At 40.5% G+C, this 144,179-nt stretch overlaps 2 protein-coding genes across 2 annotated transcripts; one reads left to right on the forward strand and one right to left on the reverse strand.

Annotated features, from left to right (window-relative positions):
• The first annotated feature begins 15,537 nt into the window (after positions 1-15,537).
• Positions 15,538-114,128, forward strand: LOC134529921 (brain-specific homeobox protein homolog). The gene is made up of 5 exons (XM_063364476.1): positions 15,538-15,745; positions 28,313-28,460; positions 68,125-68,318; positions 84,476-84,590; positions 112,628-114,128. Exons 1-5 carry the CDS (start codon positions 15,656-15,658, stop codon positions 112,759-112,761), a joined length of 681 nt encoding a protein of 226 aa, XP_063220546.1. The 5' UTR covers positions 15,538-15,655; the 3' UTR covers positions 112,762-114,128.
• On the reverse strand, positions 60,244-65,369 carry LOC134529882 (uncharacterized). The gene is made up of 5 exons (XM_063364442.1): positions 65,339-65,369; positions 62,424-63,258; positions 62,307-62,386; positions 61,616-62,223; positions 60,244-60,303 (listed from the first exon to the last, which is right to left on the reverse strand). Exons 1-5 carry the CDS (start codon positions 65,367-65,369, stop codon positions 60,244-60,246), a joined length of 1,614 nt encoding a protein of 537 aa, XP_063220512.1.
• Positions 114,129-144,179: the final 30,051 nt, after the last annotated feature.

Below are 144,179 nucleotides of genomic sequence, written 5' to 3' on the forward strand. Positions count from 1 at the left end.
AAGACCATGTTTAGAGATCAAAAATTTCCCCGATTATTTTGGTAACAAGTTTGAATGCAAACACTTATACCATATAGTTGCTTTTATGATAGGTAGGGACACCTGTATTTCGCGATTTAATTTCATATCAAGGTATTTCACAAAACACTGTAGCTTTTTCTAAGAGCCATGGCTAGAGACCGGAAAAATTCGCGAATTCATTTCGCGATAGGCTAAAATACAAATAGTTATACCTCAATGCCGCCTCTGCTATTGGCTCACAACTCACCTGGATGACTCTGGGCCAATGAGAAACACCTGACCAAAGCTTTATCGAATCACAGGCTGCTACGATGGAACGTCTCGCAAGACAGCAGCCAATGAGTGGGTGACATTTGACCGAGTGTACGTAGAACTATGGAGTTCATCCTAGAGGTCATTGAACCCGCGAATTTTTCCGTTCCCTAGTCATGGCTAGAGACCCGGAAAATTCGCGGGTTCAATGACCTCCAGGATAGACTCCAATATCCTCTACACACTAGGGCAAATGCCAACTGTTCATTGGCTGCTGACTTGTGAGTCGTCTCGACTGGGTGGCCTGTGATTCGACACTTCTATGAGTGAGGGTCTCTAATTGGCCCTCAGTCCTCCAGATTAACAGTGAACCAATGACAGAAGCAGCACTAAGGTATAATTATTTGAATTTTAGCATAACACGAAATGAACCCGCGAATTTTTCGGGTCTCTAGTCATGGCTAGGGGCATGCAGATTTCACGAAAAGATTTATATACTAGATAAAAGTTAAAATACTGTAGCATCATCTGTGTTTCGTGATTGGGCGAGTTTCTCTCAGGTACATATCGATTGTAACAACACCAATCACAGTGAGTCAGTGCGGAAGTAAACGCGTCCTGAGTGGCTCGGTCAAATAAGGCAACGACTTCTCTCGCAGACGGCCGCCAATCACAAGGAAGAAACCACAGGTGCGGGTATACCTTGTTACAGTCTAATAAGTGTTCAGATCTTTTCGCGAAAAATGCCTGCCCCTAGTCATGGCAAATTGTGAGAGTGCAGCAGTACGGTGACCAAATTCTCATTGGCCCCGTCAAGAGCGGAACGATAACTCTCCCCGACCTCAGCCAATAACCACAGGAGAAAAGCTACAGTATTTTGTGAAATACCTTGACACGAAAAGTATTCGCGAAATACAGGTGTCCCTAATGATAGGTTCACAATTATTCCGCCACACCCCTCTACAACTGTGGACCAGTGAACCAGCCGCCGTAGAGAGGCCAAATCACATCGACACACTCAAAAGCAGGAGATGTATTGTAGTGAGAATTCAGCCAATAGGAAAGCAAATGTTGGCAGAAAAGCCATACTACTGTGAATTTTTGCCTGAAATCATATGAATGCGCGAAATGTCCGGGCTGCCGACTATTTTCATCCAACAACGCCTACTTAGCCAATAGGTCGGACATACTAGGACTAAACAAGTTTATTATTGATGTCTCATCATGCCAATAATTTGAATAATTCATTTAAAAATTGAAATAAGAGGCAAAAGAAAAGGCATTATCCAATATGGTGGAGTATGATACAGCTTAGAGAGAAACAACATCGCTATGTCTGGTTATTTCATTTTCCCGTCATTATTTTAGTTTCAGGACAACGATTATTCAGCGGGTTTATTGTGTTGCAAATTAGACTTGAAGCATATATACATGTTTTCGGAGGCCCGAAGGCCAACGCACCCTCCTTCCGCCCCTCCCAAATGTGCGCCCTTTAAGGGTAGATTGGGAGTCTGCTTGCAGATCTGTATAGTCCAGAGCCCCGCCTTACTGAATCTACCAGATCCAGAAAACATGTCCCCTCCACCACTGCAGCACCCGCTGGGCTAGAAGAGTGGCTTCACAGGAACCTGGAGACTGAAATCCCCAGGTGGAGCTACGTCCTAGTAAGGGTTCAAGTCATGTGTAGAGTCCCGGAAATTTCGCGGATTCCTCTGGCCTCATGATAGAATTCAAAGTTATAGGTGTGCTCGACCCATGTTTACTTTCCCATTGGTTGATTTCTTAACGAGAACATTTTTATCCTTGTTATTTGACACTACCTGATTAGCTTAATTCTCTCCTAGCTGGACATAATTGGCTCACGGTCGTAGAGGGGCGTGTCCAGATAACTGCGGTCCAATCATGAACACAGTGCGACAGTGTGGAGGTTTGCATTCTAGCTTACGACTAAATGAATCCGCGAAAATTCCGTGGCTCTAGTCATGTGCTTCCACAGCCCAGCAGAATTAATTGCCTTGCGATATATAGTATATGTGCCTTTTTTTTAATCCACTATATGTCCATTATATGCCCATTATATTGATTATATATCCTTTATATGTCCATTATATGTCCATTATATATTGATTATTTATCCATTATATTTGATCCCGCCAGACATGCTTGAGCACACTGCTACCCATCAGTCAATCCAGGTATATCACACAATTTGGGGACTGTCTACTGGGGCCAGGTCCTGTTAAGGTCCTGATTAGCCAGTAGTCAGTCAAATCGTTCCTGGTGCGTGCTTTATTTACAGGAACACACATTTAGTATCTCAGCAGTGGTTGAACACTGCTCCGCTAGCAGCTGCAAGGGGAGAACTGCTTACGGAGCCAGTGGCCCTATCTCATCAGCCACTTGCAGTCTCACTGTGACTCTCCGAGAAAATTCACGGAAGAGAATCCAACTCTCCTTCCGCACCACCACATTTGCAAGGTCATAGTCACACCCAATCAGACCTAGGTGGAACTTCAACTGTTCTCGAAGATCCTCGACTTTTGCACAATTATACAGTACATGATTAACATCATCCACTGTGTGGCAGTGTCCACACAGAGGATTCTCTGCTAGACCAAAGTGGTGTAGTTTGGCCTTAAAGTTTCTATGCCCAGATAGAAGTTGAACCGTGGCTCGCATCAGTTCTATATGCTCGCACTGGAGCATATATACAGCTGCTGAACGTTGATGATTGGACTAGAGTACTCTTGACACGCCCTTAACGACCCTGGAGTATTTGTAAACAAGGAGTGTAGCCCGACAATGGATGCGACCTTATTATCAACCAATGAGCACTTAAAAAATACTTGTATATATTGATGCAAGTAGAGTCTAGCCTGGAAAGATATAATTCGCGTAATACATCTTATTTTTTCATATAGATTATGTTGCATACCAATATAAACTCAATAACTACACACTTATTGGACCATAGTTAGAGAGACGGAATTTTCGCGCATTCATTTAGTCGCAAGTTAGAATGCAAACCTTCACACTCTCGCTCTGTGTTCATGATTGGCCCGCAGTTGTTTGGACACGCCCCTCTTCGACCGTGAGCTAACGATGCCCAGCTAGGAGAGAAGTAAGCGAATCAGGTAGTGCCAAATAACAAGGATAAAAATGTTCTCGCTAAGAAATCAACCAATGGGAAAGTAAACATGGGTCGAGCACACCTATAACTTCGAATTCTATCCTGAGGCCAGAGGAATCCGCGAAATTTCCGGTTCTCTAACCATAGTTATTATTGACACGCCCCCGAAGGACAAGTAACCAATATCAACATTACAAATTTAAAATGACCCAATCACGTGCAATCCGGCCGGAAGGTTAACTGTGTAACCGGAGACAATGGACAATAGCTATGGTCTAGAAACATTTGCGGCTTCAATGGCCTCTAGGATAGGCTTCACAGTCGTCTACATACTTGAGCAAATATTCCCTGCTCATTGGCTGCTAACTTGCGAGGTGTCCCTAGTTATTTAATATCTCATCGATTAAGGGTCTTTGATTTGCCTAGAGTCCTTCAGGTTAGCAGCGAACCAATAGCAGAAGTAGCACAAAGGTACAATTATTTGAATTTTAGCATATCACGAAATGAATCCGCAAATTTTTCCGGTCTCTAACAATAGCCACCGACTTGTGTGTGTAGGTACTATTGTGTGCAGTTCATCCTGGTAACAGAAAATAATGCGAATTTTCAGGTGTCACGACTTGAATACAGGCAAATTAAAAAGTAGAAACTTTTATGATAATCTAGTGACCACATTAATAATATTGTTACAAAAATTGTAACACTAAAATAACCGAATATTCCTTTTTTTTTTTTTTTACCTACAGTGCCTATTCCCAATGTTAAATTAAAAACAGTTTTCAGAGCACCATCACTAGGGGCATGAATTTTTTGCGAAAAGATCTTGGGACTAGTTGAAATTCAAAACACTGTAACAACGCCTGTGTTTCGTGTTTGAATGTGTTCATTTCAGTTACGTACATATTGTCAAAACATAAATCACAGTCATTCAGTGCGGAAGCAAACACGTCTGAGTTGCTCGCGACAAAAAATCAACGGCCTCTCTTTCAGACGGCTGCCAATCACAAGGAAGAACCTGATGTATTGGTATACTTCGTTGCAGTCTAATGGGCGTTCAGATTTTTTTCGCAAAAATGTCCTGCCCGTAAAGCAGATCTGGTTTCTTTTTTTCAAGCGAGTAAAGTCTACGGATTAAAAAAAATCTCAGTGATGCAAATATTATAAAGGAATATCTGTTTATGTGCGGCTCTATGTGGAGATAGATAGATACAGACCAACAGACCATAGCTAGAGACGGAAAAATTCGCGTATTCATTTCGCGACAGGCTATAATCCAAACTCGTTCACCTTCATTATGCTTATGCTTTAGTGATTGGACTACGGTTTACCTGAATGACCCTGAGCCAGTGAAAAACCCTCAACAGAAGAAATATCGAATCACGAGCAACCCAGTTGACAGGTATCACGAATCAGTAGCCAATGAGCAGGCGTAATTTGCCCAAGTATGTAGGGGATGGTGTAGTCTATCCTAGAGGTCATTGAAAGCGCGAATTTGTCTAGTTCCTACCCATAGCACGTAACATATTAGTAGAACCACGATTACTTCGCGAATTCATTGTGTAGTAAAATAAACTTGAAGTAGGTACGTGTTTATTTGCTTCGCGTTGATGATAGTCGTACAGTGCTCTTGGCCCGCCTTTGACAATCTGGGTCAGTTATAAACAAGGAGAAGTGGTTACCCAATCACGAGTAACCCGCCAAAAGATGTGACCTTGCTATAGACCAAGATGCGTGCTAAAGGGCTTGATTATATGTAGGCAAGACGTGTCTAGCCTGGAGTGAAGTTAATTAACGAAATAATCGTGGATCTATGTATAAGTATTTCGCGGGAAGAATATAAAATACTATGAGCTTCCCAATCTGCAATAGAAAATCGTACAATTACAAATGTAAAGTTTAGGTAGGTTAACATTTTTGTGATGTGATTTTGAAAACTAGATCAGTTGGTGTAATTTTACACAAATGTTAGTAAAAAAAATAGTGTTATAGCCTTCGGAAAAATACACGAATGTACACCTGTTATTAATTTTATTATTAAATTACACATTTGGACGTTTATATGGAGTACCGTTACGGCAAGTGCTAAATAAATCAGTCCTGTTTTTTACCATATAAATCATTTATTGTAAAAATGCAAAATATTTGTCAGAGTAAATTTACAGTTACCAAGCAATTGAAAAAAAAAGTATTTTTCAATTTATACAGACAAAACCCCATTAAATTTACTTTAGGTTACGAATGTGTAAAGGCAGGCATTTTTTGCGAAAAGATCTGAACACTTATTAGACTGCAACAAGGTATACGCGCACCTGTGGTTTCTTCCTTGTGATTGGCGGCCGTCTGCGAGAGAAGTTGTTGACTTATTTGATCGAGCCACTCAGGACGCGTTTACTTCCACACTGAATCACTGTGATTGTTGTTGTTACAATCAATATGTACCTGGGAGAAACTCACCCAATCACGAAACACAGATGGTGCGAAAGTGTTTTAACTTTCATCAAGTCTCGAAATCTTTTCGCGAAATCTGCATGCCCCTACTAGGGGCATGCAGATTTCGCGAAAACATTTCGAGATTAGATGAAAGTTTAAAACACTATAGCATCGTCTTTGTTTCGTGATAGGTAGAAACCCATGAATTTCGCGGATTCATTTCGTGTTATGATAAAATTCAAATAATTATACCTTAGTGCTGCTGCTGTCATTGGTTCTCTGTTAATCTGGAGGACTGAGGGCCAATTAGAGACCCTCACTCATAGAAATGTCGAATCACAGGCCACCCAGTCGAGACGACTCACAAGTCAACAGCCAATGAACAGTTGGCATTTGCCCGAGTGTGTAGAGGATATTAGAGTCTATCCTGGAGGTCATTGAATCCGCGAAATTCACGGGTCTCTAGTGATAGGTAGAGACCCGAAAAATTCGCGGGTTCAATGACCTCCAGGATAGACTCCAATATCCTCTACACACTCGGGCAAATGCCAACTGTTCATTGGCTGTTGACTTGTGAGTCGTCTCGACTGGGTGGCCTGTGATTCGACATTTCTATGAGTGAGGGTCTCTAATTGGCCCTCAGTCCTCCAGATTAACAGTGAACCAATGACAGAAGCAGCACTAAGGTATAATTATTTGAATTTTAGCATGACACGAAATGAACCCGCGAATTTTTCGCATCTCTAGTGATTGGGTGAGTTTCTCCCAGGTGCAAATCGATTGTAACAACACCAATCACAGTGATTCAGTTTGGAAGTAAACGCGCCCTGAGTGGCTCGATCAGATAAGGCAACGACTTCTCTCGCAGACGGCCGCCAATCACAAGGAATAAACCACAGGTGCGGGTATACCTTGCTGCAGACTAATAAGTGTTCAGATCTTTTCGCGAATAATGCCTGCCCCTAACAATGCCTAGAGACTGGAAACGTTCGCGATTCCAATGACCTCTAGGATAGACTCCATGATCCCCTACATACTCGGGCAAATGCCACATGCTCATTGGCTACTGAATTATGAGACCTGTAACCTGAGATGCTTCCGATTCGATACTTCTTTGGTTGAAGGTTTTCTTTTGGCGCAAGAGTCCTTCAGGTAAACTATGGTTCAATCAATGAAGCAGAATAAAGGTAAACGTGTCTGAATTTCAACCCATCTCGAAATGAATCAGCGTATTTATCCTGTATAAATATTGTCTAGTAGCAGCTCAGCCTGTCACTCTGATTCGTGGTTAAAAATACTAACTTTTGTTTAAAGGAATGTATTCTGCCATTTGGGATTTATAAAAAAAGGGTTTGTCTGTAAATTCGGTTTACGGACGATAATTTTACGTGATAACGCCATAAGAAAACATTGATGCAAAATTGCATAATTTTTAATTTTCAAATATTATTTACAGTTTTTGCAAATTTAATTTAAATAACTTGTTTAAATATAATCACGAACAATTAGTTATAGAAATAAACTGAAATCAAATCAATGTCAATAAATTGTTAATTTTAAATGACGAAATTGGACAAATAAATCAGTTTTTTTTTAAATTGCTGCTTTTAAAAAGCCCTCCTTAATTTGTTTGATATTATAGAAGATTTTCTCGCACGATGGTTGGCCGGTTCTAGCACGCTCAGCTCAAGCGGAATGTGACAATGAGTCATGCTTTTTCACGCGTGCAGCCGGCGTTCATCGATTTGTAAGACGTTATCACGTCAAAAATTGGTATTAATTTGCAGGAATTATTTAACATTTAATTTTAAGGCTCCTCATCAATACATGACATATTTTTGGACCCTTGTCTAAACAATCATTCGTGGTCCTCCTGTATCACTTCTACAGCCGCCACGTAATCAGTAATCAATTGGAGCCTGTTTCTTTGGAAGATATTATGTCTTGCAGTGTCGCATTTTGAAACAGGTAGAGACCTGCAAAATTCGCGGTTTCGATGGCCTTCAGGATAGACTGCACATACCCCTGTACACTCGGGCAAATAACGCAAGTTCATTGGCTGCCGACATGTAAGTAGTCTAAGCTGGTTTGTCTGTGATTCGATCCTTATTTGGTTGAGGGTTTATAACTGGTTGAGATTCGTCCAGATGAACAGTAAGCCAACAGCAAAATTATCTAAGAGGTATATGTGTTTGAATTCTAGCCTATCACCGAATGAATCCGCGAATTTTGCAGGTCTCTAGAAGCAGGATTTGTGGCAAAAAATGTTAAAAACAAGAAGGTGAGTGATGATGCCCTTTGGACGGTGTATCGTGTTTCATACCATCGAGGTGTGCAAGATATGCACATCTTTGTGCATGAAAGAAGCCCACGTGTTTTTTTGTTGATAAAGCAATTTAAAACATTAAACAACATGCATCTCAGCGCATGCCGTGTTACTCGTCTCAAAACTTGACGGTCTTCAAAAGTAGTCTATCTGATACCCACTTCACGGCTGTCACTTAAAAAGCATCACGCAATGTTGGTTCGACGGTCACATGAACCTTTTTACAAAAAAACGTTGACAGAACAACATTTGCAGACCATTAGTACAACTTTTAAAATATTATCTGGGACAAGCTTCATCACTGTATAATTGTTATAAATGGAACTGAATTAATCATGTAATATTACAGATATGTAAATTTTTACATTTACATGAAAGCGACTGCATCGCTGCAAAAAAAAATTTGTTCGCAGTAATACTTGGTTCGGATTCTTGCCAAGCATTTATGCTTTGTGCTGTCCCGGTAGCTACTTGTTAACTTTTCCGTGAATAGCTTTTCAGTATAACTGCGCACATTAATAAGCATTGTAAAACAAGATAAAGTACAATTGTTGAATATTCGATTATATTTTCCGTGGTTTAGAAAATTAATGCTTGTATTAAAAATCAACCGAAATTTTAAATAATATGCTAATTTTCGTAAGCGTGACAATAAATATCGAGTATTGTTTAAAAAAAAAACGTATTTTTATATGCCAAAATAATCAAAACATTGTGTTGTACAAATTTACAATAATTTTCTTGAAGTACCCATTATTTATTATTTTTTGGCAACGAGTATCCAAAGGAATATTTTGTAAAAAATAAAATTATCGGTGATGAAACGGACTATACCTATGTATAGATGAAGAGAGAGTGCTGGGTTCGTGTGTGTTTTTCCTCCGCTAAGAATAGTGTCGGGCTTACATGAGGGGAGAAGTGGGGTATTTTAGCCGTGCGAAGGGGTGCATCGTGGACCGTTGCGGGGGGGGGGGGGGGTTTGATGAGAGGGGGAGGGGGGTAATTGGGGCAGTTCATAGGGTCAGGCTGAGAGTGACTTGACACCGGATACTTATTCATCGCTGGCAATTACGTGTTTATATGGTGCTCGCGCGAATCGATAAAAACCACTTCTTTTTTTTTCTTCGAAAGTGGTGTAACTTTCAAGCGGTGGTAATTGTTACTTTTTTTTAACTTTATCATTTTTCACGTCATTGCTAGATCGATACAACCAATTATTCATCAGTTTAGTTATGCGGCGCAAAGTTTATCAACTTAAAAGCCAAAAATTTAATAATAATAAATACGAAGTTACAAAAAAAAATGTTTGTATTTAAGAAGCCACAATGCATTAAAAATGTGTAAAATAGTAGTATGTAAATGTCAGTACGAGACCTGGAGTCGGAGTGTGGTAGTTGTGTTGGTGTATGTTGCCTTGGAACGTACATCTTAATTAACGTCCTGGCAGCCATCTTGGGCTCAAAATTCCTCAAAATTGCTCAAAGATAACTCAAAAAGACTCAAATTTCCTAGAAATTTCCCTATTTCTATGGGAAAATTCCCGTTTTGAGGGAAAATTTCCCGTTTTATTACTCAAAAATTCAAAATTTCGAAATAAGAAATGTCTCTAAAGACTTGTGCCTTAGAAAAAACAAAAATTCCGCTCAGCGGCTTAAAGTACGCATCTACATGCCACTCTAAGCCGCCAAGGTTATGACATTAACCTTGGCCATAAACATGAAATCTTTAATTTTTGACAAAAAAATTAAAAAAAAAAAATCAAACCTATAAAAAATGTCTTACTTCAAATATTTAGCTACTTAATCTATTTCAGTCCTCGATTCAATACCTGGTGAGAGTAAACAAGTAATTTATGTATATAAAAATGTGCTTACGACACAGTCACCATTTTTTCTAGAGCTTTCAACCATTTTAAATTATAATGTACCTACCAATGCAATTTTTGTTATTGCTGCCACCTTGAATATCCTTAATTTTTAACAGAAGAACTAAAAAAAAAATTTAAATCATAAAAATTATTTTTTTAAATTTTAATTAAAAAATTCCGCAATCTTCAATTAAGACGTCACCATTGCAAATTTCGTTATGGTCACCATTTTTCATTCTAGAAAAGTTGCACTTTTCGTTACGCCTGTCATTTGGATGTGTTTGACGTCATCGTTGCATTTATTTTACAGCCGCCATCTTGGATTATAGAACGTTGCAATTTTCGTTATGGCCACATCTGGAAAATCCATAATTATTAAATTATAATGGAAAATTGAAAATTAAAAAATATATTTAAATATAATTTAAAAAATAAAATAAAAATCGAACTTATTCATGGAGTCTTCGGTTCGAACATGGTGAAAACCCAAAATTGATGACGGATCCTTCCTCCATCGAAGCCACCGGCAGACTAACCTCCCACCACTAATGCCAAGGTAGCTATATATATCACCAGCTAGTATGATGTCACGCCCGCCATCTTGTTTTCAGTACTTGCTACCAGACGTGCTAGTATCACGTAGTATACACGGAGTCTGCTAGAGAATGCTGCCACCATCTTGCTTTCAGTAATCGATACAAGGAGCTCTAGTGTCATGTAGTACACACGTCGCCTGCTCTAGGGTGCTGTAGCCATATTAGTTTAATTTTTACCCACAGTAGTGCAATAGCCATTTATTTTAAGGGCGCCCGCCATCTTAAGATTCGACCATCATCTTGAAAATCTGTAATATTTTTAGGTATAAATTCAGGGAAAATTCCAAAATTCATTTTAAAATATCTGCAACCAAAATACTGGTTCATTCGAAATTTCACGTCCTTGGTTCGATACTTGATCGATGCAAGAAATTTAATTTTACATATAATTTTTATTGAATAAAATCGTCTTAGGTTCCTAGTCTACCAGATTCAGTAAGCCGATATGGAAGCCATCTTGGAACTTCGGATTTATTGACCTATAAAATAGGAAAAAAATTCCAAAATTCACAAGAAACATCGTTTGTTAAAATGATAATTAAATCGACCGATTTCCGTCCATAGTTCGATTCTTGAACAGTGATAGGAGTAACTAAATCATTAAAATATTAAATTCTGTTTCCTATTGGAGTTAAAAAAATCTATACAAGATACCCGTCCGACGAATTAAATATGTTTGATGCGAAGCCTAACATGGGAGTTTTTTTCCGATGCTTGAAATACATTTCAACCAGTTCATGTACAATGCTATATAAGTCTAGGCCAAGTATCGTCGGACCATGAGACCAGGTCATGTACAATGTCAAACGTAGACTATAGGCCAGACGTCTCCGAACCACAAGACCTTCTTCGTCGACAGCTAATATAACATATTTGAAGCAGTCTAGACAAAATCTTCGAACTTTCAGACCTAAAGGAACGATTAAATCAGTTACAGGAAACTAAACACTTATGTACTAGAGGACCAAGAATCCCTGAAAAATTGTTTTATCGAGACCAATAGGTTGAAAACCAGTAAATATTCATAGATACTACAGATTTGACTACGCACATTTATAGAAATGACACACATTCCACAAAACAAAATAACACACCATACACGCAATAGACACTCTCTACACACACAGGATACACACATAACTACAGTACACAAAGAGTAGACACGCAGTACACACTCAGTATTCACTCTGGACACACAATGGATACTCAGTACACACAGAACACACAATAAACACACAGTACACACAATTAACAGACAGTAAACACACAGTACACGCAATGGACAAACATTACACACATTGGACACGCAATGAACACACAGTACACACAATGAACACACAATGAGCACACAGTACACATGTGGTGACCCGGAGTCGCTGATCGACTCCTGATACATATACCAAGGAATATTACATAATTATAATTTCTGTTTATTGTAAGACTATGTTATGTGGATAAATAATTGGATGACAAATGATGTTTTATAAGGGTTACGTATATTGAATATTTAAACGTAGCTTATAGTTAAAAGACACGCGCAGTAGGCTAGATGATGCGCGTAGAATGTTTGTGAAAATCTTAATCATAGTGTAGGTACTAAAGTCTGACGTCAAGGAACCACGCAGTGGCAGCAATGCCAATAAACATGTATATTTGCTCGATGCCCTGTGCAAACGAACGCATGAGTCTGCTTGTGTGCTCGTGGAAATGTGGGAGCTTCGATGGAAGGCAGGTCTCGTGACCAAGAACTGCCCGATGGACTTGGGGGAAGGGGAATCCGTGGTAGAAGGCAAGACAAGGGAATGCTGGTGGACACTCTGAGGGTGGGACTGATTGGCGTCGGACGTGCCATGTAATTCTGTAAGCTGTTTTAGTAGAGAACGTATATGGAGTTTAAGATGTGCTTAATAAGAGGACAGTCTTCAAGTTGATGCCTGCAGTTAGAGACTTGGCAACGATACACGTCCGCTCGGTGTAGGAACACTCCGCGGTCCGGCTGCGACTCTAGGCTGTTTACAGTGCAGTCGGACACTACACACACACACACACACACAAGACACGCAATGGACACACAGTACACACACAGGACACGCAATGAACTCAATACACACACTGGACACACAATAGACACACAGTGCACACACAGGACACACGTTGGACACACAGTACACACACTGGACACACAGTACAAACACTGAACACAATACACACACAAGATATGCAATGAACATACTGAACACTAAATGAACACATAATGTAGGGGGTACACATTGATCATGCAGTTGCGAAAGCTTGGAGTTAGTTAGAAATCGTACTTCGTGAAATAAAAACAATCACATTTAAAAAATCCAAAACATAATAATTTTTTTTAATTTTATTCAAATTCAGGAAATTAGGTCATTATTGTAGCTAGCTTCCCTCAGTTCTTTGAGTATGAAGGCTACTTCTTTGATGTGCAATTATTTTCCTCCACGAACCGATGCCACCAACAGTCTTAGACGATCAACAACAAATTTATATTTATTAATAATCTATGTTAAATATAATTTAATTTATATGTTTCTAATTTAATGCAATTATAATCTGGAAACCACTACTTTGGCAATGACTGATGAAGTTATTTTCTTCTACATTTACATATATACTTAATTTACTATTTAAAATCTTATTGTTTTGCCAAAATTTTCTTATTTCACATAAAAGCATTTTGAAACTGGCGAGAAATTTGTCTTCCTTGATTCGTGCAACAATGAAACTAAACGCGGACATCGTTGCGAAGTGTCAATGGTCAAAACTAGCTGTTGTAAATTTCCTAAACATTTAATTTGAAAAATTGACATAAATTGCCGTTTGGAAATATAAAACAGTTTTAAGTTATGTTTATTTTTTTGTTAATGTATTGAAATATGTTTTCGAGACTAGCCTGGGATTTTCATTTAAGTTCTAAAACATTTAAACATTCTACAGCGCAATCAAACACGCCATAGCTACACAGACAAGAGTTTGCCACTGTAAGCTTACTCAAAAAAATATTACAGTTTGTAAAAATTTATACCCCACACACGTATGCTGCTTGTAAAACATTTTGTCGTTAGCAGGGATTATATCAGAAGCGGCATAACCAAGCGAGGCGTCTCCCATAGTTATCGATGTCTGGGTTAAAAGCCCGTTAATAGCACATTTCACAAACTAGTTCGTAAAAAGTCTGACAAATAATGTTTTGCGGTGATAAATAAAACTCTGTAACTACCTCAAATTGTTTTGTTTGTGATTACAAAATATTTTCACCAACTAACAATTGTGTTTTCACAAGACGTGTGTTCGCGGAAAGAGACGATGTTTACAGTAATGTGGAACAACCTGAGTCATCAGTGTCACAGAAATAAGTAAATAAGAAAACCGTAATTGAAAATATCATAACTTACGAGGTGTTGACAGTAGCCGAGTGGATTTATATGTCTACCAGTTGTTCTTGCTCTTCCAAGTTCGATCACCGACAGGAGCTGCTAACAAAGAGGTCTGGTCTCGTCGACAGCAGATGATTTGTCTTAGGAAGTTGCTGTGCTCATGCATGCTGTCGCTGTTGTGTTATCCAAATCATCTGTTTAGTTTCATCGCTGGGTTCGTCTGTGTTGTCCAAGATTGAAGTTTTTCTGCTTTTTCTTGTGTTTATGTTCTTCTCTTTGTCGCCCATTCTATCACAACAACTGTAAACAAGCATTGGCGTTTATCCAAAATAATTTGTTAAAATCAAAGAACTACTGGTAGGTATTATATATCGCCGGTGGAATACCATTATCTTAATGATACGGATTAAAATAATTTCACTCGATTTTATAAACAGGCATTGGGCACCAAAAATTAAATACTTGCGTTAACGGCACCATACCTAACGCCCCTACTGAGTGAGGTAGCAAGATGGTAAGACAATAACGATATTATTCGATCTCTAATGACTTTGTCAATGAACCCAGCCTCACACCACTCTTTTTATTTCGCCAACATCAGTAGTGCCCCTCACGCGTCCACGCATGACAGCTGACATTGTCAAGTGGTCATATTTCGTGGTGTATCAGGCTATATGCCATGCGGAGTTTTTTTAAGAAATCGTTTGTCGGCAGTTTCTGCAATGCACTGCGAATTTAAAAAGGAATCAATTTTAATTGATCGTAAAATAAATTCACTTCTGTAACTAAAGATCTACTTATCAAACGACTTCAATTAAAGGACTTTTGATTCTATTAGACTTTACATCCGATTTATTACAATCCACGATATTTAACCTGTAAGTTACAGTTTTCCAGTTCGAGAGGAAAAGTAAATGGTATTTTTAGAGCGGTAAAAAGTGATCTTCGAAAGTACTTTGTGCAAGCAGCCAGAACGGTTTCTTATAGCGTAATGGGTTTACAGCTCCTACCGGCATGCGGACCCGAACACACAGCTGCAGGGATGAGCCTTGGCGCGTGCCACCAGGAATACCAAACACACTGACAAGCCGGCGGCTCCGTGATTCGCTGGTGCGGCAGGTTTCCGGGCCGACAATTTATCGTGTCATTATTATGTTTGTTGGTAAGCGACGTGCTCATTAGGCGCCACTTCACCGCACGGCACGAGCGCCGAGTCGGCCGCCCCATTGTTGGCACGCTGCTCATCTCATTACCTGGGATTCTGCGGCAGGGCGAAACTACCCTCGCGGCAGCCGGGGGTTGAGTGGTCTCCACGGCAACGCTCGCCGAGGGGCAAAAAGGGCGTGGCTCGGCGCGCCCTCTGCTCCAATGGTGCGCGCCGGTCGCCCGCCGCCTACCAATGGCCGCCCGCGGCGTCCAGGGGAGGGAGGGGAATGCTCACTTCGGGGGTCGTTCACTGCGCGGTCCGCAACCGTCCTCCAACCCTGGTGCGACGAGGACTGGGACTTGGCGTAGTTTTGAGGCGCGAGTCTAGCGGCCACCACGCTGTCTCCACGACTCCCGGTCAGGGTCGCGCCTCTGCCGGCGGCCAGATGCGGTGTTGGAGGCGCCGGTGATTGGCGCGTGATGGACAAGCGCTTTCAAGAGGCCAGAGGGGCGCACACGTCCTTCCTAATCGAAGACATCTTGTTCCGGCCCAAGGCCAGTCTGCCACAGGTGAGGTCTTCGACCTCATGCGACCTCGTGCGACCTCATGTGACCTCGTGGAGGCATCTTTTATTGCCGTTTGAATCTGTCGGATTACTACAGTTTACATTACCTCTTCCAAGTTAAGTAATTCCAACTCTTGTGTATTGCAGGTGATATACTTGTCAAGGACACAGTTTCTGACAGTGTCTTGTTTTCAATGCTTACAGGAAAGTGATATTATTTAGGAATTTCATTAGTTTACAACCTTAGTCAAATGTAATACCACGTAAGTTACGAAACTGAAATCAGTACTCTTACACATTACTCGAATACAGAAAGTCTTCAACCAATGCATTTTTTAAAACTGTCCGTGTTTTGCAACTAACGAGGTGCTGAATTTTAAGTAGAAGAATATAAACTACTAATTTACATGGAAGCGGGAAGACCATTCCTAACCTCTAATTGCCAACACCCTCCTCCTCTTACCACCGGGCTGGCCAATAACGCTGAACTGGACAGAGCAACCGAAATGACAAAAAAACGTACATTGATATAGTTATCACCCAATATTATATATATATTTTTTAATTTAGAAAAATATGGTCCAACACTAAAAAAAAAATGTGAGTTCTAAATATTTAATTTCTGAACAAAGTTTGAATTCAAACGCAACATTTATTTGAAGGCTGTGCTTGCCATCCTAACAAACGTTTTTTCGTTATGATAAAGCTCTATTTACGAAGCATTAATTTTATATACGCTGTCCATGATTTCAATTTGGATTCAAGTAAGTACATACATATTTTCTGTAAGTTTCCTGATGGTTTGAAGTATAATAACAATTAGATGGATTTAAAATTTTGAAGATATTATATGTCAGTACCAAGACGTTCCTGAAAATTTTTAAGATTTATTTGAAACAGGCTCATTGTTAACAGCAAAGTAAAATAAATAACATTACCGTAGATTTTATTTTGTGCAAAAGAGACACACAACTATTGTATGGTAAGGGCAACTATCAAAAGTACACAGGTGGTGTAAGTATGTAAGTATTCTTGCCGTGCGAGTCTCTGAACTAAAGCACAGTATTTCTCTCGAGTTTCGGGTGGTAAATAATATATAAGGAGTATTTTATACTATTATTGTTAAATGATTGCACCAAATTTAAATGCAGTCATCTATCCTAATTTTGCATACTTATATCAGATTACAATGCTTCAATATAAATATTGTTTTAAAGCCGTTATTCCTTGTTTGGGAGAAATAACATTCACTGTATCTTGATATTATAACATCATTATAATAATATCGATCTGCTGATTAGTGAGAGCAATTTTCGCAGGTAGGCATTTTATTAGTAGCCTATATGTAGCAGGCTGATGGGGGAAATAAAGGTTTATTACGAACACATTGCTGCGCAATTCAAAAATCATGTTGGAAATACACAGTCTTAAGCGAAGACTTATTTAAAATATGAAGTAAAAAAGAAACTAAAAATTGATTTCCTGTCTCAGAAAATTAATAATCCTGATAATTGTATATTACTATCGCTAAGGAAATTATGTTAATCGTGTTAAAAAATAAACTGTGATAGATTTTTTATTGTCATGAAATATATTTTTATGGTTATCTTCGATACGTTATTTTTGAAAAGTTAGAATATTAAAATTTGTATTATTTTCAAGCTGAGTTCCTTAGAGTTCTGGCAAACAAACTTTCAAAGAACGTCTTAGCTTACAAAAATGTTGCGCCAAAATGCAAACAAAATTATGATTTTACAAATACTGTATCCTTGCAATTACACAAAATATTTTCACATGCAAAAATTAAATTTCTAGTGCGCTTACTACAGCTTCAAACAGTGTGTTCACTCAGTAACCACTTGGCATTATTTAGTATTTTTAGTTTAGATTTCCAGATTTTATGTTTGTTCTAATTGCGCAGCATGTATATAAATATAACGTAGGCAGGTAAAAAAAGCTTAAATACAGTTCAGACTCATTCTTTCCTTTGATGATATTTCTATTTTTGATTTTGTGTTTATACCTATGTTGAAATGTTATTTTAGTTTTCACTGGATAATAATTTATCTCCTTATATAAATGATGCTAAAGCCGAGTAAATACTTGCGGCATTTTATTGTAACGTTTAAGGTAACACAAAGTGTTAACGCTGAGATATGTTTTTGTACACTATACGGCTATAATTTTCCCGTTTTTGTGGAAACTTTACTGCAGGAAAAAAAACTACCGGTGTTAAAGTATCGGTGGTTCAGGTTCTGGCAATAAAAAAAATATGCATAAATATCTTGAAATTATAAAAAATCTAAAATTGTAGCACTGAAATTGTTCGTAAATATTTTCTGCGTTCTATTTCACGTTCTCTGAAAGAGCGGATAACCGGGTGAACGGAAGCGTTGAGTTGGCAATAGGTACGGGAAACAGCACAATCCGGGACGTGTTAACACTTGTTGGCTGACACGTGCTGATGACATCGATAGTACCGTCGTGTCTGAATGCGCTGTTACTTGTTCGTCCAGTATAATGGCACTATCAAACCAAAAGAAACCAAACAATGGCAAACAATCAACAAAAGAGTCGTGGACAGGGATTGTTTTGTTTTCCTCTGCTGTCGACTTGAATTGATTATCCGTTCTGTGAAGTTTGCTGACTACCGACGTGTTTCCGTTGATGTTTTTGTGTAAGAGCGTATTGGCGTGCGCCGTTGACGGCAACTTGGATACTGTAAGGTTCACTTGCTACCCTTCTTTTGCTATCTATAGGGACTGGAAATATTCGCGATTTAAATGACCTTTAAGGTAGATTCCACAGTCCTCTGTATACTCGAGCAAATGCCACTTGCTCATTGGCTACTGACTTGTGAGACCTGTCATCTGGGATGCTTCGGATTCGAGACTTATTTGGTTGAAGGATATTCATTGGCTTAAAGTCCTTCAGATAAACTGTGAGCCAATCGCAGAAGCAATATGAAGGTACATGTGTTTGGGTTCTAGCATAACGCGACATTAATCCAATAATTTTTCCGGTCTCTAGCTATCGGGAATGCTATTAGTAGAGCTTTGATTATGTTGAGGATTCATTGGTTAGCATATTAGACTTGAAGCACTCGACGATGTTGCACTACAGTGCCCTTCTCACATCCTTCACAACTTCGAGCCAGTTATAAACGAGGAGAAATGGTTATCCAATCACGTGCAAACTGCCAAATTAAATGACTTTGTTATCGACCAATGAGCGTTCTAAAAATGTTTGATTGGAGTTTCTCCTGGAGTGAAATGAATCCGCAAAATAATCGTGACAAGCTATATGCTATGATATGATCGATTTGCATGTTACATGGTTGTGCATACAGACGTAAGGGCGTAGTATCGTCAATTATTTTGGTAATTATATTTCGGTTTTTTTGCAGATGATTTTACATAAATTCATAATATAACCATATTTTATTGTTTATAAAAGGGATTTTCTTATAAACAAGGTATTGATTAAAGTTTTTACGAACCTAAAGACAAACTTTTGGATTAACCGTTCGTATGTAGCCGTCGTCTTCAAATTCTTTATTTTAGTACATCAATCATATATATATAAGGTTTTCCAAAAACCCTAAAAAAAACAGGTTTATACGTTTATGGGAAAATCTAATTTCTATTTATTTATCAATATTATACTAATATAGTTTCAAGACGAAGGCTGCATACGAACGTTTGATCCAAAACTATATAACACATGATTTCATGTTTTCAGTACATGCTTGGACTGACATAAAATATTTGCCTTTAAGTTTGGAAAAAAAAATCATTAAGGTATTTTTTTAATAGAAAAAGTATTTTGTAAACAACTAAATGTGGTTACATTATAAACTTATTTAAAATCAGTTGGCTCCTAACCAATCGGTACCGACTCAGTGCTCATTAATTCGAGTGACGCCCGGTTGCTGGATTCGAACTCAAGACCCTCGCAAAACAACGAGACGGCTTAGCGACCACGGCCACAGAGAACCCACCTTCGTGAATGCGTCTTAATTTGATTGCTGTTCTTGCTGATGGACCTTTTTTTTTTCTCTGACCAACGCTTCTTTGGAATATATTTTGTGACTGTTGATACAAATATCCTACATCTAAATCCAGTTTTTTCCTTTATTATGGCCTTCTTTCTATTCACGCATTATTTTCATATGTTTTTCTGCTTGATTCTGTTACAAATATCTACAGAGAAGAATGCCGCGTAAAATGGGAATATTGCTTTTCATTCATGTTCATGATCTATATTTACCTAAGAAACTACGTTATTAAGAGGGTATTTATCTATTAATTATTTGCAGCATTTAATTCCGTGTTTCTTTAAAAAAAAACTATCTACACGTTGAAAAAAGTTATCTTTAGAGAATTTTGTAGGTATGTTGAGGTACCGCCTCATTATTTCGTTTATTGGACTAAAAGTTTGCAAGTATAAACAAATGTGATTGATTGCCTGCTATAGGTCACCCACAACAGATCTTTTATGTTTTTTGGAACCTTTTAATATGTGTTGCACTGAAAATATGCCTGAGACAGTGTACATATGTTTTAAATTAAAAATATTACTTTATAAATATAAATAAACAGTACGTTTTAAAGCAATATATCTGTACTTATTAGAATTATTCTTAATTATTTTCATTTAATTTTTTTTTCGTATAAATTTTTATAATGTAAATCTGGAACGTGGCTCAAATAATTGCAATTTTTACAGACTATTTTACATCTCAGTACAATTAATTTTTACGTAACTTGCCACGTAATATTGTACAAGTTTATCAGTTTGGTATTACTTACCAATTATAGGTTAAAATTTGTTCTATAGGCCCTTAAATAATAGTTTATTATAAACAGTAGTAAATAAAGCATCAAATCTAAAACAAAATTTTTAGTTTATTTGATAAAGAAAATTTTCACTTTTTTTAGTACCAACTAATTGAGTGAAAATTAGGTACAGTGTTTATGTAGCATGGAAATATTGACCCAGTTAGTGGGTGTCCATTCTAAATCTGAAGTCACTCTGGTTAGCAATTGGTTAGCAGAACGAACCAATGCTGTATAAAGGCTAATTCTAGAAGTTAGTTTAAAGTGACTCACAAGGAATAATCGTAACAATATCATCCTTAAGTTAGTATCGTTAAAAAAGTAGTTACAACATATCAGTAAGGAATTAGTGTTAAATATCGTTATAACCAAAATATTACTTACTGCTAATTTTGAATTAAATTATTTATATAACAAATATTGCACACACACGCACTCCTTAACGCAGAGTGATTATGGAGGACAAATTCCCCCCGAAGTTATGAAAAAATTTGCAAAATATCAGTAGCCTACGGCTACAACTGAAGGCCTATATGTCAGTGTGTTAGTGCCAGAAGTAATGTAGGTTTTTTTTAATACACATGAAAAATATTTCTTTATCCGCCAGTGCTTCTAATCTCCATGGCCAAATAACATTTTCAGCGCAATAAAACTTTTAAATTATGAATACGACTCGCTTTGAAAACGTAAATAGTTCTTAAAATTGGGCCAAAGAAAAGGTTAAAGAGTTTTGAGAACTACATTATCGCGTTATGCAGTTGTCTCTAAACGTAAATAGAGCCCGGAAAAATTTACACATTTGACATTTTTGCTGCTTCTGCGATAGGTCCACAATTTTATCTGGAAAACTGTGAGCTAATTACAAGACCTAAAAAAAATGTGACGAATGGATAGAAATATGATTCAGTTGGCTCATAAGTAGGGACCGAAGAAATTCGCGGGTTCAATGACCCCTGGGGTGGACTCTGAAGTTCTCAGTTTACCCGGGAAAATGCCACTTGCTCATTGACTGCTGACTTGTGAGTCGTCAGATCTGGGTTGCCTGTGAATCACTGCTTCTTTGAATAAATGTTTCTAATTGGCCCAATGACATCCAGATGAACTTTGAGCCAGTATCAGAAGCAGCCAACAGTATAAGTATTTGAATTCTAGCCTATCGCGAAATGAAAACGCGAATTTATGATGACCCGAGTTATAAATAGAGGCACATATTTTTCACGAAATAATCTGATCACTCATTAGTAGAGACCCGTGAAATTCGCGGGTTCATTTCGTGTTATGCCAATTAGAGACCCTCACTCATAGAAGTGTCGAATCACAGGCCACCCAGTCGAGACGACTCACAAGTCAGCAGCCAATGAACAGTAGGCATTTTCCCGAGTGTGTAGAGGATATTGGAGTCTATCCTGGAGGTCATTGAACCCGCGAATTTCACGGGTCTCTACTCATTAGACTACAATAATTTATGCCTACGTTAGCGACTACTTCCTTGCAATTGGAGGCCGTCTGCAAGAGAAGCCAATGCCCTGTTTGGCCGGGCTATTCAGGACGCGTTTGCTTCCGCACTGGATGGCTGTGATTGGTGTGCTGGCTTATACATGTACCTGGAATAGAGGCAGGCATTTTTCGCGAAAATATCTGAACACTTACTAGACTGCAACAAGGTATATCCGCACCTGTGGTTTCTTCCTTGCGATTGGCGGCCGTCTGCGAGAGACGTCGTTGCCTTATTTAACCGAACCACTCAAGATGCGTTTACTTCCACACTGAATCACTGTGATTGGTGTTGTTACAATCGATGTGTACCTGGGAGAAACTCACCCAATCACGAAACACAGACGGTGCTACAGTGTTTTGACTTTCAGCTAGTCTCGGAATCTTTTCGCGAAATCTGCATGCCCCTAACCTGGAATAAGCACATCATACCATGAAACACAGACAATGCTACCAACACATGGCCAAAGTGATACCCCTCGTGATCAACGAGGTATGTGGCAATCATAAAGTCTCTCAAGACCGTTCGATTAGGTGACGTCGAATGACAACGGTTTGGAATGTCAGTGCTCGCGCTTAACGTGCCAGGTAAGCAGAAATGTGTTTTTAAACACAACTTTTAATTTTTTTTATTTGATCGTAGTCACATTTGCCAGTAGTTTATTTCTCTCTGACATTAACATTAAATCACGCAAAGAATGGCAATAACGCTTTCTCTCACAACAAACCGCGAGACGACAAAGTTTTGAAATAACTAAGGATCATTGCTTTACATTTTGTCTTATTTTTATGTGGTTAAATTCAGTCACAGTAATTTATTTTATTTTATAAGACCGAATTCCACCAATATCAAAAGGTTAGCAAAAACTAATATAATGTTTATTAGTTTAACAACAGAATATTAATAATAGGTTATAATTTGTAAATAATTAACACGCTCTAGGTTATAATATGTGTAGATGAAAATTGAGCTTGTGCATAAGTAAGTTAATAATTTTTTTTTGTATTTTAACATAAATCGATTTACTCAAATTGTCCTAGAAATCCCTTAAACGTTGCTCTCTCAGTTAATATAAACAAAACATTCGTTTAGAAATCCATCACTAAAAGTCTATGCAGTGACTCTTAATCTCTCGCTTTTGTTTGGGTTAGAGGGATATAAATATTACGCCCGGTTTTTAAAATAACCACTTTATTTTTTCTCACTTTTTTTTTCGCCTCAAAATACAACTGACGAATGGAGGCTGCATTTTTTTAAATTTTTTCATTAGAAATTCCCCTTATTTGTCTAAAGGCGATTGGATTGATACCCAAATGAATTCCTGCATAAAAATACGGTACTTTGACAACTCCAATATACAACAGAGATCATAAGTGGTTTCAATATGAAAACAAAAACTATTGACTTTGTACAAAAGCGCAACTGATGTTCCAGTGTTTAAAGTAAAATATTAACGCTTATGCTAGTTTTTTTAGTTAAAAATATGTTTCATATTTAAATATTTTTTGTTTGAAAAAATTGTTTTCATCAAATATTTTTCCTTAAACATAATTTTGTGTTATTCTTACAGTATTTAAAGCTTTAAGCTGTAATTCTCCCGTGATGTAAGTTTATTGCATTTTCAGGGCACCATTTTGTTTTAGGCCATTCTTACATGTGTTTTATATATATGTATATATATATGTAAATGTATATATATGGTACATATACACACCTCAGTATTACATATTTTATAACAAATTTAGTGGGCAGTTTATGCTACACATAATCTGCTATTTGTAAAACGCCACCGAAGGGTTTATAAATAAATCATTTTGCCTGGATAATTTCATGGAAGTCACTCACTAGAAGTTAAATTTCTGTTTTCCCAAAGCGTGACAACGTCTAATAAATCGATGAACGCCGGCTGCACGCACGAAAAAGGATGATTCATTGTCCCGTTAAACTTTGTCCCGTTACGCTTTGTCCAGTTACGCTCATTGTACGCTTGCGCCGCATCTATCTCTCTTCCACTCTATTGGAACAACCATCTAATTGACTTTTTCGAGGCACATTAAACTTGAAACTCTCCCATTCGTTTCCTACTTTTCCTATAATCGTCCTATCCTTAACAGAATAACACAGATTGGAAGAAGTTAAATAGCAAACATGTATAAAAGTTATAGTTAAAATAATCTGTTCGTTAAAGTAATAAACATATTTGAATTAATGAGTGCAAATAAAAGTAAATTTATCAATTAAATTGTATATTTAATTTCGCTCCTTCTTTGTATCCATACAAAATAGTGATAATTCAATAAAAATGATTCAATTTTATTCATACAAGTATGCAATCATTTCATCAATGTTTTGTTATGACGTTGTCACGTTAAACTATCGTCCGTAAACCGACTTTACAGAGAACCAATTTTTTTTATTATTTATTCATAAAAATCTGTAAATAACGAAAAAAAATAAATGAAGGGCGGATTGTGCTAAGCTGTTTTTTCCTCTTAAACAAATTAAAGACTAGGCATTCAACCAGAAGCTGAGAGAGAGATAGTTATAGTATGGGATACCGATGGGATGAATATTACTTTCCTGAAAAACACAACTACATACACACATCTACATGCAAATGTATAAGCATGTATACATATATCTACCCTACAAATGTATGTGAATACATACAAATATGCGCTTGATAGAACATCAGAGTACACGTGACAGAAGTGAAAATTCTTTTGCATCTCAAACCTTGACTCATAAGTATATCGTAAAGCGTAAAACGACAGAGAGAGAGAGAGAGAGAGAGAGAGAGTGAGGAGGAGAGAAAGAAAACAATTTTCTAAAAATAACACAGATCGGGTTTTTATGGTTTTCATTTCTGTTTGAAGTATTTATGAATCCTAACCTTTTTTTTGTAATAATTAGAAATTTTATTAAAAATAAAAACAATTAATATTCAACGCACGTAAATTGTTTAAACTTTTTTAAACTAGCGTATTTTCAGTTGGACTTATCATATTCACATGCTCGTAGGCTCATAGGTAATTATAATACGGTGTGTGCTTTAGTTAATAAAAAAATAATTCGTGCCAAATAATTAACCTGTCAAACTAAAGTGTGAAAAGCATACCAACAAATATTTAGTTACACAGCTAAAACAATACTGATTTACCCAAGTAATTAAAATAATACGTACTTGAGAGAACACAAGTTTCTTGCGAATATGGCCCATGGCGCGGTGCACAACAATAAGCTTCAAACCTCGTTGTGTTGCATGCGTTATACAAGAACAACGCGCGGCTGTGTAATTTCCGCTGCGTTATTGCCGAGTAAAATAAAAAAAAAAGGTGGTTGTCTATAAAGTCGGTTTACGGACGATAATGTTACGTGATAACGTCATAAGAAAACATTGATGAAAAATTGCATACTTTTTTAATTTTCAAATTTTATTTACAGTTTCTGCAAATTTAATTTAAAAAAATTGTTTAAAAATTATAATCATGAACAATTAGTTAAAAAGCCCGCCTTAACCTGTTTGATATTATAGAAGATTTTCTCGCACGGTGGTTGGCCGGTTCTTGCACGCTCGGCTCAGGTGGAACGTAACAATTTTTCGTGCGTGCAGCCGACGTTCATCGATTTATAAGACGTTATCACGTCAAAAGCAAAGCAATTTTCTCGGGTCACGAGTGCACTAAAGACACACACACACACACACACACACCCACACACACAAACTGCCAGAGAAACCAAATTCGTCATTTTCGGGTAACGCCACTACTTGGCAGATTGACAGCAACAGCTCCCTAGCGGCGAAAACTGCTGCTACAAGTACATGATGCCCACACAGCATTAGGATTCCGTGTATTTTTGGTTCCTCTCTGGTACCCACCGGTAGCACTATCCAAAAAGGTGCAAGGGGTGAGGATAGCACTTCGACCAGACCAAGTGGTGTCTGAGTGGATGTTCTCAGGGCGGTAGTAGGAGTGCTTGGAGCATTGAAGTGACTGACAAAGCCTTGGAACAGTCCAACTGTGGTTGTCAGCCTGGTAAACTCTGTGGTTGAGTAGGCCATACATTTCCCCATGCCTCGTGGAAGGCAATGAGTGATGAGCCCTTAAGGGCACCAGATAGTGCGTGTGGCAAGTTCTAAAGCAGCTTGCTTGCTGAATTCTTGTGACTTGTAGTGCTTTTACATGATACATGCTAATGAGGAGGTTTTTGCATAGAAGTTGTTGATCTTGCTCTGACATGTGTTACATGGAGGTTATGCATGTTTATGGGATGGTTTTAAATGTTCGTGGAAGGATATTTGCATCAATATTTTTTATTTTGCTCTGAAGTGATGTGTATGGATACGATGCACGATGGTAAGATGCCGGTGGCAAGATGGCTGATTGTTAATCTCAATATGATTTGTGGCGTAAAGATATTATTAACCCCAAAGGTAAGACAGTCGCGTGGTAGTTGTTTATCTCGCCATAATGTGTGGGGTTTGGTGTGAACAGTGATGTTAAAGTGTTTGTGTGATGTTTGCTGATCACGTCATGATGTAATAAGTATGGTTTATAATGCGTGCTCATGGGAATGTGGTCATGCGGTGGTTGTTGATATCGCCATGATGTTATGGGTGTGAAGGTTGTGTACACTGATGAGAAGGAGGGTATTGTGGATCTCGCTGTGATATGGTGTGTATGGAGGTGATGCATGCTAATGGGGAGGTTGTGGATCTCGCTGTGATGTGATGTGTATGGAGGTGATGCATGATAATGGGGAGGTTGTGGATCTCGCTGTGATGTGGTGTGTATGGAGGTGATGCATGCTAATGGGGAGGTTGTGGATCTCGCTGTGATGTGATGTGTATGGAGGTGATGCATGCTAATGGGGAGGTTGTGGATCTCGCTGTGATGTGATGTGTGTGAAGGTGATGCATGCTAATGGGGAGGTTGTGGATCTCGCTGTGATGTGATGTGTATGGACGTGATGCATGCTAATGTGGAGGTTGTGGATCTCGCTGTGATGTGATGTGTGTGGAGGTGATGCATGCTAATGGGGAGGTTGTGGATCTCGCTGTGATGTGGTGTGTGTGGAGGTGATGCATGCTAATGGGGAGGTTGTGGATCTCGCTGTGATGTGATGTGTGTGGAGGTGATGCATGCTAATGGGGAGGTTGTGGATCTCGCTGTGATGTGGTGTGTGTGGAGGTGATGCATGCTAATGTGGAGGTTGTGGATCTCGCTGTGATGTGATGTGTGTGGAGGTGATGCATGCTAATGGGGAGGTTGTGTATCTCGCTGTGATGTGGTGTGTGTGGATGTGATGCATGCTAATGTGGAGGTTGTGGATCTCGCTGTGATGTGATGTGTGTGGAGGTGATGCATGCTAATGTGGAGGTTGTGGATCTCGCTGTGATGTGGTGTGTATGGAGGTGATGCATGCTAATGTGGAGGTTGTGGATCTCGCTGTGATGTGATGTGTGTGGAGGTGATGCATGTTAATGGGGAGGTTGTGGATCTCGCTGTGATGTGGTGTGTGTGGAGGTGATGCATGCTAATGGGGAGGTTGTGCATCTCGCTGTGATGTGATGTGTGTGGAGGTGATGCATTCTAATGGGGAGGTTGTGGATCTCTCTGTGATGTGGTGTGTATGGAGGTGATGCATGCTAATGGGGAGGTTGTGAATCTCGCTGTGATGTGGTGTGTATGGAGGTGATGCATGCTAATGTGGTGGTTGTGGATCTCGCTGTGATGTGATGTGTGTGGAGGTGATGCATGCTAATGGGGAGGTTGTGGATCTCGCTGTGATGTGGTGTGTATGGAGGTGATGCATGCTAATGGGGAGGTTGTGGATCTCGCTGTGATGTGATGTGTGTGGAGGTGATGCATGCTAATGTGGAGGTTGTGGATCTCGCTGTGATGTGGTGTGTATGGAGGTGATGCATGCTAATGTGGAGGTTGTGGATCTCGCTGTGATGTGATGTGTATGGAGGTGATGCATGCTAATGTGGAGGTTGTGGATCTCGCTGTGATGTGGTGTGTGTGGAGGTGATGCATGCTAATGGGGAGGTTGTGGATCTCGCTGTGATGTGATGTGTGTGGAGGCGATGCATGCTAATGGGGAGGTTGTGGATCTCGCTGTGATGTGATGTGTGTGGAGGTGATGCATGCTAATGGGGAGGTTGTGGATCTCGCTGTGATTGATTGGAAGGTTGTGTTATGTAGATGGTGCATGATGGGGGGTGATGTTGCAGGTGGGCGCCATGGGCCCCGCGCTCAGCCGAGGCCCGCCGCCGGAGGTGTACCCGCTGATGCCCAGCTCGGCAGTCGCCGCGTACCTGCACCCGGCCGCACACCCGGCCGCCTACTTCCACAAGGCGGACCCCTTCTTCCTGTCGCCCGGTCAGTCCGCCGTGCACCTCACTCAGTGTACCAGCCTTGGTCTCACTCGCCCAATCGGTTATTTCATGTGTATGAGTTTTTTTTGACGTGACAACGTCTAATAAATCGATGAACGCCGGCTCTACGCACGAAAAAGTATCCCGTTACGCACATTGTTCCGTTACGCTGTGTCCCGTTACGTCCATTGTTCCGTTACGCTGTGTTCCGTTACGCTGTTGGCGAGTGCAGTAATAATAGGTTATGTTACAATTGACTAAAAAATTATGGTGATTTATATAATTGATGATAGATATTTGATTACAGTTTATTTATATGGAAACTTGTTCATAATTATATTTAAACTTTATAGCTAAATGCCAGTTTTTAAAATTAATTACAAGTCGTCTACACGTGAACTGTTTCGTCGACTGTTTATAAAGTGAAGTGAAAAGTTAATGTGGTTTTCATTGCTTATTACAACAACAATTTCGGCAATAAAGGTTAGTTATTCTTGCATTTTAAAAATCTGATTAATAGTATAATTTCAAGTATTTATTCTTTTATTATTAAAATTAAAATGATTAAATTTTATACATTAAAGTATTCAATCATTTCATCAATTTTTTGTTATGACGTTGTCACGTTAAACTATCGTCCGTAAACCGACTTTACAGACAACCAATATGTTTTTGTAAATCTATCTCTATAGCTTTCTTACGGTTTAAGTTTTGCCTCTAATGTTGTCACTAGCTATTTAACAAGTGGTTTGTTATAATGACTAAAAGGGGCGCAAATCTTTATCACAGTGATTATTTATGTGTAAATTAACATCTCGCAAATAACACTAAGAAAATACATGGTGTCCAATGTTGGGACGAAACGTAAAATGCAAGAGAACTATCGAAACAAACTTATTGGAATGTCCCTTAAGTAGTAGTTGTAGAAAGCAAAGCAAATGACCTATATGGCTAGTGAGATCGAGCCTTAACGTCTCGTCGATATCGGGGTCGTTACAGACGATGAAGTATACGGCCTGGAAAAATTCGCCTTTTCAGTGACCACTGCGGTCCACTGCGGTATACTCCGCAGTCGTGTACATACTCGGGTAAATGCAACTTTTTCATTGACTGCCCACTTGAAATGTGTTTCAGTTGGGTTCCTAATGATTCGATACGTGTTTGATTAATTGTTTATTACATAAACTGTGGGCCATTCGCAGTAAAAACCCAAAGGTAAACGTTTTTGTATATTTTAGATTACGAATTAATGAAAAAATAAAATATTTTTTATCCACAATGAAGGGCGATGAGATAATAAAATAACATTGGGGGAAAGACTGGGATGGTAAAAATGGGAGAACCCCGAGAAAACCTTCCTGCTTGCGGTCAACCACCACCACGTTTTACAATTGTGAAAAATCCGATTTTACCCCGCTGTATATTGGACCCGGATTGGCAACAGGCGAGCGACGTGACCACTCCTCCAAAATTGACCCACTTAATAGTACTATGCTTTTACTGATGCCTGTAGTACTCTCTACTGTCCTAACCAAAACTTGTTTTCAGCCATCGATTTTTTTTTACGGAATTTTCACCACCTATTATCCTACCTACCCAGCAGATTGTAAACTTGACTGCTTACGCCACTCTTGATTTTTAAAACAACGTTTAGTCCACACTAATATTTTACAAGTGGAAATATTAAGTGAAATTTTAAAAGAAAAAAAAACTGTTGTAGGTATGAATGAATATTTTAATAACTAATACTAGTTGTTTTAAAAGCAAAACGATAAACTTTAAGCTTAATATAATGCTCTGGATGATCATTTAGTTGATTGTAGAATTGGAGGGATTCGATATTAATTTAAGGAATGAAAACCCTATATTTCTTCTTATTTATCATTGAATATCCTATTTAAAATTCAACTAATCATGGTCATTGTTTTGGATATCGTATAAATCATTTTTAATCTCGCAAGTAACAAGACTTGTGCAGAAAATTGATCGGGAACACAACTTGAAGCGATGCGATGCTCTGAGGGGTGTTACACAGGTTCAGATTAGTCTGGGAAAAGTATATTGTTACGAGGATATTAGAGGCGAGGCAGCGAAGCAGGTCAGCCGGCCCGGTGCACCGGTCAACGCAGCGGGGGATCCAGGGGAGGCCCCACCTCCTGGACAGCTAGCGCCCCATCCCTCTGCGATTAGGAGCGGCGTCTCTTTCCCTGTCTCTCGAGTGTTCTGCACGTTCCCAGAGCCCCGTCTACGTGAAGTGGCGTAATTTGGACGCCATTGTTCTCGGAGCTTCGAAATTAAAGTTGGGAATGATGACGTGACACTTCGGAGGGCTACGAGACCTTTCCAGCTCGGGACTTGGCAGGCATATCAGACGGAGGCCGGCCTGTGGCAAGTAGTGTGAAAGAGACATACGCTAATGGCAACACCGGTGTGTGTGCGCGAGGCTGGTAGTAACACTAGCGAATCCTCAGTGCGACCTGTGGGAGCAGCGAAGTGAAGAGGGCGAGTGACCACTCGGTGAGCGATAGCGGACGGCGAGAGGCGAACTTCGTGTGTGAAGATTGATGCATCAGGAACCTAAGAAACCAGGTGTTGTATGTGCGGTGGACGATTGAGTAGTGCGAGGCAGTGTGTTGAGATAGAGGTGTGCGGTAACTGACGAACAGTAGTGATAGCCGCTGTCGAGCCAAGCTTCAGTGGGGAGAGTTTATTGTTGACGTAAGGAAAGAGTGATTAATTTGTAGAAAAAAATTACATTTTTTAAACTTAACGAATATTGTTAATAGTAGTTAATAAATAAGACTCTATTTAGTTAATTGAGTTCTCCTTTCCGGACCTGTTTTACTTACTCATAACAATATTATTCTAGCGATCATGAAACTACGGCGATGCTACAGTAATTCGAAATAAATTTTACCTCAACATATTTTAAACAAATATCACTACCTTAAGTAAACATTCTATCAAATAGCAAGGGAAAAAATAAGATACTGACCAAAGAGTTTGAATGTGAGAAAAAAGCGTGGGTAGGTACGTCTACGGAGATTACGAAAGAAGGTCCGAGATTCATTTAATTTATTGTTATTTAGGCGTGGAAAGTGTGGACTTTAAGTATGTAATGAAATGCGCGTTCTCCATGCAACGAAATTTTAACAGGGTTTAGTCCAGTACGTACGCGCGTTTTGTTCAGGTGTTATTACAGGCAAGATATACAAAATAGCAGATGGTTATTTTCAAACAAATACAAAATTGTACATGTAACAAATGAAAAAAAAAACATATACTCATATATATATTTCTTTAATAGTGAGCTAATAGCTCAAATACAAGTACCTTTTTTGTGGCGAAAGAGTCCCTCCAATTTGATTTTATTTTAGGTTTACCGATAATTTATTAGCCAAGAAAATTGTGTTAGAACACGCATGGCTTCGATGACTTTTAACACTGTTGGTTCACATTAATATATCGAACACGGTGCTCTCTCATCATTTTGATTTTAACTATATGTAAGTGCACGCATACTTTTTATTATTATTATTCCACAATTACGTGTAATTGATGGACACGTAAAACCAATATTGCTGCTAATTTTCACCGTTGGTGCAGGATGAAGAATAAAATAGGTACCCTTTTTAACCCAGAATTATTACTGTCCCGGTTACCAAACAGGTATGTGCTGCAAAAATGCAAAAATACTCCACCCATCAATCCAAACAAATAATTCCTTTTTTTTCCCTTCAGTTTGTTGGAATGGGAGTAAGTAACTTGGTGAGAAATAATTTACAAGTGCCAGTGGAAAATGCTTTCTCAGGAACCAGGCCTGACAAATAAAATTCGTTAACTGTATAAAGAACAAACTACCGACAATACGTAAAGTTTAAAACTCATTTATTTACACTAATTTTTTGCTATGTAAAAATAAAATATTTTTTTTTTAAATTGGAACCATAGCAAAGTAAAGTTACAACAAACAATATTATTTTATTATTTATATTCTGACAGTGAAAGCAAGCATCTACTCACATTAAAATAGTGTAATAATAGTGGCAAAGTTAGCAACTGTATTTATTGAGTATATCTTGTTGTAAAAATCTAAAGTATTACATCAACAAATAAATTAATGACACAAAAAGCCAAATCAAATAAATATTTTGTTACCGATCTAAGTAGTAGATATGTAATGACCGGTACTGGCGCAGGGTCCAGGTGGTCCTTGGCCTGTGGTGCAGACGGCAGCCATTTTCGGTTTCAAATTTCTTCACAATTCCTCAAAAATTCTTAAACATTCTTCAAAATTCATAAAAATTTACCTATTTCGAACGAACATTTCCCGTTTTTAGGGAAAATTTCCCATTTTCCCTCTAAAAACCAAACATTCAAAATTTAGAATGCCTCAAAAGACTTTTGTATTTGAAAGAACCCGAATTCCTAAAAACGGTTTAAATTCCCAATCGGCAAGCCTCCTTAAGCCTCCGAGGTCACGAACTTTACTTTGATCGTAAAAATTAAATCTTTATTTTTTAAACAAAAAATTCCGAAAAAATTACCAAAAATGAAAATTCCCCATTACGGCTTAAATTACTTGACGTCTAGCCGCCCTAAGCTGCCGGGGTCATGACCTTGACCTTCATCATAAAACTTGAAATTCCTTAATTTTTGGCAAAACCATTCAGAAAAAATTCCAAAAATAGATCAAACAGTTTACTTCAAACGTTGCACTTTTCGTTACGCCCGCCAGCTTGGATTCTAGAATTTTAAACTTTTCTTTACGCCCGTCATCTTAAATTATAGAAACTTTGCACTTTTCGTTACAGTCGCCATCTTGAAAATTCGTAATTATTATGCTAGAAAGTTGGGAAAATTTTTTAAAATACATAATAAAAAACATTAATTAATAAAATTATAATCAAAAGAGACTCCACCATATTTAAAATTGGCCACCAACATGAAATGCGTAGGCGCATCGGTGACAGCTGATCGATATTTTGCAGCTTCGAAGATTCTGCCCGAAAAAAAAACCCGAGGAAAAAAGTGTTTGTAACAACCCTTTTTTTTTCAATAAAAAACAATATATAATATTTCTTTCTTGGTTGCTGGCTAGCCAACACTTATCAATCCCTTAAAATAAATACGCTCACTAGTCACATCCTCCCCTAACAAACATTCTGTACATAGTTTGTGTGGTGGCAGGTAATAAAAAATTACGTTGAAAATGTGTTTTCAATTTGCCCGTAAAGTGATTATGCTACCCTAAAAATCTATTGTCAAAATGATTACCATTATATTAACTAACAAGTTTACAATATTATGTAACGAAACACTGAACAATGAATAAGCGATATAAAATGTCTTACGTACATTAAAATGGAAATATCATTCCCCTTTATCGTTGAAATGGGGTACGACCCAAAATGTTTGCCCTAACTCCGTACACATTATCCTTTACCTAGTGTTGCAAATAAATAAATAAATATATATATAAAGTAATAGTATTTTTTTTGTGAAAACCCGGGATTCCTGTTTATTTCTTCTCTTTTAAATATTTTTTTCTTCAACATAAAATACATTTATGAGATAAATACTTAATAGTTTAGGCACATCATGGTTTAGTTTAAAAAAAAATTGTATTAACCATAAATACAGTTAACGCATGGGATACACTGAAACTCTTATAATCTTATTTATTCAACATAAAACAAATAAATTGAAAATGTGTTGAAACTATTCAGCATATTTACAGATATTTTGTTTTCATATGTTTCAATATTATAAATGTTATTTTTTTAATGAATTTGTAGCAAGAGCAAAAATTTTGAACCCAATGATAAACATTTTGTCACCACACACAACCCCACTTATATTACATGTTACACTATTCAGATGTGACTGAATATAAAGTCGTACAGCGTAAAAATATTAATAAAAAACTAAGTTATAATTAAATGGATATTATGTAATAGCAAAAAAGAAAGATGCTTATCCACGACGATATTTATTCAGAGCATAATAACAATAATTATTAGCTATAGGAATCATTTAATTCATTATATTATTTGCAACTTTCCCTTGTGTAGAATGTAATGAGCACGTCGTTTTTTGAGTTGGAAGTGGCAGTACACTGCTTTTATAAACTGTCCCAATGCGACTACGCTTGTTTATGGTTCGACTAGGTGAGAATTATTTTTTCAGTTTAGGAATTGTAGGCGTTAATAATTTAATGGATGAAAAGTTCTAACAAGCTGTAGCTGTGAATTAAAAAAAATCTCTGCCAAAGACAAAACAAAAAAAAAGAATAATATTTTTTTAGTGGGCTTTTTGATAAAGAGCTTAAAACGAATAGGTACCCGTAAAGATACAGGATAAGTTTATGTATTTTACGTGTTAACTAGTGTAATATAAAGCGGTTTATTTGTTTGAAACCTAAATAATTAATCTGTAGTTACTGCCACAGCTAAGTGTTGGGCTTATAATGTAACATGTAACATATTTTAGAGCATATAATTAATTTTTTTTCCCCCAATTTCCCGCTAGAAATTTAATTTTCCCTCCCGAATTTTTCCTACTCTAAATTCTTGATACCACCCACAGTCCCAGCAAAAAAGGTATTGAAATACCAATTTCTTGTTTTACATTTCTGACCTTGTGTTGTATCTGTTGCCCAACAAACGTAGGAATTAGAAAAATGCCGATGTACTGAATGTGCCAAAAGGGACCAGGCAATATTCACTGTGATGTTTGCGCAAGAAAAAAATTCATGCTGCCATTAAAAATCACTCTGAAAAAGATTTAGGTTGAATTTAGGTTGTACATCCATGTTTGATAATTGCGATGTATTTGTTGGCTAACTTGGTGGTATGTGTTCACACATTTCTTTATTTACTTGGAAAGATTATTTTTCACGATTATTTCTTACTATGATTGTAGAACAGCTGTAACATATAATTTTTTTATCTCTATGAAAAAAAAACCAGCATGTGCAATTTTTGTGTTTGTAGTTCGATATCGAATAATTTGTGATTTGTTTGAATCGGAGCCCTTGGAAAGTCGATTTTCATGGTACTATTACTCCCACTATATTCACTTGAGGGATACATAGAAAACACTATGTCGATGCATTTTTATAAGCTATCGCCACACAAGATAAAGCACTTCGTCTCAACTCAACCTCTATACAAATATAGACACCTGCACATTAAATTCAAAGCTACCAGCAAAAAATCATATTGGCTTGCTTTTCATTTTTGTTGGGCCAATTAATGGCAGAACAACAAATGTGAATCACCATTAACTTCATTTACATTAGGTCTACAAAAGCTTCCTCCTTGCATTCGTTCACAAAAATTTGTTTGTTGACAAATGCTGCTCGCCCACCCTGGCCCACTGACCGCTGACCTCTGGCGCCGGTATCCCGCTGGGACCATTACGAACCCCTACCTGAATATTTCGCTACTCGTATTAGGACGAAAGTGACTTATATCCAAGATACTGTATATAGACTTATAAATTTTTGCATTATTTTTTTTCACGACCATTCTATAATATGCACACACATCGTAAACATTTAGGTTTAAAGATTATTTACTTTAGATTCCCGGACAGTTAACTTTTTTTACCAAAATATTTGGCATGTCTTTAAAACCGGCCAGATTTCAAACCTAGACATTACACTTATGCATATTAGTAAATATTAGTATACAACCATAAATTATGCACGTTTTTGAAGAAAGGGGCTTTGATAAGAGCATCGTTGTCTTACATATCAAGCAAGCATCATTTCGAAATCTATATTAGTTAGTTTGTTATAAGCAAAAATAAAATAGCATTGAATCTTATGAGGTTAACGCGGGTTGCGTAGTGCCCCTGAAACACTGGAGTGGCCTCTTAAATGCAGTTACAAAAAAGTGTAATCATGTGAATACATCGTAGGGCAGTAGACCGAGTGACAGACACCTGTTTTTATTTGTTCGTGTTTAAGTTCACTCTAATACATTTTTTTAATTTTTCTAAAACTAACACGGCACCATCATCCCAGAACTAACACTATTAATGTTTGCAATACTAATTCGTAAGTGATAAAAACATATAAGAAAGACATATATCTTGTAGGGCTACTTTATAGAAATCATAAGTAAATTCGTGACGTCCATTAAAAAGTGTCTGTTACTTTAGGAAGATTTTTTTTGTCAGTAAATGATTGAAAGTTCTGTCCAAAACATTACGAAACTTTTTCGAATAGCTCGATATCATTTTGTCCGACCCTTCGAAGGCATCAAACTCAGAAATGCCTTCCTTTAAGTTACAGGTAGAAGAATTTTTTGACAGTAAATGATTGCAAGTTCTGTCCAAAACATTACGAAACTTTTTCCAATTGCTCGATGTAATTTTGCCCGACCCTTCGAAGACATGAAAGTCAGAAATGTCTTCCTCTAAGTCACAGGTAGGACGTTGCTCAGGGGACGAAGTGACGAAATGTTCCGTGCAGACGCTTCAAGCAGGACGGACGGCTAAGGGAGAGTGGTGGAGTTGGCGCGCGATCCATATTCAGAGGCGAACGCTCTGTAGGGCTCGGAAATAGTGTTGGGGAGGGGGAAGCCCCGCCTTCCAAAGCGGAGTGCGCATGCGCTTAGCTCCCACTTCCCCTCCTTTCCCTCTCTTCGCAGGGTTATGCCCTCCCCCACTTTTCCTCACGACGAGAGGTCGACACGCCGTGGTTGATGCATTTGCGCGTTAAAAGCGCGTATTAAATTTTTATAAAAATATATATACATTTAAAAAAGGAATGAGGAGGATGGATGATACCTAAACACAATTTTATATTCCATTAAACTTATCGCGTTGCTTTAGCAGTACAGACAGATACAAAATATATAGTAATATCTGCTTGTGTGTACTGTGTGTTAGAGAGAGGGGAGAGAGAAAGGGAGAAAGAGAGAGGGGAGAGAGAGAGGGAGAGAGAGAGAGGGAGAGAGAGAGAGAGGGAGAGATAATTAAACCTTTAACATAATTGTTCCCCGTCGGCGGCAGTGAGTGAGTAACGGAAACCAGTCCTCGACATCCGCTCCGATGCGTTTGTTACACGCGAAGCATTCGAGTGAAACATTTCCGACACAACTACGTTGATTAAAAAAAATTCAGGAATGTACAAAATTACAGGTCTTAAAATGAACGACCCAAGACCAGCCTTTTATTAACACAAATAAAAGAGAAGCAGTTATATTTTATTTCGCACCGAATGACTCATACAACTTGCACGTTGACTCGGTGATCATAAATTGTAGTTATACCAAACACTGGAATCAAGCCCTTGACCCTCACCACGTTAGCATGATGCGTTAGCGACCACGGATTTTAAGGACATTAAACAACTTGTAAAACATTTCTCACAATGAATCCAGGTCAATGGGCTATACGAATCAAGGTGAAATACAATTGGTAAACTAGGAATGTGTATTTAAAATGTATTTTTTTTACGTATGCCATTGCTTTTTACACTGTATCAGTATGTCATATAGAGAAAACTCAATAATGGGTGATAAAGATGAATGTGCCAAGCACAGAAAGCTGATGTCAAAAGTTAAATGCCTAGACAGCACAGACAATTACGTGGAAGGAAATACTCATAAAAGTATCATAGCACAGACGAACAGTGGGCTGACAAAGACGAGAGAGTTGCAAGAATAACAGTTAATAATGACAGAAAACGACATCAGAGAACACAGCGATAAACACACGAACCCAACGTTGACTCTAAACAGATAATCTGTAAAAAACAACTTCATCACAGAGACGCATAGGCGAACCCAACTATGCGGTTAAACCGATATCATGGACACGACAACTACGACAGCACAGAAGAACACAGTAGGCTTCCTATGACAAAATAGTTACGACGTTTCGGGAACTTATATGTGTTCCCATTTTCAGACACAGAAGGCAGACATTTCTCAGTAACATACAGTGTAGCCAGCAATGGCATATGTCCAAGAGAAAACATTTAAAATCAATCTCCCCCATTGCAAGAATCATCCAATGAACGCGTGACAGTGCATAGTTATGAACACACGTTTTGTAATCATACCTTCCTCCAGACGGTTAATGCTTTCCTAAAGATGGCGATTGAACGTCTACCTAAACCATGGGGCACTCCACAACTTTGACACGGCTGAAAACCACGGCATTAAGCCTGAAACACACGACGAAAGTCCTAACACGACAGTCACTATCACGAGGCGTGATAGTCGTTACTGTGGTAGCAACTATTGAGGTTCATATCACCGTCAAAAGACCTTACCACAATTAAAGTCTTCGTTTTAAAATTCCCCCGTATACATTTCGCCAAATGAATATGGGCTTGATTTCACCGAAAACTTTACACTTGCAACCATATTTGTTTAAAAATTTGGGTGGCGTTATTAAATATCCTAATCCAGTATTCCTGCGGACATAATTTTAAAGCGATGCAGTTGATGTTTAACTTGATTATTTTAGGCCTACGTATAAAAAAAAGCGCGTGTAACTCATTACACGTGATAGAAGGGAAACTTCTCTGGCAATTCAAACCTGAACTCATAAGTACATCGTAAGGGGTAAAATTGCAGAGAGAGAACACAATTTACTAAAAAACTTATATTATTAATAGGATTTTAGGAAAGTATTTAAAGGATCAAAATGAAAACATTATTGCCAAAATATCAGTTATGTGGGTGTTACTGTTTCTTCAAACAATTCTGCCATTTGGAACACTCCAAAACTCTGAACGAAATATGAAATTCATAACAGGTAGCGCTATCTAAGTGGGAAATGCAAGGACTGTCTCAATAGCGTTCTCTACGCTGCTGGTTGAACAAGGAGAAACGCGAGTGCCCTGGTAGCAAATGTAAAATTCAAGGCATTCATGGCTGACTTATAGGATACCTATATCCATTTTCTGAAACCAGCGCACACACACACATATATATGTATGGCCGGGAACGAATCATCGCACAAACAGCAGAACGAAAACGAGCCCAGCAACGTATATAGTTTAGTGCTCTCTTTATATCTCTTTGGCCAAGTACCTATTCTCTGACATTTTCGTGTCAGAAATGTTTCAAAACGAGGTTTCACGAAAACGTTGTGTTAAATTCGGCATTCAAATTTTACTATTGTCACGCCCAAAGACGTTTCACTTAAAAAAAAATTTACAGCGTGTACAGTGTGTCCTGGTCTGGGAAACGATCCGGGCACTGGGAGCGATAGGGACGTGCGGAGAAGTGATGTGATCACAAGAGGAGAGGCAGGCCTGTCTGCTGTCTGCCGCTCACGTCTGTCTAGTTGTCCCTTGGGTCAGGATATTAAACTCCCTCGCTGCAACTCCCTTCCTTTCCCAAGCAGCCGCGGGAGTGCTTGCTGCACTTCTCCCTCTGGCACACGGTAAGTACGTTCGTTATATACGTGATCAGGGATTTTCTTCTCGTCTTCTTTTCGAGCAGAATTCCCTCCGCTGCAGGCATGGGTCTTATTTCAGCAATCAGGCATTCGCCGTTGGGGTGAAGTGATCAGCTCGGGGGATGGCTTGTAACCCCAGGGCGTACTCGGCGACGTGGTTCTGCGGACGTTTGCCATGTTTGGAAGTTCGGGGACACCAATCCTGAACCAAGGACGGATAACTTCCACAAGTTAAATATGCCCAACCCGCAACCTTTGGCTAACCAGACAGGAGCTCTGGCCACTGAGCCAACTGGTCGATGCTAAGCCACTTAAGAACTCATTAATACTAAATTATTAATCTTACAACAACTGACATTCACTGTACTTATTTATTTAACATGCATAATACAGAGTGTCCATAAAATAATGTCCTAATTTCAATGGTATATAATAACAGTTTAATTTAGACCATTGACAAAAACGTATAAATAAAATTGAAAGTAAACTAACCTAGTTTGTCTTAGAAATGTTCAATATGTGCACTTTTCGGCACTTATCCAACCTAAAGTTCAATTCTTCCCACAATTTTGTTAACAAGCCCGGAGTAATGGAAGAAATAGCCTCTTCAATTCTGTGGATCAACTGTGGTGAATCATTAGGTAGCGGCGGAACGAAGACAAGATCTTTAATAAAGCTCCAAAGGAAAAAATCGCACGGAGTTATGTCAGGTGAACGTGGAGGCCAGCGAAAAAGAGCTCTGTCGTCTCGAACATTACGAACAATCCAGTGGTCAGGGATTTCGACGTTTAACCACTCTCGTGCAAAGAGATTCCAATGGGGAAGGGCTCCATCCTGTTACCAAATAAAGTTTATAAGTTAACACTCTACTAATTACGCTCAGGAGTCGCCATTTTGCGTAGGTGGCGCTGCAATTGAATAAAAAAAACAAAGCAGTTCTCGCGCATGCGCTTATCTAAAACCGTTTTAGTAATTCTTTAATTGTGACCTTGAACCAATACTCTAAAACTAGTGATAATACTAAATTTTATAACTGGGACATTATTTTGTGGATATACTGTACTAATGGGAAAATAATTGTTACTGCTGGCTTTGTTTTATTTATTTACGAAGCCTCACTCGTTTCATTGCTGCAGAAAATTTGTTTTCATTAATTTCATGGTTCCATGTACAAAAATCATTTAATGTATTTAATGGTTGACCACGGAAATGCTTTATCCAGGTAGGCTGAAAACAAAATACAAAAAAATTAAATAAATTTCTATTGATTTGTGCTGTAAAAACCCGCCGCTCAAATATCGTCACCACATTAAAAAAGAGCTTTTTGTTATTGCAACCACTGACAGGTCCGGGACAACCAACTCTAAGAGCAAAGTTTCCATTCCACAAATAACGCATTCGCAATACTCTTGAACCTGTCATTTTTAGAAATTAAGATTATTTCTCGGTTTCGTTTCACTCTAGGCTAGACTCAACTTGCCTCTAAATAATAAGCATTTTAAGAATATTATTTGTCGAGAACAAGGTAACATCTTTTAGGGGGTTACACGTGATTGCTTAGTCACTAATTCTTCTTGATTATAACTAACTTACGGTCGTCAAGCACTGTTGTCCAACTATCAAAGTGAAGCAGACGTGTACGTGGTTCAATTCTACTTTACTACCCAACAAATCCGCGTAATTATAGTGGTTCTAGCCATTGAATTCAATTCGAATATTGTTGGGAGTTTATTAAGTCAAACTCACAACCAATTACACTGTTGGAAAAATTTCTCGTAAAGTTTTGGAAAAGTATTGATGGGAATAAAATAAAAGAACATTTTCTGCCAATTTACAGAACTTACCTTCAAATGTCTCGTTATTATATTAAAAAAATTGGTTGTCTGTAAAGTCGGTTTACGGACGATAGTTTAACGTGACAACGTCATAACAAAACATTGATGAAATGATTGCATAATTTTATGAATAAAACTGAATCTTTTTTATTGAATTATCACTATTTTGTATGGATACAAAGAAGGAGTGAAAAGAAAACAACAATTTAATTGATAAATTTACTTTTATTTGCACTCATTAACTCAAATATGTTTATTACTTTAACGAAGAGATTATTTTAACTATAACTTTTATACATGTTTGCTATTTAACTTCTTCCAATCTGTATTATTCTGTTAAGGATAGTACGATTATAGGAAAAGTAGGAAACAAATGTGAGTGTTTCAAGTTTAATGTGCCTCGAAAAAGGCAATTCGATGGTTGTTCCAATCGAGTGGAAGAGAGATAGATGCGGCGCAAGCGTACAATGAGCGTAATGGGACACAGCGTAACGGGTCAATGTGCGTTACGAGACACTTTTTCGTGAGTGCAGCCGGCGTTCATCGATTTATTAGACGCTGTAACGTCAAAAAATATTAGTAGTATGTAAATGACGGTCCGGGCGCAGGCTTCAGGCTGAGGTGCGAGGTGTCTAACCACATCTCTGACGTCACGTCCATTTCTGACTCAAAAATTCCTCAAAAATGACTCAAAATGACTCAAAAATTCCCGTTTCGAGGGAAAATTTCCCGTTTTAGTCCTTAAAAATCCCAGCGGCTAGAAATGTCCATATGTAGGCTTAAGCATCCATGTCTACAGCCTCAGACAAGCCTCTGACGTCATCATGGATTATGACGTCACCGCTGCAATTTCCGTTACGCCCGCCATCTTTAAATTTATTATCCGATTTTAATGAAAAAAATTCTAAAATTTATAAAAAAATTCAATTAATAAAATTTTAATAAAAAATATTTTAAAAAAAATACATTAACGACACGGAGCTCGGAGTCCTCGGTTCGAATCCGGTGAGGGCAAATAAATAAAAATGGCGACCGATCCTTCCTCCACGGAAGTCACCTACAGACTAACCTACCACCAATAACAAGGTCAACTAGTATGATGTCATGTCCGCCATCTTGTCTTCGTTTGCTGGAAGCCATCATCATGTTATCGTCTGCTAGAGTGCGCTGACGCCATGTTAGTTGAATACTTACCCGCTAGAGTGCAGTAATATTTTAATATTGCTGTGTCACCCGCCATCTTGACATTTGGTCGCCATTTTGAAAATCCGAAATTATTTAGCTAGGAATTCGGGAAAAATTCCAAAATTCATTAAATAAATCACTCATTAATTTACATATTGATTCGATCGACTAAGGTCCTTGTTTTGATACCCGATCGATGCAATAACGTTTAATTTAATGTAAAAAATAATAATTTCAATAAACCATGTTCAACATTCGTAAAGACACTTTAAATCATCTACTACCATCATCCTATCAGACATCAAGACCACCATATTGTAAATTCGTAATTTTAATGCTATAGATGTGGGAAAAAGTTCAGAAATCATTAAATAAATTTCCAATCAATATACTGATTAATTATATCGACTAAGGTCCTTGGTACGATCTATGATAATGCAAAAAAATTAAATATAACATCAATTTAACATAATAGTAACAGGTTCGAGGAATTAAACACCGCAAGTTCTTTTACAAACATAATATTTATTACATAATTTCTATTTTACTACACGAACATTTGCGAAAGCCAGCAATCTTATAATCATTTAGTTCCGCAGCGGTGTGAAATGACTAATTCTTAGCTCCAATCGGTTTATACTAGACAGAGTCCAGCCAGAACCTTTACTGACATAGTCCTCCTCTTCTTGACAGAGTTTCTGGATACCGTTTTTAACAGTTTGCTTCACATCGTTAGAACTGTAAATTACTGCAGCCGATGTCTTGAATGCACACTTCTTCACTTTGTCATCTAACGGATATGGCTTTCCATATAGACAGTCCAACCACAAGTTATATTTTAATGGACCTTTTGTTGCTACGTCATCAGTAAGCTGATTGATTATGTTCTGTCTGATATCATCAAGAAAATTACAATTGTCTTTCGACTCACCTAACGTATTTAAATAATAATAGTCTTTCAATGTTCAACGAAATGCAGACTGCGCCAAGTAGAAGCCATTATCATTCACCTGTAGAGCACCGATCACAGTCTTAGGTTTAGTTCCATGTCCAGATGCCATAACAATCGGTTGTTGCGCATCTGTTCTCTTGCTTGTACGCCTACGAGTCTCCAATCTAAAGCGAGGAGTCGAAATTTCTGCAGGTAGTTCAGTAGTAGGCGCACGGACTTCACCTTTACAGTTTTTCGCATGTCGACGCAAATTATCAATTCGAGTAAACCATTCATAACACTCATCACAGCGAAACTTCATGCGAGAAGGATTCTTCATGCATTTGCTCCGCTCATGTCTTCGTGCATCATGGGAAAATGCGAACGACGTATCACAGTAGCTGCAAGGATACCGCGGTGATGAAGACGAACCTTTCAGACTCGATCCAGATACTGACGTTGCCGCCGACGTACCATTTCCAGGCATTCTCTAATGCACATCAATCATTCGTTGTTGTATAGACACCTTTACTTTCTGCCGTGCAACAGGTAGTTTGCATGTCTCCAAGTGTTGTTGCAAATTAGCATTTCTGGTAAATTGCTTACGACATTTCTCACAGCCAAACATTTTTCGATAAAGGTTCTTAGCACATTCTCTCTTCTCGTGTCGTCGAGCATTGCTGTTGTTTGAGAAAATCTTGTCGCAGTAACATGTTCGTTGTTTGTTGTCGAATCACCATCCATTGAAGTCACCATCGAGGACGATACAGCATTCGTTGAGGTTTCCTGTACATCCAACACTACCGGCATTAAAGTCTCTTCTGCTGGTGGTATCATGTCTGTTGAAGTCTCCTCCAGTGTTGCCGTCGTCGTTGCCAACGGGATCTGCTCCTTCTCCGTCGTAGCTGTCGTCAAAGTTCCCGTAGACGATGGTACAACCTCCATCGAGTTCGACGTTAAAGTCGGTAAAGATGCCATCGAGTTCGCAAAACAGGTAATTACATGATTAATACACCAGAAGAAACAAACAAAGTGATCCGTACACCGTCGTCGCCAGTTACAAACTAAGCGACCTGCTGTCTAGGACACGCTTATATACATGCACCAGATGGAATAATACGCTAGTCAAATCAAGAACAATTTATTATAATACTAGAAACAAAACAACATTAAAAAAAGAAGCACCATCAACAAAAAGGAAGCACATTCTGGAAGCACAATAAAAAGGCAGCATATTTGGAAGCACCGTCAACGAAAAGGAAGCACATTTGGAAGCACCGTCAACAAAAAAAGGAAGCACCGACAACGAAAAGGCAGCACATTTGGAAGCACCATCAACAAAAAGGCAGCACATTTGGAAGCACCGACAACGAAAAGGCAGCACATTTGGAAGCACCGACAACGAAAAGGCAGCACATTTGGAAGCACCGACAACGAAAAGACAGCACATTTGGAAGCACCGACAACGAAAAGGCAGCACATTTGGAAGCACCGACAACGAAAAGGCAGCACATTTGGAAGCACCGACAACGAAAAGGCAACACATTTGGAAGCTACGACAACGAAAAGGCAGCACATTTGGAAGCACCGACAACGAAAAGGCAGCACATTTGGAAGCACCGACAACGAAAAGGCAGCACATTTGGAAGCACCGACAACGAAAAGGCAGCACATTTGGAAGCACCGACAACGAAAAGGCAGCACATTTGGAAGCACCGACAACGAAAAGGCAGCACATTTGGAAGCACCGACAACGAAATAGCAGCACATTTGGAAGCACCGACAACGAAAAGGCAGCACATTTGGAAGCACCGACAATGAAAAGGCAGCACCATCATCGAAAAGGCCGCACATTTGTCATTGGCTCCAATATTCATTGGCTCCAATATGCATTGGCTCCAATATTCATTGGCTCCAATATTCATTGGCTCCAATATTCATTGGCTCCAATATTCATTGGCTCCAATATTCATTGGTTCCATCAGTTTTTGATTCTATCAGTCTAGTGACTCCATCATTCATTGGCTCCTACAGTCATTGGCTCCAACTGTCTTTTGTCTCATCAACTCCAAATATATTGGGCTACAATGCTACGAGTCTAAGAGACTATGAGGCCACAAGGCTACGAGTCTTAAAGGATCTAGCTGGTTAGGAGTTATACATGACTACGAGACTGCATGACTAAAAGACCGCGTGGCTACGAAACTACATGTCTTTGAAGCTACAAGAATACAAGTCTACTCGGCTCCAATTACTCCAGAAGCATTATGTTATTATATTGCACGACTACTTGGTTACGTAGCTACAATTCTATGAGGTCCCAAGACATCATGACTACGCGACTACGAGCCACGAGGTTACGAGACTACACGACTACGAATCTTCAAGTTTACGAGACTGCAAGGCTTCAGAGCTACGAAGCTTCTAGAACACAAGTTTATGCGAGGATACAGGACTTCAAGTCTGCATGAGTTCTTGACTACGAAGCTACTCGTCTACAAGGCTTCAATTACCGTATCTTTCTTCGACGGAATTTTCTCTTTTGCTCCAACTGCACCATCATCTTTATGTTATAAGATTACAAGGCTACTTGCTTACGTAGCTTTAAGTGTACGAGGCTCCAATGCATCATGACTGCGAGACTACGAGACTATACGATTGCAAATCTTCAAGCTTACGTGTTCTCGAGGCTATAGGACTTATGAAGCTTACAGAACGCATGGTTACGAGTCTGCCTGACTAATTGGCCGCGTGGCTACGAAACTTCATGTCTCTAACTGACTAAAATATCACCATTCAGTGGTGAGAGTTAATTTATATCATGCAAAGGTACTTGTTGCAAGTAGTTCTGCTTTTCAACAACAGATAACGCCACGTGTTGCTTGCAGGTAAATAATATTTATTTTTTTTTTATGCCGGATGCAGGATGCTCACTAACGCCCGCAAAAGAAGCGTGGCTTCGCAAGACACCAAGGAGAAGGAAGTTCGTCTTGTACGTTAGTGCTTCACAGATGTCTCATGGTATATTACTAGACTGAGTAATAATATATTTTTTTATTTCTACCTCATAAAAAATATTGCAAGTGTCGATTTAGTAGCCGAAAATCACTAATTAAATGTAACTTTGAATAAAATGACATGTCTCATTAAGAGTAAAACTTCTTCATGGAGAGATCAGTTTCTCAGAAATAACCAGAAGCACTTGGAGAAACCATAGGAATGATCACAAGCACACGAAAAAAAAAACCATCCTAATATTGACAAAAATAATTAGGAGCACACGGAAAAAACCATCATTATTTTGATAAGAATAATCTAGAGCACACGGAGAAAAAACCATCATAATATTGACAAGTATAATCAGGAGCACACGGAGAAAACCGACATAATATTGACAAGAATTATCGGGAGCACACGGAGAAAACCGACATAATATTGACAAGAATTATCGGGAGCACACGGAGAAAACCAACACACATTTTCTTTGAAAAAATAAGATTAAAAAAAAAAATTTAAAAAAAAAATTCAAAAATTACAAAAAACTGATTCTGGCTTGATCTAGAACACTATCTTAGCTCAACAATGAGAAGTTCACTAGCTATCAGAATCAGATTTTGTATATTTTTTATTTTTTTTATTTTAATTTTTAATTTTTTTTTTAAATCTTATTTTATCAAAGAAAATGTGTGGTGGTTTTCTCCGTGTGCTCCCGATAATTCTTGTCAATATTATGTCGGTTTTCTCCGTGTGCTCCTGATTATACTTGTCAATATTATGATGGTTTTTTCTCCGTGTGCTTGCGATCATTCCTGTGGTTTCTCCAAGTGCTTCTAGTTATTTCTGAGAAACTGATCTCTCCATGAAGAAGTTTTACTCTTAATGAGACATGTCATTTTATTCAAAGTTACATTTAATTAGTGATTTTCGGCTACTAAATCGACACTTGCAATATTTTTTATGAGGTGGAAATAAAAAAATATATTATTACTCAGTCTAGTAATATACCATGAGACATCTGTGAAGCACTAACGTACAAGACGAACTTCCTTCTCCTTGGTGTCTTGCGAAGCCACGCTTCTTTTGCGGGCGTTAGTGAGCATCCTGCATCCGGCATAAAAAAAAATAAATATTATTTACCTGCAAGCAACACGTGGCGTTATCTGTTGTTGAAAAGCAGAACTACTTGCAACAAGTACCTTTGCATGAGATAAATTAACTGTCACCACTGAATGGTGATATTTTAGTCAGTTAGAGACATGAAGTTTCGTAGCCACGCGGCCAATTAGTCAGGCAGACTCGTAACCATGCATTCTGTAAGCTTCATAAGTCCTATAGCCTCGAGATCATGTAACCTTGAAGATTTGCAATCGTATAGTCTCGTAGTCTCGCAGTCATGATGCATTGGAGCCTCGTACACTTAAAGCTACGTAAGCAAGTAGCCTTGTAATCTTATAACATAAAGCTGATGGTGCAGTTGGAGCAAAAGAGAAAATTCCGTCGAAGAAAGATACGGTAATTGGATCCTTGTAGACGAGTAGCTTCGTAGTCAAGAACTCATGCAGACTTGAAGTCTTGTATCCTCGCAGTCACATAAACTTGTGTTCTAGAAGCTTCGTAGCTCTGAAGCCTTGCAGTCTCGTAAACTTGAAGATTCGTAGTCGTGTAGTCTCGTAACCTCGTGGCTCGTAGTCGCGTAGTCATGATGTCTTGGGACCTCATAGAATTGTAGCTATGTAACCAAGTAGTCGTGCAATATAATAACATAATGCTTCTGGAGTAATTGGAGCCGAGTAGACTTGTATTCTTGTAGCTTCAAAGACATGTAGTTTCGTAGCCACGCGGTCTTTTAGTCATGCAGTCTCGTAGTCATGTATAACTCATAACCAGCTAGATCCTTTAAGACTCGTAGCCTTGTGGCCTCATAGTCTCTTAGACTCGTAGCATTGTAGCCCAATATATTTGGAGTTGATGAGACAAAAGACAGTTGGAGCCAATGACTGTAGGAGCCAATGAATGATGGAGTCACTAGACTGATAGAATCAAAAACTGATGGAACCAATGAATATTGGAGCCAATGAATATTGGAGCCAATGACAAATGTGCGGCCATTTCGATGATGGTGCTGCCTTTTCGTTGTCGGTGCTTCCAAATGTGCTGCCTTTTCGTTGTCGGTGCTTCCAAATGTGCTGCTATTTCGTTGTCGGTGCTTCCAAATGTGCTGTCTTTTCGTTGTCGGTACTTTCATATGTGTTGCCTTTTCGTAGTCGGAGCTTCCAAATGTGCTGTCTTTTCGTTGTCGGTGCTTTCAAATGTGCTGCCTTTTTGTTGATGGTGCTTCCAAATGTGCTGCCTTTTCGTTGTCGGTGCTTCCTTTTTTTGTTGACGGTGCTTCCAAATGTGCTTCCTTTTCGTTGACGGTGCTTCCAAATATGCTGCCTTTTTATTGTGCTTCCAGAATGTGCTTCCTTTTTGTTGATGGTGCTTCTATTTTTAATGTTGTTTTGACTCTAGTATTATAATAAATTGTTCTTGGTTTACTAGCGTATTATTCCATCTGGTGCATGTATATAAGCGAGTCCTAGACAGCAGGTCGCTCAGTTTGTAACTGGCGACGACGGTGTACGGATCATTTTGTTTGTTTCTTCTGGTGCATTAATCACGTAATTACCTGTTCTTGCGAACTCGATGTCATCTTTACCGACTTTAACGTCGAACTCGATGGAGGTTGTACCATCGTCTACGGGAACCTTGACGACAGATACGACGGAGAAGGAGCAGATCCCGTTGGCAACGACGACGACAACACTGGAGTAGACTTCATCAGACATGATACCACCAGCAGAAGAGACTTTAATGCCGGTAGTGTTGGATGTACAGGAAACCTCAACGAACGCTGTTTCGCCCTCGATGGTGACTTCAATGGATGGTGATTCGACAACAAACAACGAACATCGGTGCTGTTACTGCGACAAGATTTTCTCAAACAACAGCAATGCTCGACGACACGATAAGAGAGAATGTGCTAAGAACCTTTAACGAAAAATGTTTGGCTGTGAGAAATGTCGTAAGCAATTTGCAAGAAATGCTAATTTGCAGCAACACTTGGAGACATGCAAAGGACCTGTTGCACGGCAGAAAGTAAAGGTGTCTATACAACAGCGAATGATTGATGTGCATAAGAGTATGCCTGGAAATGGTACGTCGGCGGCAACGTCAGTATCTGGATCGAGTCTGAAAGGTTCGTCTTCATCACCGCGGTATCCTTGCAGCTACTGTGATACGTCGTTCGCATTTTCCCATGATGCACGAAGACATGAGCGGAGCAAATGCATGAAGAATCCTTCTCGCATGAAGTTTCGCTGTGATGAGTGTTATGAATGGTTTACTCGAATTGATAATTTGCGTCGACATGCGAAAAACTGTAAAGGTGAAGTCCGTGCGCCTACTACTGAACTACCTGCAGAAATTTCGACTCCTCGCTTTAGATTGGAGACTCGTAGGCGTACAAGCAAGAGAACAGATGCGCAACAACCGATTGTTATGGCATCTGGACATGGAACTAAACCTAAGACTGTTATCGGTGCTCTACAGGTGAATGATAATGGCTTCTACTTGGCGCAGTCTGCATTTCGTGGAACATTGAAAGACTATTTTTATCTAAATACGTTAGGTGAGTCGAAAGACATTTGTAATTTTCTTGATGATATCAGACAGAACATAATCAATCAGCTTACTGATGATGTAGCAACAAACGGACCATTGAAATATAACTTGTGGTTGGACTGTATATATATAGAAAGCCATATCCGTTCGATGACAAAGTGAAGAAGTGTACATTCAAGACATCGGCTGCAGTAATTTACAGTTCTAACGATGTGAAGCAAACTGTTAAAAAAGGTATCCAGAAACTCTGTCAAGAAGAGGAGGACTATGTCAGTAAATGTTCTGGCTGGACTCTGTCTAGTATAAACCGATTGGAGCTAAGAATTAGTCATTTCACACCGCTGCGGAACTAAATGATTATAAGATTGCTGGCTTTCGCAAATGTTCGTGTAGTAAAATAGAAATTATGTAATAAATATTATGTTTGTAAAAGAACTTGCGGTGTTTAATTCCTCGAACCTGTTACTATTATGTTAAATTGATGTTATATTTAATTTTTTTTGCATCATCATAGATCGTACCAAGGACCTTAGTCGATATAATTAATCAGTATATTGATTGGAAATTTATTTAATGATTTCTGAACTTTTTCCCGCATCTATAGCATTAAAATTACGAATTTACAATATGGTGGTCTTGATGTCTGATAGGATGATGGTAGTAGATGATTTAAAGTGTCTTTACGAATGTTGAACATGGTTTATTGAAATTATTATTTTTTACATTAAATTAAACGTTATTGCATCGATCGGGTATCGAAACAAGGACCTTAGTCGATCGAATCAATATGTAAATTAATGAGTGATTTATTTAATGAATTATGGAATTTTTCCCGAATTCCTAGCTAAATAATTTCGGATTTTCAAAATGGCGACCAAATGTCAAGATGGCGGGTGACACAGCAATAATAAATTATTACTGCACTCTAGCGGGTAAGTATTCAACTAACATGGCGTCAGCGCACTCTAGCAGACGATAACATGATGATGGCTTCCAGCAGACGAAGACAAGATGGCGGCCATGACATCATACTAGTTGACCTTGTTATTGGTGGTAGGTTAGTCTGTAGGTGACTTCCGTGGAGGAAGGATCGGTCGCCATTTTTATTTATTTGCCCTCACCGGATTCGAACCGAGGACTCCGAGCTCCGTGTCGTTAATGTATGTTTTTAAAATATTTTTTTATTAAAATTTTATTAATTGAATTTTTTTATAAATTTTAGAATTTTTATTAAAATCGGATAATATTTTTAAAGATGGCGGGCGTAACGGAAATTGCAGCGGTGACGTCATAATCCATGATGACGTCAGGGGCTTATCTGAGGCTGTAGACATGGATGCTTAAGCCTACATATGGACATTTCTAGCCGCTGGGATTTTTAAGGACTAAAACGGGAAATTTTCCCTCGAAACGGGAATTTTTGAGTCATTTTGAGTCATTTTTGAGGAATTTTTGAGTCAAAAATGGACGTGACGTCAGAGATGTGGCTCGACACCTCGCACCTCAGCCTGAAGCCTGCGCCCGGACCGTCATTTACATACTACTAATATTTTTATTGGAAGATGTCCCGGGGGAATTAAAATATTTGGTGACGAGGTTGCTGCACCATGTAAAAACAAATAAAATACAACAATTGAAAACCATTCCGATTTTTTCTATCAAATCTTACTATAATTTCTCAGAACACGTCGTTTAAAATTTTTGTACTTTTTGATACTCTTTCCCAAGGGCCATTATGATCCTGAGAGGAGTGCCATGGATTTATCCCATTCCCCAGCACTACTCACTTTATTGACACTTAGATGGCTTCAAAGTGGTTTGCAGTTCATTGTAATTGTGGAGGTCCCAGGCCCTCAAAGCTGGGTTTTACATGCCGTGTTTGTTATTTTAATTTCTTATCGTTACAATTAATTAAGGGATTTTCCTGCAAACTTATTCCAATAACTCTGTCGCATTTGTCGTTGAATCACACACTTTCTTACCAGATATTTACGAAATGCTATTTTCCAGCTGTAAAAATCCACGCAAGTGACATCAAATATGGACACTTGCGTGATGTTTTACCGTTATTAGATATACTACTTAGTGAATTAGAGGCGAAATATAAAACGCAGGAGAACTATCGTGTCAACACTTACAGGTAAAACCTTGACATAATAGTAAAGATAAGATAACAAAGTAACCAATATGGCGTGTGAGACATAGTCTAAAGTATATGTAGAAACCGCGCGATAAAACACCCTATTGTTACCTATTACAGGCGTAAGCGATGTTGCTAGGCGCGCAGGCAAACCGCAATCTCGTGTTGCCAGTCGAGTTGCATACCCAGTAGGCGCGGTTTTTTTAAGTCCGTTCCACACGATCATTCACCGCATTAAATCACATAAAATTATCATTTCAATCGAATCATTTGAATAACTTTTGACGTCACTAAATCGACATAAACTTGGGGATTTTTTTCATTCAAGTGTTTGGAAGATCCTATTCCTTTAAAGATTTTCGTTTTGAAAACATTTTCAAAATATTATTTAATGAGATTTTTTTAGTCTTCATTTTAAATTTATTTTGAGTTTCAAAGGCATCCTTTTGTGTCCTTAAAAGATTAAATTAATTTTGAAAAATGATTTAAAGCTTGGTGCTCAATGCGTACAATCGTACTTCGCCGAAAAATTTGATTGCAGAATTTACTTGGAAATTCTATGTCCATGTTTAAATATTTTTTTTGTCTTTCATTGGAAATAATCGGTGAGAGGAGCTCTTATCATGATGGTTTTACTTGATAAAATAGGTCATTGTGCTAAATAAAAAATTGTGGCCTGACCAAAATACGCTAGACCATGTAAAGATTGTTCTACCAACCAAATGAGTAAGGATGAGCTACAGTATTTGAGAAATATCCTGACATGTATCATTTTAGGCAAGACTAAAATGGTTTATTTCAATGCACAGTTAAATCCGCAAAGCATTATTTGGCCAGCTTTAGCTATTTTTACGTCGCTGTAAGTGACTGCCTAACACTCAAACCACTTTATTAAGAGGGTGCCTCCCATTTCAGGTCAAGATTTTATATTTATATTTATATCGCTTCATATATATTTTATATTTATACTTATATATTTATAATATATATTTTATATTTATTTTATATCACTGATAAACTTTTAGACTTTTTCAATTGTTTAACTTTAATGAAATGAAAAATATATACAGCGCATACTTTTTGCATAATTAGCTGCTATAGTTACAGTTTTAACGTTTTTGGGTTGTACAAATAAGGAGAACAATTTATTGCAGAACTGAAAAGTTTTAGGTTTAACTGCAATGCCACTGGCTACTTATTGATATGGTTTGTATTTCTATCACAAAAACTCACTTCATGTTTCTTGGCTGTCAAAATCGTAACATATTTGAGAATTTTGAAATGCCAGTTAAGATTATTTAATATTTTCTTAAATAAATTCATACCATTTCTTGAAGTAGGCAGTGGCATTGCAGTTATCCCTAAAAAAGTTACAGTTCTGCATTAAATTAAATTCTCCTTATTTGTACAACCCAAAAACGTTAAAAATGTAACTTTAGCAGCTAATTATGCAAAAAAATATGCGCTGTATATATTTTTCATTTCGTGAAAGTTAAACAATTGAAAAAGTCTACAAGTTTATCTGTAATTACTGTAAATATAAAATCGTGACCAGAAATAGGAGGCACCCCCTTAATCCACGCAGTTTTCTGGCTCGAGGCCAGTCCCACAAATTAAGTCGATGCGTAGGGCTATGCATATTTCGCGAAAAGAAACCAAGGTCAGCTGAAAGTTAAACACTGTAGCATCGTTTGTATTCCGTTATTGGATGAGTTTCTTTCAGGTACACGTCGACTGTTAAAACACCAATCACACTAAGTCAGTGCGGAAGCAAACGCATACTGAGTGGCTAGATCAAATAAGGCATCGACGTCTTTCGCTGACGGCTGCCAATCACAAGGCATAAACTGTTGGTGCGGATATATCTTGTTGCTGTCTAATAGGCGTTCAGGTTTATTCGCGAAAAATTCCTGCCCCTATTGATGCGTGTTCGTTGGTTGAAGCCACGTGACACCTTCCCTGCGGATCGCGCGCGATTTGACAGCTGCTTCTTGAGGAGATTGTCGTGGCTTCTCGTCCCTCTAGGGAAGAGTCATGTGGTTCGTGGTCCCAAGACAAGGGTCACTGAGGCGTTCGAACTCCTGCAGTCTATACTGCCATCAAATAATAGCTAGAGACCTGTAAAATTCGCGATTTCTGATCCCTAAAGGATAGACTCCATGATCCTCTGTGCACTCGTGCAAATTACATCTGCTGATGGTTACCGACTCGTAACACCTGTTGACTGGAATGATCGTGATTCGCTAATTCTTCTGTTAAAGATTTTTCATTGGCCCAGAGTCCTTCAGATAAACTGTGGCCCAATCACTGAAGCAAAATAATGTCAAAAGTATTTGGACTCCATCCTATCGCGAAATGAATCCGCTAATTTTACAGGTCTCTACATTATCAACATTTCTCAGGCCTGTACTGACGATAATCTTAGACATATCCTTGTTTTCTCGTCATGCATGGTCTCATCATTGGCATCCCAGCTAAGCTGATCACTTTAAATCGTCCAGATCTACAGCCTCATGAACTTCAGCTTAAACATCGCCTGGTATACACTATCACCCGTTCATATTAACGTTTTAAGGCTCGGCTACAACCAATATGTTGGATTGATGATATTTCACAAGATTATTTTGGGTTTCGGGCGATTCCTACGAATTGTTTTCTTAGTAACTTTTGATCCAGTATTTGTATACAAATGTGTGCTACAAATATTTTGCGGTTTGCAAAACGCTGGAAAAATACCAACTCATAATTTAAACATTCATATCCGCAAGTGCCGTCGTTGTTACTTGCTAGAAGTTCATTTTCTGTTTCTTTTCATAAATACTAGAATCAGAGAAAAATAAATGTCCCAACATGTTGCTGTAGTGTATTCAATACTTTTTGACGTGACAACGTCTAATAAATCGATAAACGCCGGCTGCACGCACGAAAAAGTGTCCCGTTACGCACATTGTTCCGTTACGCTGTGTCCCGTTACGCTCATTGTACGCTTGCGCCGCATCTATCTCTCTTCCACTCGACTGTTTATAAAGTGAAGTGAAAAGTTAATGTGGTTTTCATTGCTTATTACAACAACAATTTCGGCAATAAAGGTTAATTATTCTTGCATTTTAAAAATATGATTACTATATAATTTCAAGTATTTATTATTTTATTATTAAAATAAAAATGATTCAATTTTATTCATAAAGTATGTAATCATTTCATCAATGTTTTGTTATGACGTTGTCACGTTAAACTATCGTCCGTAAACCGACTTTACAGACAACTAATTTTTTTTCAGATACTTGACATTTTCGCGATTTATTTTCACACGAAAAAGGGAAAAAAATTTACAGACCACGTTAGATGATTACTTGCAATATATTTCACGTGCGGTAAATGTCTGCGAAACTATCTAAAGGGGCTGTGTTGAACTACGCTACACACTTTCCATGGATATAATTATATAGCCACCCCATAAAGTCCATAGTTTCACGAAGGACGTCAAAAACACTGAATGCCGGGCTCGTTGCCTTGCTTGTAAGGGTGCCTTGGCACCTAATGCGCGTGCCGATTTCACCCTTAGCGCTTCCCTACAGCTGAACAAATAAAAGCGGTAATACTTAGTCTCCTGTGAAATTCACGTTATTATTTGAAGATACGCTAGAATGCACACTAATACACAATATAACAATGTTATCATTGGATCATGGGTAGTAGGACACATCCTGAAGGACAAGACACCAATCACAGTATTACAAGATTCAATTGAACCAGTCATACGTTTTTTGACAGAAGGAAGCAGAGAATGAACAGAAGACACGTGTGTGAAGTTTTAGCCTGGGGGAATAAAATAAGTATTTTGCAGGTCTTCACTAATGGTTTATCTAAACATGCAATTACAGTGGTTCCGTGACATTATAAACACGAAGTTATAGCAAACATTTACTATGGCCCACAGCAAAGTATTAGAATATTTACAATATTTCGCATGCAGCATAAACATTTCCTATCAGTAGAAACACGTAAATTTCGTGCATTATTTTGCTTTTCAAGTTATAAAATAAAAGTGTGATGATAGGTTCTCAATAATCGTACCACCACTCCCCTCTAAAATTGTGGGCTTGTGTACTATCAGTTGGCAGCAGAGAGACAAATTCACATCCAACAACACAAAGGAAGGGAGAATCTACATAATGAATCAGCCAATAGAGGCACTTATGAGGGAACGGTATCCATGTGTGTTTGATATTAGGTCTTGCACCAAATGAAACCGCGATATTTGATAGTGTCTTTGTGAAAGGCACACAGCAGGTTCGCCATGGTGGTGTTAGTGTCGGAGCACAGACCGCGGCGGGACAAGACAACCCTTGGACCTCGGGCGAGAGGCTTGCTGCTTGTCAGTGCGTCCATCAGGAGACCGCTGCAAGACAGTCTGTGCGCGGGAGACAGCACCACGCCGTCTTGCCACTGCCAGTAGTGCTGCCTGCCCAGTAGTGCTGCCTGCCCAGTAGTGCTACCTGCCCAGTACTGCTGCCTGCCCAGTAGTGCTGCCTGCCCAGTAGTGCTACCAAGTCAGCCCAGAGTGGGACGAGCTGACCAGAGATGAGGGAAATACACTTGACGATAGGGGCTGGGAGGGCGAAGCCAAAAGGGAAGAGAGATTTCGGTGTACTACGCGTACCAATATGGCGGCCGTTTGTTTACAAACGTATCAGCTCTACCTGTATTGGACTCATATTATTACATTATATTATGAAGATTCTTTTTGGACTTTTAATATATATAAACATATTAACCCGTAATATTTTGATCTAATTTTCTTCCGAACAGCTTAACTACAGTCGTTAATAAAAGCAGGCTATAACAGCTGATACAATTATAAACAAACGCCCGCCATATTGGTATGTGAAAATTTAAGGATACTTGGATAAACCTTAAAAAAAAGTAAAAACTGGAATGAAATGAAATTCGGGCTGATGAGGGTCTTGATTGCTGTACCAGTGCAACCATCGTTGGGAAACAAAGATTCTCACGCTCATTTCTCTACGGTCGCTCCCTCGACGTGATGGGAAACTGTGTGGAGGCCATGGGTTCCGTCGGCTGCGCGGAACGTGATTGGCTAGGTGTTGGTCGCGCGGCGCTAGGAGGCGGCCGTCGATAAGCAGCGGGCAATTGTCGGCCATCTCCGGCCATCTCCGGCGCCCCGCAACTTCCCCTAACTTCCGGCCGGTCCGGACCTGCGCCGGCTTCCTGCGCGGCGTCGCCTCAGCGGGACGTCAGAATTGTATCCCCTTGGAAAGGGTACCTTTCAGACTTATGGTGGCGTTAGTGTAGCTGGGTAGAAACTGGAAAGGTACCCTTTCCGATTTCTTAAAATGTTTCGGTTTTAATGCAAATATGCACTGGATTGGTATCCCCTTGGAAAGGGTACCTTTCAGGATTTTCTGTACAATTACACAGCAGAAAATAAACTGCAAAAGTACCCTTTCCGATTTCTTAAAATGCATATTATTTTCTGCTTTAAAATCGTGAAAGTTATCCCCTCTAACCTAACCTTACCTAACCTAATCTAACTTAACCTAAACTAACCTAAACTAACATAACCTAATCTAAACTAACCTAAACTAACCTAAACTAACCTAACCTAAACTAACCTAAGGTAAACTAAACAAACCTAACCTAACCTAACCATTCCGAGCACAAACATGTCGCAAACTGGAAAGGTTACCTTTCCAGGGGGATAACTTTCAGTATTTTAAAGCAGAAAATAATATGCATTTTAAGAAATCGGAAAGGGTACCTTTCCAGTTTATTTTCTGCTGTGTCATTGCACAGAAAATCCTGAAAGGTACCCTTTCCGAGGGGATACATTTCCAGTGCATACATATTTGCATTAAAACGGAACATTTTAAGAAATCGGAAAGGGTACCTTTCCAGTTCCTACCCAGCTACACTACCGCCACCATAAGTCTGAAAGGTACCCTTTCCAAGGGGATACAATTCACCCCCCCCCCCCCCCCGCTACAACTAGCGCGCGGCGCTTCTCTCGCCGGACATACAGCTGCGACATTTCAGCGGCAACCTGGACGGAGAAACAAAGATACAGCCTTGAGGGCTCACAGCAACCTTCACCGAGCGTTCCATGCCTACAAATTATTACGAAAACACGCGTTTTAGTATTTTCGCTATGCTAAAATACATTTTTAAGAAACGAAATACGGAAAAACTCAGCATATTCTTAAATTATTTTCGCAACCAGACCCCACTCTGTTAACTTTGAAAAGTTTTCGAAGCTCTGCACACCGTATGTGTGCCCAGGTAGGCAGGGGATTAAAGGTCAACATGTGTTCGCGCATCACACGCTCTTTCGCCTCTACGCGCCAGGCACCGAACTGTCATGCCGCCTTCGCCTCTACGCGCCAGGCACCGAACTGTCATGCCGCCTTCGCCTCTACGCACCAGGCACCGAACTGTCATGCCGCCTTCGTCTCTACGCGCCAGGCAGCGAACTGTCATGCCGCCTTCGCCTCTACGCGCCAGGCACCGAACTGTCATGCCGCCTTCGCCTCTACGCACCAGGCACCGAACTGTCATGCCGCCTTCGCCTCTACGCGCCAGGCAGCGAACTATCATGCCGCCTTCGCCTCTACGCGCCAGGCACCGAAATATCATGCCGCCTTCGCCTCTACGCGCCAGGCACCGAACTATCATGCCGCCTTCGCCTCTACGCACCAGGCACCGAACTATCATGCCGCCTTCGCCTCTACGCGCCAGGCACCGAACTGTCATGCCGCCTTCGCCTCTACGTGCCAGGCACCGAACTATCATGCCGCCTTCGTCTCTACGCGCCAGACACCGAACTATCATGCCGCCTTCGCCTCTACGCGCCAGGCACCGAACTATCATGCCACCTTCGCCTCTACGCGCCAGGCACCGAACTATCATGCCGCCTTCGCCTCTACGCGCCAGGCACCGAACTGTCATGCCACCTTCGCCTCTACGCGCCAGGCACCGAACTATCATGCCGCCTTCGTCTCTACGCGCCAGACACCGAACTATCATGCCGCCTTCGCCTCTACGCGCCAGGCACCGAACTATCATGCCACCTTCGCCTCTACGCGCCAGGCACCGAACTATCATGCCGCCTTCGCCTCTACGCGCCAGACACCGAACTATCATGCCGCCTTCGCCTCTACGCGCCAGGCACCGAACTATCATGCCACCTTCGCCTCTACGCGCCAGGCACCGAACTATCATGCCGCCTTCGCCTCTACGCGCCAGGCACCGAACTGTCATGCCACCTTCGCCTCTACGCGCCAGGCACCGAACTGTCATGCCACCTTCGCCTCTACGCGCCAGGCACCGAACTGTCATGCAGTCTTCGCGTTGGTAAAGTGCCTGTATGGGGCTTTTAGTGGTGACCCTGTAATATAATGCTGGAATATTATGACAAAAGCCCCCTGATATTCTCAATAGCACTTACAAATACTGTGTTTAGAATTTTTCATACTTAAAGACCTGTGAAAACACCGGTTTTAGTCTTTTTCACCGCTCAAATATATACATGTTAGATACGAAAACAAGAAACGAAACTCGTATAGACAAGTGTAATGGCTCTTAGTTGCTATTCGTAATCAGACACTTTCAATAAAACTGGAGTGGTTTGCAATTGGCGCATTAACACCTGAAGCTCTGCACACCGTCTGGCGACCTAGCCAACCTTAACCGATAAAAAACCGTGCTCACAATCATTTCCGTTCAGTCTTTGAATATATATACTGTATAAAAGTCGCGAGTGGATAGGATTTACTCTACGTTTTTCAGAATTGTATGATGAGCAGCTTGGGAACTTCACCGCTGCAGTGCGCTGCCGTAACTCCCTGTATCGTCTTAGTTTTTATTTACACGTTAGAGCGCAGCTCTGTCGCCCGCTGTCATTCCCCGCACCCCCCCATCTATCATTCACTGCAGCTCGAGGACGTTCAACGGGAGGGGGCAGGGGTGTTTGAAGAGTTCGACACTTGTCCGCTAGGGACCACCACAAGTCGATGCCCTAGAGATGGTGGCGATTGCGGCGGTGAATTAACCAACTACCTCAAAACCGTATTAGAAATTTTAACCTGGGCTGGCGACTTCTATACAGTATATATATTCAAAGGTTCAGTGCAGTTCACAAGCCAGACATAGAAGCGTGGTAATTCGGGCCTCTGTGTATAGACATGGTTGAGTTTGACCGGCTTAAGGGCGTACGTCCTGTTCCATGTCATTAGTGTATATTTATTTTTCACACAGTTAAACATCCAAAAATTTTGAGTGGCTGAAATTTCACAAACTGAAATAAACATATATGTATCGTATATAAGCTGCCAAAGTTGCATTATTAACATGTTTTGCAGCACCTATGGATAAAGAGAATGACATGGAATATAAAACTGGAACTTTTTTGGTTTAAAGTTAATTTTACTGGCTACTATGTGATATGGTTTAATTTCTTTCAAGAAAAAAAAACCTAGTCTTTTAAAATCCTCAGAATTTTCATGATTTTGAGGGGCTAAATTAGAATAAATATATATATTTTTTAAACAAATTTAAGCCCTTCCATGCTGTAGCCACCAGCATTGCCTTCAAACCCAAAGAAGTTCAGTTATTTATTCCATTTGTTTTTCTTTATCCAAACAGAACAAAATTTTTTTAAAAATTCTACTTTGTCAGCTAATAAAGAAAAAGGTAAGTACTATATATATTTTTTCTGCCAGTTAAGATGTCTACACGTTTAATCGTGTTAAATTTGAGTATAAAATAATGACTTGGAACGAGACAATTAATTTTAAATAATAATGAGTGTATACTTTGGAAATTGTTTCTTTGTAAAATCATCACGTTCGTGTGCAAAACGCCTTTACAAACAGTGTGTTTGCCAGAGCCCGCGTAGAGCCAGTCGACAATACGGACCACGCGTGTCGCCAAGAAGAGGTCTCTGGCCGCACTCAGGTCACGCAGTGTCCGGCGGTGAGCGAGCGAGACGGCTCCGGGAACGAGTGTCCGGCGGTGAACGAGCGAGACGGCTCCGGGAACGAGTGTCCGGTGGCGAGCGAGCGAGACGGCTCCGGGAACGAGTGTCCGGTGGTGAGCGAGCGAGACGGCTCCGGGAACGAGTGTCCGGCGGTGAGCGAGCGAGACGGCTCCGGGAACGAGTGTCCGGCGGTGAGTGAGACTGACGGCTCCGGGAACGAGTGTCCGGCGGCGAGCGAGCGAGACGGCTCCGGGAACGAGTGTCCGGTGGCGAGCGAGCGAGACGGCTCCGGGAACGAGTGTCCGGTACGGAGCGAGCGAGACGGCTCCGGGAACGAGTGTCCGGTGGCGAGCGAGCGAGACAACTCCGGGAACGAGTGTCCGGCGGTGAGCGAGCGAGACGGCTCCGGGAACGAGTGTCCGGTGGCGAGCGAGCGAGACGGCTCCGGGAACGAGTGTCCGGCGGTGAGTGAGACTGACGGCTCCGGGAACGAGTGTCCGGCGGCGAGCGAGCGAGACGGCTCCGGGAACGAGTGTCCGGTGGCGAGCGAGCGAGACGGCTCCGGGAACGAGTGTCCGGCGGTGAGTGAGACTGACGGCTCCGGGAACGAGTGTCCGGCGGCGAGCGAGCGAGACGGCTCCGGGAACGAGTGTCCGGTGGCGAGCGAGCGAGACGGCTCCGGGAACGAGTGTCCGGTACGGAGCGAGCGAGACGGATCCGGGAACGAGTGTCCGGTGGCGAGCGAGCGAGACGGCTCCGGGAACGAGTGTCCGGTGGCGAGCGAGCGAGACGGCTCCGGGAACGAGTGTCCGGTGGCGAGCGAGCGAGACGGCTCCGGGAACGAGTGTCCGGTGGTGAGCGAGCGAGACGGCTCCGGGAACGAGTGTCCGGCGGTGAGCGAGCGAGACGGCTCCGGGAACGAGTGTCCGGCGGTGAGTGAGACTGACGGCTCCGGGAACGAGTGTCCGGCGGCGAGCGAGCGAGACGGCTCCGGGAACGAGTGTCCGGTGGCGAGCGAGCGAGACGGCTCCGGGAACGAGTGTCCGGTACGGAGCGAGCGAGACGGTTCCGGGAACGAGTGTCCGGTGGCGAGCGAGCGAGACAACTCCGGGAACGAGTGTCCGGCGGTGAGCGAGCGAGACGGCTCCGGGAACGAGTGTCCGGTGGCGAGCGAGCGAGACGGCTCCGGGAACGAGTGTCCGGCGGTGAGCGAGCGAGACGGCTCCGGGAACGAGTGTCCGGTGGCGAGCGAGCGAGACGGCTCCGGGAACGAGTGTCCGGTGGCGAGCGAGCGAGACGGCTCCGGGAACGAGTGTCCGGCGGTGAGCGAGCGAGACGGCTCCGGGAACGAGTGTCCGGTGGCGAGCGAGCGAGACGGCTCCGGGAACGAGTGTCCGGCGGTGAGCGAGCGAGACGGCTCCGGGAACGAGTGTCCGGTGGCGAGCGAGCGAGACGGCTCCGGGAACGAGTGTCCGGTGGCGAGCGAGCGAGACGGCTCCGGGAACGAGTGTCCGGCGGTGAGCGAGCGAGACGGCTCCGGGAACGAGTGTCCGGTGGCGAGCGAGCGAGACGGCTCCGGGAACGTCACATAGCTGACGCGGCTCGGTGAAGGACAGCGGAGCTCCTCTGCCGCAGCCAATGTTTCGCTTCCAGTTAATTCCAACACGCTACATAGGGCAGTCATATAAGACACTGATAAGGGGCCTTAAATTGCAATTATTACGCTAAACTTTAATTCTTAGTATGTGTTTAGGATCCAGCTAGATGGTATAAATAAGATTTGCAACCCTGGGAAAGTTGTGCTACAAAAGTTATAGACGAAAAACCGCGATATGTTTGCAAGTTTGTCTGTTTTTCGTTAAAAAACCACTGAAGGAGCCTTAGGAAGAAAACTTCCGTTACCTTTTTTAAACTAGATAAAAAATTTTTACAATTTTGGGTGAAATTTCAGCCCTATAGCCCCAGCAGTTGCAGGGAAATAGCCCTGAAAATATTAGCATTATTTACAAAAAGTGAACATTTTAACTTACGGTCTACTTCCGAGAGAAATATTGGCCGAAATACTCATCCTAAAAACATTAATGTTTAATTTAGTTGTACAAAATTTAATTACCTTTATTTTAAGACCACAGTTGTGCCCGTAGATATAATAGTTTACTAAAAAAATGTCCAAAAACAAATAAAAAAAATCAAATTTGGTTTAAAGAAAAGTTCCTTTATAATCTGTACTGTTATTCAATATTCAATTTTTGCTGTCAAATAACAATAATTGTGGTATAATAATCGTTATAACACTGTAATAGTAGGTACTTATTAGTACTTAGTATTACATACTTTACAGGCATAGGTAGTATTCAATAGTATAGTAGTACATCTATGTACAGAAACGCAGTTAGCGAATCGAGGAACCTTTTCGAAATTATAAACCTTACAAATATTATATATTTATTATATATTTTTTTATATATATTTTTTGTTTAGCCGAGTAACAGAATGCCAGGTGGCCTTTTCGAAGGGGCACTATTTCACTTCCCACCACGCCAGCCCTTGCTTCCATCCCGTCACGTCGTGTGCAATTTAGCAAAATATGCGAATGCGAAACGAAATACGACGAAGTGTCGGTTCCAGTGGACACTGGTGTTTTATATCACGAGAGCCTGGATGAAGGACAAACAACTCTTGTTAAAAAACGCGGTATAGTTTCATTCATTTTCGCGAATGTGAAACGCAGTATCGTTTCATTAATTGCACGCGAATGTGAAGCGTGGTCTCGTAGTGAACCGAAATTTTCCTCGAAACTTGAACGAAGTCACGGTACACGATGCACGCAGGAAAATATACACCGCGGTAAAAATGCAGCAGCATCAGTTCGTCGTGGAGGTGAACCAGATCCCGGAACTTCCCATGAAACCAACAGATCGTCACGCGCATCTGCGCATCTGCGAAACATATGCTTCCTCTGTGGAGAAATATTAACCAAGAAATTTCTAGAAGCCCAAATAAAATTACCCCTATCAGAACGCAACCCAGTATATACAGTTCAGAATATCACAATGAAGGAGACGATCACAGAACAAGCAAGACATAGAGGAGATGAGTGGGGACAGGAGATTGTGAATCGCCCAACTTGTGAATACATAGCCTTGTTAGCTGCTGATGCCAGACACCGCAAGCAGTGTCACAGTAAGTTTTACCAGCCGTTGGTTGGAAGTAAGAGGCCAGCTGGGCGTACAGCTATGGAGTCCATTTATTCGTACCTTTCTGAAAACTGGGGTGAATGCCCATTCCTGATGTCCGACCTAACAGAGAAGGTTAAAAGCGAAAATTTTCCAGATGTGAAAACTATCAAAGAGCACCTAACAGCACATTATGGCAAAAAGATTTTGATAGCAGATATTGGCCCGGGACACTGCTTCCGGGATGATGGACAAAAAATGTTGTACAGCAATTGGTATCAGGAAAGAAAAGCTAATCTTAAGGAGGAAAGATTGAGAGTGGTGAAGACTGCAGCTGAGATCGTCTTGCAAGATATTCGCTCTCAAATGTATACCCACATTGAATACCCGCCATCTGATTATTTCTTGCAGGAAGTTGATTCGAGCATTCCAGAGTCTTTAGAATTATTGTTTACGGAGATCATCATCATGAATCACAAGCGCCACAATCTCGACATTGGAGAAACAAATGTGTGGCTGCGCTCACTCACTCATATCTGCTGTGAGGCCGAAATCTTTCATTTCTCATATCTTGACTGGTGTTGGTGCCTACATATACAGGGAATTTGGGTCCAAACCCCTAGTGAATGTGATTTTGAATATGCTACTACTGTACCCTAAACGGATTCCTAGTGCACAATAGGATACGGCTAGTACCTTGTTTTTAGGGGCCGGATTTTGGTGTCTTATCCTTTGGCGATTTGCTGCCCAAATTCTACGCATGCACAGAGCTCACTTTTTCGTTGATTTCGTCCTGTTGGCGGACCCGTGACTTGAGCAATTAACTCGGATATATTCACTTTCTTGAACAATGGGGTTCTTACCAAGCGTATTGGAATGCCAAATTAAACTTTTTTTATAGCGAAACTATCCTGGAATACATTTTGTACACTTTAATGGTCATAACAAGAAATAATCGCAAATTTAAAATTATTTGAAATATTATAAAGACCGTTCAATATTTGATGATGGTCTGCTATCTCTAGTATTTTTGTTGTAACAATTGCATATGCATACGAAACGTCCGCTATAATTTGTTGGAACCAGTTTCTAGCCTCGCGCAGGGCACCATTTATTAAAACTGTTACTGGTATTCGGTTTGGACACGTTCTGGAATACGGCCCGCGAGTCAGGTTACGGCGGTCGCTTCGCTGATTTCGCTACCGTACCCGAAAGTCTTGGAATACCGCCCCTAGTCTTCATTGCAACCCAATGGATCCGCGATATAATCGTGACTCTGTCCTTCAAATAACTGTCCTTGTGGTTCAGCCAACATGGGTTGTGAGTTCCGACGTGTGGTTCCTACAATCGTACAGTATCCTGAATGCTCGCATCGCCGGGTCTCCGAGCTTTCTTTCGACGAGCTTGGCTCGCTTCGCTCGAGTCACAGGTTCGAGTCCATGGCACAAGCGAAGCAAGTGAACACTTCCTGAAAGTGTTTCCATCCCAAGTGCACGTGGACACTGACACGGTGTCTGCTATTCCGAGGGCTGGTCAGTGGTTTGGCACCAAGGCGCAACCAGCAGTACAAATATGAAACAAGTTTTTGTTGTGTAACATCTTAGCACTCGGTGTACAGCGTTTGGTGGACGTAATTTTGTGAATGCGACGGAAGTCAAGGAACGGAAATTTGTAACATCCACGGTGCTGCTATCTGAGGTGAATGGCGCGAACTAAAGTTCACAAAGTCACATGGGAAACTTTATATGTAGTATTAACTGTTTACTTAATTTAAACAAGATGGGCAGTATTTTAATAAAGTTCATTGGTGAAAATCATGTCCAAAGCCAGGGTTTAGTATTTTTTTCAAGTCTTTTTCGCTTTTATTTGAGCCTTTTCATTTTATTATAGTTTTAAATTTCGGGTCTGCAAATGGAATGGACTCACGTGATTGGAGTGTGAGAAAGTGAGGCTGTTGTTCGTCTCCTTTTATTCATGCGTTCGCGTTCCTCGAAAACAGCGTTTTGAAACTGCATACGGACAATTGAAAATTGTTACTCGCGGTGGAGAGTAATTGCATATGCTGCTTTTTTTTAAAACCGCAACGCTGGTAGTTACGATGCGCAGCGTTCGAACGTTTCCCTAATAGCAGCTGTGTTGTGCGGCAACTTTTATTCACAGCGCTGCGATCCGCTGCGCCCACGCAGGGTTGCCAACACTGTCACTCTCTCCGAGATGTTTGCCCCAGTTTCGTTCTGCTTGACGTTTGGTGAGGACTCTTACAGAGAAGTGTTTCGGTGCAAAATCAGTAAAAGTGATATTGAACTTTTTATTCACGAGATAAACTTGAGATTATGCATTGGAATACCTACTCTGAAGTCTATAAAAACAGTGAAATTAAGAGGCAGCAGCGGTTGGCTTAACTGCATTGGGGGAAAAAAAAATTCAAAGCTGTCATGAGGACTGTCGACAGAAGTGAAAACGTTTTCGCAATTTTTACGAAAAAATATTATCACACAAAAAAATTTGTTTTATCACGTTAGTAAAATAACTCCTAAATTACTATAAAATACGCATTGCATAGTAATTGTATGTATTAAAAAAATAACGATGATCTTAATTTTTAAGTTATATTGCTACAAAGACTCCGTTTTATTCGTTATTCTAACTATATATCTATATGAGAATATTAATATATTTTATATTCACTTTTTACTGCACAGTAGTCGTATACTTAAGATTTAAAAGCGCAATAAGTTATACTAATATGAACAGATATAGTTTTATCGTTAACACGTCACGTGACCATGTCAATGGCGACTTACATGAATTTACTCCCTATCCAAACCTTCCCACAGAAGTTTTCACTTCAGAAAAACGCCTTCACGTATGTCACCGCTTTCGCGCATGCAAACGCGCGAATAAAAGAGGCCTAATGTGTAGAGACCTGCAAAATTCGCGGATTCAGTAACTACACTCTACACACTCTGGCAAATGCCACCTGTTCATTGGCCGCTGATTTGTGAGTCGTCTCGACTGGGTGGCCTGTGATTCGGCACTTCTATGAGTGAGGGTCTCTAATTGGCCTCCAGTCCTCCATATTAACAGTGAACCAATGGTAGAAGCAGCGCTAAGGTATAATTATTTGAATTGTAGCATTTCACGAAATGAATCCGTGAATTTTGCAGGTCTATACTAATGTGTAGAGACCGGAAAAATTCGCGGATGTATTTGGCATGCATCATGCTAGTCGTGCCTTCCTGTTGCTTCAGGGATTGGCTCAGCAGGATGTAGTCGAGGCGACAGAGGGAGTGACGGAGGACTGGGGTGTCGGCAGGTCTGCCGTTCGGCGGGTTGTTCGCCGGCGGCCAGGGCGAGCTGAGCATCAAGCACTGTCGCCGGCGCAAGGCGCGCACCGTCTTCTCGGACCACCAGCTGACCGGCCTGGAGAAGCGCTTCGAGGCGCAGCGCTACCTGTCCACCCCTGAGCGCGTGGAGCTGGCCAGCGCCCTCAACCTCTCCGAGACGCAGGTACGTCTGGTCAGTTTGTCCTCGTAGACGCAGCAGAGGAGGAGACGGCAGGGGAGACTTGGAAATGACGCAGCATACTTGCACACTTGCATGCTTCTATACTTTCATACTTGCTCACTGCGTACTTGCACACTTGTGTACTTGCACACTTGCACACTAGCATACTTGCACACTCGCATACTTGCAACTTGCATACTTGCATACTTGCAACTTGCATATTTGCACACTTGCATGCTTGCACACTTGCCTACTTGCACAATTGCATACTTACACTCTTGAATACTCGCAAATTGCATACTTGGACTTTTGCGCATTTGCATACTTGCAGACTTGCATTCTTACACACTAGCGTACTTGTTGCACACTTGCATGCTTGTATACTTTCATACTTGCACACTTTCATACTTGCACACTTGCACACTTGCAAACTTGCAAACTTTACACTTGCACACTCGCATACTTTCATACTCGCATACTTTGGCACTTGTATACTTGCGCAGTAGCAATACTTAGCGCTCTCGTACTTGCATATATTATTTTTGATCTGCGACCTGTTTCCTATACCTAATAAGTAATATAATAAGCAATAAGTTTCACTTCTGATAAGCGTGTACTCCACGCACACTTTTTTATATAACTGTCTAACTTTTTTTCTGCTTACAGCCTTCCTTTGAGCGTTTTTTAAAATAATCCCTGAGACATGACGACATATAATTGGACGATCAACTTTTTGGCTTTCATCGGGCGCAGGTAAGTCCTGCAGTATGGCGTGCGTAGATACCCGTAATTTTCGCGGATTCTTTTGATCACCAGTTAGACTGCAATCATCTGTACCTTGGCGATAAGTTCACGACTGTACTGCCACATCCTGTATGACCGTGGGCCAGTTAGCAGCAGAGAGACCAAATTACACCGAATCCGTTCAAAAGAAGGAGAGGTTCTACATAAGACATCAGCATCTGAGTGCACAGCTTACGTAGTACTCAGAATTTTAACCTCACTCCAAATGAATCCGCGAAATTTCCGGGACTCTAGGCATGCGTCTAGCGTCGGAACTACGTGGAGGGTGTTACTGACGCACTGTGCTTGACGCGATGATAGACAAGCCTGATATTACGCCCTGGGAGACTCGTGTAGGGAGAAAAGAACTGTCCTCGAAACATCTCTACTGTTTCGTCGTAGGAAGCCGACTTTTCTCGCCAGTGTAGTCCTCGTATTTTTGTTCTTATGTGCGTGAATATCGAGTTTCCTCGCCACTGTATTCATCCGTGATGTTTTTTTCGGGTCCTGTTGTCAGAGATTTTCCCTCGATGTTTTTTTTGTTTGATTAGTTATTTCATTAATTTCCTTGTAGGATATTTTTGTCTAACCTAATTTTCTGATGGAATTCCGTACAAGTTGGACAAAATAGGAGCTCCAGAAACAGTCTTCAGGCTTTTTTGTAGGATCAAGAAACGATTTTGTATTTATGATGTAACTGCAGCCATCTTAAAATATTTTGACTTTTGAGCCTTGACTTTCGGCATTGAATATTTCACATTTATACCGAAAAAAATTACTCAAAATTACTTCAAATTACCCTTAAGTTTCCTTTTTTCTCTAAAAGTAAGTAAAATTTTAATTACATATGTATTTATTCTTAAATAACTAACAAATCTAGAGAACCATTTTTCTTATAGAGGAGAAATTTTCCTTAGAAAGTAGACAGTTTCCTTTGATAGGAGCCTTATTTTTTAAAAGGAACCATTTTATTTCATGGCCTTGACCCTTCACTTTGACACCACCACAATATTAGATCAGCCATCTTAGAGTCTATAAAAATGTACTTTATGCCTCTTGAATCAAATTTTAGATTTTAAAAAAATCAAAATATAGAAAAATTGTAAAGAACTACTTAATTAAAAAAGCATGTACTTCATGGACTTCAGGGTTCTGGTTTTGATTCCCAGAGTATGCACTCAAGTCAAATGCTGATACGTCTTTTCTCCACACCAGCAGGATGACCTCCCGCCACTAATATCAAAGCACATTCACACTGGTCTTTCCACACAATTCTGGTGTCATGGCAGCCATATTGACCGCCATATTGATTTACATTTTCGTTTCAGATCGTCAAACACCTCACCAATCACCATATTGTAGGCCATCTTGACCACCGTTTAGAATACATTTAAATTCATTCAAAAGTTTAAAAATGTAAAAAATTCAATACTCGTCTCGCTGTATAACAGACTACTCAAAAGCAAAATACAAGTTACTTCGCCAATAATTAACGGTCCATAAAGCATAAAAAAAATACCATACAAAATTTAAAACAAAACATACATTTATAAAGGATTTATTTTATACACAAATACTACTCAATTACAAGTTTATTACACACACAAGTAAATGATTAATGTTCTTCAACGCGTTTCTGTTTTTTTTTCATCTGCTACCTACGAATTAAAGCGAGATGGGAAGACCCACCATTTGGCATAGTACAGTCCATTTCTTCGTTAGAAAATCATCTGCAGACTATTCCTTAAGTGTCCATAGATAATGTTCACTTGCAATCGATTCACATGGCTAAGTGTCCGCGCATTCATTATTTTTTTCCATTGGTATTTTTCCCTTTTCGGCAACTTTTTGTTTTCAACGCTGTAGCTGACCGACTCTTCCGTATCGTCAAAACTTAAGGTGAAGTATTCATCCTCTTGAATGATCTTTTGCTAGTCTCTTCTTAAAGAGGCTCAGGTTTACCATAAGCAGCCTATATCCCAGTTAAACTTCAAAGAGCGATAATTGTCTAGTAAGCTTCTTCTTCAAGATGATTTACTGTATATACCCTTCATAGCATCAGCCAGAAAATTGCAATTTTTTTTTCAAGAGAGCCATTAAGTTAATAATATTATTTCATACTTCCACAATTTCGAAGGAAACCACAAAACCAGCATAAAATAAATAAACATTTAAAATCACTTTTAATTAAATATTGCATACATATAACAATAAGTAGGTAACATGGTTATAATAAGAATAGGTATGTTAATAAATATCTAGCATATATATTGTATATTTTTCTAGTGCCATTATAAATACGTTACTCTGTATTCACACTGGATTTGTACAAGGAAAAAGTGAATAGCAGAAACCTTTCCTATATATATATATATATATATATATATATATATATATATAACTATTATATTAGTCCTCCTGTGTTAACCAATGTAATTCTCTGGAACCATTCACACAGAACAAGTTGGCTTCAATTAAAAGTGTACAGAAAGGTTTTCACCTTTTTGATCACTACAAATTCCCATGTGTATATTCCTTAAGCAAAACTTCACTAGTGGCGTAGAGCTAAAAAAGAGGTGCCTTAAAAATACTATACGCCTTAAATTTTTGTGTATAGCAAACAAAGCGTGATATAGACACGTTTTACACAGAGCTCCACCGGAAGCAATAAACTTGTGTAGTTCTTAGTCTGCATGACTGTACTTCCAGAACTCGTAGTGAATGATGAACAACTTCAGGATGTAGTATTAATAGAGATGACGATTTATAGGGGCAGGCATTTTTCGCGAAAAGATCTGAACACTTGTTAGTCTGCAACAAGGTATACCCGCACCTGTGGTTTATTCCTTGTGATTGGCGGCCGTCTGCGAGAGAAGTCGTTGCCTTATCTGATCGAGCCACTCAGGGCGCGTTTACTTCCGCACTGAATCACTGTGTTTGGTGTTGTTATAATCGATTTGCACCTTGGAGAAACTCACCCTATCACGAAACACAGACGATGTTATAGCGTTTTAACTTTCATCTAGTCTCGAAATCTTTTCGCGAAATCTGCATCCCCCTAGCGATTTATCAAGAAAATGTTGTGTGCTAGGATAGTCTGGAAGACACTCATTTTTTTTTCACTCACGTAGTTAGAATAAATATTTCTAAAACTGCGTTAGTTTCTTCAGGGACAATCACAGGCGAGTACACCACGAGATGCTTTCACTAATCAGAGCCAGTGATCAAATAAATGCTCACGGCAATAACAATGTTTTGAATTATAACAGTCAACTTTTCTGCGATAAATCATTATCTCCAGCCATGGCTAGAGACCGGAAAAATTCACGAATTCATTTCGCGGTAGGCTAACATCCAAAAATGTATACCTTTGTACTGCTCATGCGATTGGCCTACAGTTTATCTGAAGAACTGAGAGCCAATGGGAAACTTTAAATGAAGAAAGGTCCGAATTACGGACAACCCAGTTGAGACGTCACACGAGTCAGTAGCCAATGAACAGGTGTCATTTTCCCGAGTATGTAAATGACTGTGAAGTCTATCCTATTGTCGGGGACTGGAAAAATCCGCGGATTAAATGACCTTCAGGATGAACCACTCAGTCCTGTGGATTATCGGTAGAATGGCATTTGTTCTTTGGCTGATAGTAGTATAGGTTAGCCGGAACTGGGACAGGCGCCAGGCGGAGGATTGAAGATTGTTTACATTGTGACGTCACGGCGGCCATCTTGGAGGAGTGTAACGGGACACATCATAACGGGACAAGTTTGACCTGGAATTTGATCCTCAAAAATCGCCAAAAATGACCAAAATTGGGCAAAAATTGCCCAAAATTCCTCAAAAATCGTCCAAATTTCAAGTTTTTTGAAAAAACTTTCCGCCAAAAAATCTCAAATAATTCCACAATTCAAAAATTCGGATTTCGAAAATCCTCAAAAGTCGTTTTGCCCTAGAAAGAACCCAAATTCCTAAAAGAGGCTTTAGCATCCTTGTCTACAGCCTCCGATAAGCCTCTGACGTCATCTAGGATTATGACCGCCATCTTGGATGGTTGTGACCTTGACCTTTGACCTTGACCTTGACCCCGGCGACCATTTTGGATCAGCCATCTTGGATCCGCCATCTTGGATGACGTCATTGTGTTCTCGAAAATTCCGGCATTGTGTTTTCCGCCATATTGGACGATGACGTCACCGTTGCAATTTACGTTACGGCCGCCATCTTTAACTTTTTTATTTAATATCCGAATTTAATGAAATTTTTTTTTAAATTATAAAAAAATTTAAATAATAAAATTTTAATAAAAAAATTAAAAAATCATACATTAACGACACGGAGCTCGGAGTCCTCGGTTCGAACCCGTCGAGTACAAAAAAAATTAAAAATGGCGACCGATCCTTCCCCCTAGGTGGGTGCTAGCAGACTGACTCCCACCACTTTTTTTCAAAGCATATATAACATCATTTAGTATGACGTCATGACCGCCATCTTGTCTGCGATGCTGAAAGCCATCATCATTGTATCGTCGACTAGAGTGCACCGACGCCATGTTAGTTTAATTCTTACCCGCTAGAGTGCAGTAATCATTTATTATTGCTGTGACACCCGCCATCTTGTCATTTGGCCGCCATCTTGAAAATCCGTGATTATTTAGCTAGAAATTCGGGAAAAGTTCCAAAATTCATTAAATAAATCACTCATTAATTTACATATTGATTCGATCCGCTCCTGTCCTCGGTTCGATACCCGACCGATGCAATAATGTTTAATTTATGTAAAAAAAAAATTAATTCCAATAAACCATGTTCAACATTCGTAAAGAGACTTTAAATCATCTACTACCATCATCCTATCAGACAACAAGACCACCATATTGGAAATTCGTAATTGTAATGCTAGAGATTCGGGAAAAAGTTAAAAATTCATTAAATAAATTTGTAATCTATATACTGATTGATTAGATCGACTTAGGTCCTTGGTTCGATCCCTGGCCGATACAAAACAACTTTAATATTTTAAAAAAGTATCACTAAAGTGTAAGGTTAGAGAAAATAAAAAACACCACAAGTTCTTTTAAAAAAAATTTTATTACATAAATTCTACACTACTACAAGTACAAAAAAATACACAGACAAATTACTAAAGTTTTGTGGATATCTCGATTCAAACAGTCTTCTTGTTGTATGGTACTACAATTATGTATTACATAATCCCGTAATTTCAAGTTTTTGATCTTCTCACAGTACGTGCAGTCGGGTGATGGAACACCGCTGGATGCTCCTTCCTTCATCAATGCTACTGGAACTGTTGACAACCATTGTAACACTGCTGACATGTTAACTTCTGAAGCCTTTGAGGTCTGCTCTGCGGAAGATGTTGCACGCGTCGAAATCTCCTGCTGTGCTGAGAGAGCAGGTGTAGCTGTAGACGTCGTTGTCATCGTGCTCTGCACTGATGATGGTAGACCTTCGATCCAGGTTGGTATATATATATATAGTGGTAATGATGTCATCGAGTTCTCAAGAATAGCTAGATACCGGTCTATTATGTTATACAAGTCTAACTATCCGATCCGTTCATTACCGCAGCCAGAGACGGACTAAAGTCCATATCACCAGGGTCTCACTTATATAGACTCATCAGTCGGTACAACACATGAGTCAAAACAAGATCCATGTTCATTATACTCACACTTAACTTTCTCGGAGCATTTTTTATAATGAAGATGTAAGCTATCAAGACGTGAAATTAGTTTATTGCACTTATTGCACTGAAATTGTATTCTTTGAACATTATAAGAACAACCGCTTCTTTCATGTCTGCGAGCATTTGAGGTGATAGTAAATGATACACCACAGTATTTGCACTGATGCGAAGTACGCTCTTCATTAATTGAAGTATTCAATGCTGATGAAACTTCAGCTAATGGTGGAACAGCACATATCGAAGTCTCCTCCAGTGTTGTCAGAGGCGTTGCCAACGGGATCTGCTCCAACATCGTCGGCGTCGACGTCATGGTTCCCGTAGTCGATGGTACATCCTCCATCGAGTACGACGTTAAAGTCGGCAAAGATGCCATCGAAGTCTCAAGAACAAGCAATTACACGTCTTATGCACCAGAAGAAACAAACTAGGTGATCCGTACACCGTCGACGTCAGTAACAAAACTGAGCGTCCTGCTGTCTAGGACTCGCTTATATACATGCACCGTATGGAATAATACGCTAGTCAAACCAAGAACATTTTACTAAAATACTAGAGTCAAAACAACATTAAAAAAATAGAAGCACCATCAAAAAAAAAAGGAAGCACACTTGGAAGCACCTTCAAAAAAGGAAAAAAAAAATTGGAAGCACCATCAAAAAAAGGAAGCACACTTGGAAGCACCTTCAAAAAAAAGAAAAAAAATTGGAAGCACCGACTACGAAAAGGCAGCACATTTGGCAGCACCGACAACGAAAAGGCAGCACATTTGGCAGCACCGACAACGAAAAGGCAGCACATTTGGCAGCACCGACAACGAAAAGGCAGCACATTTGGAAGCACCGACAACGCAAAGGCAGCACATTTGGAAGCACCGACTACGAAAAGGCAGCACATTTGGAAGCACCGCCTACGAAAAGGCAGCACATTTGGAAGCACCGACAACGAAAAGGCAGCACATTTGGAAGCACCGACAACGAAAAGGCAGCACATTTGGAAGCACCGACTACGAAAAGGCAGCACATTTGGAAGCACCGACAACGAAAAGGCAGCACATTTGGCAGCACCGACAACGAAAAGGCAGCACATTTGGCAGCACCGACAACGAAAAGGCAGCACATTTGGAAGGACCGACAACGCAAAGGCAGCACATTTGGAAGCACCGACTACGAAAAGGCAGCACATTTGGAAGCACCGCCTACGAAAAGGCAGCACATTTGGAAGCACCGACAACGAAAAGGCAGCACATTTGGAAGCACCGACAACGAAAAGGCAGCACATTTGGAAGCACCGACTACGAAAAGGCAGCACATTTGGAAGCACCGACAACGAAAAGGCAGCACATTTGGAAGCACCGACAACGAAAAGGCAGCACATTTGGAAGCACCATCATCGAAAAGGCAGCACATTTGGAAGCACCGACTACGAAAAGGCAGCACATTTGGAAGCACCGACTACGAAAAGACAGCACATTTGGAAGCACCGACAACGAAAAGGCAGCACATTTGGAAGCACCGACAACGAAAAGGCAGCACATTTGGAAGCACCATCATCGAAAAGGCAGCACATTTGGAAGCTCCATCATCAAAAAAAAAAAAAAAAAAGGCAACAAGGAAGCACAAGTTACGAGATCTAAGTCTTAGAAATCAGAATACAAGAAATAAAAACATTAAATTATTATAATTTAAATTGTTTATTTTATTGCTTTACATTATTCAAATGCAAGTAAAACAAGCCATTATTGTATGTAGCCAGCATTCCTCAGTTCCTTGAGTATGAAGGATATTTCTTTGATGCACGAATAGTTTCCTGCACAAAGCGAACCATGTAGAAGTCTTAACCGGTCAACCAATATGTTTGGATCTTTCCATGATGTGTAATCAATCTCTTCTACCACCATCTTCCTTGCACCTTTATAAATATTATGATCTCTGGTGTCTTCCGTTTTACCACCAACCTCAGGGTAACTTTCATGTTTGAGACGGTGATCATCACAAGCTTGATCAGATTTATTTAATATATCACGTCGTTTCCACCGTTTCGGTCTCAGGACACCGCCACATTCTTCGATCTTGGCAGCTTTAGGTGCTTCATCATAGTCTATGTCTTTGTCAACAGCCTCAGAGTCACTGTAACAATCACCGTAGAAGGAATCGTCTTCACCCAATTTTCCGTAATATTTCGATGTTGATGATGTTGAAGCGTCTTCATCGTCTTCATGCTTCCTTTTTAGGAGTCAATCATTTTTACATGGTAGGAAAGATCTACTTGAATTCGGCTGGAATATATTCTCACTTTTCACGTTAAGGATTCTTCCATTGTCTTCATTCTTCCGTAAATCATCAACCTCCTTCAATTTAAGTTCTTTGTCGAGATCGGAAGAGCCAAGAAAATTATTGTGGTAATGCAGATCACTCTTCCTTAGGATGGTAGATTCATCGTTGTCCTCTAGCTTGTACGCAGGCTTGGCGCTACAAGTTCTTCCATGTCTTTTTAGGCTCTCTCTCCGCGTAAACGACTTGCTACATCGAACACAACTTATCATATTGCGCAGTGGATTTTTAACACAGTCATTCTTCTCGTGTTGTCTTTTATTCTTTCTCAAGATAAAATCTTTACTGCAAAAGTTACACCTATGTTCTTTCGATACAGCGTCAGATCCCAAATCAGAATTCATATTAGTTACTGAGACTAATACCAGATACCAATTGAGTGTTTTAAATTAGATTCAATACTTAAATAGAAATTTTTTCATATTTCATCAGCGAGAATTAATATATATTTCCTGCAAAAGTACTTTATGCATGTAGTTCTGCTTTTCAACAACAGATGTCGCCACATGTTGCTTGCAGGTAAATAATATTTAGTTATTTTATGCGGGATGCGGGATGCTCACTAACGATCGCAAAAGAAGGATGGCTTCGCTAGACTCCAAGGAAAAGGAAGTTCGTCTTGCATGTTGGTGCTCCACAGATGTCTCATGGCATAATATTAATTTGACTGAGTAATGATATGTGTTAATTCCACCTTATAAAAATATTGCAAGTTTTGATTTAGTAGCAGAAATTATCGAATTAAATGTAACTCCAAATAAAATGACATGTCTCATTAGACAAAAAAAAATCCATGCAGAGAGCGGTTTCTCAGAATAGTCAGAAACACTTGAAGAAACCACAGGAATGATTGCAAGAACACGAGAAAACCATCAAAATATTGACAAGAATATTCAGGAGCACACGGAGAAAACCACCATAATATTGACAAGAATAATCGGAAGCACACGGAGAAAACCGCCACAAGTTTTCTTTGTTATCATAAAATTACAGAAAAAAATCAAAAATAAAAAAACACAACAAATTCAAAAACTGATTCTGGCTTGGACTAGAACTCTATCTTTGCTCAACAATGAGAAGTTCACAAGCTAGCATAATCAGTTTTTGAATTTGTTGTGTTTTTTTATTTTTGATTTTTTTCTGTAATTTTATGATAACAAAGAAAACTTGTGGCGGTTTTCTCCGTGTGCTTCCGATTATTCTTGTCAATATTATGGTGGTTTTCTCCGTGTGCTCCTGAATATTCTTGTCAATATTTTGATGGTTTTCTCGTGTTCTTGCAATCATTCCTGTGGTTTCTTCAAGTGTTTCTGACTATTCTGAGAAACCGCTCTCTGCATGGATTTTTTTTTGTCTAATGAGACATGTCATTTTATTTGGAGTTACATTTAATTCGATAATTTCTGCTACTAAATCAAAACTTGCAATATTTTTATAAGGTGGAATTAACACATATCATTACTCAGTCAAATTAATATTATGCCATGAGACATCTGTGGAGCACCAACATGCAAGACGAACTTCCTTTTCCTTGGAGTCTAGCGAAGCCATCCTTCTTTTGCGATCGTTAGTGAGCATCCCGCATCCCGCATAAAATAACTAAATATTATTTACCTGCAAGCAACATGTGGCGACATCTGTTGTTGAAAAGCAGAACTACATGCATAAAGTACTTTTGCAGGAAATATATATTAATTCTCGCTGATGAAATATGAAAAAATTTCTATTTAAGTATTGAATCTAATTTAAAACACTCAATTGGTATCTGGTATTAGTCTCAGTAACTAATATGAATTCTGATTTGGGATCTGACGCTGTATCGAAAGAACATAGGTGTAACTTTTGCAGTAAAGATTTTATCTTGAGAAAGAATAAAAGACAACACGAGAAGAATGACTGTGTTAAAAATCCACTGCGCAATATGATAAGTTGTGTTCGATGTAGCAAGTCGTTTACGCGGAGAGAGAGCCTAAAAAGACATGGAAGAACTTGTAGCGCCAAGCCTGCGTACAAGCTAGAGGACAACGATGAATCTACCATCCTAAGGAAGAGTGATCTGCATTACCACAATAATTTTCTTGGCTCTTCCGATCTCGACAAAGAACTTAAATTGAAGGAGGTTGATGATTTACGGAAGAATGAAGACAATGGAAGAATCCTTAACGTGAAAAGTGAGAATATATTCCAGCCGAATTCAAGTAGATCTTTCCTACCATGTAAAAATGATTGACTCCTAAAAAGGAAGCATGAAGACGATGAAGACGCTTCAACATCATCAACATCGAAATATTACGGAAAATTGGGTGAAGACGATTCCTTCTACGGTGATTGTTACAGTGACTCTGAGGCTGTTGACAAAGACATAGACTATGATGAAGCACCTAAAGCTGCCAAGATCGAAGAATGTGGCGGTGTCCTGAGACCGAAACGGTGGAAACGACGTGATATATTAAATAAATCTGATCAAGCTTGTGATGATCACCGTCTCAAACATGAAAGTTACCCTGAGGTTGGTGGTAAAACGGAAGACACCAGAGATCATAATATTTATAAAGGTGCAAGGAAGATGGTGGTAGAAGAGATTGATTACACATCATGGAAAGATCCAAACATATTGGTTGACCGGTTAAGACTTCTACATGGTTCGCTTTGTGCAGGAAACTATTCGTGCATCAAAGAAATATCCTTCATACTCAAGGAACTGAGGAATGCTGGCTACATACAATAATGGCTTGTTTTACTTGCATTTGTATAATGTAAAGCAATAAAATAAACAATTTAAATTATAAGAATTTAATGTTTTTATTTCTTGTATTCTGATTTCTAAGACTTAGATCTCGTAACTTGTGCTTCCTTGTTGCCTTTTTTTTTTTTTGATGATGGAGCTTCCAAATGTGCTGCCTTTTCGATGATGGTGCTTCCAAATGTGCTGCCTTTTCGTTGTCGGTGCTTCCAAATGTGCTGCCTTTTCGTTGTCGGTGCTTCCAAATGTGCTGTCTTTTCGTAGTCGGTGCTTCCAAATGTGCTGCCTTTTCGTAGTCGGTGCTTCCAAATGTGCTGCCTTTTCGATGATGGTGCTTCCAAATGTGCTGCCTTTTCGTTGTCGGTGCTTCCAAATGTGCTGCCTTTTCGTAGTCGGTGCTTCCAAATGTGCTGCCTTTTCGTTGTTGGTGCTTCCAAATGTGCTGCCTTTTCGTTGTCGGTGCTTCCAAATGTGCTGCCTTTTCGTAGGCGGTGCTTCCAAATGTGCTGCCTTTTCGTAGTCGGTGCTTCCAAATGTGCTGCCTTTGCGTTGTCGGTGCTTCCAAATGTGCTGCCTTTTCGTTGTCGGTGCTGCCAAATGTGCTGCCTTTTCGTTGTCGGTGCTGCCAAATGTGCTGCCTTTTCGTTGTCGGTGCTTCCAAATGTGCTGCCTTTTCGTAGTCGGTGCTTCCAAATGTGCTGCCTTTTCGTTGTCGGTGCTTCCAAATGTGCTGCCTTTTCGTTGTCGGTGCTTCCAAATGTGCTGCCTTTTCGTAGGCGGTGCTTCCAAATGTGCTGCCTTTTCGTAGTCGGTGCTTCCAAATGTGCTGCCTTTGCGTTGTCGGTGCTTCCAAATGTGCTGCCTTTTCGTTGTCGGTGCTGCCAAATGTGCTGCCTTTTCGTTGTCGGTGCTGCCAAATGTGCTGCCTTTAAGTAGTCGGTGCTTCCAAATGTGCTGCCTTTTCGTAGTCGGTGCTTCCAATTTTTTTTCTTTTTTTTGAAGGTGCTTCCAAGTGTGCTTCCTTTTTTTGATGGTGCTTCCAATTTTTTTTTCCTTTTTTGAAGGTGCTTCCAAGTGTGCTTCCTTTTTTTTTTTTGATGGTGCTTCTATTTTTTTAATGTTGTTTTGACTCTAGTATTTTAGTAAAATGTTCTTGGTTTGACTAGCGTATTATTCCATACGGTGCATGTATATAAGCGAGTCCTAGACAGCAGGACGCTCAGTTTTGTTACTGACGTCGACGGTGTACGGATCACCTAGTTTGTTTCTTCTGGTGCATAAGACGTGTAATTGCTTGTTCTTGAGACTTCGATGGCATCTTTGCCGACTTTAACGTCGTACTCGATGGAGGATGTACCATCGACTACGGGAACCATGACGTCGGCGCCGACGATGTTGGAGCAGATCCCGTTGGCAACGCCTCTGACAACACTGGAGGAGACTTCGATATGTGCTGTTCCACCATTAGCTGAAGTTTCATCAGCATTGAATACTTCAATTAATGAAGAGCGTACTTCGCATCAGTGCAAATACTGTGGTGTATCATTTACTATCACCTCAAATGCTCGCAGACATGAAAGAAGCGGTTGTTCTTATAATGTTCAAAGAATACAATTTCAGTGCAATAAGTGCAATAAACTAATTTCACGTCTTGATAGCTTACATCTTCATTATAAAAAATGCTCCGAGAAAGTTAAGTGTGAGTATAATGAACATGGATCTTGTTTTGACTCATGTGTTGTACCGACTGATGAGTCTATATAAGTGAGACCCTGGTGATATGGACTTTAGTCCGTCTCTGGCTGCGGTAATGAACGGATCGGATAGTTAGACTTGTATAACATAATAGACCGGTATCTAGCTATTCTTGAGAACTCGATGACATCATTACCACTATATATATATACCAACCTGGATCGAAGGTCTACCATCATCAGTGCAGAGCACGATGACAACGACATCTACAGCTACACCTGCTCTCTCAGCACAGCAGGAGATTTCGACGCGTGCAACATCTTCCGCAGAGCAGACCTCAAAGGCTTCAGAAGTTAACATGTCAGCAGTGTTACAATGGTTGTCAACAGTTCCAGTAGCATTGATGAAGGAAGGAGCATCCAGCGGTGTTCCATCACCCGACTGCACGTACTGTGAGAAGATCAAAAACTTGAAATTACGGGATTATGTAATACATAATTGTAGTACCATACAACAAGAAGACTGTTTGAATCGAGATATCCACAAAACTTTAGTAATTTGTCTGTGTATTTTTTTGTACTTGTAGTAGTGTAGAATTTATGTAATAAAATTTTTTTTAAAAGAACTTGTGGTGTTTTTTATTTTCTCTAACCTTACACTTTAGTGATACTTTTTTAAAATATTAAAGTTGTTTTGTATCGGCCAGGGATCGAACCAAGGACCTAAGTCGATCTAATCAATCAGTATATAGATTACAAATTTATTTAATGAATTTTTAACTTTTTCCCGAATCTCTAGCATTACAATTACGAATTTCCAATATGGTGGTCTTGTTGTCTGATAGGATGATGGTAGTAGATGATTTAAAGTCTCTTTACGAATGTTGAACATGGTTTATTGGAATTAATTTTTTTTTTACATAAATTAAACATTATTGCATCGGTCGGGTATCGAACCGAGGACAGGAGCGGATCGAATCAATATGTAAATTAATGAGTGATTTATTTAATGAATTTTGGAACTTTTCCCGAATTTCTAGCTAAATAATCACGGATTTTCAAGATGGCGGCCAAATGACAAGATGGCGGGTGTCACAGCAATAATAAATGATTACTGCACTCTAGCGGGTAAGAATTAAACTAACATGGCGTCGGTGCACTCTAGTCGACGATACAATGATGATGGCTTTCAGCATCGCAGACAAGATGGCGGTCATGACGTCATACTAAATGATGTTATATATGCTTTGAAAAAAAGTGGTGGGAGTCAGTCTGCTAGCACCCACCTAGGGGGAAGGATCGGTCGCCATTTTTAATTTTTTTTGTACTCGACGGGTTCGAACCGAGGACTCCGAGCTCCGTGTCGTTAATGTATGATTTTTTAATTTTTTTATTAAAATTTTATTATTTAAATTTTTTTATAATTTAAAAAAAAAATTCATTAAATTCGGATAATAAATAAAAAAGTTAAAGATGGCGGCCGTAACGTAAATACAACGGTGACGTCATCGTCCAATATGGCGGAAAACACAATGCCGGAATTTTCGAGAACACAATGACGTCATCCAAGATGGCGGATCCCAGATGGCTGATCCAAAATGGTCGCCGGGGTCAAGGTCAAGGTCAAAGGTCAAGGTCACAACCATCCAAGATGGCGGTCATAATCCTAGATGACGTCAGAGGCTTATCGGAGGCTGTAGACAAGGATTCTTAAGCCTCTTTTAGGAATTTGGGTTCTTTCTAGGGCAAAACGACTTTTGAGGATTTTCGAAATCCGAATTTTTGAATTGTGGAATTATTTGAGATTTTTTGGCGGAAATTTTTTTCAAAAAAAATTGAAATTTGGACGATTTTTGAGGAATTTTGGGCAATTTTTGCCCAATTTTGGTCATTTTTGGCGATTTTTGAGGATCAAATTCCAGGTCAAACTTGTCCCGTTACGATGTGTCCCGTTACACTCCTCCAAGATGGCCGCCGTGACGTCACAATGTAAACAATCTTCAATCCTCCGCCTGGCGCCTGTCCCAGTTCCGGCTAACCTATACTACTGCTGATCACTTATGAGACATCTTAGCAAGGCTGCCATAGTGAGTCGTTTCTTCAACTGAGAGATTTTTATTGGTTCACAGCCTTCAAAAAAACCGTGGACAAATCACATAAGCTGTGTCCCGTTACGCTCATTGTACGCTTGCGCCGCATCTATCTCTCTTCCACTCGATTGGAACAACCATCGATTTGACTTTTTCGAGGTACATTAAACTTGAAACACTCCCATTCGTTTCCTACTTTTCCTATCATCGTCCTATCCTTAACAGAATAACACAGATTAGAATAAGTTAAAATAGCAAACATGTATAAAAGTTATAGTTAAAATAATCTGTTCGTTAAAGTAATAAACATATTTGAATTAATGAGTGCAAATAAATGTAAATTTATCAATTAAATTGTAGATTTCATTTCACACCTTCTTTGTATCCATACAAAATAGTGATAATTCAATAAAAACGGTTCAATTTTATTCATAAAAGTATGCAATCATTTCATCAATGTTTTGTTATGACGTCACGTTAAACTATCGTCCGTAAACCAACTTTACAGACAACCAAATTTTTTTTATTAAAGGAATGATTTTTGTTTAACCACGGCAAAGTTTTATTTTTATCATGCTTATTATATGCGCAGTTAATGCTGAAAAGCTACTCAGGGAACGGTTTACAAATAAATTTAACTACTGGAGGTACCGGGAAAACACACAGCATTAATTCCCGGGTAAGAATCCGAACCCGGTGTAACAGCGAACACTATTTTGTGGTGATAGAGATTGTTTTTTTTTGTGTCAAAATGTACATGGATATTCCTGTTCCGTTTACAAAACAAATGAGTGGAGTGCGTGGTGTGCCGCAGGTGAAGACGTGGTTCCAGAACCGCCGCATGAAGCACAAGAAGCAGTTGCGGAAGCTGAGCGAAGTCAGCAGGCGCAGTTCGAACCCGGCTCACCCGCTCAAGGGCAGCAGGGCAGGTGGGTATCGCCGCGGGCAACCCGCCAGCAACCCGCAAGGCAACCCGCCAGCAACCCGCAGGGCAACCCGCTGGTGCTTGTTATCTGCCCAGGGCACTTGCAACTTCTCGTCTCGCGGCAGAACGTTTTTACTCCATAAGCGGAGAACCATCACACACTTTCCGCGTTGAAACTTTTTCAATCAAAACCATCCAAGATTCCATAACCTCTACAACGTACCGGTAATATACTCAACTATTTCTAAATCAATTGTTTAATAAAAATTTTTGGTTACATAACTTTTGTTACAAAAATTTACAAAACAAAATTTTTGTTTCCTGGGCTTCAAGCAAAGAAATATCTTACTTCCATTTTTGGAAAACGTTATATATGAATCAAATGCAGACATTCAACTTTCTTTAATTTTTAATGTCAAGTGTACGAAATTTCAACAAGATGTAGCAAAACTATGACTGGAGGGTGTGGGATAGAAGGATGGAAATAGTTTTTTTCGCAATAAGATTTAAAGAATAATTTCCCCCTTATTTTGAACATCAATTGTGGTAAAATGTTATCAAGTATTAACAAAATCTTGCTTTTAAAGGTGGGAAAGTGGTTGGGGGTTGATTTTCGAAATCAAATTAAGGCTAGGGAAAATGGGATGGGTGTGTGTTTTTTTTTTTTAAATCTCGTGTAGACATTAGAATCGATAGGTTTTTTTTAAATCAAATGGAGACAAAAAATTTCAATTTTTTTGAACGTCAGGTGTGCAAAATTTCATTAAATAGAACTAAAATTATAATTTAAGGAGTAATAAAAAAGGATAATGGTAGTTATTTCGCAATCTGTCGTTAATAATAATTGTCTCCTTATTTAGGAAATCAAGTATGAGAGATGTTATCTAGTAGTAACACTGTTATGCTTTAAGGAGTGGGTAATAAGTATGGGGATAGATTTGTTAAAAATCTGATATAGCCAGTAATTTGTCCTCTTATTTTTCAATTCATATTTGCAAAATTTCATCAAGTAGTACAGAAATTCTGCTACAGGTGGGGGGGGGGGGGGGGGTAAAGGAAAATTGGGGTGGTTTTTTAAATTCTTATCTAGACAATTAACCAATTTTTTTTCCAAACCACATATAGACCATAACTTTCCTCTTACTTTGAATGTCAAGTTTTCAAAATTTCATCAATATTTACCCTAATTCTGTTTAAAGTGAAAAATGGGAAAGGGGGTAGTTTATTGAAATCAGGTGTAAAGAATAATTTTTCCCTTATTTTGAACATCATTATGCAAAGTTTAATCAAACAGTACCAACATTCCGCTTTAAGAAATGGGAAAATTTTGGCATGGTTTATCGAAATATCACGTGGCCATTTTTTTTCAAAATCAGATGACAAATTTATGAGTCCTATTGCCCATGACTGAGTATCGTGAGCACAGCCGACCACAACGTGACGTCCCTATGCTTGCCAAGGCAGGTTGATTCTACGATGGTTTACCGTTGCCTTCCGCGGGACGAAGGTGGGAGGCACAGCACAAACGCCCGCTCCTGTACCCAGGGAGAAGGTGTGAGAAACCCCTCCCCCCACCCCCAGGGGGTGGACCAAAATCAGATATAGACAATAAATTTAGTCTTATTTTGAACATCAACTATGCAAAATTGTTGTAAGTTGTTTAACAATCATGCTTTAAGGGATTGGATAAAAGGGGGCTGGGGATATAATTTTTTTCTTAAAAAATTATATTTATCCAGTAAATTGTCTCTTAATTTTATCGTCAAGCTTGCCAAATTTCACACAAATGTACCAAAATTCGGCTTTAAGGGTGGAAATGAGGGAATGGGGTGTTTTTCATAATCTTTCTAAATCATATGTGAACAGTATTTTATCTCTTATTTTGAATGTCTTGTGTGCAAATTGTCGTCAAGAAGCAACCAAATTCTGCCGTAATGGGTGGGGAAAGAGGATTTATTTTTTTTTAGTTTCATATAGTGACTTACCTCTTACTTAGAAAACCCATATAGACAGTAATTGTAAAATTATTTTGAACGCAAATTGAGCAACATTTGGTCACGTGGTGGCAAGTTCTTTTTAAAGGGGTGGGGAAGGTGATGGGTGTGATTTTTCGAAACATCTTGCAGACAGTGACATTCCTCTTGTTTCGAAGGTCAAGAGTTCAAAACCAAACTTGTGTTTGTAAGATTTATTTTTATTATATCTTAATTGAGATTAAATTTTTAACAGCGTAAAATAATGAAGCCAACAAACTGAGCTACACATTTAAAGTTATCGTAACAATTAGTAATTAAAATAAAAAAGTAGAAATAAAATTTTCACAAATTACAGTGTAAAAATATATCAGTAAGTAGTATAAAGAAGTTTCAGATATTGTCTGCCTGTGATGGGATTCGAACTAAAAAACTTACAGTATAAAAACGCTGCGCTAAGTGAAGGAGGCATCTTTTTTTTTTTAAATTTTTTATGTCACCCCGAGTCATATAGAAATTGTAGTTGAGATTGATAGTGTATTAAGACAACACAAATTACATCCATGTCTTACCCAGGATTCGAACCCAGAGTCCCAGCACTATAGCCCGGTGTGTTGTCGACTGCGCTACGGAGGTCTACGTCATCAGTCACTTTTATAGATGATAAACAATGTTAAATTATTCTTTACGTAATCACAAAATTACAAGTATATTTTTAAGTTGTGCTAACTTTTTTGTGACTATTAACATTTATAAAAAGTATTCCACGATAGCTTTACTACCACCAAGATTTATTTGGCACACCGATACGCTAGCTACTTTCCGAGATGTTCATGAAAGCGACTATATACAGGTGGATGCAGCCACACGCGGTCTGCTCTTTGGAGGACTTTGGCTTGTGGGCGCATGCGCAATACAGGCTTTATAATGTCACACTTCCGTCCTTGGTGCGCGTGCAGTTGTTTATATTTCCGTTTTATACTAAAATTTCACTTTCAACGCGCCTAAAGAAGTATAACATCAAAAAAGGGATAGCATGTTGTTACGACCGCATGGATTTGATCAAACAAACAAGTTTATACTTGCATAATTATTATGAAGAAAAAAAACACAAAATAGTGTGTACTTTCATCTGTGTACAAATAATTTTGTAGGAATAAGTAGATATTATCTTTTCTTCAGAGCAGTAAATGTATAAGTCTAGAATTTCGGTTAACCCACTTCCCATCTAGATCGTTGATGTAGAGACGGTAATCTGATTATTATTACTATCTAATAATTGCTTAACTTAGCTTGTAATATCAAGAAAACTCTGTAATCCGGTCCTTAGCAGTAAAACATAACTCTGATTGTTCTGCAACATAGCGTTCTCAAAATTAATTCAGTTGTAATTACTTAACAGCACAATGGTACCAGCAGTTATTTAAAAGGGAGTAGGGTATATTAATTATACAACCTCGTATTCTGCAGCTTTAGCTACTTACGCACTTTCACCGAGCGCACATTTATCTGTGCGTTTGAGGCACGCAGATATTTCATTTTTCATTTATAATTACGAGGATAAGTAATTTTTGACGTGACAACGTCTAATAAATCGATGAACGCCGGCTGCACGCACGAAAAAGTGTCCCGTTACGCACATTGTTCCGTTACGCTGTGTCCCGTTATTTCGGCAATAAATGTTAATTATTCTTGCATTTTAAAAATCTGATTACTGTATAATTTCAAGTATTTATTCCTTTATTATTAAAATAAAAATGATTCAATTTTATTCATAAAGTATGCAATCATTTCATCAATGTTTTGTTATGACGTCACGTTAAACTATCGTCCGTAAAACAACTTTACAGACAACCAATTTTTAATGTCATTACTTTGGCTTTAGGACTACTACTGTGCATTCATCACTACTGCTCTTTTGCATTTGTTGTTTTGTCACAAAGTTTGGCACCAGTTATTTGCTAAACTTTATTTTCGAGCTGCGAAATATCATACAAGTGACTATAATTACGCACACTTGAGGAAATATTTACTAAATATTACTAACGAGCTTGGTCAATATGTGGCTACAAAATTTGTGGCAAAACGTAAAGTGCAAGAGAGCAATCGCGATGAATACACAGGAGTCTTCCTTCACTCACAGTGGCGTGATCCAGGTTTTTCTTCCGCATGGCAGGTCTTGAAATAAAGCAATCCTTCTTCTCCAGTGTTTTCCGCCGACTGCAGTGATTTTCGTTTCGGAGTAAAAATCACTGTAATGGTTTGACAACAAAGGAAAAAATAATCATCCCATTACAATACCCACCTTCCAGCAAAAAAAAAAAATATTTATTTATAATTTTTAGCACGATTTCAATACTCAACACAACGCCGGTTTACAATATTTCGTGCTTCACCAGAGTAAAAAAAAATATACGTTCTTTAAATGATTCATGCAATTGTTTCGTCCCGAGAGGGGAAACAAGAGGAAGGGTTGATTAGAGCGAACATTAAACAGTATTGTGAGAAACACACGAAATGTTCATTGAAATTATTACAAAATCCATCAAACGAATACTCATGTATGCTTGAAGACATTTACACCAGCGAACGGTTACTGGGACGACTCCAAAAATTGTACCATAAAAGAAATAAATTTCCAAGTTAACAAAAGGCATATTTATCATTAACATGAACCAAATATCAAAGCTATTCTCATCGCAAACGTGAAATATTAAATAACAATACTGTTTACAAAAATACAAATTACACGTGATGCAACTCTTTAAATATGGCTCAGAAACAGCAACGTATTTTTTCTATAAGAATATTTACAAAACAATTTATTAACTTAACTCTAAAATAATCGACACTAAAATACTGCAACACTTGGCAGCTCGTTTCTAGCCTTTATCAAACCATTTATCAAACTGTCGTATCAGGTGTGTTCGGTGGCAAGCGAAAGTGACACTGAAGTTAAGCCCCTCGGATATTCAGGTGGTGACTTGCGACACTCGCCATAGAGGTCGTCGATAGTGAGGGTCCACTCCAAGCCCCCATTGCAGCGAGTCGTCTTGTAGTCTAGGTGCCTGCCGTGTAGCGCCCTCCTTCCTAGCGACGATCAACACCAACTTCGCTGGCACGGACCGGGGAATAACACCAACCGGGTCGTTACCACAACGCCGAAATACCACCACACCGAACGTACAATAACGCCGAATACCATAACGCCGAATGCCAAATTGACCGCAACGCCGACAGCCTGAAAACTGCTGTGTACCACAACGCCGAAATACAGTAAAGCTGAAAAATGTTGCTGCGTGGAGGGGGGGGGGGGGGCCACAGGAGCAAAATGAAAAACAACTGAATGAATTTGTGTGTGTTTCTTAAATGTATCTTAACGCCGAAATATCGCAACCTAACCTAACCTTACCTAACCTAACCTTTGTGGCAGTCCTGCAATGACATTTTTCGGCGTTAATGTATTTCGGCGTTGTGGTACACAGCAGTTTTCTAGCTTTCGGCGTTGTAGTCAATTTGGCATTCGGCGTTATGGTTTTCGGCGTTATTGTACGTTCGGCGTTGTGGTGCGTCCCCACACCAACCTCCGAAGACGACTTCAATGGCTGCGCGAAAGAAGAGCCACATCTCGCGCTTCCGACTCGGTGGCACTCGTGACCTGTCACACACGTAAAGAATAATTACCATCAAGCCAACTTCTCCACGTTGTTCCCGTCCCGCTGTTCCGTCAGTGACGCAGACGCGTCGCACTTCAGTACTTCCCACCTCGTCGAACACTCAAGTCCAGTGTTTGCAAGTCGAAGTCGGGCGATTCTCGCTCTGCCTTAATATGTCATCCACTGCCCCAGCCACACACACACAAAGTCCTCTTTCAAGCCTCCGACGACATCTGTCATTCTAGCAGTGACACTCTCTTCCACTCGCCCACTCGCAATCGCTCGACGAGTAAACAAAACTATGTTGCCGCGAGTATTTTTACACCTTTTTTTGGAAACTTGCCCTTACCCAAAGGTCGTAAATCAGCTGAGCTGTTTTTTTTTTCAGAATTTACTCGCTCAGCGAGTACCCACTCGCTCCGTGAGTGGCGTCGACGAGTAACTGAAAGAGTTACCTCTTCTGTAACTATCTCCTGCTGGCACCTCGGCGCTGATTGGGCTAAGTCCTAACTCACTTGAAAAGTTTAAGTCCAACTCACTTCTGAGGCTAAGTCCAATGTGCAGGTCGTTGTGATGTCGGGCAGCGTGACGTCAGGGTGACGTAGTCGGGGTGAGACCTTCCTCCTCAGCTCTCCGAAGACTCTGAAGACTCTAGGCCAATCCTGTCCCTTATATACTCCCTCGGCTGGTATCGACTACATGGGAGAACCCTCCAGAATCAAAGAGTAACTTCCCCACCTCTAGGGGCGGGTGGAGGGGTGGTAAGGTCAGGTGACTAGTCACGTGATTCCCCCTCCACTTCCGCTGGAAGTCGTGTACGAAGCATGCTTGAGGGGTAGGCAACCACAAGTGCCTCGCTGTCCTGCTGGTGGTGTCACATCCAGAGGCTACTCACAAAACATCATTACAATAGGTATTACGTTGCGGGCGGAAAACCAACCGCAACATAATGGGTAATTTTGATTGAATACTTTTTTGGACATACGCCATTGTAGATATGCACTGTTTTTCTTGGAAAAAATTCTAGAATACAGAATTAGAAATAAAAATGAAAATGAACATAAATTCTCTGAGTGAATTCAAAGAGAAAAAATGTAGGGTCGTTCTCCGTGAATTCATGTTTTCATTTTATTTCTTATTTTGCATTATTTTAAATTTTTTTCTATGACATACAATGCAAAACTGCAATGGCGTATATCCAAAAAATTGTATTAATAATATATATACTTAATTTTTTACTGAAATTATTACAGCATACACAGACAACAATCACTAAAAGAAAAAAAGAGGGCTTATCAATAAGTAAAGCGATTGTCAATTTTTAATAAGGGAAATAATTATTAGAAACGAATTTATTTACTAAAAAGGGAACTAGAGGGCGCCACTGACAGCGCAATGCAATATCTCGTGATTCCACATAAAGATAGTGTTCGTCAGTAACCGGTAAAATTGAGTTATTGATAACATCGTCAACTGTGGAGGAGCAACGAGCGGTGATGCAATTGCTTTGTGCAAAAGGAAAGGAAGTTGAAGAGATCCATTTGAAGATGGCGGAAGTTTACGGGAAAGGCTGTATTGACCGTACGAATGTGGGAAGATGGTGTTCGAGTAAAATTGCAGGGATGCCGTTGGGAAGATTTGGAGCAGCAACCTTACAGACTGGATTTCCATCTGTTTGGACCCACGAAGAAGTTACTCGGCCGTTAGAGGTGCGACTCTGACGACGAGCTCAAGCGAGCCACGCGAATGTGGCTCTTATCGCAGCTGACGGAGCGCTATGACACCGGCATTTTCAAACATATCCATCGTTGGGACAAATTCCTCAACATGCATGGAAGTTACATGGAAAAGTAATAAATGGGTAATATTTTCATTTCTGTTTCGTATTGTCATTAATTGCTTTTTTTATTTTACATTGCGTGCGTTAATTTCTGATATGCCTTTAAGTATAAAAACACACTGTAAAGACTTAAATATAAAAAATATGTCGGAACAATAACTTTAAAAATTACTTTGATAGGAAATTTCTTGTTTTTCTTTTATAGATGACAACTAAGTACAATCAAAGTGCTAACCGTGTAAATTTATAATTAATCTATGTATAGCTCTCCTATTTTACGTCTCTTCAGAAATCTTATCACCAGATAGCTACTCTCAGAGCGTGATCTGATAGCTGTGACATTCCACAGCTCAAAGATTACTTTTAGTTAATAATTGGTCACAAACAATTGCTGTAGGGATACTTATCTGTAGTGATAAATCTGCCTTCCAAATCAAAGCTATGCCATAAATATAAAACATCAACTAGCGTATGCCACTGAGGTTCGTATACGCTCATATTAGATCCACAAGAGCGCGACAAACATGATTTGAATGACGCGTTTCTACATCAAAAGTCGCATTATTTCGAACATGCTCTTTCCCCGAGCGACAAAAATCAAAGTTTTAGCTAAAAAATATGTTTCTAGCCTTTACATATGCACTACACATACGATAGCCAACAATATTTGTTTTCGAGTTTTTTTTTTTAAATCGATATGTTTGAGAAAAAAAGTTAAGTCCGGATTTAACGTCCATTCGAAAAAATCTAGGCCAAACCTGGCCCTTATATACTACCTCGGCTGGTATCGAAGCTGGTTTCGAACACACGCAAAAGTATTTCCATTGAACCAGTCCAACCATCATTCGAAAACCAAATTCTGACACGAATTTCAGAAACGTCGCACACGCGAAATCTTTCTAATCGGGAAGTTTGTCGCGCCCACGAATTTTGTTACAGTGACGTCACAGGTGTGGCGAACGTAATTGGCTAGGAACCGATTTTATCCGCGTCGCATCTAGGGACATGGTATAGAATGAAAAGAATCGATACTGCATTCGTGATAATTTTCGAAAGAAAAGTATTATACTCATTATTGTATATATAATGAAAATTATAGATATATTGAGGTACTGATACTCCTACTTAGATACTACTCTTAACATTTCACATTAAATAATAAATAACAAAACTAGCTATAAAATAATAAAAAATTGTGTTTGAATTTTTATTTTCAAAAATTTAAAACAAGACACGAAATTCTGAAACAAATTATCAGTGAAACTATAAAATAAAAATGAGCAAGTCGTGCAGTATTCGCTAGAGATGTGAAACATCTAACATCCGGTAACGAGCAAATTCATGTGTTCTCGTGTCGTAAATACACTTATAATACGAAACTCGGAAACGAAATTTAACGTAGAATTCTTCAAAATAATGCTGAGCCTGACAAATATATACGCAAATTGTGTTTTCAATTACTTTTCTGGACAGGAATCACACGTAGTTTCTGCACCCGCCGCTAGAATCGCTGCCGGAGAAGCTACTTCGGCTATTGGACCATTTGATTAGCAGACCAAAATTATAAACTACATAAAGAAACTGATCCGGTAAAAGCAAAAAAAAAAAAATGGTTGTTTGTAAAGTCGGTTTATGGACGATAGTTTAACGTTACAACGTCAAAACAAAACATTGATGAAATGATTGCATACTTTATGAATAAAACTGAATATTTTTTATTTTAATAATAAAAGAATTAATACTTGAAATTATACTAGTAATCAGATTTTTAAAATGCAAGAATAATTATTAACCTTTATTGCCGAAATTGTTGTTGTAATAAGCAATGAAAACCACATTAACTTTTCACTTCACTTTATAAACAGTCGAGTGGAAGATAGATAGATGCGGCGCAAGCGTACAATTAGCGCAACGGTACACAGCTTAAAGGAACAATGTGCGTAACGGGACACAACGTAACGGAACAATGTGCGTAACGGGACACTTTTTCGTGCGTGCAGCCGGCGTTCATCGATTTATTAGACGTTGTCAAGTCAAAAATACTTTAAAAACATACTGAACCCCGGCTTTGGAACTGATTTTCTACGAGGAATGTTATTAAATTACTGCCCATCTTGTTAAACTTCATTAAAAGGGTAGTACATTAAATTTTCCCTTTGGCTGTGTGATTTTTGGTTTGCGCCATCCTCCAATGATGGCAGCTCCATTGTTACACATTTCCGTTCCAATAGACTTCCGTTCAATTCACGAAATTACTCTTACCGGGAACTAAGATGTTACACATTAAAAAACACCTTTGGAAAGTACCTAAACCTGAATGGAAGTAAAGAGAAACTTACCTTTAAACTTCTCGCTCTTCCTCTGCACAAACACACAAAAATAATATTTTATCTACTTAACCGTTTCGCTGATAATCGGTTTCGTGTTTTGTGCGAAATTGACATTAATAAAAATATACAAATGTGTTTTTAACTATTGTGTTTAAGATGATTCCATACAATCAATACCTTCCTAAATAGACTCATTGGTAGAGGCAGGCATTTTTCGCGATAAGATCTGAACACTTATTAGACTGCAACAAGGTATACCCGCACCTGTGGTTTCTTCCTTGTGATTGGCGGCCGTCTGCGAGAGAAGTCGTTGGCTTATCTGACCGAGCCACTCAGGGCGCGTTTACTTCCGCACTGAATCACTGTGATTGGTGTTGCTACAATCGATGTGTACCTGGGAGAAACTCACCCTTCACGAAACACAGAAAATGCTACAGTGTTTTAACTTTCATCTAGTCTCGAAATCTTTTCGCGAAATCTGCATGCCCCTGCTCATTGGTTGAGAGTCCGGAAAAATTCGCTATTTCATCTCGCGATGGGATAGAATTCAAGTACTTATACTGTTGAGCTACTAACAGCTCATCTGGATGAGCAACGATTCACAGGCAATCCAGGTCAGACGTCTCACAAGTCAGCAGCCAATGAGCAGGTGGCGTTTTTCCGGGTATACGCAGAGGACCTTCAGAGGTCACTGAACCCGCGATTTTTTTCCGGTCCCTGCTCGTCGGCCGTCAACACACGAGGCAACTGGATCGCAGTTCAACAGCGATGCGACATAACCTGCCTGTCGCTGGCTAAGTGAAGGCTGTGCGCGCCCACCATCGGGGGGGGGGGGGGGGGGGGGGGAGGGAGGCCTTCATTTCACAGACGAGAGAGCCACACCCGAAGTTCCCCGAGGTTCATGCTCGCTTTTTTGTTTACATGATTTCACAGTATCTTTAATGTAGCTATACTAACCAAATCAACCGTACACAATGTTTTAAAGTATTTATAATGTAGCTAACCTAACTTAATTGACCATTAGTTATCATGAGTTACAATGAACAAAAAAAAAAAAAAAACCGAAGATGCACGATCGGGCGTTTGCCTCTCTCGTCTGTGAAAAGAATGCTTCCCAACATCGGGGCGTACGACGGAAATCCACTTGTCCGAGCAAGTTAAACGCAACCCGAGCAACGTTTTATCTCTTATCGCCTATTGACACGGGGGCGTTTCATTTAAAATTCGTAGGTGCCGTGGGGGGAAAAAATCACCGAGTTTAATATGATTTCACTCCCTCGGAGTATTGGAGAAAAGATGTGACAGACAAAGCATGAGATCAGGCGGCAGCAGAAGTCAGTTTTTTTTGTTTATTAATTGTGAAATACGTTTAAATTAGTATAATAAAAGTCATGTAGTAAGTTAACATAATATACTAATATAATTTTTTGGTGCTGCTTTGAAAATGTTTATGAATAATTAATACATTTATAAAGGCTACATTTAATTGGAATTAATAAATAAATGGCAGGAAATTTTGGCGAGACTGTTGCAGTTCTTTGGCTGTATCGTATGTTCCTTTGATTGTAGGGATTGACTCAATACTTGCTGCGGTTTCTTCGTCGTCGAGATCTTAATTGCAGGGACAGGCACAGCATTTATTCATCACCGGGCTCACTTGACATGATGAAAAAAGATGCAGGGCCTTCAAAAACCTTATTTCTACAATATATTACTTGGAAGGCTCGAGTTGACTGTCAAGTGTTGCTCCGTGTGTGGTTGTTCTGCTCCTCAGATTGCCGAGATCGCAGATACCGCAGATAATTACATCACCCAGTGACTTTAATCGCTTCCGAGCTGCCACGTGTGTGGACGGACGGCCATATGGGCAGAAAGATCGATTAGAAAGTATCGAGTACGAGAGTATCGATGTCGGAACCAATAAGTATCGATAGTTTTCCCGAATCCCTAGTGGCGCCCGTCGCTCCAATGAGGTTTCGGCGTGAGAAGCTTTGCGCGGTAAGGCCGGGCTTACGAACCACGCAAGGGACGCAAGGGACGCAACGTAGCAACAACGCAACACGGAACCAACACAAGGACATTACGGTGGTTTATATAGCATGAAAGTGTCAAGACGCTTCCAACAAGCCTACAGCTTGATAATTGTAAAATAGTAGAAAACCAATATCTTCCCGCTCTTCTTTGCTAATTCATATTTTATCATGAAAACATATTACATTTTTAATCAATTGATTGTTGATTTCTTTCACTGTGTGAAAATTTAACATTTTATACCTATATGTATATGAGTTTCGTTTTTTATTGTTTCTTATACAACTCTATAATTTTTTTCGACCCGGTACTTCTTGAATAAATTTCACTATTTAGTGCCTACTGCATTGTTGATTCTTTCTTCATCTCCTGGCAAAGGCTATTTCAATGTTGATGATTTATTCGCTCTCGGATATTAAAATTACAATACATAATATATGCCATACGTACTATGCCAAAATAAGCCTGTTCGCGACGCGCACTTGGGCTGGTATGAAGCAGAAACAACGTCGCGGCATGCGCGTAACGTCTGCGTCTTCAAAAGTTTTCGGATCACTTCCACTTCAAACACGGACAGGCCGAAACGCAAGAAGATGGAATCGGCCGATGGTTGCGTGTCACGCGGTTTCAAGAAACGGGCGTTTGGAAAACGTCGTTATCGAGCTCGTCGTTCGCCGCGTGGCTCGCGAGGACAGCGGAATGGCACGGACGACAAGATGGCGGTCCCGCGGACCCGCATGCCGCGCAGATGGGTCGCCGGCGATAAGCACGCGCGCTCGATGGGACCAGCGGGGTCCAGAGGGGACCAGAGGGGACCAGAGGGGACCACTCCGCGCGCTAATGAGCCCCCTCATACCCCCCCTCCTTCCAAGAGCTGGCTCTTAAGGGGGAACGATAATGACGCCGTGCCAGGATCCCACGGCACTCTGAGCGCTTCTTCCACGATGTAGGCAGCAGTAAGCCCGTTGTTATAATTGCTCAACGCTAAATAAACCCCTAAAGAAAACTTTTCCAGCTATTGTATTTTACTTACATTTAAGACATTAAAAAAAATGTACAGGGTGTCCATAAAAGAATGTCCCAGTTTCAATGGTACACTATTAACATTTCATTGACGTGATAACGTCTTATAAATCGATGAACGCCGGCTGCACGCACGAAAAATTGTCACGTTCCGCCTGAGCCGAGCGTGCAAGAACCGGCCAACCACCGTGCGAGAAAATCTTCCTATAATATCAAACAGGTTAAGGCGGGCTTTTTAACTAATTGTTCGTGATTATACTTAAATAAATTATTTTAATTAAATTTGCAACAACTGTAAATGATATTTGAAAATTAAAAAAAAATATATGCAATTTTTCATCAATGTTTTCTTATGACGTTATCACGTAAAATTATCGTCCGTAAACCGACTTTACAGACAACCCCCTTTTCTTTAACCTATTTACAACAAATCACACATCAATTTGAAAGTAAACTAACCTAGCTTTTTCTTACAAATGTTCAATATGTGCATCTTTAGTTATACGGCACACATCCAACCCAAAGTCCAATTCTTCCCACACAATTTGGTTAGCAAGTCCGGAGTAATGGAAGCGTTGGCCTCTTCAATTATGTTTCTCAACTCTGGCAAATATTTAGTTAGCGGCGGAACATAGACACGATAGTTTATGAAGACCCAAAATAAATAAAATAAATCGCAGGGAGTTATGTCAGGTGAACGTGAGGGCCAGCGATAAAGAGCTGTCGTCTCGACCGTTACGACCAATCCAACGGTCAGAGACTTCGACGTTCAACCACTCTCGTTCAAAGAAATTAATTACAGTGGGAAAGGGCTCCACTCCATCCTGTTGCCAAATAAAGTTTACAGGTTCATCCTCTACTAATTACGCTCAGGAGTCGCCATTTTGCGTAGCGGGCGCTGCAAGCGAGTAAACAACAAAGCAATTCTCGCGCATGCACTTATCTAAAACCGTTTGAGTTACTTGTTGATTGTCACCTTGAACCAACACTCTACTAATGTGTACAGTTGATACTATTAAAATTTATAGCTGGAACATTCTTTTGTGGACATGCTGTATTTTATTCTATTTATTTTAACTTCATAAAAACATCAAATATATACCCCGCACTCCCCCACCCCCTTTTTTCGAGCGCACGACCGATACTAATACAATAATAAAATATTTATGCCCTATATGCAGTCTGCAAGCGTGTATAGTATTAAGGATTTATCCTCTAATACGAACTGTGCCACTTTTATGTCATATTCATGTCACTTTTTAATTGTTTATATTTTTCATGGAGTTTAAATATATTTATTTGTAATTGTTATGGGTATTTTAAAGTTTGTTTGTTTTTCTTCTGTTGGATCGATCTTTTCGGACTGAAAGTTGCTTTCTTGTTTAGGGCAACCTCGTTAGTCGTCGGTAGCTACAGTTTCTCGTTTTGTCAGTGCTGCTTACAGCGTTTCATGTGCTCACGCCACATCACCGCCAACTGATTGCCAGCGCAGTTTGTGCTCTGCCCAATCCAATCTTCCCCCCGCTATAAATACTGCGCTGTTATAGTTACAGTAAATTTACGAAGTTTTCAGTGAAGAATTTAAATAAGAAAACAAAGACTTCTTCGTAATTTCAAATAACTGAAACTCCGTAGAAACTGCGCTGTATTTCGACTTCCGAGTTGTCTGTTTCGTCCTTGATAAAGGTGGACACACGCACAGACAAAATAAGAGTGTCTTGCTTGTGGACTTAAACAGTTTTTGAATGATTTGTTAATGTGCCAATGATATTGTTTTTGGATTCATGTTCAAAGCAAGTTAACTCAGTGCACGTAAATTTACGAAGATCCCTAGATATTTTTTGACCAGTCTTCTTCGTAAATTCAAGGTGAAAATTTTTGACAGTGTGCAAGCCTGCGGCTTTTGTTTGGCCTTTTTCACATAGGCTTCATCCACGCTTTTTTTTTTATCTCTTTATTGTCTAACCCAAATATCCCTCCCTCTAGCCCCAAAATGTCCTCAGTGAAGCCGCATCGACTTCCGGCACTACTTCTGTCGCCCATAGATGTATCCGTGCGCAGCTCGGGGTCCGCAGCGTGGCAACTGTTTCTTCCTCCGCCTCTGTGCTGTTCGGTGTCGGGTGTTTTCCGCTGGTCACTGGGCAATTTGTTTGAACACGATGTAGTCACTTAGGCCGCGGTCACACGGGACTCTGAACTACTTCAGGCAAGCATGTTAAACTTTTGCGTGCGGTTACACACAGTCTGAACATGTTTAATTCCAGGCCATTTCTCATTCAACCTAAACAGGTCGGCAAAGTTGATTGGCTGTTGAGTGTTGAAAGTATGAATAGTTCTTTGCAAAAAAAAAAAAAAAACAAGATGGAGAATGTTCCTAGCACAAGTTCGTTCGTGTAATATTTTACCGACTGCAACAAAATCAGCAGGTAAATATTTTATTGTTTTAAAGTCGACGCTGACGGCAATTCTCTAACAGAGGTACACTTGTTCAAATAAAAAGGATCCACAAAACATTCATTCGATGAAAGTAGACAACTGGTTTTTGGAGATGAACACATTTTATACCAACTGCCGTGTGACTGTACACTTTCGCGTTTGTAGACATGTTTACTTAAACCTGTTCACATGAAGTAGTTCGGCGTCGCGTGTGACAGCGCCCTTAGATTCGGGAATTTCTCCCAAAAGCATTATTCTTCCATTTGAGAAGTTTTACTGGTTGGCTAGCGAGTTCTCTTCGCCATGTGTGTGTGTGTGTGTGTATGTGTGAGTGTGTGTGTGTGTATGTGTGTGAGTGTGTGTGTCTTGTGATCCGTACCAACATGGCCACCTCGTGTTTTTCTGTGCTTCATCGCCGTTTTCTTATGTTGTGAGTACATAGTATAAACCCAGATAATTGGTAAGTGGAAGGCATATCTTTATTTAAATTCTACCCCATCCCCTCTCACCCCTCTATTATAGTAACGACTCTGTGTCGTTATTTTGTGTTTATGCTATTTGTAAATATCATTGCATTTCTGTGATGCAGTGGGTCCACCGTACTTTGGTTGTCTGTATTTCAACTGCTTTTCCGGATGGCTTCGCATTTACTAACTTCTATCAAGTCCCCGACATAAACTGCTGTGCTGACTATGCCGTGTTTCAAAGGCACCAGCAAAGGAAAATTTATTTTTTTCTTCTTCATCACAATAACAATAAGCACTGAAAGTATTTTGATGGGAATTCAATATTTGTAATCAACCATACAAAATGTTAATTGCTAATTAATTTTACATTGATTCAAAGGAGGTCCCATTTTTAAAGTTTATTTATTCTCTATATTTTCTGCAGAAAATATACCTACCTGCTTTATATGGGTGTAGTGAATACCTACTCAAATGCTTTGATCATTAAAATAAATCTCAAACTCTGTTTTATTATTCATTCAAACTTGAAAATTTTTAATTTAATATTTTCCCAAGTAGTTTAAAAATAAATTAATTTATTATAATGTGGGATTTTAAACGTCCCCGTAAACTCTGATTTGTTATAATGATTGTTGTTTTTCCGGTACTCATCCAAGCATTTGTATTTGATAAAAAATAATTCAATTAACGCAAGATTTTACGTGCTAGAATGTGGTAGCAGATTGCGTGATTATATTTATCAGTATAACCAAAGAACTTTCTATACCGCTTGTAAATTTTAACGTAAGCGTTATATTACAGCACATGTAAAAAACTTATAAGTTAACAAAAGTAGGTATAGAACTGCGGAGTATGCCCGTGTAGTACATTTTGTCTTTATTTTATACATTCTTCTTTTTTATATGTTAATGTTTTATAATATAGTTGAAAAAATGTATGTGTGTGTATATGAAATTTTGTCCAATTGACCGGTTAAGAAGAAATTTGTTCCAGTAAATTATCAGAACATTTTCCCAAAACATTTTTTGCCCGGAAAACTAACATCTCTAATATAAAAAAACTTCCGATTGGTGCTCCACCACGCCTAATTATGGTTATTAAGTTGATACTTGCGAAGTTCTCGTTATTATTTGAAAAGAGACTGAAACAGAATAACGTTCTCATTGGAACATTGGTAGTTTTGACACGCCCCAAGGACCAGTAACCCAAAAACAAAATTAAAAGTCCGGCTGGAATGTAAAATACGGAAGCAGATAAATAGACGCCGACTTATTTGCGTTCAAGTGCGTGGAGTTCATATTGTTTCCAGGGGAAAAAAACGTAAAAATTAGCAAGTCTCTATTAATAAGTACAGCGACAGTAAATGCTTAGCATGACTAACCCATTCAACACTTTTTCACCAATGGTGTTTCTCGGCCAAATTTTTTAGTTCGGAGAAGGAAGCCTAATTAGCACTCTATAGTGCTTGCCGTGCAAGGCTGAAAGAGTTACATCAGTAGCGTATTTCTAATGCCCTTAAAATACATGTCGCTCTTTTTCAAAACTCCAGTGATGTTTTCCACCTCCTCCCCCCCCCCCCCCCCTCATTTAACCCTTGATGGTATTAAATGAATATTTTTTTCGAAGTTAAGTCACTTGTTTACAATATGTCACCACAATATTCCTTCCCTACTCTTAGCCGATCTCTGTTCAGTAAAATTAATACATTTTTGTCATTCTTATACCAACATTTTTTTCTAACTCCATGTTTAGTCAAAGGATTTCACTAGGAGGTCTGTTATAATATTTAACATTATCATATTCATGTAACTAGCCATAAGCGCTATCTGAAAACTATGCTTGCATCTTTTAACCTTAACATTTGCCAACTTTCACCTACACACCATACTGAAACTACTAGTACGTGGACTGACTTAATCGTAACGTCTAACATGGAAAGGTTTTTAAAACGTGGGAAACGCTGGAATTTCTCACCACGATCTCGTGTTTATAACCAATTTCTTTTTAAAAGTACCCAAATTCTCTTCAAGGATCGTAACTTACAGGAGCTTAAGAAACATGAATACCGATTACGTTATAGTCGAGGCTGCTAAAGCTCATTGGCGTGATGATATGACGTGCACCAAATTGAAGGAAAAGTAAACATGTTAAATGAAATAGTTTTTTTATATATATTTTTGACCAACATGCACCCGTAGTCCGTAAGATATAACTTACTACCCCCCCCCCCCCTCCCACTTATTTGTTTTCATTCTCTCTCCGTAGCTGACAGCTGACATCCGTAGATTAATGTCAAACGAGACCATGTGTTCCGAATTTCCAGAACAGGTAAACAAAAACACAACTCGGCTCTTAAGGATCCAAAAACTGAAAATTACAGAAAAATGAGGTAGTGTTGAGGAGACTTGGGCAAGTTGTTATTTTACCATTCAAATCACACCATTGGCAGTAGTTCATACGTTCTTTCACAGATAGCAGCACTCATCGGTTTCTTTCGTGCACGAGCCGACAGTTGCGGTATGATGGTTGTTCGGAGCTTGCATGCGAAAGAGTGCTTTATGCAGCCTGGGGTGAATTTTAAATGTTTGTAGTTTTCTTTTTCTGTTACTAATGATTAGCCCGTGAAAACTCAATGTGCAAAGAACACACGAAATCAAGGCAGTTCGATGTTATTTCACAATGAAATATTTTGTGTGTTTTGTTCTTGGAATTTGATTTTAAACATAATGGTGGCACGAAGGGGTGCGTTGTTACAACCAGCTGGATATTAGGTTACAATCCTGGTGTAAGGAAAGGAAGGTGAAACCGTCCGGCCGCCCAAACGCGTCCTCCACTGCGCACTACGTCACCTTGGTCGCACCGCCCGGTTTACACGCAGCGCGCTTACGGGAATACCACGCAGAGACAGTTCATTTACAATCTTTTGAATAGTGAGAGTTACCACGAAGCGTAAAAATACTTTGCTATGTGCATTGTATAGCATGCGTTTAGAACATTCAGTTTAAATTAAATATATTAGTATCAAAACACGTGTTTTATATTAAGTTAATAATAAAATTAACGAAGAAATATTTTTAGGCTGTTTCATAATTTCTAAATGTTGACTGGGTCTTGTATTTATCTAGATACCGCAATGGCCATGAATGTCAGCACTGTCGAAAAAAAAATATTTTACATAAAACGACACAGAATTGTAATGAGAATTGGAATGAATATACTTCCGAAAATATTTATTATGAATATTAATAAAATAGAGATAATAAACATCCAGGATGCAGGCGACAAAGAATAATACACATATTATAAAAAAAAATCTGACACACAACAAAGTTTCTATAAATACTTATTTATAATTTACATAATCATAAGCGCTTTCATTTATTTACTGAATTTAATTTTATTTCGTTACAAACAATAAACAAAAGGATAAATAATGATAAAAAATATATTTAAAACATATTATTAAAACCAAATAGCCCTACAATATTCAGGAAAAAACAGCTTGCAGGCATTATGCTGAGAATGTACTGAGCGATGGTCCCTGCAAACTTTATTTTTAAGTATTTAAAACGTCAGTTTTTTTAACGCGTTAAATACTATTTAAGGCGTAAAACACAAACAAAATTGAACCATTATCTAAACGCTTGTATGGAAAAAATTGGCAAAATCAAAAGTAGATAACAATGAATTCATTTACGTTTTCATTATTGTGTGTAAACTAACAAAATAACACAACACTAGCAGATTGTAATGCTGAAATCTTAAAAATACCTTTAGGTAACTAACATATTATTAAAATCAGTATCATCACATGTAACTATAAAAGTAATTCATTTTCACGCACCGCATTTTTAGCGGTATTTTGCATTAACATTATTAAGTTAAATACATATCGTAATGAAAAAAAAATCATTTATTCCAAAGCCTATACGAATTCGTTTAAAACAAACATATTAGGCCTCGAATTTCATGTAAGCCTGTTTCTTTTTTTGTATATTTTATAATTCTTATCTCACGGTTTTGCGTGTATACTTAAATATATTTAAACGTAATGCTATCATACGTCCTCCCCACTCCATTAAAGAGAACTTTTTGAACAATAGAAAAAATGTGCATGTTTCTTTATGATGTATAGGGGTTCACATTCCTACTTTCATTCGATTTGTTTACATGCATTGATGAAATATTTCCTCCCCTTTATTAATGCTACACAACCTAGTGTTTAGGTTATTTCTATAACAAAAAAGAAAAAAAGTTTAATTGAAATAAATTTTGTAGTTCTCGCTGATGCCCGAACACACAAACATTAAAAAAAAAAAACATTGATTTGAGTTTTTATTAATGTGTATATATATACATTTAAATATAATTTTTAATAAATTAATTCAATAAATAACCTTTTTACCGTGAAAGACTTTATTATTATATATAATAACTCAGTATTTTGCACGAAATATATTCCTTGACCTAATATTAACCTACAGTTAATCATACAAAAAAATTAAAAATAAATACTCGTATTATAAAACAAGTGAAATTTCTATTTAAAATTACGTTTGTTTAAACTGACCTCTGCTAAAACAGAATTTGTCCTTCCTTTTGCATACGTTCACCCACTTATTGCAAAGTTCTTCATTTTTTTGGAAAAGAAAAATATTTTATGCCAGAATCTCGAGTCTTTTACATGCTTTATATTAGCTTCACCTGTATGTTTGTCTGTCCGTCTGTAACTCTTTCGACTAAGAGTGAGTGGCTCATCACTACAAAATGTCCCAATAAATTCATTACGTTCGTTAGCCGAGCGGTCTAAGGCGCGCGACTTCCGTGACGTCAGCTTTTGGATTCAGCGATCGTGGTTTCTACTCCCGGCCATGCCGAAAAAGAAATTTTTTTTTCCGGTAAATTCTAAGATTATATCCATACATCTAACTGTAAATGATTCGGAGAAACTTTACCATTTCTTTGTGACGTTGCAACTCCAAATAGTTCTCAGATAGTAATAGGTAGTGTCGGTAACTCATTTCCCTATGATAATTATACATAAATATAGTTTAAAAAACTAAAAAAAACATGCTTTTAAAGAATATCAAACTAAAAAGTTAAAAATAAATATAGTTTAAAAAACTAACGAAACATGCTTTTAAAGATTATCAAACTAAAAAGTAAAAAATAATTTTAAAATTTAATTTATGACAATAGTATATAAGCAATACTAGTATAAATGAGAAAAAAGCTTGAGGCGCTTTGTGCCATATTTTTTGTATATTAAGCGCCCCATGCTTTTTTCTCATTTATACTAGTATTGCTTATATACTATTGTCATAAATTAAATTTTAAAATTATTTTTTACTTTTTAGTTTGATAATCTTTAAAAGCATGTTTCTTTAGTTTTTTAAACTATATTTATTTGAAATGATTGTGACATCCGAACACTGCACAATTTGGCATTTCAACTACATAAAAGCACTCAGGATTATGTAAGCACCAACAATAACAAAAATTCGCACGAGACGCAGATGAAATGGATGGATAGCGCCTGGAAAAAGAGCGCTGGCTACAACCAAGGTGACGTAGCGCGGGAGCGCGTGGAGGGGGAAAACCTGCACACGGTTTCACCTCCCCTTCCTTACACCATGGTTACAATACTGTGTTAGTGTGTTGCTGTAGGGCCTATCAGATTTTTACTTCTGCTTACGATGTTACTTTTGAATGTAAAAACGAAATATTAAATTTACTAATAGTATTAAAAAAAAACTAGCTTATGTTTTTTTGAAGTGAAATTTATTTGCTGAGGTGGTAACAATTTTCAAGTGTTAAGAAAATTCTGATCTCATGAGGAGAAATAGCTACGTACTTGGTGATGTAACTGGGAGAAGATGGGAATAGTTAGGTACGTGGTGAGGGAACCTATAGAGGAGACGGCAGGGAAAGGTAGAAATGACGCAGCATACTTGCGCTCTTGCGCTCTAGCTCTCTTGCGCTCTTGCGCTCTTGCAATCTCGCGCACTTGCGCACTTGCGCACTTTCATGTGCGTGGTTGTTTCTTGGGGGTGGACGTCACGCTATCCCCACTCCGGGGCCGTTGGTGCGTGCGGTGATCGCTGGAGCAGCCTTGAGCGGGCTCCACGTGGTTGAACCCCGCCATGCTGCAGGGATAGGCGGGTCACGGCGGTAGGGACCCGCCTGCGCCTGACGCCACCCCGACTTTAGGGAGTATTTGGGCAGAGGGCAACACAACCGGGTTTGAGCTTATTGCTGTGCACCGTGCCACGGGCCATATTCGAAAGAAAATATTGTTCTTCCGTATATGTACTATTAATTTAATTACTTGTGTTAATCAGGATTGTTAAACAGTGTTATGTGAGTATAGTTTTAGCTGTGAAACTAAATATTTATGCTGGTATAATGCTTTTCAAGAAGCTTCCATGGGGGAGAATCTCTAACTGCTGTCAGTGTCTCCATGGGGGAGAAACTCTAACTGCTGTGAGTGTCTCCATGGGGGAAGAACTCTAACTGCTGTGAGTGTCTCCATGGGGGAGAAACTCTAACTGCTGTGAGTGTCTCCATGGGGGAAGAACTCTAACTGCTGTGAGTGTCTCCATGGGGGAAGAACTCTAACTGCTGTGAGTGTCTCCATGGGGGAGAAACTCTAACTGCTGTGAGTGTCTCCATGGGGGAAGAACTCTAACTGCTGTGAGTGTCTCCATGGGGGAGAAACTCTAACTGTTGTGAGTGTCTCCATGGGGGAAGAACTCTAACTGCTGTGAGTGTCTCCATGGGGGAGAAACTCTAACTGCTGTGAGTGTCTCCATGGGGGAAGAACTCTAACTGCTGTGAGTGTCTCCATGGGGGAAGAACTCTAACTGCTGTGAGTGTCTCCATGGGGGAGAAACTCTAACTGCTGTCAGTGTCTCCATGGGGGATAAACTCTAACTGCTGAGACTGACACATAGTTTATTGAAGTAGTTTTGAGCCCATCCGCTAGATAGTAGCTTTCATAATACATTAATAACATAGCTACAGTGATTGTGAGAATTAAAAATAACTATTGTAAATAGTCATATATTTTGTGGTGTGACATACCAGAAATTTTTCATATGTTGCTAATTTATATAGAGCATGTTTTTTTTTTAAAATCACAAATCAGCATTAAGTGTTTCTCGCACAGTTCAAACTTCGTTTACCAATATATAGTCGTCAAGAAGTTAGATTAACATGATAAAACCTAACACTTTGGATTTGAACCTCTGGACCGAGCTTGTTTCCTAGTAGTTATGGGCCCGTTCCAACAGAAAGCGCCACTTTTGCGCAAACTATGGGAACACCACATAACTTAGAAAGTCACAACTTATAACTGTCATAACTTAGAAACACGTAACTTAGAAACACGCAACGCAGAACCACACAACTTAGAAACGTCATAATGTAGAAAGTCATAACTTAGAAATGTCATAACTTAGAAAATTCTAAGTTATGTGTTTCTAAGTTATAACAGCACCCCGCAAAATATGATCGCAGCTTACACTGTAAGAGTTGCACTTCCGTTATCTCCCTCCTTGTTCTATGAATGTCGCTATGACAGTACCATCGTCAGTTTTCTAGCCAACGAAGGTGTGGAATCGAGTGAAATTGTAAAGCGACTCCAAGCACAGATCGACAATGCTACTCTCAGTAAAACCCGAGTGTTCCATTGGGCCCAGAAGTTTCGCAGTGGTCGTGATAAAGTGGAAAAACAAAGCTACAAACTGCGTCCGGCTTATACTTGAGCACCCATCATACAGTCCAGACCTGTCCCCTATGTGACTACCACATAGAAGGAGGCATTACGAGAGAAAAGTTAAGCTTCCTATCCGATGGAGAATGTGTATTTCTGTTGAAGGAAATTAGGGCATTTCATTTGTATTTTCGTGAATCACCAATAAATCTGTATAGCAATATTCCAGTTCGTATTGGTATTACCTTTGAAATAAAGAAGACCAACATGTTGGAGGAGAAAACAAAGGAAGGGTTTGACAGATTTTCAAAACCATATACTTAGCACCAACTGAAAATATACGTATGTACAGCGTCTCGTGTTCATCTGTTACACAAGTAAGATGATTTATGTTACCTTAATATTTGGGGATCACTGTCTGAAAGAGTGGCTGGTAAATATCTTACTTTTTGACCATTTTATTCTACCATTGTGTATTATTTACTTCGAAAATATGGCCTCATCAGTTTAAAGATTCTCAAGGTATAACTAATTACATTAAATAAAAGGCAGGTATTATATTTGGAATTTGGAATACGTTATACTAAATATATTATTTTTGTTTGTGCTTACCAATTTTTATGATGCTCAGATGAAACAGTTTCATTGATCTCTACATGTTAAAGAGAGACTTTAAAATTTTAAAACATAATTTAATTAATACCTTTTGTTCACATATAAAAGAGTCTTAAAATAAATGAAATGGTTTAAGGGCTTAAATAAAATGTTCTAAAGGTTTTAAATGTTAACGCTTGAAAATTTCGTGAGATTTTTTTTAGTAAAACAAATATCATTTTTTCGTAATTTAAATACTTGTATACTAATTTTTTCGCCAGTAATATTTTGGTTTGAAAGCCTTAAAAACTACTTTTGGAACTACAAAGAGGGCTGAGGCCTGGTCAAGATCTGCAGAATTAACGCAACGACGCTACAACAAATGCAAAAAAAAAAAAAAGTTCGTTTATATAGCACAAACGTCGCAAGACGTCACCACTCTAAAACTTTGAAATTTCAAAAAAACCGAAGAAAAAAAAATTCTTCAAGCTTATTTTGATAATTTATTTTTATCGTGAAAACCTGTGAAAAATTTTCAACTATGTGATTTAAATGTGTTTTCTTTCACTGTGGTAATGTTTAACAAGTGAAATGATTCATACAGTAAAAAACATCGTAATCTTCTATACATATAACGTCTTCGTAGTTTAGATTTTCGGAACATTTCACTTCAAATACGGAAGAAAAAAATGAAAGCCGTCACGCAAGAAGTTGAACGTTCATAGATGTTTGCATTGCGTTCTGGATTCTAGCGTAATTTATAAAAGGATATTTGAAAAACGATTTATTTAAATTTTAGAGTCTTGCGTTTCATTTTTAGTTTATAAATTCAACTCATATCTCATTAAGTCCTTTGATAACAACTAGTAGCAAAAACAGTTTTTTTTAAATTAATTTTCTGGTAACAAATGTTATTTTTTTCATGTTAAAAAATATTGTTTTATGCTTTTTAAAATGAGTTTTTTTGTGAGTTTCTTTCCATGTAAGTTAGGTTTATCAACTAGTTATACGTATGTAGCAAGTTAATTATTTAGCTACAAATTTTATCGTAAAATATAATACAATCTTAATTATACATAGAAATTTATGTAAAAAAAATATTAACTAAATGATAAAACATACTGAATAATTGTTTTAAATTACGTTTTAAAGTACAATTCATTCCCTTAAACTATATATATATCACCAATTAAAAATACCATCACAAGTGATGTGATAACTTATTAAGTCTCAGTATCTTCAATACATTATGTCCGAGAACAATCGAATAGTTAAAGCATTTATGTCGCTGTTTTATGCACAGTACATATATAATATAATTTTATCTTATTCATTGAGAAATCTTCACGATATTTTTGATGTATTAGCTCAGTTCCAGAAAAAAAACAAAGTTCTAACTCACGCAAAATTACATTTTATCCGTAATCTATCAGAAAGTAAAAAAATTACCAAATAAACATTCCGTAAGCTTAATTTTCTTGAATTTTTCAAAAAATTTCAGGACAAACAAACTTCTAACTGTCAACAGCTAATTATTTTAATGCAAAAAAATAATTTAACGTAGGTTTACGGTGCGTACAGTAATTTCTTATAACTACGTATGTATATGACAAGCAAACACAAATGTGATAGATTTGATAACCTGCATGTAACATCGACGGTCCCCCAAACGCGAGGTTATTTTGAACACAAGTCTGCGCGCCTGGCCCAAGAGGGCAACTGCGCGGCGCCAAAATTCACCGACCCTTCCTCAGCGCCGATAAGTGCCTCCAATCAAGGCGACAACTTGCAAGACCCGGACTTAATAGCTTCGCCAAGATTCCCCCGCGCTGCAAGTTTCGCCGGCGACTAACTTGGCAAGACTTTGACTAAGTTAACTGTGTTCGCGGGGCGACACCGTTCTCCGAGTTAAGTGGACCTTCAGGTTAGCAAACAATCGACCCCTCGGGAGGAGAAAGTTGAAGACGAGACAGAAGACGAACGAGTTTCGAGCCCCCCCCCCCTTCCCCCTCGACCATCACTTTGACCGCACTGTTCAGAAAGAAAAACAAGTGAAACTGACAAAGTTATCAATAAACGAACCTAGATTTATGCACTCTCTGTCAACTTAGTGGTAACGTAATCATTAAGTGACTTGCATTTTTGGGGCTTCTGTAAATTTACGAGATTATCTTCAGGCTGCATTTTCATTGTTTTTTTGTTTTTTTTTTTTAAAGTGAAACTTCTTTGCTGATGGGGTAACAATTTTCGAGCGATACGAAAATTCCAATAGCATGAGGGGAAATAACTTGGTAAGTTGGGGGGGGGGAAGTGGGAACAGGGAGAGGAGGGGAATAATTAGGTACGTGGTGGGGGAACTGGCAGAGGATGAAACGGCATGGCACAAACATTTGTATACACTTGCACTCACGTTTGCACACACTTGAACACACTTAAACACATCTGAATATACCTGAACACACACTTGAACACACTTTTGAACACACACATTAACACTCAAATTAACACACACATGAACACATTTGAACACACTTGAACGCACTTGAACACACCTGAAACACAACTGAACAAAATTGAACACACTTTAGCACATTTGAACACACATGAATACACACCTAAACACACCTTTGCAAACATGTTTGCACACACCTTTGGACACACTTTTTGCTACGCTTTTGCACACTTTTGCACACACATTTTCACATACACTTGCGCACACACTTTTGCACATACTTGCACACACTTTCGCACACTTGCACACACTTTTGCATCCTTTGCATATTTACAAACGTTTGCACACTTGCACAACATTTTCATATTTGTACACTTTTGCATATGTGCACACTTTTGTATACCTGCTCAAATGTGCACACTTTTGCAGACTTTAACACTTTTGCACACTTGCTCACTTTCACAAAATTTTTACACTTTGAACACTGCACATTTTTGCACACACTTGTACACACTTGCGCACACTTTTGCACACATTTGGAAAATTTCGTACACTTTTGCACACAGCACACATTTGCACACACTTGCACATACTTGTACACACTTGCACACACTTTTGCTTATGCACACTTGCGCGAACATTTGCACACTTGCACACTTTTGCACACTTACATATCTTTGAAAAATTCGGCACACTTTTGCACACTTGTGCTTTTGCCATCTCGCGCACTCTCGCACTCGCGCACTTTCCCACTCGCACATTCGAGCATTCGCGCCCTCGCACTCTTGGGCTCGTGTGCTCTCGCGTACTTGCGCACTCGCATATGTATGCAAGCGCGTCGAGCGATCCCCACTCCAGGGCCGTTGGCGCCGGCGGTGATCGCTGGAGCAGCCTTGAGCGGGCTCCACGTGGCGGCGTGCTGCTCAGGTTTTGCTAAATTATTTTTTTACAATTTTATCAAGTTTTGCGTCACGTCGACAGCGAAGTCATGATAGGCGATAATAAACGACACAGACCAAAGAGATTGGGGAAGGAATGGGCTAAGACCAATAGTAATGAACCATCACAGAATTTTCCGGGTGATTTCGGAAACCTTGGAATACCGGACCGCGATTCAAACTCCAGGTTGTATGGAATATGAATTCAGTATCTTATACGATCACCAAATTTCAAAAAACGTAATACCTGGTGCAAAAATCACTGTAATGGTAATACCCGGAAATTTTTGTGAAATGGTTTGATATCAGGTTAAAATTCAAAACCTTATATTTGCTCAACCAATGTTTTCTTTACCATTTACTGATTTTAAACGCGCTTTTTGGTTCTTGTTAATTGACACTACCTGAGTCGCTTGCTTATCTCTTAGCTGGGCATCGTTGGCTAACGGTCGCAGAGGGGCGTGTCAAATTAACTGTGATCCGATCATGAACACTGTGTTAGTGTGTGAATGTTTCCTTTCTAACCTGCAACAAAATTATTCTGCTAAACCTTCACCGGTCTACAAACTGGCGATTCTATGTTGCAGATGCGCCAGTGGACTTCTCCCGAGGGCAGGACGCGAGCTCAGAGCAGAAGGCCGCCAGCGCCACCGACAGCGAAGACGAGATCGACATCGTCGGCATGAGTGGCGCAACGCCCGCCGGCCTGGTGCTGGTGTGAGCGCGCTCCCTTCAGACGTCGCTCCACGTGTGCCGCTCCGAGCAAGCTCTCTTCAGACGTCGCTCCACCTGTGCCGCTCCGAGCAAATTCTCTTCAAACGTCGCTCCACGTGTGCCGCTCCGAGCAAGCTCTCTTCAGACACCGCTCCGTGTGTGCCCGCTCCCAGCAAGCTCTCTTCAGACGTCGCTCCACGTGTGCCGCTCCGAGCAAGCTCCCTTCAGACGTCGCTCCACGTGTGCCGCTCCGAGCAAGCTCTCTTCAAACGTCGCTCCACCTGTGCCGCTCCGAGCAAATTCTCTTCAAACGTCGCTCCACGTGTGCCGCTCCGAGCAAGCTCTCTTCAGACGTCGCTCCACGTGTGCCGCTCCGAGCAAGCTCTCTTCAGACACCGCTACGTGTGTGCCCGCTCCCAGCAAGCTCTCTTCAGACGTCGCTCCACGTGTGCCGCTCCGAACAAGCTCTCTTCAGACGTCGCTCCACCTGTGCCGCTCCGAGCAAATTCTCTTCAAACGTCGCTCCACCTGTGCCGCTCCGAGCAAGCTCACTTCAGACGCCGCTCGGTGTGTGTCCGCGCCGAGCAAGCTCTCTTCAGACGTCGCTCCACGTGTGCCGCTCCGAGCAAGCTCTCTTCAGACGTCGCTCCACCTGTGCCGCTCCGAGCAAGCTCACTTCAGACGCCGCTCGGTGTGTGTCCGCGCCGAGCAAGCTCTCTTCAGACGCCGCTCTACGTGTGTCCGCTCCGAGCAAGCTCTCTTCAGACGCTGCTCTACGTGTGTCCGCTCCGAGCAAGCTCTCTTCAGACGCTGCTCTACGTGTGTCCGCTCCGAGCAAGCTCTCTTCAGACGCTGCTCTACGTGTGTCCGCTCCGAGCAAGATCTCTTCTAACGCTGCTCTACGTGTGCCCGCTCCGAGCAAGCTCGCTACTCCTGCGGAGATAGCACGGACTCTTGCTCTGCTCGCCTCGGGGATGTTAACCGTCGGTGCGTTCTGTCCGTGACGGCACAGGAAACTATCTAATAGCTTAAGGGGACGACCTCAGTGTTTTGAAACTCCTGGTGGTCTTGTTTCAGTTCGTGTTTCTGTATAACGCAATAAATAAAGTTAAGCTTGATTGGATTATTTGCGAGTGCGCTGTTAAACATCTGATTTACTGTGCGGTGAGGATGGTGTGCAAATATTAATGAACGGAAACTAAAAATAATGTATTGTTTTACCTTTAAATGGTGCAGAACAAAATACTGTAAACTATTTCAGGTCATCTTCAATTGATACTTTTGTCAAACATTTGTATTACAAAAAAATGTGTCATGGAAATGTTCAACAATTATTGTGTGATAAAATAAATATGTATATAGTAACATAACAAATAGTGTTTGAAAAATCTTTGGATAATTTTGTTAATATATTTATGGGTAATTCTCATGGAAACTCGAAATTCCTGTCCTAGCAATTTTTACAATAATCCTAAGCGATTTAGGATGGTATTTTTTTTTTCCGGAAAGAATATCATCAAGGCTAAAAAGGTTGGTCATAACTTAGGAACCGTACGGGCATTTGTGAAGAATAATAAATATATAGTACTCTGAAAATCATTCCCTCACTATGTCCCAAACTCCAGATTAAAACATTGTCTAAAGTTTTTATCGAAAATTTCTTAAAAAATCTGTTTGCAACTATGGCTTGTCTATTGTAAATACAACAACTTTTCAAAATTTCTCTGAGTTTAGGATCATAAGTCATGAACAAGTTGTCTAATGTTGACTTAACATGTGTCCCATGAAAAATTATCATTCCCTCACATCATTACCAACAGTCGATAAGTATGTATATTCTTGAGGACTTTAGTAATAGTCTCATTAGTTTTTGATAGTTGGTAGTATGGTCACTTGTTCGAAATTGCAAATTGACTTCAAGCTTGTTAAAGTACTTGTTGGAAGAAGATGTCATTGTAATTTTTTAAAGATTACATTTTAAACAATCATTCCATCACAGCGAAGAATAAAGAAGGTAATGGTAATATTTGAATTTTGATGACGTAGTAAAGTATGTTTTTAAAGGTAGAAAGCGTAGAGAAAAGTTAGATGGTTACAAAAGGTTATGTTGCGAGATTTTTTAGGTTTTGGTTTATTTTGTCATTCCCTCACCGTCATTCCCTCACATTTGATTATTTTCAGTTATATTATAAGTTTGTTCAAAATAATGTTCAAGAATCTCACTAAGAGATTTTAAAAATCTCTAAAGAAGTCCAACATTTTTGGTAATTTTATATTGATAGTTTATTGTTGTAATTGAACTGTGATTACTACTACGATAAGAAAAAGTTTTGGTTTAAGTATTCTTTTACTTATCTTCAAGTTGCAATATGAGTTTTAATTCATAATTTTTAAGTTAATGTAACCTAGTAGAATTCTAAAGATATTTAAAAAATAAATAATACGATTTCATATGAGAAATGAATATAAACAATTTTTTTCTCACATCAGTCATCATTCCCTCACATTTGATTATTTTCAGTGCTCATAAATTCGTTCAAAACTCATTTATTCTGGGGACCACAATATTTTTCACTTCTAGTAACACGATTACTACAAATTTAAGAGAAAACGAAGATGAATTTATTTAATTATTTTTCATTAATTTATTGATAGGTAATTTCGGAATTTCATGAGAATTACCCTTATGTGTATCTAAAATTATATCTCAATATTAATATTGCCGAGTAGTGCATACATATGCATTTTTGTTTCTACTTTCAATGTGCTTTAAGATACTATTGACCAAGAGCAAATCTAAAATCACTCGATGATTTAATTATTAATTTTTACTATTCAAAACTTAAAAATTTTAGTACATAACGAAAACATTTTACATTACCTACAATTTTTTTCTAAACTAATATCATTCCAAATGTATTCTGCCACAAAAATTGTATTTAATTTTAAAATCTGCTTTAACAGGTGTAACTTATTTATATAGTGATTACTATAAAATAGTTAAAATCAAAGAACTTTATATTAAATAATTATGTTATTTAAAGTAAACATCATATAATTACTTGATTTAAAATCGATTTTTGTTGACATCACAATATGTTTGAGTAGAAAAAAATATATTTAATCAAAGATGCTAATGAAATATTTTCTCATCCTTTTGAAAGCGAATCCTTGCAGTGTTGAAACCAAAGTACCATTTACAATTTTTTTATGTTAAGTATTGTACTATTTCCTCTTTCAATATCTCCATCCACCCCCCCCCCCCAAAAAAAAAATTATTCTCATAGTTATTGTACGAGATTCATTTTTTTTTCTTTTAAATACCACTTCGTGAGAGATCATGTATATTAAAATTGAAATCTTATGATACAAACTTTATGTGCTACTTCGGGGAGATTATTTTGGCGCAGGTCACATACATTCAAACAAAGCTTTTAAAGAATGTAGCTATGAGAACTAGGTTCTTTTACTAAAGTACCTCCAAATTCTTTGATCAAGACCAAGAACAGATAATTATATTCAGCCACGATCTCATTCGACCTCCTTGGCCCGTTTAGTTAGGAAAGCAAGGCTTACTTTAAGACTTTACTTCATTCAACGTATAGAAACTATAGTTTGTTGCTAACTTCAAACCTTTACGATGAAATACATTTTACATGTAACTATTGAAGTTAAGTTGCGTGCATTGCCGCTTTCAGGAAGACGTGTCGAGAGCACAATCGACGCCACTGCAATGCGAGCCATGAAGTCCCTTTGCTTGGCAAGGCAGGATGATCCCGCTCTGGTTTACCATTGCCTTCCGCGGAATCAAGGTGAAAAGAACATCCTGAACCCAGGGAGAAGGCTTGAAAAATTCTCCTCCGCTGGCCGGGAATCGAACCCGGGCCCCTTGCTCTACCAGCCAGACACGGCGGACGATCACCCTGCATGTGGACTCCAGAGAATTGTGCATGGTCCACTTGCCATGGATATGCTATGGAGCCGCGTGTCTCTTCCGATCAGCAGTCATTCTTCTGATGACTGCCATGCCAACGATGGGTGTTTGGTAGAAGAAGATTTTACTGTGTACTACGTATCTTAATACATGTCCCTGTGCTTCTGGCCAAGCACGGAAATTTAATGAAACTACTTCTTGGCTCCAGGAAATAATGTTTCTGCATGCATTGTTGCAGCCATCTCCGAAGGCCTTTTATAAGAAGTAGGCCTACTCTGGCCACGAAAGCCTACGATCTAGAATATAATGAAGTTAGTGGTCTTCCTCAAATGAGGATTCACCGAGGAAAGTACTTCGGACCAAGAACCGAAACTGCTGTAACGTTGACAAAAAGTAATAATAGTTCATTGCTTTCGGAGAGTTCCAGCTTACTTGTGCAGCTTATGATGGCCTGATACCTATATCTAAAGACAAATATGACCGTGTAGTATTTCAGAAACTCTTTTTTTATAAGATTCACCAAATTATTTTTTTTACCAATTTTCTTTGTTTCTTATCCGAATAAAATATGAGTCACAGTTGTAATAAGTAGGCATTTTTTCTTTGTTTGAATAATCTTGCTATTTTTATGAATACTTCCATGATTTAACTTATGGATCTTCATCTTTTATCTGTGATATTAACCTAATGCTTTATTATTTAACAGCAACTAATATCTAAAGCTATTTTTAATGCTTTAATTTACTAATCATTAAGTTTGAAGTCCAAGCGACGTTTGTAAGACGTCATGAGACTTCAAAGGTAAATATTTGGTTTTCTCAAAACATCATTTCATAAACGCTCAATTTTTTTTCCCCCGCGTGCTCTTCCAATAATAACGCGAATTTCGCAGCTCTCTTAGTCATAGGCCGTGGCTGACCTCTTCCACAGCATCTATATTTTGCTTCGTCATTAATGAACGTTTCTAATGACCTCGTAGTTGATGAGACGTAAACCCATATTTAAAAAAAGGTCTTCGTGTTACAAGCTTACCGAATTTTCTTGCTCATCACGTTCGGCACTTGAAGTTCTCTGCGCGTTACACGAGAGATCGTTGCCTCTTCTGCCGGACGACAAACTCAGAAACGGTCTTTCTCGATGTCTGCAACAAGCGCAGTGCTTTTAGCGGACTTTAATGTTTGGATGACGAGCCTTTGAAAAATAAAAGTTAGAAGAGATCGTTAGAAAAAGATAGAAAAAGTTGACTTCTGAAATTAAATCACCGTAGCAAAATGTGTTCGAAGTGTCAATTACATTGGAAGAATTTACTGGGTAATCATGGGTTGAAAAACTCCTGTGCGCGTGAGCGTAATTGAATTACTATTTATCTTTTTCCAGAGGGAATTAAAATCATTTATTAGCTTATCAAGATATTTTTAAGTCAGTTTATAATTTTATTCTTGAATCGCGATATTTTCCAGCTATTTTAATGCGTTGTTAATATTTTAGTTTAACTCTCAATGAAACAAGACTGATAATTATTTTTTTAACGATGTCGTATTTGAACTAAAATTGAAACGCCAAAGGCGAGTAAATAACACAGCATTAACACGCGAATATAGAGAAAGATAAACCGTTATCAAGTTTACTTGGTGGAACAAAGTGAGCGTGATTTATTACGTTAGGCGAATGTTTCCACAAGGATGAACTCGCAGGAGAATGGCTTATGCCTTTAGGTGGCCGCCTGGCTCTAACAAGGCAAAGGCGCTAAGGTCGACACTGGCTCGCGCATAACACGCATCTTCGCCTCTACGCTGCTTCGAGCAGTCGCCATACATTTATATGGTGGAATAGACAAGGCAAAGGCGTCTGTATACTACTTAGAATACTGTGTACAAAATGTTTCATTCCTAAAATTGTCCGAGTAAACAACGTTTATGTATCTGTTGCTTAAAAATATTAGGCTACATGTTGAAAACGTAACCTTACAAAGAAACTGGTATAGGCAATTGTAAGTGAGGGGAAACAAAATTCGCATTAATATTTGAGAAGAGACTACTTCAAACTGTTACCATTATAATGACTTCTATCATTGACTAAGTGTTTTTTGTTCATTTCCTTAGTGACTAGATCCAATAAAACAAATATTGCGGAAAATGTGTGACCGAGTCAAGTGCGACCAGGTGAGATCAGCCAATAGTAGTGTGGTTATGGCGGTCCGAGCTCTGGTTACAGTGCGTGAAGCCGGTAACAAGTGGGTATCAACTTGGAAACGCCATTTTGGTGACCTTGACCTTAATTCTCCAAAATTGACTCAATAGTCCACAAAAATGACAAAATTCTCATAAAATCGGTACAATTTCCTAATTTTGAGGGAAAAATCCACTTTTTAGGGGAAATTTGCCGTTTTGGTTCTGAACAATGTCATTGGCTTGAAATATTCCCAAAGCGGTTTTTCCCCCCTCCTTCCTCCCAGAAAACACCAGGGAGCTGCTGAAGCTACCTTAAAAATATAAAATAAATAAATAATAACATTAAAAACAATTATACATTTAACATTTCAAAAATGATTTAATAAAAGGATTTTACCCTGATTATGGCGACTGCAATGCTGACCGAAACGTCGGTGAAACATTCACCCTCGAAGCGGCTCAATCCCACAAGCCAAGAATCCTCAGAAAATGACCGCGCGCGATCTTTATTATAAAAAAAAAAAAAGTTGACGTACTTGTGCTTTGCTACGGAAGTATAAATTTAGAACACTCACGCACTGCTCATTATCCATGAAATCCGCGAGATAACCTTACATCAGCTGTTCCCAAAATGTGTTCCGTGGAACCCTGGGTCACAGGGGTTCCGCGAGTCAGGAGAATGTCACATAAAGCATGCACAATTATTGTCAAATAACTTCCTTTGAAGAATTAGAGGTTCCGTCAAAAGAAAAGTCGATCATAGGGTTTCTTAATCGAAAAAAAAAATTGGTAACCGCTGCCTTACATAGTGCTGCTTTATGACCTAAGACGAAATTATTTACCTGTGTAAGCTTACTTAGCATTCTGGATTTAGAGGTAAAGTCAGTGATTGACAGGATTTTGGACTGTATGGGCCGCCCACAGGTTGTTCGCAATGGAAGCAGGCGACGAGACGCGCGCAAAGAATTAAAGTTAGCCGTACGCAGTTTGGCGTAAATCGTCATCCGTGGTACGAGACTCCCAGTTTCAAACAGTCGCTGGTTAAGCCATACAAAGGTATTTCTATCTTATTTTTTCAAACTGCCCATACACATTTAACATATCAGTTATCTCTGCGAAATTTAAGTCTGCCATGCTATTGCTCTTAGTGAAATCTGTAATCGCAGCACCGTGCTAATCTCCCAAAATGTAAACAACGTACACTGTAGTAACACAAGTTTCGGGCATTTATGCTTTGTGTTGTCACTGTACCGCCAATAGTTAAAGTTATTTGTAAACCATTTCCTGAATAGTTTTCCAAAATCAACTGCGCACATTAATAAGCGTATAAAAACAAAATAAACTCCAATTATTGAATATTATATTATCAGGGTTATATTTTAAGAATTTAACTGGACTGTCCAACAGACAGGTATAATTGGACACTTACCTGTCCGTAACTAATTCCACCTGTCCAGCTTACGTTAAAAAAATTAAAGATTATAAACTTGATATATGCTTGAGAACATCACTGTACTCAAAACAAGTCAGTTTTACACTATTTTCATATTACTATTAATAATGGAGTTTTAAATATTGATTGAAGTGCTTTGCACTAAATCACTGGTTTAATGTGTATGAACTACTATCAGATGAACTGTCATTAGATGCATCTTCCTCTTCTTGCTGCAGCCTAGCTACGCACTTTCTGTAAGGGGGCTGAAATTGTCTGCGCTTTCTCTCACCACGATTAAACCAAAGTTCAATAGCCGGGATAGGATCAAAATCACAGACACTACTTGATTTCATCTGGATACGCATCAGTGATGATAATGTATCATCATTAAATTTGTTGCGGCAGTCCGTTTTGGTAGACTTCATCAAAGAAAATCCTCTTTCACAATCTTCGGTGTGAGCAGGTAGAGACAACACAAGATCCACGAGTGAAAGAATATTAACAAATTTGTTCTTGTGTCTTGTGTTTATTTCCCTCCAACTGGCTTTGTACACAGGAGTACAATCCTGGTAAACAACAATTTTCAGAGCTGTCCATTCTGGCTCCATCATTTCACACTGAACATTATTGTTCACAAGAGAACTTGAAAAAAAATGCAACATCTTAATAATGTATCTATCACCAAAATATTGTTCATTATTAGAAGGCCATGTTTTGAAATTGAAAAAAATTTGTTGCAAAAAGTAATTCAGACATTTCAGTGTCTTTATCAGTGAGTCGAGATTCCAGACATCTAACAATGACATTTATAGCACCGGTCGTCTTTGAAGAATGTAAAGCATTACCTTTCAGCTGCCTTCCGTCCGGTTCCATCGATTTTCTCCAAGAACGTAAATAAAAACATTCACTGATGCTCAGTTTATGCAACATGCAAATAGTCTCTTGTATGGTTGAATTTGTCTCTGCTATTGACAAACCTGTGACCTGGAAATACTGTAATAAGTAACTCAATGCACAGAGTATGTCACAAAAGAAATGCAGGTATTGTACCAATTCCAAACTTTGCAAAGATTCTTTAACTAATATGCATGTTGAACTGGTGTATGCATCACAGTTGGAGTCTTGCAGTAGATTTGTTGCAGTCAAGTGAAGAGCAGGAATTATTTTAATTACATTTGTGACACATGATTTCAAGTGTAGAATCCAACGAGTTCCTCCAAATCTTGTGGGCGCTTAATACTTGATCTTAAGTGTTTCACAGGACATATTTAGAAGACTGCGATGAACTGGGCTGTGATGGTAAAATGAATAAACCCTTCTCAAGAAAATATCAATTTTAGTATGTAGTGGTAGTTGGAAGAGTGCTGATTTTACAGCGAGCTCCAAACATTGAGCCATGTAGTGAACAGCAACTAAATTTGGTTGCATGTTTTCTTTCAATTTCGCTTTTACACCATTACATAAACCTCTCTTTACAGCTGCACCATCACTGGCAAAGCCTACCAGGTGTTTTTTCATGTTCACACTGTTATAACCACAATATTCATGTAAAACTGTTAAAATGCACTCAAATATATGAGTAGTATTAGGCCTGTCGACATGCCTGACTGCTACAAAGTCAGTATGGATCTCCCCTTCAAGTGTGTACCTTACATACACAATGACCTGCTCAAGCACTGCACTGTCAGTCGACTCGTCACACAACACAGGAAAAATAATTTGCACTTTTCAATTTATTTTCTAATGATTTAAATTCAGTTTCAGAAATTACACTCATGAACTCTTAACACTTTTTGTCTGTAAGATATGCATTGCCTACATCGAGGCCTTTCTGTTTATCATGCGCACATTGCCACTTAAAGTCTAAACGGTCGTCCATGTTTCGCCAGTGCAAGAGATGTACGAAAAACCAACTGCATTTTTGCTAGTGCCTCTTTATTTATGATCTGAAAAGCCTTTTCTGCCAGAGATGTACCTGGTGTGGTCATTTGCACATTTTGTAAGTCTTGACACTGGCTATGGCAACTACTTGCTGCATGGGACGTCAAGTTTTCTTTACGAAAACTTGAATATCCTTTTACCAATGCCGACTCGAATGCTAGTTTGGGTTACACTTCACAAACGTTGCAGTACATATTTCTCTGAGCATTATCATACCGAACCCATTGAAATTCTGTACACCAGTTCTGAATAAACTCACGTGCCAGCACTTTTCTATCATATTGATTATCGTATTCTTTCTTGTAGTCTTCCGTTTTCCGTCTTTTTTTTCAGGCGTCTTTGAAGCGCCACATACAAATCGCCACATTACTGCACAAACAACTCTAATGTATAAATATATAATATTAAAATACGAAGTGAAGCTTCAGTACATACAATCGAACACAAAACCACTAGTTTGTAAACGGGCGTTCAACTTAGGCCATATCTTCGAAACTTTGTTGCCTAAAAATGAACACACAAACACAATCAAGTATCAACAACGCACGCATAAAAGGCGACTATCCTTACTTCCACGGAATTAACAAAGCCCGGTTACAGACCAGTTACCATCCGCCACTCCTCCTGACTTGTGATTTGGGTTTTCTTTAGTTATGGTTAGGTTAGGTTGAAGTCGATAGCGTGAAGATAAATGCCACGATACTTTCTGCTTAGTTAAAATATCATGTTAATAATATGAGACATTTATATAATAAAGCAATAACAAATGTTTGTGATTAATATTAGCGGTAATAGGATTCTGTAAACAGACATTGGTATATAAGCCACATAAAATTATGTTGGCTGCAATGCTGACAACAAGTTTTAAAGAAAAAATGGCGTTACTTATCAAACATCGTCACCATAGTCTACGTAATGAACGGCACAAATATGCTCAAACTTACAATTTTTGTTGGATTTACTATTTGCAAAGAAAATGAAGGTGCTTGGAAACTTACAAAATGCCAATTTCATTAAAATTTTAAGGTAAAATACTCCTGAAAGACTTTTGTGGGCTACTGAATATAACGTTTGAAATTGAATAGTAACCTGTCCCCCTGGACAGGCACGTTTCATTATATACCTGTCTGGCCGGAAATTTGCTATTCTCGGACAGGGGACAGGCGTTAAAATCGAACCCGTATTCTATTATTTTTTTCCAATGTTTAAAAAATAATGCGCCAATTTTCGTAAGAAATACACAATATTATCTCAAAGAATTTATTTCATACATGTAAAATATCCTTAGCCATGTGTTCTACAAAGATACACAATATTTTTATAATAGTATTACAAACAAATTCATGACAACTGGTTTCCAAAAGAATCTTTTGTAAAGGTACAGAGTTTTTTTGTATACCACAACCTACCATTCAGTGTGCCGTAAGTGGACTGTTAGTGAATATTGCAGTCGGCGAACTCTAGACGGCTGATTGTTTGATAGTCTCTGCGCTGCAATTGCACATCCTATTAGCCAGTGGAACGATTCTCCCGGGCGGTGGAGCAGTTCTCTCCACCAGTAAAGCAGTCCTCCCGGGCAGTTGAGCAGTCCTCCTGGCCAGTGAAGCAGTCCTCCTAACCAGTGGAGAGGTCCTCCCGGCCAGTGGAGCAGTCCTACCGGCCAGTGGAGCAGTCCTCCCGGCCAATAGAGCAGTCCTCCCGGGCGGTGGAGCAGTCCTCCCGGCCAGTGGAGCAGACATGCCGGCCAGTGGAGCAGTCCTCCCGGCCAGTGGAGCAGTCCTCCTGGCCAGTGGAACAGTCCTTCCGGCCACTGGAGCAGTCCTCCCGGCCAGTGGAGCAATCCTCCCGGACCAGTGGAGCAGTCCTCCTGGCCAGTGGAAGAGGCCTCTCCACCAGTGAAGCTGTCCTCCCGGGAAGTTGAGCAGTCCTCCTGGCCAGTGGAGCAGTCCTACTGGCCAGTGGAGCAGTCCTCCTGACCAGTGAAGCAGTCCTCCTGGCCAGTGGAGCAGTCCTCACGGCCAGTGGAGCAGTCCTTCCGGCCAGTGGAGCAGTCCTCCCGGCCAGTGGAGCAGTCCTCCTGGCCAGTGGACCAGTCCTCCCGGCCAGTGGAGCATCCTCCTGGCCAGTGGAGCAGTCATCCTGGCCAGTGGAGTAGTCCTCCTGGCCAGTGGAACAGTCCTCTCCACCAGTGAAGCAGTCCTCCCGGGAAGTTGAGCAGTCCTCCTGGCCAGTGGAGCAGTCCTCCCGGCAAGTGGAGCAGTCCTTCCGGCCAGTGTAGCATCCTACTGGCCAGTGGAGCAGTACTCCTGGCCAGTGGAGTAGTCCTCCTGGCCAGGGGAACAGTACTCTCCACCAGTGAAGCAGTCCTCCCGGGCAGTTGAGCAGTCCTCCTGGCCAGTGGAGCAGGCCTCCTGGCCAGTGGAGCAGTCCTAACTGCCAGTGAAGCAGTCCTCCCGGTCAGTGTAGCAGTCCTCCTGGCCAGTGGAGCAATCCTTCTGGCCATAAGAGCAGACCTCCTGGCCAAAGTAGCAGTCCTCCTGGCCAGTAAAGCAGTCCTTCCGGCCAGTGGAGCAGTCCTCCCGGGCAAAGTAGCAGTCCTCCTGGCGACTGGAGCAGTCCTCTCCACCAGTGAAGCAGTCCTTCCGGCCAGTGGAGCAGTCCTCCGGCCAGTGGAGCAGTCCTTCAGGCCAGTGGAGCAGTCCTCCCGGCCAATGGAGCAGTCCTCCCGGGCGGTGGAGCAGTCCTCCCGGGCGGTGGACCATTCCTCCTGGCCAATGGAGCAGTCCACCTGATCAGTGGAGCAGTCCTCCCGTCCAGTGGAGCAGTCCTCCCGGCCAATGGAGCAGTCCTCCCGGGCGGTGGAGCACTCCTCCCGGCCAGTGGAGCAGTCCTCCCGACCAGTGAAGCAGTCCTCCCGGCCAGTGGAGCAGTCCTCCCCGGCAGTGGAGCAGTCCTCCCGAAAAGTGGAGCAGTCCTCACGGCCAGTAGAGCAGTCCTCCCGGCCAGTGGAGCAGTCCTACCGGCCAGTGGAGCAGTCCTCCCGGCCAATGGAGCAGTCCTCCTAACTAGTGGAGCAGTCATCCCGGCCAGTGGAGCAGTCCTCCTGGCCAGTGGAGCAGTCCTCCTGGCCAGTGGAGCAGTCCTCACGGCCAGTGCAGCAGTCCTTCCGGCCAGTGGAGCAAACTCCCGGCCAGTGGAGCAGTCCTCCTGGCCAGTGGCCCAGTCCTCCCGGCCAGTGGAGCATCCTCCTGGCCAGTGGAGCAGTCCTCCTGGCCAGTGGAGCAGTCCATCCGGCCAGTGGAGCAGTCCTCCTGGCTAGTGGAGCAGTCCTCCTGGCTAGTGAAGCAGTTCTCTCCACCAGTGAAGCAGTCCTCCCGGGCAGTTGGGCAGTCCTCCTGGCCAGTGGAGCAGTCCTCCCGGCCAGTGGTGCTGTCCTCCTGGCCAGTGGAGCAGTCCTCCGGGCCAGTGGAGCAGTCCTTCCGGCCAGTGGAGCAGTCATTCCGGCCAGTGGAGCATTCCTTCCGATCAGTGGAGCAGTCCTCCTGGCCAGTGGAGCAGTCCTCCTGGGCAGTGGAGCAGTCCTCCCGGCCAGTGGAGCAGTCCTTCCGGCCAGTGGAGCAGTCCTCCCGGCCAGTGGAGCAGTCCTCCTGGCCTGTGGAGCAGACCTTCTGGCCAGTGGAGCAGTCCTCCCGGCCAGTGGAGCAGTCCTTCTGGACAGTGGAGCAGTTCTCCCGGCCAGTGGAGCATTCATCCTGGCCAGTGGAGCAGTCCTTCCGGCCAGTGAAGCAGTCCTCCCGGCCAATGGAGCAGTCCTCCCGGCCAGTGGAGCAGTCCTCCCGGCCAGTGGAGCAGTCCTTCCAGCAAGTGGAGCAGTCCTTCCGGCCAGTGGAGCTGTCCTCCCGGGCAGTGGAGCAGTTCTCCCGGACAGTGGAGCAGTCCTCCCGGCCAGTAAGCAGTCCTTTCGGCCAGTGGAGCAGTCCTCCCGGCCAATGGAGCAGTCCTCCTAACTAGTGGAGCAGTCCTCCCGGCCAGTGGAGCAGTCCTTTCGGCCAGTGGAGCATTCCTTCCGGCCAGTGGAGAAGTCCTTCCCGCCAGTGGAGCAGTCCTCCCTGGCAGTGGAGCAGTCCTCCCGGCCAGTGGAGCAGTCCTTTCGGCCAGTGGAGCAGTCCTCCCGGCCAGTGGAGCAGTCCTCCCGGCAAGTGGAGCAGTCCTTCCGGCCAGTGTAGCATCCTCCTGGCCAGTGGAGCAGTACTCCTGGCCAGTGGAGTAGTCCTCCTGGCCAGTGGAACAGTACTCTCCACCAGTGAAGGAGTCCTCCCGGGCAGTTGAGCAGTCCTCCTGGCCAGTGGAGCAGGCCTCCTGGCCAGTGGAGCAGTCCTAACTGCCAGTGAAGCAGTCCTCCCGGTCAGTGTAGCAGTCCTCCTGGCCAGTGGAGCAATCCTTCTGGCCATAAGAGCAGACCTCCTGGCCAAAGTAGCAGTCCTCCTGGCCAGTGAAGCAGTCCTTCCGTCCAGTGGAGTAGTCCTCCCGGGCAAAGTAGCAGTCCTCCTGGCAACTGGAGCAGTCCTCTTTACCAGTAAAGCAGTCCTTCCGGCCAGTGGAGCAGTCCTCCGGCCAGTGGAGCAGTCCTTCAGGCCAGTGGAGCAGTCCTCCCGGGCAATAGAGCTGTCCTACCGGGCGGTGGAGCAGTCCTCCCGGGCGGTAGACCATTCCTCCTGGCCAATGGAGCAGTCCACCTGATCAGTGGAGCAGTCCTCCCGTCCAGTGGAGCAGTCCTCCCGGCCAATGGAGCAGTCCTCCCGGGCGGTGGAGCAGTCCTCCCGGCCAGTGGAGCAGTCCTCCCGACCAGTGGAGCAGTCCTACCGGCCAGTGGAGCAGTCCTCCCCGGCTGTGGAGCAGTCCTCCCGGAAAGTGGAGCAGTCCTCACGGCCAGTGGATCAATCCTCCCGGCCAGTGGAGCAGTCCTACCGGCCAGTGGAGCAGTCCTCCCGGCCAATGGAGCAGTCCTCCTAACTAGTGGAGCAGTCCTCCCGGCCAGTGGAGCAGTCCTCCTGGCCAGTGGAGCAGTCCTCCCGGCCAGTGGAGTAGTCCTCCTGTCCAGTGGAGCAGTCCTTCCGGCCACTGAAGCAGTCCTCCCGGCCAGTGGAGCAATCCTCCCGGACCAGTGGAGCAGTCCTCCCGGCCAGTGGAGCAGTCCTTCTGGACAGTGGAGCAGTTCTCCCGGCCAGTGGAACATTCATCCTGGCCAGTGGAGCAGTCCTTCCGGCCAGTGAAGCAGTCCTCCCGGCCAATGGAGCAGTCCTACCCACCAGTGGAGCAGTACTCCCGGCCAGTGGAGCAGTCCTCCCGGCCAGTGGAGCAGTCCTTTCGGCAAGTGGAACAGTCCTTCCGGCCAGTCGAGCAGTCCTCCCGGGCAGTGGAGCAGTTCTCCCGGACAGTGGAGCAGTCCTCCCGGCCAGTGTAGCAGTCCTCCCGGCCAGTGGAGCAGTCCTCCCGGCCAATGGAGCAGTCCTACTAACTAGTGGAGTAGTCCTCCCGGCCAGTGGAGCAGTCCTCCTGGCCAGTGGAGCATTCCTCCTGGCCAGTGGAGCAGTCCTTCCGGCCAGTGAAGCAGTCCTCCCTGGCAGTGGAGCAGTCCTCCCGGCCAGTGGAGCAGTCTTTTCGGCCAATGGAGCAGTCCTCCTGGCCAGTGAAGCAGTCCTCCCGGCAAGTAGAGCAGTCCTTCCGGCCAGTGGAGCATCCTCCTGGCCAGTGGAGCAGTCCTCCTGGCCAGTGGAGTAGTCCTCCTGGCCAGTGGAACAGTACTCTCCACCAGTGAAGCAGTCCTCCCGGGTAGTTGAGCAGTCCTCCTGGCCAGTGGAGCAGTCTCCTGGCCAGTGGTGCAGTCATAACTGCCAGTGAAGCAGTCCTCCCGGTCAGTGGAGCAGTCCTCCTCGCCAGTGGATAAGTCCTTCCGGCCATAAGAGCAGACCTCCTGGCCAAAGTAGCAGTCCTCCTGGCCAGTGGAGCAGTTCTTCCGGCCAGTGGTGCAGTCCTCCCGGGCAAAGTAGCAGTCCTCCTGGCGACTGGAGCAGTCCTCTCCACCAGTTAAGCAGTCCTCCCGGGCAATTGAGCAGTCCTCCTGGCCAGTGGAGCAGTCCTCCTGGCCAGTGGAGCAGTCCTTCCGGCCAGTGGAGCAGTCCTCCTGGCCAGTGGAGCAGTCCTTCAGGCCAGTGGAGCAGTCCTCCCGGCCAATGGAGCAGTCTACCTGATCAGTGGAGCAGTCCTCCCGGCCAGTGGAGCATTCCTCCCGGCCAATGGAGCATTCCTCCCGGCCAGTGGAGCAGTCCTCCCGGGCGGTGGAGCAGTCCTCCCGGGTGGTAGAGCATTCCTCCTGGCCAATGGAGCAGTCTACCTGATCAGTGGATCAGTCCTCCCGGCCAGTGGAGCAGTCCTCCCGGCCAATGGAGCATTCCTCCCGGCCAATGGAGCAGTCCTCCCGGGCGGTGGAGCAGTCCTCCCGGGTGGTAGAGCATTCCTCCTGGCCAATGGAGCAGTCTACCTGATCAGTGGAGCAGTCCTCCCGGCCAATGGAGCAGTCCTCCCGGCCAATGGAGCATTCCTCCCGGCCAATGGAGCAGTCCTCCCGGGCGGTGGAGCAGTCCTCCCGGGTGGTAGAGCATTCCTCCTGGCCAATGGAGCAGTCTACCTGATCAGTGGAGCAGTCCTCCCGGCCAGTGGAGCAGTCCTCCCGGCCAGTGGAGCAGTCCTCCCGGCCAGTGGAGCAGTCCTCCCGGCCAGTGGAGCAGTCCTCCCAGCCAGTGGAGCAGTCCTTCCGGCAAGTGGAGTAATCTTTCCGGCCAGTGGAGCAGTCCTCCCCGGCAGTGGAGCAGTCCTCCCGGACAGTGGTGCAGTCCTCACGGCCAGTGGAGCAGTCCTCCCGGGCGGTGGAGCAGTCCTACCGGCCAGTGGAGAAGTCCTCCCGGCCAATGGAGCAGTCCTCCCGGGCGGTGGAGCAGTCCTCCCGGGCGGTGGACCATTCCTCCTGGCCAATGGAGCAGTCCACCTGATCAGTGGAGCAGTCCGCCTGGCCAGTGGAGCAGTCCTCCTGGCCAGTGGAGCAGTCCTCCCGGCCAGTGGAGCATTCCTTCCGGCCAGTGGAGTAGTCCTTCCGGCCAGTTGAGCAGTCCTCCCTGGCAGTGGAGCAATCCTCCCGGCCAGTGGAGCAGTCCTTTCGGCCAGTGGAGCAGTCCTCCCGGCCAGTAAAAAAGTCCTCCCGGCCAGTGGAGCAGTACTCCCGGCCAGTGGAGCATTCCTCCCGGCCAGTGAAGCTGTCCTTCCGGCCAATGGAGCAGTCCTCCCGGCCAGTGGAGCAGTCCTCCCGGCCAGTGGAGCAGTCCTCCCGGCCAGTGGAGCAGTCCTCCCGGCCAGTGGAGCAGTCCTCCCGGCCAGTGGAGCAGTCCTCCCAGCCAGTGGAGCAGTCCTTCCGGCCAGTGGAGCAGTCCTCCCGGCCAGTGGAACAGTCCTCCCGGCCAATGGAGCAGTCCTCCTGGCCAGTGGAGCAGTCCTTCCGACCAGAGGAGCATCCTCCTTGCCAGTGGACCAGTCCTCCTGGCCAGTTGAGCAGTCCTCCCGGCCAATGGAGCAGTCCTCCCAGCCAGTATAGCAGTCCTCCCGCCAGTGGAGCAGTCCTCCTGGCCAGTGGAGCAGTCCTTCCGGCCAGTGGAGCAGTCCTTCTGACCAGTGGAGCAGTCCTTCCGGCCAGTGGTGCTGTCCTCCCGGCCAATGGAGCAGTCCTCCCGGTCGGTGGAGCAATCCTTCCGGGCGGTGGAGAATTCCTCCCGGCCAATGGAGCAGTCCACCTGGCCAGTTGAGCAGTCCTCCCGGCCAATGAAGCAGTCCTCCCGGGCGGTGGAGCAGTCCTCCCGGCCTGTGGAGCAGTCCTCCCGGCCTGTGGAGCAGTCCTCCCGGCCAGTGGAGCAGTCCTCCCGGCCAGTGAAGCAGTCCTCCCGGCCATTGCGCAGTCCTCCCGGCCAGTGGAGCAGTCCTCCCGGCCAGTGGAGCAGTCCTCCCAGCCAGTATAGCAGTCCTCCCGGCCAGTGGAGAAGTCCTCCTGTCCAGTGGAGCAGTCCTCCCGGCCAGAGGAGCAGTCCTCCCGGCCAGTGGAGCAGTCCTCCCGGCCATTGGAGCAGTCCTCTTGGCCAATGGAGCAGTCCTCCCGGCCATTGGAGCAGTCCTCCCGGTCAGCGGAGCAGTCCTGGCCAGTGGAGCAGTTCTCCTGGCCAGTGGAGCAGTCCTCCTGGCCAGTGGATCAGTCCTCCCGGCCAATGGAGCAGTCCTCCAGGCCAGTTCAGCAGTCCTCCCGGCCAGTGGAGCAGTCCTCCTGGCCATTGGAGCAGTCCTCCCGGCGAGTGGAGCAGTCCTCCCGGCCAGTGAGCAGTCCTCCTGGCCAGTGGATCAGTCTTTCCGGCCAGTGGAGCAGTCTTCCCGGCCAGTGGAGCAGTCCTCCCGGCCAATGGAGCAGTCCTCCCGGGCGGTGGAGCAGTCCTCCCAGCCAGTGGAGCAGTCCTCACGGCCAATGGAGCAGTCCTCCTGGCCAATGAAGCAGTCCTCCTGGCCAGTTGAGCAGTCCTTCCGGCCAGTAGAGCAGTCCTCCCGGGCAGTGGAGCAGTCCTCCTGGCCAGTGGAGCAGTCCTGTCCACCAGTGAAGCAGTCCTTCCGGTCTGTTGAGCAATCATCCCGGCCAGTGGAGCAGTCCTCCTGGCCAGTGGAGCAGTCCTTCCGTCCAGTGGAGCAGTCCTCCTGGCCAGTGGAGCAGTCCTCTTGGCCAGTGGAGCAGTCCTCCTTGCTAGAGGAGCAGTTCTTTCTACAATAATAAAACTGAAGTACAAAAAATTTATTTAAATAAAGTTCTTAAACTCTCAATCAACGGTTTAGTCTTTCTTCTGATGTTCGTTGCTAAAGACTTGCCAAATAAACAAAGTTAATATCCTAGGCGTGCGCTGGCTTCCTGACCTTCCTCACCAACTCCAGAGTCTAATGCCACGCCGGGCCATAGGTACGAATTCACAAAGGTGTGAACGATGATCAAAAAAAAATTATCTTATTTTTAAGGGAAATGTAGCAAAAACTCTTCACGTAACATAACCATGTTACCACAGAAGTATTTATCATCTACTTCAAACAAAGTCTTACTTCTTTATTAACTTGCCAATGATTTCATAAAAACGTAGAATGGCCGCACCAACCAACATCAGGCTGCGCATGTAGTCCAATACAGATCGCATACTTTTAATAATACTGCACAAGCTGATTATATTAGCTAAAGCCAACTTTAAGTATGCAAATTACGAAGACAAAGTCTCAAAAACAAATTGCAAAATGTTCGTTTCTTCCAAACTTATACTTTTATTACAACTACAGGCAAACGGGCGACCAATTTAAAAAATCCCACACTGGAACAACGTGTGAAACGAATGGGCCTCTTCACCAAACAGGCTAATAAAAGTTCCGTCCAAATAAAATTTAGTATGGGAAAAAACACAGTTCACTAGGTTTGCCAAAAACCAGTGCAGCACCACGAGGGTAAAAATCAAAATTGCGGCCTCTCTTTACTTTGATAAGTTCAGTATCACAGGGCAAACCATTGCCCTGTCACCCAGCGTGGAGCCTCCACCCCCATACTCTTCGTCGCCCGTTGCCGTCCGGCACACCAGTCCGCGCCGTCACATGGTTCTGTCCTCGACGGTCGCTCGCCACACACTCCACGCGGCCCCAGCTGATTTTCACTCCCGGCAAGCCGAATGTCTGACGTCATCAGCCAACCGCCGGGCGCTCGCCAAGTGGTATTTACGTGAAACACAATCGATGTTCTTAAACTCATAATCGATAACTACCAAACGGCGTATTACTAATTAACAGAAACAAATATAAATAAAAAAAATTACAGATAAATTAACATTAATTAAAAAAGGCGTAAAATAACGTGAAATAAAACCATATAAAACTAGAGACCAGCAACAAAAATAAATTACAAGTAAAAATGTGGCCCTGCCGGCCACAGTACAAGCTAGAGGACAACGATGAATCTACTAGACTAAGGAAGAGTGATCTACATTACAACAATAATTTTCCTGGCTCTTCCGATCTCGACAAAGAACTTAAATTGAAGGAGGTTGATGATTTATGGAAGAATGAAGACAGTGGAAGAATCCTTTACGTGAAAAGTGAGAATACATTCCAGCCGAATTCAAGTAGATCTTTCCTACTTTGTAGAAATGATGGACTCCTAAAAAGGAAGCATAAAGACGATGAAGACACTTCATCATCATCAACATCGAATTCTTACGGTAAAATGGGTGAAGACGATTCCTTCTACCGTTATTCTTACAGTGACTCTGAGGCTGTTGACAAAGACATAGACTATGATGAAGCACCTAAAGCTGCCAAGATCGAAGAATGTGGCGGTGTCCTGAGACCGAAACGATGGGAACGACGTGATATATTAAATAAATCTGATCAAGCTTGTGATGATCACCGTCTCAAAAATGAAAGTTACCCTGAGGTTGGTGGTAAAACGGAAGACACCAGAGATCATAATATTTATTATAAACGTGCAAGGAAGATGGTGGTAGAAGAGAATGATTACACATCATGGAAAGATCCAAATATATTGGTTGTCCGGCTAAGACTTCTACATGGTTCGCTTTGTGCAGGAAATTATTCGTGCATCAAAGAAAAATCCTTCATACTCAAGGAACTGAGGAGAGCTGGCTACATACAATAATGGCTTGTTTTACTTGCTTTTGTATAATGTAAAGAAATAAAATAAATTATTTAAATTATAAAAAATTAAAGTTTTTATTTCTTGTATTCTGATTTCTATTTAAGACTTAGATCTCGCAACTTGTGCTTCCTTATTGCCTTTTTTGTTGATGGAGCTTCCAAATGTGCTTCCTTATTCGATGGTGCTTCCAAAATGTGCATCCTTATTCGATGGTGCTTCCAAAATGTGCTGCCTTTATGATGGTGCATCCAAAATGTGCTGCCTTTTTCGTTGGCGGTGCTTCCAAAAGTGCTGCCTTTTCGTTGTCGGTTATTCCAAATGTGCTGCCTTTTCGTTTTCGGTGCTTCCAAATGTGCTTCCTTTTCGTTGTCGGTGCTTCCAAATGTGCTGCATTTCGTTGTTGGTGCTTCCAAATGTGCTGCCTTTTCGTTGTCGGTGCTTCCAAATGTGCTGCCTTTTGGTTGTCGGTGCTTCCAAATGTGCTGCCTTTTCGTTGTCGGTGCTTCCAAATGTGCTTCCTTTTCGGTGTCGGTGCTTCCAAATGTGCTGTCTTTTCGTTGTAGGTGCTTCCAAATGTGCTTCCTTTTCGTTGTCGGTGCTTCCAAATGTGCTGCCTTTTCGTTGTCGGTGCTTCCAAATGTGCTACCTTATCGTTGTCGGTGCTTCCAAATGTGCTGCCTTTTCGTTGTCGGTGCTTCCAAATGTGCTTCCCTTTTGTTGATGGTGCTTCTATTTTTAATGTTGTTTTGACTCTAGTATTATAGTAAATTGTTCTTGAGTTAACTTGCGTATTATTCCATCCGGTGCATGTATATAAGCGAGTCCTAGACAGCAGGTCGCTCAGTTTGTTTCTGTCGTCGACGGTGTAAGGATCACCTAGATTATATCATCTGGTGCATAAGTCGCGTAATTACCTGTTCTTGAGAACTCGATGGCATCTTTACCGACTTTAACGTCGAACTCGATGGACGTTGGACCATCGTCTACGGGAACCTTGACGTCAGCGACGACAATGGTGGAGCAGTTCCCGTTGGCAACGACGACGTCAGCATTAGAGGAGATTTCAACAGTGGTGATACCACCAGCAGAAGATAGCTTAATGACTACAGAGCTGGATGTGCAGGAAACCACGACGATCGACGATACGACCTCGATGGACACTTCAATGGATGCTGATTTGACAACTAGCGAGCATCGGTGCTGTTACTGCGACAAGATTTTCTTAAACAACAGCAATGCTCGGCGACACGAGAAAAGCGAATGTGCCAAGAATCTATATCGTAAAATGTTTGTTTGTGAGAAATGTCATAAGCAGTTTGCCAGAAAAGATAATATGAAAACGCACTTGAAAGCATGCAAAGATCCTGCTGTGCGGCAAAAAGCAAAGGTTTCGGCGCAAAAACGATGCATCGATGTGCATAAGAGTATGCCTGGAAATGGTACTACTGTTGCAACGGCTGTATCTGGATCAGGTCTGAAAGGATCGTCTTCATCACCACGGTATCCTTGCAGCTACTGTGATACGTCGTTCGCATTTTCCCATGATGCACGAAGACATGAGCGGAGCAGATGCACGAAGAATCCTTCTCTCATGAAGTTTCGCTGTGATGAGTGCCTTAAATGGTTTACTCGAATTGACAGTTTGCGACATCATGCGAAAATATGTAAAGGTGGAGTCTGTGCTCCTACTGCTGAACTACCTGCCGACATTTCGACTCCTCGCTTTAGATTGGAGACACGAAAGCGTACAACCAAAAAAACAGATGCCCAGCAACCGATTGTTATGACGTCTGAACATGGAACTAAACCTAAGACTGTGTTCGGAGCATTACAAGTGAACGATAATGAGTAGTATATAATAGCCGGAGCTGGGACACGGGTCCGGGGCGTGGTGTGTGGTGGAGCCGAGAGCCGAGCCACATCTCTGACGTCACGTCCATCTCTGACGTCACGGCGGCCATCTTGGATGAGTGTAACGGGACACAGCATAACGGGACCGGTTTGACCTTGAACTTTGACCTTGTACACGGCAGCCATTTCGGATCTGCCATCTTGGATCCGCCATTTTGGATGACGTCATTGTGTTCTCGAAAATTCTGGCATTTTGTTTTACGCCATTTTGAATTATGACGTCACCGTTGCAGTTTCCGTTACGGCCGCCATCTAAAATCTTTATTTATTATCCGATTTTAATGAAATTTTTATAAAAATTATAAAAAAAATTAAATAATAAAATTTAATAAAAAATAGTTAATAATCATACATAAACGACACGGAGCTCGGAGTCCTCGGTTCGAACCCGGTGAGGGCAAAAAAAATAAAAATGGCGACCGATCCTTCCCTCATGGTGGATGCTGGCAGACTGACTCCCACCACTTTTTTTCAAAGCATATATATCGCCAGTGAGCATGACGCCACGTCCGCCATCATGAAATTTGGACGCCATCTTGAAAATCCGCAATTTTTATGTTAGAAAATCGGGATGAATTCCAAAATTCATCAAAAAATTAACTTATTCGAATTCTGATTGATTATATCGATCACCATCCTCGGTTCGAACCCGGTAAGTGCAAAAAAAACTAAAAATGGCGACAGGCTCCTTCCTCAATGGTGGATGCAGGCAGACTGACTCCTACCACTTTTTTTAAAAACATATATATCGTCAGCTGGTATGACGACACGTCCGCCATCTTGTCTTCGTCTGCTGGAGATCACTATCTTGTTTTCGTCCGCTAGAGTGTGCTGATACCATGTTAGTATAATTATCTGGTCACCTACCTTTGACCTTGACCTTGAAATTTGACCTTGACCTTTAAATTTGACCTTGATCTTGAAATTTGACTTTGTCCTTGAAATTTGACTTTGTGTTTGTCGACCATCATGGATCCGACATTTTATGTTCAGTACATGCTACCAGGAGCCACCACCTGCCGGAGTACGCCATCCTGTGTGTGTGTACTTGTATTATAGAGTACATTTCCAACTGGATAATTTTATTCTAACCCGCTACAGTGCAGTAATCATTTATTATGGAGGTGCCCCCCGCCATCTTGAAATTCGGCCGCCATCTTGGAATCATGTAATAATGTAGCTAGAAAAGCGGGATAAACTCCAAAATTCAATAAATAAATCACTCATTAATTTACATATTGATTCGATCGATTCCCGTCCTCGGTTCGATACCCGATCGATGCAATAATGTTTAATTTTATGTAAAAAATAATAATTTCAATAAACCATGTTCAACATTCGTAAAGAGACTTTAAATCATCTACTACCATCATCCTATCAGACATCAAGACCACCATCTTGAAATCATGTAATAATGTACCTAGAAAAGCGGGAAAAAATCCAAAATTCATTAAATAAATTTTTAATCCATATAATGATTGATTTGATCGACTAAGGTCCTTGGTTCGATCCCTGGCCGATACAAAACAACTTAAATTTAAAAAAATACTAAAAAAGTGTTAGGTTTGAGAAAATAAAAACACCACAAGTTCTTTTAAAAAATTTTTATTATATAAATTCAATACACTACTACAAGTACAAATAAAAAACACTGACAAATTACCAAAGCCTTTTGTATTCCTCGTTTCAAACAGTCTTCTTATTGTACGGACTAAGCCTTTTACATGCCTTTAAATGTCTATCCGATCCGGTCATCACCGCAGCCAGAGACGGACTGAAGTTCATATTACTTATATAGTCTCATTAGCCGGTTCAACGCATGAGTCAAATCAATAACCATGTTCATTATACGTCTCGGAGCATTTTTTTTATAATGACGATGTAAGCTATCGAGATGTGAAATTAGTTTATTGCACTTATTGCACTGAAATTGTATTCTTTGAACATTATTAGAACAACCGCTTCTTTCATGTCTGCGAGCATTTGATGTGATAGTAAATGATGCACCACAGTATTTGCACTGATGCGAAGTACGCTCTTCATTAATTGAAGTATTCAATGCTGATGAAACTTCAGCTGATGGTGGAACAGCACATATCGAAGGCTCCTCCAGTGTTGTCAGAGGCGTTGCCAACGGGATCTGCTCCAACATCGTCGACGCCGACGTCATGGTTCCCGTAGTCAATGATACATCCTCCATCGAGTACGGCGTTAAAGTCGGTAAAGATGCCATCGAAGTCTCAAGAACAGGCAATTACACGACCTATGCACCAGAAGAAACGAACTAGGTGATCCGTACACCGTCGACGGCAGTAAAAAACTGAGCGTCCTGCTGTCTAGGACTCGTTTATATACATAAACCGGTTTGAATAATACGCTAGTCAAATCAAGAACAATTTACTAAAATACTAGAGTCAAAACAACATTAAAAAAAAGAAGCACCATCAACTAAAAAGGAAGCACATTTGGAAGCACCATCAAAAAAGGAAAAACAATAGGAAGCACCGTCAACGAAAAGGCAGCACATTTGGAAGCACCGACAACGAAAAGATAGCACCGCCATCGAAATGGCAGCACATTTGGAAGAACCGACTACGAAAATGCAGCACATTTGGAAGCACCATCAACGAAAAGGCAGCACATTTGGCAGCACCTACAACGAAAAGGCAGCACATTTGGAAGCACCGACTACGAAAAGGCAGCACATTTGACAGCACCGACAACGAAAAGGCAGCACATTTGGAAGCACCGACTACGAAAAGGCAGCACATTTGGCAGCACCGACAACGAAAAGGCAGCACATTTGGAAACCGACTACGAAAAGGCAGCACATTTGGCAGCACCAACAACGAAAAGGCAGCACATTTGGAAGCACCGACTACGAAAAGGCAGCACATTTGGAAGCACCGACAACGAAAAGGCAGCACATTTGGAAGCACCGACAACGAAAAGGCAGCACATTTGGATGCACCGACAACGAAAAGGCAGCACATTTGGAAGCACCGACAACGAAAAGGCAGCACATTTGGAAGCACCATCATCGAAAAGGCAAAAAGGAATCTTAAGTTACGAGATCAAAGTCTTCGTTAGAAATCAGAATACAAGAAATAAAAACATTAAATTCTTATAATTTAGATTATTTATTTTAGTTCTTTACATTATACAAATGCAAGTAAAACAAGCCATTATTGTATGTAGCTAGCATTCCTCAGTTCCTTAAGTATGAAGGATATTTCTTTGATGCACGAATAGTTTCCTGCACAAAGCGAACCATGTAGAAGTCTTAGCCGGTCAACCAATATGTTTAGATCTTTCCATGATGTGTAATCATTCTCTTCTACCACCATCTTCCTTGCACCTTTATAATAAATGTTATGATCTCTGGTGTCTTCCGTTTTACCACCAACCTCAGGGTAACTTTCATGTTCGAGACGGTGATCATCACAAGCTTGATAAGATTTATTTAATATATCACATCGTTTCCACCGTTTCGGTCTCAGGACACCGCCACATTCTTCGATCTTGGCAGCTTTAGGTGCTTCATCATAGTTTCTGCTAGCTTGTAAACTTATCATTGTTGAGCAAAGATAGAGTTCTTGTACAAGCCAGAAATTTATGATTTTTTTTTATATATTAATTTATTTTTATTTTTGAATATTTTTTCCTGTAATTTTATGATATCAAAGAGAACATGTGGTGGTTTTCTCCGAGAACTTCTGATTAATCTGGTCAATATTATGATGGTTTTCTCCGTGTGCTCCTGATTATTCTTGCCAATATTATGATGGTTTTCTTCGTGTGCTCCTGAGTATTCTTGTCAATATTTTGATTGTTTTTCCCGTGTTCTTGCAATCATTCCTGTGGTTTCTTCTAGTGTTTCTGACTATTCTGAGAAACTGCTCTCTGCATGGATTTTTTTTGTCTAATGAGACATGTCATTTTATTTAGAGTTACATTAAATTCGATAATTTCTGCTACTAAATCAAAACTTGCAATATTTTTATCAGGTGGACTTAAAAAATATCATTACTCAGTCAAATTAATATTATGCCATGAGACATCTGTGGAGCACCAACATGCAAGACGACCTTCCTTTTCCTTGGAGTCTAGCGAAGCCATCCTTCTTTTGCGATCGTTAGTGAGCATCCCGCATCCCTCATAAAAGAACTAAATATTATTTACCTGCAAGCAACATGTGGCGACATCTGTTGTTGAAAAGCAAAACTACATGCACAAAGTAATTTTGCATGAGATATATTAATTCTCGCTGATGAAATATGAAAAAATTTCTATTTAAGTATTGGATATAATTTAAAACACTCAATTGGTATCTGACATTAGTCTCAGTAACTAATATGAACTCCGATTTGGGATCTGACGCTGTATCGAAAGAACATAGGTGTAAGTTTTGCAGTAAAGAGTTTATCTTGAGAAAGAATAAAAGACAACACGAGAAGAATGACTGTATTAAAAATCCACTGCGCAATATGATAAGTTGTGTTCGATGTAGCAAGTCGTTTACGCGGAGAGAGAGCCTAAAAAGACATGGAAGAACTTGTAGCGCCAAGCCTACGTACAAGCTAGAGGACAACGATGAATCTACTAGCCTAAGGAAGAGTGATCTGCATTACGACAATAATTTTCTTGGCTCTTCCGATCTCGACAAAGAACTTAAATTGAAGGAGGTTGATGATTTACGGAAGAATGAAGACATGGAAGAATCCTTAACGTGAAAAGTGAGAATATATTCAAGTAGATCTTTCCTACTTTGTAGAAATGATGGACTCCTAAAAAGGAAGCATGAAGACGATGAAGACACTTCAACATCATCAACATCGAATTCTTACGGTAAATTGGGTGAAGACGATTCCTTCTACGGTGATTGTTACAGTGACTCTGAGGCTGTTGACAAAGACATAGACTATGATGAAGCACCTAAAGCTGCCAAGATCGAAGAATGTGGCGGTGTCCTGAGACCGAAACGGTGGAAACGACGTGATATATTAAATAAATCTGATCAAGCTTGTGATGATCACCGTCTTAAACATGTAAGTTACCCTGAGGATGGTGGTAAAATGGAAGACACCAGAGATCATAACATTTATTATAAAGGTGCAAGGAAGATGGTGGTAGAAGAGAATGATTACACATCATGGAAAGATCCAAACATATTGGTTGACCGGCTAAGACTTCTACATGGTTCGCTTTGTGCAGGAAACTATTCGTGCATCAAAGAAATATCCGTCATACTCAAGGAACTGAGGAATGCTGGCTAAATACAATAATGGCTTGTTTTACTTGCATTTGTATAATGTAAAGCAATAAAATAAATAATTTAAATTATAAGAATTTAATGTTTTTATTTCTTGTATTCTGATTTCTAACGAAGACTTTGATCTCGTAACTTGCGATTCCTTTTTGCCTTTTCGATGATTGTGCTTCCAAATGTGCTGCCTTTTCGTTGTCGGTGCTTCCAAATGTGCTGCCTTTTCGTTGTCGGTGCATCCAAATGTGCTGCCTTTTTGTTGTCGGTGCTTCCAAATGTGCTGCCTTTTCGTTGTCGGTGCTTCCAAATGTGCTGCCTTTTCGTTGTCGGTGCATCCAAATGTGCTGCCTTTTCGTTTTCGGTGCTTCCAAATGTGCTGCCTTTTCGTTGTCGGTGCTTCCAAATGTGCTGCCTTTTCGTAGTCGGTGCTTCCAAATAAGCTGCCTTTTCGTAGTCGGTGCTTACAAATGTGCTGCCTTTTCGTTGTCGGTGCTGTCAAATGTGCTGCCTTTTTGTAGTCGGTGCTTCCAAATGAGCTGCCTTTTCGTTGTCGGTGCTGCCAAATGTGCTGCCTTTTCGTTTATCGTGCTTCCAAATGTGCTGCCTTTTCGTAGTCGGTGCTTCCAAATGTGCTGCCATTTCGATGGCGGTGCTATCTTTTCGTTGTCGGTGCTTCCTAATGTGCTGCCTTTTCGTTGACGGTGCTTCCTATTGTTTTTCCTTTTTTGATGGTGCTTCCAAATGTGCTTCCTTTTTTGTTGATGGTGCTTCTATTTTTTTAATGTTGTTTTGACTCTAGTATTTTATTAATTGTTCTTTATTTGACTAGCGTATTATTCAAACCGGTTTATGTATATAAATGAGTCCTAGACAGCAGGACGCTCAGTTTGTTACTGCCGTCGACGGTGTACGGATCACCTAGTTTGTTTCTTCTGGTGCATAGGTCGTGTAATTGCCTGTTCTTGAGACTTCGATGGCATCTTTACCGACTTTAACGTCGTACTCGATGGAGGATTTATCATCGACTACGGGAACCATGGCGTCGGCGCCGACGATATTGGAGCAGATCCCGTTGGCAACGCCTCTGACAACACTGGAGTAGCCTTCGATATGTGCTGTTCCACCATCAGCTGAAGTTTCATCAGCATTGAATACTTCAATTAATGAAGAGCGTACTTCGCTTCAGTGCAAATACTGTGGTGCATCATTTACTATCACCTCAAATGCTCGCAGACATGAAAGAGGCGGTTGTTATAATAATGTTCAAAGAATACAATTTCAGTGCAATAAGTGCAATAAACTAATTTCACGTCTCGATAGCTTACATCGTCATTATAAAAAAAATGCTCCGAGATGTATAATGAACATGGTTATTGATTTGACTCATGTGTTGTACCGGCTAATGAGACTATATAAGTGATATGAACTTCAGTCCGTCTCTGGCTGCGGTGATGACTGGATCGGATAGACATTTAAAGTCATGTAATAGGCTTAGTCCGTACAATAAGAAGACTGTTTAAAACGAGGAATCCAAAAGGCTTTAGTAATTTGTCAGTGTTTTTTATTTGTACTTGTAGTAGTGTATTGAATTTATGTAATAAATTTTTTTTAAAAGAACTTGTGGTGTTTTTATTTTCTCAAACCTAACACTTTTTTAGTATTTTTTTAAATTAAAGTTGTTTTGTATCGGCCAGGGATCGAACCAAGGACCTTAGTCGATCAAATCAATCATTATATGGATTAAAAATTTATTTAATGAATTTTGGATTTTTTCCCGCTTTTCTAGCTACATTATTACATGATTTCAAGATGGTGGTCTTGATGTCTGATAGGATGATGGTAGTAGATGATTTAAAGTCTCTTTACGAATTTTGAACATGGTTTATTGAAATTATTATTTTTTACATAAAATTAAACATTATTGCATCGATCGGGTATCGAACCGAGGACGGGAATCGATCGAATCAATATGTAAATTAATGAGTGATTTATTTATTGAATTTTGGATTTTATCCCGCTTTTCTAGCTACATTATTACATGATTCCAAGATGGCGGCCGAATTTCAAGATGGCGGGGGGCACCTCCATAATAAATGATTACTGCACTGTAGCGGGTTAGAATAAAATTATCCAGATGGAAATGTACTCTATAATACAAGTACACACACACAGGATGGCGTACTCCGGCAGGTGGTGGCTCCTGGTAGCATGTACTGAACATAAAATGTCGGATCCATGATGGTCGACAAACACAAAGTCAAATTTCAAGGACAAAGTCAAATTTCAAGATCAAGGTCAAATTTAAAGGTCAAGTTCAAATTTCAAGGTCAAGGTCAGATTTCAAGGTCGAGGTCAAATTTCAAGGTCAAGGTCAAATTTAAAGTTCAAGGTCAAATTTAAAGGTCAAGGTCAAAGTTCAAGGTCAAGGTCAAAGATGTGGTGACCAGATAATTATACTAACATGGTATCAGCACTCTCTAGCAGACGAAAACAAGATAGTGATCTCCAGCAGACAACGACAAGATAGCGGACGTGTCGTCATACCAGCTGACGATATATGTTTTGAAAAAAAGTGGTAGGAGTCAGCTGCCTGCATCCACCATTGAGGAAGGAGCCTGTCGCCATTTTTAGTTTTTTTATGCACTCACCGGGTTCGAACCGAGGACGGTGATCGATATAATCAATCAGAATTCGAATAAGTTAATTTTTTGATGAATTTTGGAATTCATCCCGATTTTCTAACATAAAAATTGCGGATTTTCAAGATGGCGTCCAAATTTCATGATGGCGGACGTGGCGTCATGCTCACTGGCGATATATATGCTTTGAAAAAAAGTAGTGGGAGTCAGTCTGCCAGCATCCACCACGAGGGAAGGATCGGTCGCCATTTTTATTTTTTTTGCCCTCACCAGGTTCGAACCGAGGACTCCGAGCTCCATGTCGTTTATGTATGATTTTTAAATATTTTTTATTAAATTTTATTATTTAATTTTTTTTTATTTTTAAAAAAATTTCATTAAAATCGGATAATAAATAAAGATTTTAAAGATGGCGGCCGTAACGGAAACTGCAATGGTGATGTCATAATTCAAAATGGCGTAAAACAAAATGCCAGAATTTTCGATAACACAATGACGTCATCCAAAATGGGGGATCCAAGATGGCGGATCCAAAATGGCTGCCGGGGTCAAGGTCAAAGGTCAAATTCAAACTTGTCCCGTTATGCTGTGTCCCGTTACACTCATCCAAGGTGGCCGCCGTGACGTCAGAGATGTGGCTCGGCTCTCGGCTCCACCACACACCACGCCCCGGACCCGTGTCCCAGCTCCGGCTATTATATAGTACTATAATGGCTTCTACTTGGCGCAGTCTGCATTTCGTGGAACGTTGAAAGACTACTATTATCTAAATACGTTCGGTGAGTCGAAAGACATTTGTAATTTTCTTGACGATATTAGACAGAAGATAATCAATCAGCTTACTGATGATGTACCAACAAAAGGACCTTTGAAATATAACTTGTGGTTGGACTGTATATATGGAAAGCCATATCCGTTCGATGACAAAGTGAAGAAGTGTGCATTCAAGACATCGGCTGCAGTAATTTACTGTTCTAACGATGTCAAGCAAACTGTTAAAAACGGTATCCGGAAACTCTGTCAAGAAGAGGTGGACTATGTCTGTAAAGGTTCTGGCTGGACTCTGTCTAGTATAAACCGATTGGAGCTAAGAATTAGTCATTTCACACCGCTGCTGAACTAAATGATTATATGATTGCTGGCTTTCGCAAATGATCCTGTAGTAGAATAGAAATTATGTAATAAATATTATGTTTGTAAAAAAACATGTGGTGTTTAATTCCTCGAACCTGTTACTATTATGTTAAATTGATGTTATATTTAATTTTTTTGTATCGGCCAGGGATCGAACCAAGTAACTATTCAATAGGTAAATTATTGTTTGATTTTATATGAATTTAGTACTTTTATAAATTTATGGTTC

The sequence above is a fragment of the Bacillus rossius genome, chromosome 2 (genome assembly GCF_032445375.1).
Source record: "Bacillus rossius redtenbacheri isolate Brsri chromosome 2, Brsri_v3, whole genome shotgun sequence".
NCBI classification, from domain to species: domain Eukaryota; kingdom Metazoa; phylum Arthropoda; class Insecta; order Phasmatodea; family Bacillidae; genus Bacillus; species Bacillus rossius.

Bases quoted from the DNA above. Each gene is read 5' to 3' on its own strand.
- LOC134529921 (XM_063364476.1), top strand. From the start codon at position 15,656: ATGGACAAGCGCTTTCAAGAGGCCAGAGGGGCGCACACGTCCTTCCTA. The intron at 15,746-28,312 runs GTGAGGTCTTCG...GTGATGTTGCAG, and splicing joins CCAAGGCCAGTCTGCCACAG to GTGGGCGCCATGGGCCCCGC. The intron at 28,461-68,124 runs GTCAGTCCGCCG...GGGTGTCGGCAG, and splicing joins CCCCTTCTTCCTGTCGCCCG to GTCTGCCGTTCGGCGGGTTG.
- LOC134529882 (XM_063364442.1), bottom strand. From the start codon at position 65,369: ATGAAAGATTTCGGCCTCACAGCAGATATGA. The intron at 63,259-65,338 runs GTGAGTGAGCGC...TGGCTGCGGCAG, and splicing joins CGGCCTCACAGCAGATATGA to AGGAGCTCCGCTGTCCTTCA. The intron at 62,224-62,306 runs GTCTCGCTCGCT...CGGAGCCGTCAG, and splicing joins GGACACTCGTTCCCGGAGCC to TCTCACTCACCGCCGGACAC.